Source organism: Semicossyphus pulcher, unplaced genomic scaffold (assembly GCF_022749685.1).
Source record: "Semicossyphus pulcher isolate SPU_LCO1_2020_fin unplaced genomic scaffold, fSemPul1.0.p SCAF_4, whole genome shotgun sequence".
Taxonomy (NCBI): domain Eukaryota; kingdom Metazoa; phylum Chordata; class Actinopteri; order Labriformes; family Labridae; genus Semicossyphus; species Semicossyphus pulcher.
The window spans coordinates 24,527,847-24,644,370 of record NW_027211715.1 but is presented as its reverse complement, the minus strand read 5'-3'; the positions used below and the strand labels follow the sequence as shown (position 1 = coordinate 24,644,370).

Here is a 116,524-nt window from a genome sequence, read left to right as displayed (position 1 = left end):
TCCCAGCAGGGCCGACAGTGACGCAGGCTCAGAGGGTCGGAGCTTTTGGGAGTCCCTGCAGCTCCTGATCCGAGCTGCTCGGACAGTCCAAGGCTTTGTGTGTTCAGTCAGCGGGCGACACTTGGTTCAGTGTCAGCGTGATCTATCCTGGTACTGGTCTGCCTGGATACCAGCACACAGCTGCAACATGCTGACACGTCCATCAAATCTGAAGCGTTTGTATTTTATATTTGCGTCTGCGAGCGCTGGCAACCTGCCCAAGCAATCAAAAGCTAATTTAATCAGATCCGTGCCAAAAGATACACATCCCTCTGGAGCACACAGAGCGGCCAGATTTTATTAGCCGGAGCGCAGGCACATGAAACTTTAATCCACATCTAATGCAGAAGTGATCATTGCTCTTTGGGATGTCTCCATGTTTAACGCACAAAGCTCTTTATCTAAGATTTCCCACTCGTCCATCGCCTCTCTGCTGACAAAAGACATGATTGTTAAAGATCACAATGCCATGACGTGGCTGCACAGTCACCATATAAACCAACACGTTAATCCAGTTTGGGACATTCATGCCATTCAATGAACCCCTCGCCCCCCCCCTCCTCCTCTCCCGCACCAAAGGAACCATCATCATACCGTCAGTGTAGAGTTACAATAGCAGAGCGTTGAACTCTGCGAGCAGCAACATGCAGCATGTCTCCTGAATCTCACTTTTTATGGCCGAGTCTGTTGCTCACGAGGAATTCCACTTGGTGTGTTGCTTCTGCAGCTTACAGGAAGAAAAAAACAGACTAGATCTAAAAAGTTGGAGTTGTGTTAAAAATCTGATCGACGCAGTTCAATGTAATGTAAATTACAGGAAAAAGGTTCCTCTTACTCTGTCATTACCAGTTATTCAGGTTTAACTGACTGATCACACTTATAGGAATCTATTAAATGAGAAAGGAATGATTGGAAATGTACAGCGAGTGGAAAAAATTAATGCAATCCAGAACAATAGCGCTGCAGTCATCTCTTCACAGTGCTTCAAGAATGAGTCCTAAAACCCAGAAATAAGTTTGCAGTTTCAGTTCCCTTATTTTGAAGTCAGTGGGTTTGTTGAATGGTTTTGGCTAGATGCCTGTAATCAGGGCCGGGATGAACACAAGCTTCAGATATTAACACGTCTTGCTCCATCGTGTAAAATACCCCACTCCTGAATTGTCCTGCTTTAACTTAAAATGGGGCTAAATGAGGCTTTAGAGGCTTCCTGGGACGTTAAATGTCCTCTAGTAAATGCAGACATGTTGAAAGCTTGGTGGTGGGGACGTTGAAGTCATGCGACAGGGATGTAGTTTGTTTTTTAGCCTAGCGTTAGCTTTGTACTTCTGCCATTTGCAGTTATGCTTAAAAGTATCATAAACTTTCAAACTTTTTTTTGCCACAGAGCCTGTTGTACTCAGTAATTCAAATTCCATTGGAAAAACTCCTGCTCGTATACATTTAAATGATGCTGTCTTTCTGTGGAGCTAACCAGTGCTATGCTAACTTCCTGGTTAGCCTACATTATTACATCATCCCTGCACCACTCTTTTGTTTTTATGATGATTTTAAGATTGTGTCAGAGAAGGCTGATTAAACACGCGTTTGTAATAAAAACAAATGCCTGGAATAACATCTCGACCAGAACAAAATATGACGTAAGAAAAAGTGACGTATGGACTCATTGTTTTCTCTTCAGTAGTGACAGCGTTCGCCTCTTTTAGAGCGGCCTGTGTTCCAGAGCTGTCAACACATGAGATTTACATTTGCTCTCATAATACTTCCGTCTCCATGTGAAGCTGCAACATGGCTGTAACATGGAGGGGTCAATATCCACCAGCGAACATTTCAGCTGAATCAGCAGAGGCCTTTTTTTTCATTTTAACTCTTCATGTGACGACTTCCTGTGGTTAGAGGAAGGACTTCTCTGGACATTTTCCCTTTGGATTGTCATGTCTTTTTTTTAGCACCAACACACAAAAATATATGGTTCGCTCAGATCAGCCCACAATGGAATGTTTTGTTCCGTGTGTTTTTGCCCCTTTTCACGATCAAGTTTTTAATACAAGTATAAATATAAGTGTCTCAGCTTGTAGTTTTTAAGTGGACATCTCTTAAGAGATTGATCATCCGGTCCAACAGCACTCAATGTGTCTCCAATGCCCCAATAACATTAATGTTGCTTTCTAGCAATCTAATTAGTTGAAGTATATTGTCCAATAATGCGCTCTGCTCCTAAGAAGAGCATTAGCAACATAAATACAACAAAAGTAAGCACAAAGAGGCTCTTTTCCTTCCTTTCTTTCACTCATTCAAAAGTGGAAAAACATTGAAAAACACAGTTAATATTTCTGACAGCCGGCTCGGGATCACGCACCCCGCAGCACCCTTTACAATAATTCACTTCCAGCCCTCCTCGCTCACTCAGCCGACTCCTGTTACGCGACAGATAGCCGCAGATTTCCCAGCTGAGAAGTGGATCACTGGATTATTTTTGCTATATGCCCACTTAATTTATGGCATAGCTGGGGCTAATCAGATTTGGCTGGCCGTGTCGCTCCGGCTCGCTGGGAGAGGTCAGTGGAAAGTGCGTGACGAGCCCGCGCGACACTTCCTCAATGATCTTGTTGTTGGTGCGGCGGGGCTCAATGGAGCCTGTGTTATTGCCTTGAGAAGTAATACTGCGAGGAATGTGAGAGAGGGACGCATAATCAAGACCAGCACCACTGACCGACTTCTGTTTTATGCTTTTTTTATGTAGAAAGGATGATGAATGGAGACTGTTTGGCTTCTCCCTACACAGTAACTCTTTAACTTCTGTCACATTAAATGCTAACTGCTAATTGCTAACCAGTGTCTACAGGAGTTAGTGGTAAAACCCAAACTATAGCCAATACAAACCTTGGTGTAAAAGTGAAGCATGAACATTGACCAAAATAAAAGTCAAATTTAACTTAACATGAACCCAATTTATCAGACTGTATTTCATTTTTAAAGCAAATGCAGCTCTGCTATGCTACTGCTAGCATGACGCAACTACAATTCTTCTTACTGTTTAATTATTCCCCCAAACTGTGAAGCTTTTCATCCAGTCTTTACGGTTTTGTCCACCACATGGCTCTCATTTCTTCTACAACATTTACTCCTCGTACTGTTTAAAGTGCCCCTTTTAGATTTATTACTAACCTCTCCTCGGAAAGAGAGAGACACCACCCTCGCTTGATTCTAGCCGCAGGGAAGAGCCCAAAGCCGTTAATTGAAGCAAATTATGTCTTTGTGCAAAGCAAACAACCCCAGCGGTTTGTTGCTGCCCGGCTGTTTTTCTGTTAAAGATAAGACAATATGAGAGCGGAGAAATTTACATGTTAAAATACTTTTATTTGCTGTTGAAGGTATTTATGTAAACACAGGCGTAAACAGAAATTAACTTATACATATAAAGAGTTAGAGGTAGGAGAGGTGTGGTTTTCCCCTCAGGTCCTCGGTGTGTGTTTTTCTAGTCCAAAACAAAGATAAAAACCTTTTTAAAAAGTAATTGAAATTGTAAAAGCTGCTGTAATAGTTTGAAGCTCAGTTTTTTTAAGCTACAGTAAAAGGGACAACATATTTGTTCTGTAAACTTTGTTTTTATGATGCAACTAATATTCATGTCTCAGGATTTAATGACCTATCAGTATAAAAAAACATTTAGACAAACACTGTCGAAGTGATGTTTGTGCAGGAATGTTTGTGTGGATAACATCAGCACAAAGCCTGTTTCACTCCGAACACAGCCGCAGTAAAGTACATACTGACACGCGGTGCATGACAACAGCGCTGAGTGATGTGATCAAACCTGACAACAGACTTCCATCCACACATTTACTCCTGATAGAAATCACCTGCGGAGTCTTTTATTCGAAGCAGGCGTGGCAGGAGCGTGAATACGACAGCTAATTTGATCAATAGAAAGTACAGTACAGCAAGAACCAGTTACAGAAACTGCATCAACAGAAAACCCAGGGAGGACGTTATAGCACCCCCCCCTGCGATTTACATGAGATCTTTAGGAAGCTCGCGCAGCAACGGGCCCGAAGCAATAAAGATGGCAAATTAAAAATCGTAAATCTCCTAAGAATCTGGTTCTGTCTAACGTCAAGCTGAACTAATTGACTTTAGTTTTGACGCTCAGTTTGAGTTTGACTTCATTATCAGCACTTAAAAAGAAATGAAGACTTTTATTTTGAAATGCAAGATATGTATAAGCACCACAGTATGTACATGAACATAAAATTACCTTCAGAGGCAAAACTTTAAACTTTTTAACACTATTAAAGTTTGTAGCAGACGTTGGCTATGCCATGTGGGAGTTATACCAACACTGTATTTGTATTTGTGTTCTTAAAGGGGCCACAAAGATGACCTGTACTGTAGCAGGATCAATGCTCTCATAAGAATCTGGTTCTTTCTAACGCCAGGCAGAACAAACAGACTTTCATTTTGATGCTCCGTCTAAGTTCGCTCATCAAAAACCCACATTATCAGCACTTAAAAAGAAATGAAGACTTTTATTTTGAAATGCAAGATTAGTATCTGCACATTCTTACCTTCCGAGGAAAAACTTTTCTAACACTGTCAAAACTAGTTTGTAGCGCACGTTGCATGTACCATGTGTGAGTCACACCTGTCCTGCATTTTGTGTTCTTAAAGGGGCCGCGAAGATGACATGTACTATGGCATGGACTGGGTATTAGAAAGCTCTCCCTAGAGTACATTAGACAAAGTTCATGTCAATGCGTGTCCATACATATGTGTGTGCATATGTGCATGTGTGTGAGGCGCTGCGGGTCTCTTTATCTCGTTGGAATTAGACCCTTAGCTCTCGTTCTTATCGCTCGGCCCTGTTTGCTCAGACCTCGCAATCTTCTGCCTCTTAAATGTTGGTTTTTAAAAAAAAAAAAGAGGATTAACCCTTTAGCTTCCATCGTTTAACCCTTATTCAGACATCTCTCAAAGTTTCTGTCCTGGTAGCTCCTCCCCGCGCACACATGGACCCCGCTGCCTCCTATCCCAGCAGGCCGGCCTCGCTTTAGCCAATTAAGGTGTTAAATGAGGGTCTTATAGGGTCTTATAGTCGGCTGTGCGAGGGATTGAGTGGTAGGTTATATGCAGCTTTTTATTGCAGTGTGTGATAAAGTCTATATCTCCTTATGGTTTAAGTATTTTCTCATGGACCCTCTGCCCTCTGCGTGAGGTCAAAGGTCACTGCGGTGTACGGATTAGACGTCCTGAATGCTGGTTGGGATTCAGAGACAAAATTCAGCCCTGAGCTTAGTAATGTTTTTATTTGCAGGAGAGTGATCTTCAGCAATCATCACAGCAGATTGTCCGTTGCTCCTATGTGAACACAAACCGCCAAACCACCAAGTACTCACACTGATGCTGAGCCTCGCGTGTAGAAACTGTAGTCTCGCAAACAGTCTTCACCCCAACTTCTCGAATACGGTAAATGTCACCAAGTGATCCAGCAAAACCACAGACAGCCTGTGAAATGGGTTTACTCTGTAGTGGTAACTCGCCCTCAGAATTCATTGCGTATACAGTTTTTGAACGAAGCAGGATTTCCAAATAATAGCTATTACTGTCCCAAGGGGTTGATAATGTCAAGAAATTACCCGTCTTACAGTGGTAATTTCCCACTTTACAGCTACAGTGCAACAGAGACCCAGCAGGGGTTTTTAAGGGGTTTATTCATCCTTCCACCACAGAGACTGCTTGGTTTCTGCTGAAGTATGAGTTAGACATTAAAGACCGTATCTCTCCAGCCAAGGTCTGGTTATTCAGAATGTGTCAGGATGAGGTACTAAAGGGAATTGCCAACCATTTGACACAGGAGAAAGAGTTAGCGTAGCTCTACTAGCAGCTTCCTAAAGCATTGTTCTTACCCCACATGAGTGTGTAAATCTGCATCTGGCTGTTTGGCTGCTCTCCTCTTCGACACGTACACTTTAAAGTTCACAAATCGAGATAACATTTTTATGGAAACATCTGGAATTGGTGCAACATTTGGCATTTATGTGCAGCCACAAAACGCCAGGTTCTAATACCAGGGGATTGACGTTTTACCATGTGACGTGTTTACATGAGAGTTATCGAGGGCAAGCATGAGGGGTCTTCTCCATCTACGGCCAAGTCTACATCTACTTCTGTGTTTTCGTCTCATAATCGGACCCTTGTAGTCGTCTTGTATTAAAGGTTTTATAAGCATCAAACCTGCCCCCTCAGTAGGGGAAGCGGAGGTAGTGGCGCAACATAATTTGCACCATATAGCATGTCGGAAATCATGCTGCCTGAAATGAACAGTGGCATGAAACAAAGCAACCACTTCTGCTTCCCTCTGCACAGGAAGAGTCAACACAAGAGCTTTGTTGTAATCACTTCTGTCTTTGAAATGACATATATGACAGAGAGAGAGAGAGAGAGAGAGAGGCGGCTAGAACATGGAGAGAACATAAGATATTTAGCTTATTTGCACACTGGTTCAGACTACGTGACATGTTGAGTAATGTTAATTGTAAATGCACATACAAACAGTGCATGTATGGGCTGTTCTGCAGTGAATTTGCCTGTGTCACTTAATGCAAAGTTAATGTATTCTTTCTGGGCCCACTGTCATGTTTCTTTCAGTAAGTAGGACAGAGACGAGCTGTCTCGCTCAGGCCGGATCCAGTTAGGTAAGATGTTTTAATCCTGCTTATACTGGTCCTATTCACCATCTGACAACTGCAGACGCTCAGTTGTGCCTCTATCGCTTGTAAAGAATGCAATGAATCAATATTGAATATCTGTCGGCTGCCGCGCTGCATCTGCTCCGTCAGTTGTCACTTCCTTCATCCGCTGAAGAAACACACGTTTCACAGCTCTTATTTCCTTGTGCAACATTTCTCGTACATACAAACTATAGTACACGCTTTGTTCCTGTGCATGCTGTGGTTTTTTTAGTGACTGATGCAAGATGGGCTTTTGGTCATATAGCAATTTTTCAATGGGTTGAATTATATTTCACACCTTTTAAGACTCTTTGCTGTGTTGGCACAACTTTGTGCTTTTGTATGTCATTTTGTGGCTGACACATCTGACCAACTGTGTGCTGACTGCAGCTGGTTTGGTGTTTTGTTGGCACTCAGGGCATTTTTTTTTTTTGGTTGTTTTTCTTCAAACGTGCGATTGTGGCTCAGCCGGTCCTGCACCACAGAAGCACAAAGAGCAGTAATTGTTAGTCATTTTAAGAGGTTGAATGTATATTTTAAAGGCATGGAGTCAACAGCTGAGCAAAGATGCATCCCATAATACTGTTTATCCCCCTGGAAACAAATGTTTGTTTGTTTTCTTGAATGAGAAATAAGGTGCAGACTAGGGGTTGCACAAAATATTGATACAGCAATATATCGTTGTCCTGACTTGTGCAATACAATTATCGACAACATATTGATATTTAAATGTACACATGTATGACTCCTCGCAATGCTTACGACATGAATGAGGGTAACGTGAACGGGAATTTATTGCCCGAAGAAGAAGTTCTTCGCTGTATCGTGATATTATTGTTATCGTGTATCGCATCGCGTCGTGAGTTACCCTGCGATTCCCACCCCGAGTGCATACACATCTGATGATTCACTTGTGACACGCACAAGTCTTCACAACATAACATATTGTGCATATTTAGCTGATGTTTTACATGCACAATAGCTTGCTGTTAGTTTTTATTAGTTAGTCTTATATGTAGCTGCATTAGCTGATTAAGAAACACGTCTAGGCCAAAACGTCTTCTTTCAGAGTGACATTAAAAACCAGGATGTTTGTGGATTTGTCTCTCCTCTTATTTTGCTTTCATGATTATATAACATATGGAAAAGAGTAACGAAGAATCTAATTTCATCACCAGCCCATGGATGGACTTTGAACCCTACTGTTTATGCTTCTCAGGTTTAAACTCCACTACTAAGCGCGTGATACGCAGGTATGACTTTTGATGTAATTCCACTGACCTACATGAGACGAATGCAGGAGAAAGACGGCCCTGTTTGATGAGCCTCTCATGACAGTAGTTCCCCTTTTGGTTATGTCCTCCTTGCAGTGTGTGTGAGGTTTACTGTTAGCGAGTTTTGCTAACATGGCCGCATTTTACCCACATCAGCATTTAGGCTAGCCGTCCGAAAGTCTTAATCATCAAGTCCCATGTGGGATCTTAATTTTTAGTCAAGGAGCTGCTGCGGGGGATAAGAGTATTTTATACTCTGATAATGCTTTTTCACAGGCCTTTTGATATTCTGATAAAATAGTGCCAACCTTTTAATTTTGATTTGGCTTTTTATATAGATGTGCTCCGTTACGATAATGGCAAATATCAGCTATTACTGCGAGTCACATAGAGAACAGTCAGATGACAAGTTAGCTTATATGAATGATGTGTTAGGAGAAGAGAGAGAGGCAAAAACAAAATACTTTCACTGTATATCTAATGAGTATAAGTTTGTTTTTCAGCACCAATAACTAATCTGCAGCTCGTACTGTGTAATTCATGCTTTATCCAGTGTAAAAGTCCAATAACAAACAGGCATTTCTGAGCTATCAGAGCATCTGGTGGTTGCACAGGTGTCTCATGAATTAGTCAGCGTATCTGAATTAGTTAGCGTACAGTCACCGCTGCCTCCCATCATGACTGGCGCCTCGGCGTGTCCGACACCTGCACTATCAATTCCTTTCCCCATGTGCTGTTTGCTCTGCGTGCAGCTTTTTTATCTCTGAGTGACTGATCGGAGCTGCAGCCTCCACAAACATTTTCAGCATGTTCTGAGGAATCGGAGAGTGGGCTGGATAAACCGTTACTCTCCCTGGGGTATCACTGTGTGGTTTATGTGGTATCAGTGGTGGGTTGAACCAGTTATAAGAAGAGACAGAATTTAGGCCTGAGAAAGCTTATAATAGAGAATATTATGCCCACATAAAAAAAATCCCTGTCTACAACTTAAAGGGCAAAAACATTTTAGACTACAACAAACGTCACACCATCGTGAGATTCTTTCAGTAAAATATAAATTGAGATGCAAATATGATCTTTCCCACTGATGGTGAATCATGTCTGTGTCATAATATCTGTCGAAATAACCGCGCCATATGTTTCTTCATATTGTGCAACCCTACTTTGCATACCTGTGCACTGTCGGGAACAGGTTTGTAGCAGAAGCATTGCCGCCTACAAAAGTAGCATAAAAAACCCGCTGTGTTTCTTCTTAGTAAATTACATTTTACGTGCGGGGAAAGCGCACCAGTCATACCTGAGCCAAGTCACACCTCTGAATATTAATCATGTCTGCCTGCAGACAGAGCCGGGCTGTCTGTCGGTGCTTATTGTCGCTGCTGAGCTGAAATTGATCTTGGCCGTGAGCCAACCAGGTGAAGAAAGCGGCGGTTCTTCCTGTGATTTCACTTCCTCTTGTAGTTGAGGTTGAAGCGTGCTGTCCTTTGTCTGCATGTGTGAGTAACGCTGCACATGTTGCACAACACACATGAACTCACGGGCTGCGGATTCATGCTTCATGTGAATTTTAGAGTGAAACTGACATTTTTGTGTGGAAAATGGGGCTTTTTTTTGTGTGACTTGAGATGACGAGACGCCTCTGTAGTTTTCTGCTCCTCTGCAACTCCTGAAAGTTTTAGAAAACTTCAGTCAGGCGCCAATATTCATCATGAAGTTCCTCTAACAACATATTGTACTCTTTCTCGCTTTATCATTTGTTAATGTTTCTTGTCTTACGCTTTTTGGGGGAAAAATCTGACGCAATAGCAGCAATAAATAGCAACATACACAAAATAAGAGTGTGGTTTTTGATTCATTAGATCAGTGAGAGGTAGATGAATGTAAAGTTGAGTCATGACTAATTCGATGCATCGGGGAAAGTTGTGATATAAGGAGCTCTTTCCCTTCTACTGTAGGTAGCGATGTTAGCAGACGTGGGGAAGTAGTAGTCTGACGCTTCTTTTTTCTCTCCCTCAGGTCTTTGTAGTCTGTCAGCACACTCGTCCTCCCACCTTGGCTTCCGAAACTTGTGCCTCACTGAACTCTGCTCTGCAGCCGACTTCAGTTTCCCCCCCGACTGCAGGAAAACCCATCGAGACAAGAGAGAGGCCTCTGTCTCCTGCGCTGCTACTGACCGCTGACTGCATGTCTCAGAGCTCTGACCGACCCCCCTCCTCTTCCTTCTCCTCCTTCTACTCCTCCTCAAGGACCCGCATATCCACACAACTATAACCTCCACACCTCAAGCCAGCTGCTTCACCACAGGCACAGTTTGGCGATCTCTCTCTGGGCAGAAGGGTTGACCATCGTCCACCCCCCGCGCCCGGCCCCTTCAGTGGGGGAGGCAGCTTTAACGCCGAGCCGCTCTCCCTGGAGATGAAGCTGCAGGCCGTCATGGAGAACCTGCACAGGCAGCAGAGGGCCAAGCTGCTGATGGAGCAGCAGCTACAGCAGCAGGCAGCCGCACAGCACACTCAGATCCGCACAGGTGGAGGAGGAGGAGGGGACGAGCCGATGGGCAGCCCGGCCCCCGAGGTGGAGCAGGCCCAGATGGCAGCGCTGGCGGCCATGCGTGCGGCGGCGGCGGGGCTGCAGAGGGTGTCGGACAGCCCCATGTCAGAGCGCAGCAGCGGGGGCGAGGACGACGATGATGACAATGATGAAGGGGAGGAGCATTACAAGGACATGATGGGGTCAGACGAGGAGGAGCAGATGTAAGTGCTGAATTTGTCGCCCTTAAACATAAAATCTCTAGTGGTGTCCTTATTTAAGACAACTTTCATGTTTTAATCACACAGAAAACAGAAGTGGGACGAGGAAGACTTTGAAGGCGAGATGGAAGAAGACTTCGATGACGACCTGGCGGAGGAGGGTCTGCCGACGGGCCACGACGCAGTGGCTCCCGGGAAGGGCATCCTCCTGCTGCCCCACCGCCAGCTCCACCCGCACTCCCAGCTGCTGAAGGCCCGTCCCAGCGTCGACCAAGAGCCCCGAGTCGCCATCCTCCCTCCCCACTCCACGCACGGCCACCTGGGCGCGCAGGACCACGGAGAATGGACCTACGAGGAGCAGTTCAGACAGGTAGGATGCAGACGTATTAAATCATAAACCTCCTGCTCCTCTGCTGTGTGTCTTTGGAAGTATGTTCTTCTTTTGCACTTGTTTTCATGTAAAAGACACCCAAAGAAAGGTGAAAAATTACATGTGAATGAATTGTAGATTTGGTATAGCACTCCGTTTACTCCGGCACGTTACTTGTCTTCAATGTTCTGCATTAAACAGTCAGTTTTTCTTGTGTAGCTGCTCAGCGCCCGCAAAAGATTTGACATTTGTTAACTTATGTGGCCCAAGAGTTTAAAAAAACAGTCATTTCCTGTCATGAGTAGCACTGCGAGCTGAGGAAGAGAGGCAGAGGGCAGAGAGAGGAGAGGGTGGGAGGGGGTGCGTTAGGGTGCATTTTAACAGCTTTACCATGCTGGCGTTTACTGTAAACATGCTAGTGGGCTGGATGTTACGAGGGAGGCCCCTGTGGAATAAGACGGGCTGTTTACGTGAAGACATTTAAGTCTGTCAACAGCTAAGTTTAGATGGAGGGCTGCTGGTGAGAGACTCATGAACAGTAAAAGACTTTCACTGTCAGCTGCTGATAGAAAAACTGAACTGCTTGTCATTTAATACTTTACTTCTTTGCATTTTGTGCCATATTTGCTACACAAAGTGTTGCCATCTTGTAGTGTCCACAGACAAGTCTACAAATTGTTAAAAAATTTGATCATTATAGGGAAATGTAAAAATATAAAAATGAGCCTTTGTTAACACATGGCTGTTGTTTTGTAAAATACTTAACTTGGATTCAAATGTGACCGAGCCACCATTTCATGTAAAGGCAGCCTCCTTTATTACGTAATGTAAGCAGCTAGTGTAATGCAAACACTGTCATGGCCTGTAGCAACACTTCAAACCATGAAACATGTTTGACGATATGATCAGCAGTTAGTCATCTTTGTCCAAGCACAGATTTCTCTTTCCTCTTAAGGAAGAGAAAACTGATTTGGTAGTTGTTTTTCAGTCTTTTATTCTGATGCCTTCAGTCTGTTGGAGGTAAATTAACTTCAGCCAAAGTCTCACAGGCTTCATTTTTAACCCCTCGCCACAGGATCTATAATTTCAGGCCTATTTCTTGTAATTAAAGAGCTCAGAGAATAAAACTCCCCTTCGAACCTATACTCAGCTCCTCTCACAAGTCGGCCCCTCCCTCTGTAAAACGCTTTGTGTGAACAGTTGGTGGTTTTCATAGGTCAGGTAGGACATACAGTGCATTTTTATCATGACATGTCAGTCACTCACCGACGGTTATATAATCGAGGGAGCCAGTATCTTGGCTGTTAAGATAGTGTTACCCAATCCATTGTTGATTAAACGTATGTAACGCCTATACAGCACCGCTCCTCCTACTATGGAGATACAGCAGGAACTATAAACCGCCATTTAAAGCCTTCTGCATTTTAATGTGATAAAGGGGAAAAGCTGTTGCATCTGCTTCAAGGGCTGAGAGGTTATAATGTGAATCCAGGATTTTATCCCGGCACATTATTCAGCCAGGACTAATTTTGGGCTTCGGATGATAACAGTGATTAGTAATAATTGTAGCTTTTCCCCCGTGAATCCTCCGCGAAAGTGCTGCGTCTGCAGTGCGGAAGGCAAAAATGACAGACCTGTTACGATGAAGACGGTCCCTCCCCTGATAATTCTAACCCCATGCAAATCAAACTCAGTGATTTCAGCCTTAATTTATATTCAGAGGGTGCCATTTTTCTTCTGCTTCTTCTTTTTCGTCCGAAACTACCATTTGTGGTTTCCTCTCGTCATATGGAAAGAGACACAACAGACGTCAGTATTTAATGCATTTTCAGAGCAAACTACCGCCCTCTTTGCTTGATAAGGAGGTTATAATATACGTAATTTTCACATTTGACTATTTTGCAGCACAGGCATACAAGTGTAACTTACTCGGCAAGGAAATGTAGCACTGTGACTTTATGCAGCCACTTGAAACATCACCAAACATTACATATGATGCGGCTGTGATGGCTAAAAGAGGCTTCGCTCAGAAACTGTCCATTGAAGCTTCATACAGCAAATTGCAAAACCTGTTGGGCTCTCATATAAACAAACAAACATCAGAGGCTATGACAGGTTGACCAAAGACACGGCTCTTGTCTTCACGGTGCAAACAAACGCTGCTCAAGGCCCTCTCACACAACAAAATGTTGTGCTACTGGCTTCAATCTCATATCCAGCAGCTAAAAAAACCTTAATTCTGCTGATTACAGTCGCGCTGAATCCTACCTGAGTCCATTTTTATGAGAAATGAGTTCATTATAAACGTTATAAATTTGCTGTAGGCACAAAGGACTTAAAAATGCTCACAACTATTGGCCCAGCACCCTTTTATAACTGTAAAGGCCTGAAGCTACATCAATTACACACACACACACAGGACGTTGGCCTACACTTCCTTGTGTTCTGGAGTGAAATTGCGTGCGTTTTTTCAGAGGGTACTGGGCGGGGAGGAAGGGGTTAAGGCTGTACAGTTTATTTTGGGCAGGTGGGTGGAGGCTGTTGGAATGTGCCTGAGGGAGGGTGATAATGTGGCCACTACGAACCCCAGATCCTCAGCAGAAACCCTGCGTGCCTCTATCAGTCCGTAGCAGTTGGACGTCTTCCCAACTGAGAACTGTTCTTTTCTGTCAGGTCCTTTTGTAAGAGACATTTTATCACATACAATGTCTCTGTGGCTGCAAAACAACAATGGATATGGACGCAGTCCAAGGTTAACCTCTCCATAAAAACAAAAACCCTTAAGGTGTTTGGAGAAAAATGGAGAAACTTCCTCCCTTAAGAAGGGGAATTCAAAAGAGAGACTTGGGGATCAGTCGAGCCTATGTTTGGGAAAATTACAACCAGAAAAGTGAACAGAAAGTTATCCAAATTTAAAATACAGCTATTGGATTGTTACCTAACAACCAGCTTTTAACCGAGAGCTAACAGTAAAAACACGTTAAGTCGACCAGTGAAATTAAGTCAATAAATACCGCAGCTACAAAAAAATACAAAATGGAAAATGTCCTTGAATAAATGAATCAGTTATTCACAACACAAAGGTTCCATGTAGGCGAGGAAACATCCCACAAACCCCACGTTCAGGTGAGGCTTTTGCCCCCAAGCTGTGTGTGAGCCAAGGCCCAATCTGCATTCCTCATGGATCCCCGGGCCACCTTCCTCTCTCCACACTCTCAGCCAAAAGGTCAGACTAAATCAGGCCAGGACACACTGTATGTTCCGATGTCCGATTACGCTCTGGTTTTAAGTAAATTAATCAAATTATTCAAGGCACTTTGCCAGTGGTGTCATATCTGTCAGAGCGGCGCTGAATAAAATAAAGTACATGGATTGATGCACGTATCATATTATGCCAGCATCCCTGCATTATTTTGTAATTGAAACTGATTTGCTTTGCTGGTGGAGTGTCCTTTCAGCTGAGTTATGTCAGCCCTCCTGCAAACCTCGAGCCGCCCACCCCCCTCTCTTACACCTGCCCCCTTTTAATGACCATATCAATATCACTTATTTTTATTTTTATTTCCAGAAAACCTGAACGCTCCTAATTTAAAATTAATGGTACAAGGGCTATCAAACGGCCAATCAACCACCAGAGTTAAATGTCGAAGAGGTTTGGAAAGAAATATATACTCTGGCTCCCAGTGATATCTAAGCATGCACATGCTGCAGCTGAGAAAGTTCTCACAGGGACAGTTTCTCCAGCCGAAAGTTACAGTTAGAAGAGTTAACACAGAGTCAGGTCTGTTGATTATTTATAATTCAGGTCTGTTGATTATTTATAATTACAGGGAAATTATAGGGAACAATTATGTATTTAGAGTAATTATATAGTGCTTGTAATGCTTTAAGCACCAATCGAACCTGTTGACTTCTATTGTACTGGGGTATTATTAGCTAAAATTAATGTAGCTAATATGATACAAAGTTTTGACTTACACAAAAGAGCACAAAATAATTTAGCACTAGGTAAAGGTTTAAAGTGCTTTGCAAGGCAATACAGATTTTAATGCCTCTTAGCTACTTTAGGTACGTAAGCTACACTAGCTAGATTATCTGTAAAAGCTAAGTTGGTTAAAAAAGGCTACACTAGCTACATTATCTACACAAGATACAATTGCTAGATTAGCTGTGCCATCTACGTAGGCTACAATGGCTACATTGGCTATGCTTCTTACATAAGCTTCTGTGGCTAAATTAGCTATGTTATCTACATAAGCTACATTGGCTGCATTGGCTATGTTGGCTACATTAGCTACGTTATCTACATAAGCTACATTGGCTACATTAGCTATGTTATCTACATGAGCTATGATGGCTACATTAGGTACGTTATCTACATAAGCTATACTGGCGGTATTGGCAACGTTGGCTACATTGGCTTGCTAGCTTAACTTTCCTTAACAAGCCTGCCCTGCTAACGTTAGCTGACAGCTATCTGTATGAACACGTTTGCTAGCTTGCAGGACTCCCAATGTTATGAATGTGAGGGATGAAGAAATGAGCAGTCAAGACAAATTCTAGCTTTATATAACTATTTTTACGTCATTGTATTATTTCCTGTCATGTTTGTCAGATAGCTCATCAGTTCTTCTAAAACACTTTTAATCTTCAGAGCAGCTTTTTATCAACAAAATAATTGTGGATGTACAATTACAGTCAGGTTTCATTAATGTGAAGTCTCTTCACTGCTATGGTCTACATTTAAATAACTGCCCCACTCCGCTGCCCCCTTTATAAACAATGTCCTCCTCGGGGCAGAAATGGTCCAGAGGCCATGCCGAGCCTTTGAAGTCTCCTCTCCTGTGTCTCTGTCTGCTTTAAACACCAGCAGCTGGGCAGATGGAGCCCAGATGGACAGTAAAGTAGGGATGTCTTTAAAAATTCATGGCACTCACCATGATCAGGACGAATGGAGGGGAGCTGGCATTAAACATTAAATTGCTCAAACAGACACACACACACACTGTGAGCGGGGGGGAGGGGGCTGTTAGTGACTACAGGAAGTGTAGCTCGAATGAGAGCCAATTGGGAGCGACACTTATTGGGATTGCCCGTCAGGTTTTTGCTGATACAGCTGTCTGATAAGTGCTCGTTGGGTTTATATTCCTCTGTAGTCTCAACAAAGCCTTTTGATCTGACTAAGGGTTGTATGAATAGGCTGCATCATGTTGTTTCTGCATTTTAAATGAAGTTGTGCATTTTTACAGCTGTTGTTTAGTTAAAAATACTGGGGAGCCAAACCTGCCAGAAATAATACAAACTTCCTTTATGTCCCTAAGGGCTGTTTCTGTCTCCACTCTTTCCTCACACTCTTGTTTTCACACAGTAGTTAGTACTTAGGTTTGTACTTAGATTTAACTCACTAATTCAAAGTACATTAACTCCAGAGCAACAAACTATTTGAACTTCTCTAAAGTGCATCATCTGGCATTGGTTTTCCTAACTGTATAATCTGCAGGGGTTTGATTAATCTTTACAGGGGGGGGTTATTCGATTTATTCTGCTGTGCTTGGAGAAACCTCTGTGAGCAGCGATGTGTGATTAACAAAAAGAAAACAAGAAGTTAACGGGCCCCGTTCGAGTCGTGAAAACAAAAGGCCGAGGCAGCATGGAAGGACCTCTGTGAGTCTTCCTGTTGAGTGGAGGAGGACGAGCGCAGGAGGAGAGAGAGAGTAGGTGTGACCGCGGGAACAGGAGGGGGGAAAAAAGTCAGTTGACATGGCACATGGGCTTTGAAGCACTGCCAAGTCGAGTGTGTACTACATGCTCATTTTGACTGTGAAGCACTGCTGCGATTCAGAGTCAAACGCCTAGCGTGCAGTATGGAGCTGATGTCAGAAGCTGTACAGCCACGGGGATTCTGGAAATTGGCAGGCGCTCAATACGGAGGAGGAGAGCGGGGCCGGAGCAGGAATGTAAACAGAGATTGCGTAAAGGCTGAGGCTAGCTCTTTCCTCCTGCATTTTACTTTAGCGGTTGTGCTGCTTTATTGATTGATTACTTTCTGTGGAAGCCTTCTTAACGAAAGATGAAATGAGTGTTTTGAGCAGCAGCTCCTTTATGCTCTTCACCTCTGTTGTGTGTGAATCTTTATTTTTGATCTATTTTTTCCTTCCTTTCTAAAGAAAAAGTCTAAGCCCCGCTTCACCTCTTTTTATTGCCCTTTTTGTCCCTGCATAAGACACTCTTTACTGTAGCTATGTGTCTCGGCTCTTACATAGATATTCACCGAATGGTTGGAGTTGTCAACAAACAAAAGCCCTAAGTGACATCTTTTCATACGACGAGCCGGTGAAAGGCATTCATCTGAACAAAAGCAGGGCATGTGTGCTGTCGTCTTCGCATGCTTTTGAAAAGGTAGCGTGTGTTGAAAGCATTCATTCTTCGAAGAATCAATTAAGAAATTGCTCAAACGCAGATAAAGATACTTTGCTGCACATTTTCAAGGTCTGAATCCCATCTGTGCGGTCAATAGCGTCTGCATTATGGAGAGCTGGGTACGCCTCTCTGACATTGTATCATAAAAGACTGTGAGTTCTTTGATCCATAATCTTTGACTCACTTTTGACCTGTGTGACAACACTGCAGCCGCCCGTCCTGTCTGTATGATAATAGCTGACCTTCTTTAATTGTGTGTGCGTGGCAGGAGGTCTGCAGCGCCGGGCTCTGTTCACAATATAGTGATTCTCAGCCTTTACAGTCTTTTTTTCACACCAATATGAACCGATAATGGGCCTTTTCTCCCTGCAGATGATTGGACATGTCACAGCAAGAACACCATGGGACAAACTAAAAAGATTAGTAATGGCTGCAAACTATTTACACGTGTACCATTTCAATGCTCCTGCTAGCGCTCGCTCATAGACTTGCTGGAATGGAGCTATCATTACTCCGATTGGGATTTCATGATTTCGTTGCAATTCCATGATTTGATTTGATTTTCCGATTTAGACTAAGCCTGTCAACATTTTCAATACTTTAAAACTTTTCGCTACCACGTGTTTCAAAACGATACAATCTCCATAATTTTTATGTTCGATAGTACCGAAAGGTACCGAAGCTTTAACACCCAGAAAAGCACCGAACACAGCAGGTGAACTAAAGGCTCTTTTTTTTTTTTTTAAGATTTTTTTTTAGGCCTTTGGCTTTATTGATAGGACAGCTGAAGATAGACAGGAAATGTTGGGAGTAGAGAGTGGGGGATGACATGCACCAAATGATCGGCAGACCAGGAGTCGAACCTGCGATCAGTGCATCGAGGGCTGTAGCCTCTGTACATCGGGCGCCTGCTCTACTGACTGAGTTAAACAGCGCCCCAGAACTAAAGGTTCTTATGTTATGTTTATGACTGATAATTGAGAGGGTAAGCTACATTGTAATATGGGTCTAAACAATGTCAAATAATAATAGACATTATGTTTGGGGAAATCCAGCTCATTAAGCCTTTCATTACTATTAACAGTATGTCGAATGAGATGGTTTTGTGTTCAGAGACTGTTTCTGGAGCAGCACTGTGTGCAGGAAGAAACTAAAAACATGAAGATTTCCCAATTTTTTTTGTTTTGTTGCCGTGGTTTCGAAACAGGTATCGAGTATCGTTTTTTTTACTAGTCAATGTGGTGTTAAATTGGGATGAATTCCTCATCTCTGACTGAGAGTGAAACTAAAGTGTCTTTGAAGTAACATTTTGATCAAATTTTGATTTAGAATTGAAAATGTGACCGCCATATTTATCACAAATTTAAGCCTTATGTCTACTGTTGAAAGCACCTCTAAAAAGACACAGATACAGAAGACGAATTACTATGAAATATAACATTTTTGTAACCATATAAACCTCCAGTTTTTGACTGACGTGACATAAAAGTGCCGTGTGGTGAAGTGAAGGAGTGGTTCCCTGTTTTGTTGGTATTGTACAACCCATGCAAGGGTTGTCATGAGAGTAATTGGTATGATGCAAATTCCTGCTGATTGTTTCACAATTTTTCTCTGATTTAAAGTTGGTAAATAAATGTAGCAATGCAGCAACAAGGGCAGAGTTCAGAGGAAGGTACTTTGACAGTGCTTCTAAAGAAACAGGATGTATACAAGCATCTGCACACTATAGATGTGTAGCTGAGTGGAGTTAGCTATACAAATGTTTTCCGTGAGTTATACACATTTATCAGACCTGAAGAAAACACACAGTGCATCATAGGAACACAGACAAACTCTGGGCACATTTAGATTAGATATGCGTTTCTTTCTTTGTGTTTGATTTTGTGCCATTAAATGTCTCAGGGGACAAACACCAGGGTAGCTTGAGGTCAAACTGCGGCCCCTCCACGTATTGATTTAGGCGGGCTCAGCCACGTGGCAGCGACATCTCTGACTGTGATGGACACATGGACACATGGACACATATCTGCCCTGCGTGGGGCTGCGTGTGCCAGATACGTTTTTAAGACCACCGTTGTCAACCATTAATCTCATTGCCCCGCCCGTCCATCACTCTGATTGACGGTGAAAGCCCCTGACCACGTGTCTCCTCCTCTGCACAGCAAGGTGCGCCTTACAGAGGATCTGCAGCGTAGCACAACGGCCCTTTTATCTGCGCCAGATAAAATATTTCTTGCATGTTGTTCTTTGTCTTACTTGCACACAAGCCCTGCCACAGACCTTCCCCTGAACTTTCTGCCCCCGCTTATATCTGTGTCTCCATCTTCCTGGCCTCAGACACAAACATTATCACACCATCTCAACTGACGCTGAATACCGGTAAATACCTGCAGCTTTCACACTAACGCTCATTAGATTATTATCAGGGTCCAATTTTCTCTGACGTTTTTGAGGGCAAAGCTTGTTTACAGATGTTTTGTTAAGATATTTGTAAGAACATAAAGTTCCATATTATATCTGATAATGAGCGCCGGTCGGTTATTTTCTCTCCCTCAGCACGTTGCTTTATGTTGCTTAATTGCAGTTACACCCACTTCCCCTCCGTCGTTCTGCCCTGCCCAGTTTGGGCATCCATCATCGAGCTACTACTCATTAGCCGTGCGGTTAGAACAGATCGCTCTCAGCTACACACATGAGACTCTGGAGGGCCCTGGGAAAGCTGCCTGCTATTTCTGATTCTTATCCAAACCTGTGAGCCGTGGCAGCTGACGGTTGCAGGCAGGAATGGAGTGCATGTAAGTGTGGGATGTTGCTCATACTGGTTTCATGTCCTGCCTCATCAAATGATTTTCACCCTTTCCTCATGTCAGCAGCGGGATACAATATATCCAGTTACACCAACAGAGGCAAAGCATTAAAATCCTTCTGCAAAGCCCTGCTGTCTGAGCCTGCACGCACAGATTTTCACATTGTAAAAACACGCGTCCTCCAAGATCGTTGAGCTTCTGGCACATGTATTGAAACTCCAGAGATGTATTCTCGCACAAGGAAGACTCTGGAGATTTACAAACTGGACATTTATAGCAACAAGTAGTCTAGACAGACTTTTCTTATTTTAAATGTTTTTTAGCCGTGAAAAAGTAAATCAAGTCCATGTTGAACCTGGTTAAGGCTGGCCCACACTAAAAGATTTTTAATGTTAAAAATGTGGGAGAGGAAAAGTTTACCACGGCGCGCACATCCAGGCGATAAAGTCCGCACACTTGATCATGCCCCCCCAAGTAGTTTTTTTATTTAACTACTATTTAACCACAGGTGGGTGACGTTCCGAGCATATGCTCTTCTTCAGAAATTGTGAGAGCCCCCACACATCATGACAAATAATGTTTTGTTCCTATCGTGTGTGGGGAGCAAACGATACGACCTAAACAGCGCACCACACTCTAACAGATTCATTCACCAACAACCAGAGTCTGACTCTCACAACTGGAACCCCCCAAAATCTCTCGAGGTCAAACGCCACTTTAGAGTAAACAAACATGGCGGACGACGAGCAGGAAAAACTGGCGATGATAGTTTGTGGCCGACTTTTTTTACGAGAAAATATGGATGAAGTCGTGGAGATGTTACTTTGTGCTTCGCGTTGCTTTTGCCACCATGGTTGCGGTTGTTGTGCTTTCTTCTTCAGTCAGCTTGTTCCCAACTGTCGTTTCGTTCAATGTGATAATCCACAGTAGTGTTGGGAGTTATGGCTGTTTGAAGGCAGCCACATCGTATCAAATCTTGATCTTGTTCAAAAGAACGGCTCATTGTTCTTTTTTTGTCAGGGGGCGGAAGTTACTCAGTTTATCTGCGGAATAGTCATTAGGATAAGGATGGGGAAAGATTTGGATCAGATTCGAACTTGGACAGCAAGCTCTTCATCTATCTTCCCCTGTCCCCTGTCCCCTGTCCCCTGGGGGGAATCAGGCCCAAAATCGGCTTGATTATCATGTAGTGTGTACCCGCCCCAGGGGGCGTCACAAATCTCTACATGTATCTTAGGTTCCATGTGACAGATACAGTGCCATCACATACAGTCAGTCGCAGCAGATCTCCTCCTCGGTCGATGGAGTTGAATTTTGCGAGGTCAGCCGGTCGGTCAGGATTATGATGCGTTTGATCCCGCCTGTCAATAAAACACAGCTCAGTGCTTCTGCGATTGGACAGCTCTATTGTTGCTGTTAATTGTGTCCATATGGGGGGACGGGGGGATGGGGAGGGGAGGGGCAGAGAGTGCAGGAGACAAAGATGAAGTCATTAAAGATGTCACATTACGGAGACACATCGGGCAGTTACTGTCACGCTGCTGTCCAATGACTGGATTAGCTTGATGAACATGACGAGCACAAGGAAGCAGCAGAGGAACACATGAAAGGACGGGCACATACTGAGTAGTGCTACACAACATTTTTGAATAGGCAAAGAAAAGGCTCAGAGAGACGTCAGCGTTCCGCTCTCATTGTTTGATTACCAGGTGATCTATGGAAAGTGTCGTGCAAACAGCAGCTAAACATGATCCTGAGCCACAAAGAGAAAGAACAACAAGAACATGGGCTTGTCACTGCAAGACGCTGATCCTTTTTGTTTACTGGTCAAGCAGAACGGACAGATTAGGAAATCAGTTGGAGCGTCATTTTAATATCTGGTTTCTCAACCGTTCCTTATCGAGCTGGGAGCTGACTCAGTCTGTCAGCTCTCACAGGAGGTTGTGAAACTTCAGGCTGATATCAATGTTCAGAAAACAAACCTGCAGATAACCAGTGTGGGTAATGTTTTTTGTTGTTATTTATTTAGTTTGTTTGTTTTTCACTCCCCCTTTTATGCCAGGGAATCAAAGAAAATAAAAGAATACATTTCTTGATTTTCCTCGCTGACGGTCGCATTCCTTTTTAGACTGTTTGTCTTCATCTGAGCGTCCAATTTGTTTCTTTTTCTTTGGATTTTCACTTATTGTTGAAGTTGTATCTGTAGTCATCGATCTTTTCTTTGTTTGTTCAGCCATAGTAGATTACTGTTTACTCGCAACACTTGCCGAGACCGGAAAAACAGCCGCTTAGCTCCGCCTACCCTCTCTGACAGACCAACCACTGCTGGGTGATGGAAAACGCATCACTAACTGGGCGCCGCTTGGGATTTTTTCCTGGAATGTCGCCACAGACACCCAGTCTGTAATACTGCAAATGCAAAGGCTTTCATCCCTGCGCCATAGGCTCAATCACCATTGTGTGACCTCATTCGGCGATAGATAGGGACTTAACAGACATTTATTTAAATGAAAATCTTTAGAGATTCTTACTTTAACATCAACAACTATCATTGGTGAATGTCAGCTTATATGCCGAGGGTCAGAGGCAGTAAACAAGGCAGATATCAGCTGCCATGTTCGTCCCAACTTCCATAGTTCCCACTATATCAGGAAACGAAGGCCTGCTGCTCGTCTGTGATTAGATTTCTCCTCTCAAGTTTTCCAGTCTGCAAACATGCTCTAATTTTGGATTAATGTTCTCAAACTCTGTCAGACTAATAACCTGTAAGTTGGTTATCCTAAATAAACCTCAACATAATAAACAAAAAAAGAATAAATATAGGAGGCGTCCAGACTCTGACCTGCACCTTTTGATGAAAGTTATTAGACTGCAGCGTTTGTGCCTTAAATAGTGAAGAGACTCAGAAGCCCACCAGTTCTGTTTGTGACCTCACTGTGATGAAGCTAATCAGATTACAGCTTCAGTATTCAGAGTGCAGACTTCAGTGCAGTTAAATTGAATTATGGGTAAACGCACTCAGTGAAATTCCATCTGTACACAGAAGAAACTGTGTTTTTACTAAGGCCAAATGTACATGAGCCTCGATCCTCGACCTCTCGATCCTCGACCTCTCTGTGAGCGTGTTCACATACTGGATGATCCTGGAATCAAATAGAGATCATTTAAATCATTTAAATCACTTCGTCCTGCCTGAACCCCACAAACAAATGATGCCATCAAAAGAGGCCTCTTCTAAATTCAACATGTAGTTTGTCTCATTAGATTTGGAAATGTGAAACACACCTTTAAGTAAACACTTAGAGCACAAGAGTAAATACAACCCGGCATCATGTGTTCCCTGTTCACTCGCATGATAAACACCTGACTGTTGACTTTGCACTGAGCAGTAAACAAGCGTTTGAATCATTATCGTCTTTTATAACTCGCATGTTTAGATCTCAGGAGCAAAAAACACAGCATTGCATTCGGGATCAGAATAATGTGACTGCTGTGACTCTGCATGTTGTTTGTGGGAAGTGAAGCGATGCTGTGCTGGTGCTTGTGTTTGCTTTGGCGCATTAATGACACTCATAAAAGGGCTTTGGCCTGGAACAATGCACTGTTTGAATATGGCTGATCATGTGTTCATGAGCCGCATCAAGACCCCCCCCCTCTCTCTCAACCCCTCTCTCTGCTCGCTATACACTCCCATCCCCCACTCCCATGTTTATATGTGTGTGTTTACATTTTAGGCTCTTTTCCGCTCTCTTTACGCAGCTCTGTGAGTCCACAACGCCACTTTGGTTTGGACTTAATTTCATTTAATCAAGCTTACACGCACCTACATTACATATACGAGTCAGGCAGGACGGAAAAAAAAAACAAGTTCATACTAATCTCCTGCATGAGAAGAAACAACTCAAAGACTCTTGAGATTAATGTGAAGTTGTGAAACTGGTTCGGTTTAAAGAGGATTTAGTCTCAGTGTAAACCTGGTTTCTGCTGCGAGCAGCCGCAGAGAAAAGCACAAAGACGTCCATTAAATCAAACACATATTATGTAAAGGAGGGGATGGAATGCAGTCTGTGATGTAGCTGCATGTAAGAACACAATCTAACATTTCAGAATAAAAGCTAAATACACTCAGCTTTCACTACCATCAAAACTTACCAGTGTTTAGTAGTAAAATCAACTATAAATAGCCTAAATAAGGAGATGAAAGCTGAAGTACGGAGGAAATATTATTGCTGCACTTTCAAAATATGTGCGTTTTTTATGCCTCCTCTCTAACTGGGTCTTTTATTTTGAAAGGTTTCAGGCAATCTTATCCATCAGTTTTTCCCTCTGTCTTATAAACCTGAAACCCGCCCCCTCCGGCCTCTAATAGTGTGACACACTGTTTTCTTTTAACTTTGACCCCTGTTGTGTTTGTGTGTGTGTGTGGGTGTGTGACCTCCGTGTGATGGAGGTGATTGGCAGGTGTAAGGGAGCATGTAGACGATACCCCGCTCCCCTCTCAGTTTTGGTTTTCAGTTGCAAAGCCTCTATTATGTGCTATGTGACACTCGTGTGCTGCTGGCCTGCTAACTGCCATTTGCATTAACGGAGAATTGAACCCCTCCCCCTCGCTCTCTCTCTCACACACACACACACACACACACACACCCACATACTGTATTACCTACCTACACCAGCAGCACTGCTTTGATGGCCGCAGCAACAGGCGTCTCTTTGGTTACTGATTATTTCAGTATAAAACCTCTCTGTCTTCTGAGGCCTGGTTATAATTTATCTGCAGACGTTCTGACGCTGACCTGCACCCACAGCCCGGGTGAAGACGCTGTCAGACGACACTCAAAGACTTCTTGTTCAAATGTGGCTGTGAAGTCGGAAATGTCAGCACTTAACCAGACAGCATTTGGCTAACTTTGTAATGTCGCCATTTGTCACAAAAGTCAGACTTTTTGCTGCAGCTGCTCCTACAGATCTGTATCTTATCTGTACCTGCAGCTGTTTCTCTCCATTATTGACCCAGAAAGCTTTCTACAATAACGTTTTAGAAACTCTGCAGCCTATTAAACCTCAGTCTTATAGTCATTTCTGCAGTCTTAATGGGCCTCCTGTTACAGGGCATTTGGTAAAGGGGTGTGAACTGGCTCCAGCGTTACCAGTTGGCCCAGTTTGTGGCTGTTTTTCTTGTTTCTTGAAGTTTATCTGAATAGCAGAGCTTTAATCCAGGAGGGGCCCCTGCCCCAGCACATACTATAGACATGTAAACCTATAGAGGCCTACAAAACCACACCCACCTCAGCCTGATAAAGTCACTATGTGTGTGTGCGTGCGTGGATGGTTAGAGGCAGCAGGGGAGTTATAAAGCACATAAGGGTTATATACATGGAGCCGAGAGGGGGGAAGACACAAACAGGAAGTGAGGGAAACTCATAGAAGATGACGGATAAATGGAGAGACGGACAGAGAAACAGACAATGGGGAGAAAAGGATTGGAGAGATAAAGACGGAGTGTGAAAATATATATACGGGGGAGGTGGGTGGCAGTGGTCTTACTGGTCGGACTGGATCGTGATTGCAGCGGAGTCATAACAGCTAATACTCTCCATAATGCGGCGGGTCCATTACCGGCTTCTGTCCAACCACAGGTCAACATGTTTTAAAGGGAACGTACTGTATGAAGAGTGATGTGTACTCTTACAGCCGCAACTAAACACACAACTCTGTTATTGTCCATCAGTTTCTTCACTCATTCGGCTGGTATTTGATTAGGATGTACGTTTTATCAGAGTATGTTGCTAGATCCTGTCCCTGCTGCAGAGCACCGCCTCGCCTCTAAATGTCACTGCAACAGTTCACTTCCAGTTTTCAGCTCCGCACCGACTCTTTCTGTCATGTTGCTAACAGAGTTTAGCTTTTAGCTCATTCTGTCAGTTTTAATTTGCCCCCGAGACATTACTTTTTTTTTTTTTAGGGGACGCAACAATCAGATGCTGGTATCAGATACTGACTCAGAGCTGGATCGGGTATCGGGGACAATGGGGCAGATCCTAGGCCGATCTGTTCAATTCAATTATATGTTTAGGAGGAACTCCCCTGGTTATGTGGTGATTTAAAGTTTACGTCAGGTTTTATACGTGAATTTTAATCAGTGGCCAATTTCTTGCTGCATTTAAAAGGTTTAGACTTTGTAATTTGTAGTTCCTGCTGTATGTTTGAAGTTTTTTTGTTGTAAAAAAAACAACTCAGTAAGTTTATATCTATGTATTTATTTGTTACATACATTTATGTTTTGTTACAAGCTGAAAGCATGATCCCAGTCTTCACCACACAGGGAGGGAATGCAGCGTATTGATGATACTGTCGGTATCAGGCCCGAAAAAGTCTGGGCAGTGCTTCCCTACTTTATTACAGCTCTACGCCTGAGCAGAGTGCGTGTGATATTTAGCAGTTTGATTGCGATTGATCTGCTCATGAGGGCTGCAAACTCTAGTTCATGTTGAGATAATAGATTTAAAAGGTCATTTCTTAAACATAGTTAAGGTATAGCATATTGCATGCCTTTTTTATAAGCTTCATAGGCTTCAATGGTGTTGCTTGCAGAATCTTTAAATGTTGCTAAACTGGTACATTTCAGTGTTAGAAACAGAAGGTGACGGCTGTGACGTCTGTCGATACAAAGCAGGATGCCGTGTCCACGTCCGTTTAACAGCGAATACAGAATGAGACTTGAAACTGGATATGCATCAGTGAGAGGGATACTGTGAGCATGTTAACACAGTTCACACTTAACTGTTGACTTCCAGGTCCTTCAGTTGGCACGGAAACAGTGAAACTGATTGACACATGACTTTCCATCAATGTATGGCTGCAGTCGCACGTCTTTCAGTCGCTTGAAATAGTTCATTTAGTCTCCCTTAATATGGTTTCTGTCGTCCAGCACGCCTGGAGGACTGCAGGGATCTGGGAGGAGCAGCGCTCTGAAGCACCACTAGGGAAATATTTGTTTGTGTGATCAGGACAGAGAGAGAGAGAGAGAGAGCGAGAGAGAGCAAATAAAGCAACATGGGGGGATGGGAGTTAGGGGGGTAATTTCCAAGATTTATGGTGCGGCACTTCACGAAATGCATGCATCCTGTAATTAGAACTCCCCCTTTGCCTCCAGCAGGCCTGTACATTAGCCGGCCTCCCCCACCACTCCCATCCACCTCACCCCCACAGGCCCCGCCCCTCTGTTCCCCTCCAGATAATAAGATCTGATGGCAGCGCGGTGTCACTAATGAGGGCTGAATGCCACAATGAGGGACAGTCTGTTAGTGGTTAGAGGCCACGACTACTGTCACCATCATACCAGACTTCAGCTGGAGCAACCTCTGGATTATTTCAGGTACCTGTACCCAACGCAGAAAACACTCTCGTACCTGACTGTAGTTTGGTGTTTAAATATATGTACAGAGAACATTTCAACAAATTCAGTTTGTCATAAAACTGTTGAAATACAAGACAGAAAATGGGCTGTTAGGGGCGCTGGTTTAGCTCAGTAGGTAGAGCAGGCGCCCCATATGCAGAGGCTACAGCACTCGACGCAGTGACTACAGGTTTGTCTTCCACCCTCGGACAAAAAAATTGTGACGTATGTTTAACAGTCACTAAACCTTGTTAAATGAGTCATGCCTGTTAGCTCTGATGGAGCTGAGTGACTCTCCTTTCCTGTAGTTGCAGTTCTTCTCAACACATCTTCCAAGAAAGAACATCTTCCAAGAAAGATCATGGTGCAATGTGCCGTGTCGGTGACTTATATTGTGCAAGACGAAACATTTCATTGTACAGTTCATTGAGTGGTTTCAACCTATAGTAAATGTTAAATGGTACTTTTAAAGATGGCCTTTTATGCCTTTTATTAGAGAGAGGACATTGGATAGTGTTGGAAACAGGGGAAGGGAGAGTGGGGATGACACGGGGCAGAGGGCTGAGGGTGGGAGTCAAAACCCAGGGCCGACGCATCGAGGACTGTAGCCGCTGTACATGGCCCGCCGATTTTAACCTCTGAGCTAAACCAGCGCTGGTAAAAAATTTTCGCATGTATTTTCTATAACAGGAAACTCTTTGTGTTGATATCGATCGGTTTGCAGACGATCGCATTTGTCTTTGGTGCACATTTTTTACAAAATAAAGTTCAACAGGCTCCATCAAAACAGGAGGGACTTTGCCTCTTGGTTGACGCCAGAGGAGCTTGTTTCCCGATTGGCTCATTCTGAAGTGAAGCAACAATTAGCCCATCACCCGTCAGGTAGCTTATCAAGAGATAAATGGGAAGTACATTTGTTGATATCCGTTATTTTAGAGCTTTTTTAAGATTCTCCGGTTGCAGATTGTCCCGTGTGAGGATGAGCTGCTGATTGTTAACTGGATGTCTTTGGCTGGTCGTACAAAACAAGATGTTTTTTTAAAGGGGCTCTAAGCGATTGAAACGGGCGTTTATACTCATTTTTTGATGCTTATTTTGTAACACTATAACACATCAGAGAAGAGTGAAAAATAGCCATCCCAACATCCTTGAGCCTGAGAGGAGGTCTGCAATGTATTAGCTTTATCCTACCAACAGTCCACAACCCAAAGATATTACATTTCACTTAGGTATCCAGTTAAATGTACAACAGCAAACCCTCACATTAAAGGACCGCAGCACTGTTGGCGTTAAAAGATGATGAAACAGTCTGGTCTTCAGCTCTGGTACAAAATGTTGACGTGCAGCGAGGCTTCAGCGCTCCTGTGATGTGATATGAAACGCTCTGCAGTCGAACATGAGGCAGAGCCGCGGCTCGGCCCGCTGGCTGTAGGCTGTTGTGTCTGTGCAGAAACAATACGCTGCTTTTGTTTGGTGGCGCTCAGCTGCGCACCGTGTTTCACAACCTTTGCCATTTTCAATAACAGATTATGAAACTGCCTGACCTCACATAGATACTGTGTCAATGTGATGTGTAGTGGAGTCAGATACTGAAGCTGACTCACCTAGAAGAGAGTTTATGTTCGCATGAAGTATGTGACACTTAATATTAAGACCTCCGACAAGATTATTTCACTGTCACACTGGCAAACTAGGCTGGAAAAACAAGCACAGGCTCAATGGCCTCTCTGTACTCTCCCCTGAGTGGGCGCCCCACTTTTACTGCTAACTTTCACCAAACTTTCCAGAGCCCGGGGCCCCGCCGCCGGCAGCTGGACCCACATCAGGTTCTCATCAAGCCAAACGGGGGCCCTTGCATTTCTATACGTTTCTTTCTGTCATCCCTTCTTATGATCTGACTGCACAGAGTCGGTTTCTCGTGACAGAAAGGAAGACTGTGTGTGACATGTGTTTCTTTTGATCGTCACTGTAAGAGAGGAGCGCTCAGATGTTTCCTGTCTGCTGTTTGATTCAAACTCTCAGTTTTCTCATGTCTGCTCTCAAACATTCATTGTTTGAAATGCAGTTGGAGCGTGTTGCTTCATCTCTCTCTCTCCTCTTCCTCTCCACAGCTGTATGAACTGGACAGAGACCCAAAGAGAAAAGAGTTTCTGGATGACCTCTTCAGCTTCATGCAAAAGAGAGGTATGTAACTTTATGTGTGTTTGTTTGTATGTCTGTGTGTGTCAAACTAAAAACGTATTATCTCTTAAATGTTAGAAGTCCTGGATTCATCTCTGTATCCTCGAGAGCTTTAATAGAAAGCCTTAATAGTTGGCTGTAGAGAGGGATGAGCCCTCTGATCTGCCAGTGACATATGACACAGCTCCGTGTCTCCTCTCGTCTTTCACACACATGGGTGGGGTCTTTATTCAGCTCGGAGATGATTGCTTTATAGCCTCACGGCCACTCGTCGTTCCCAGGCTATAACAAGAAAGAACACATCGTATCATGCCGGGGACTGGAGTGGTTTACCTTTCCATCCTGCTGCTTGCCCACACGGCTGTGCCCACACCTCTGACGACACACACACGCAGACTCAGCCACCATGCAGGGTCTTTGGGTTCTTCACACCAGTGACCCACGGAGCATCAGAGCTGCAAACTGGGCAAAAAACATTCTCATTTTCCCACATCCAGACAAGCTAATGTCCTGCTTTGATAACTGTGAATTGTGCGACATCGTATTTGATGTATATTGGGACACAAATGCCCATCGGCTCTTTTCAGTTGTTTCCTCTCTGATAAATATGAAACAGTCTTTTTAATTTGACGAGTTAAAGACTGATTTAATCAGATGAGAGGGTTGAGGAGACAGCAGACATGTGCTCACACCAGAAAAAGCAGCATTAAATGTTTACAGTGTCACCAGGAATGGGCGGATCTATCGGCTCTGAGGATGTAAGAGCGCCATCTGCAGGTCGTACTGATAACTGAGGCATTAATCTATAATATGGAAACATAGAATTCATCATGTTTTGTGTCAAAGATAGGCCAAAAGATTGTGATCATTATTGAAGGCTTTGATTTCCATTGCTGGAAAAAGAAATATTAGTGACAGATAAATACACCATTACAGGTTTTATCCCTCATACTTGTCAGTAAGCTCCACTCTCCTGTACTTTAAAGACAACAGGTTGAACAACATCAACCAAAAAAATGTATATTTTGTGAAAATAAACTGAAGTCTCTAAATGTTGAAATACTGCATTAGTAATTTTGTTGTATGCATCAAAAGATCCATCATTTAAAGCAATGTCACACTCGAGGTTGTGCTGATATTCAGTACAGTTTTACAAGCGGCAAATAGTAGTAAACAGTAACAACTGAAACTGGACTTCTGTTGCCAAGCAACCCAAACATTCTCTTTCACTCTGTGTCTACAGGTTACCACAGATCAGCTGATTTTTATCATGTACATTTATCTGTATGTTTTAATTTATCATCAACCAGTGAGCTAAGAGTCTGCTATGTGATTCAGAGGTACCAGCTTGTTAACAGTATTCAGAACACCTGGCTGAGGCGGAGAGATACACAGAGTGAAAAGTCCTGAGGTGTTGTACTATATATTAGCACTCATGGAATGCCTCTTGTCCAATCAGATTACTTGGTCTGAACTGTTGTATAAAAAGAAAAGCGTGCTTTACTCGCCCTAACATTTTCAGCTACCTCACACTCATGGTGTGGCGTTTAAGGTTGTTTTCTGTTACCTTACACAGTCCTTCCATCAGTGGCATGAAAGTTTTAAATTAAGTTTTACTCACTCGTCACTGTGGCGGGTCGCTTAATGTTCCTACCAGCCACTTATATCTTTGTCTTCCACAAACTATACAGAACAATTTAGTGTAGCAGTGTAGTGAGTTGCACTGTACAGTAGAAATATAGAATATATCATATAAACATCATATAAACTTAAAACCCAACTTAAGGAACTACTTTATGAAAATAAAAGTTCTAAATGTACCCTGTTTTTTCCCTGGTCACACTGGTCTGCTGCTCACTGTGTGTGTTCTCAAAGTTAGCAAAGAATAACCTTTGAATGTGCTCTTTATAAACTGTCCAGGGACATTGTTGCTGCAATGTCAAGGGGTTATACAAATGTTGTTGTTCAGTAGTGAGTATATGTTTTGCATTTCTTGTTTTTTAGTCATCCTGGTTGTTATTTCTGGGGTTGTTTATAATTCAAGGTGTATACTTTCTTACCTTCTGCCTTTGTGCAGGAAGCTGCATGCTGTCAACATGAAAGTGAAACTCTGTGTTTGTTTGTGTGTGTGTGTGTGTGTGTGTGTGTGTGTGTGTGTGTGTGTGTGTGTGTGTGTGTGTGTGTGTGTGTGTGTGTGACTCCAGGAACTCCAGTGAATCGTATCCCCATCATGGCCAAGCAGGTCCTGGATCTGTACATGCTGTACCGGCTGGTGACAGAGAAGGGCGGCCTGGTGGAGGTCATCAACAAGAAACTGTGGAGGGAGATCACCAAGGGACTCAACCTGCCTACCTCAATCACCAGTGCTGCCTTCACCCTCCGCACACAGTCAGTACACACACACACACACACACACACACACACACACGATTTGCACTGTTTTGGTTACTGTTATCTTAAAAACGCAACAGATTTGAGTTTCTGTTACTCGATGCTGCCAAAACTCTCATACCCATAATCCTTTAGTGCTGCTCAGCGTTTCAAGCATGCAGTTCTTCTGCTTCTTCTTATCAGATGTCAACAATCATTTACTTCTACCATTTAACCCCTGTGGTAGAAGTCACTTCCTGTTGGGGGTTCAGATAACCGCACATTCACCCTCATAATTAGCTGCTCCATAGATTTCTGCTTATGAGAATGACACTCACAGTTTCAGTCTAATCTTTCAAATCAGAGTGAGTCAGTCTTCGACCTTATAGTGCCTTTTATGGGCAAAACTCCAAAAACATTATGTGTTGTTCCTTCCAGATACATGAAGTACCTGTACCCGTATGAATGTGATAAGAGGGGTCTGAGCAACCCCAACGAGCTCCAGGCAGCCATCGACAGTAATCGACGAGAGGGCAGACGACAGAGCTTCGGCAGCTCTCTCTTCACCTACTCGCCCAATGGGACCCCCACCATGCTCTCCTCGCCGAAGCTCCCCACCTCCAGCATGGGCCTGACAGTGGGCACCAACGGGGCGTCGCTGACCCCCATCCAGAAGATCAAGAAAGGTGGGATTTGTGTGTCATGGTGCCCTCACAGCGCATGGGAACTTTTTTAAATACACATGGTTGTTAAATACAATAAAATAGAAGATATGAACAGCAGTGTTCTCTTGAAAACACATCTTAATATATTTAAGTTTTTGACATACGTTCCCTCTTCTCTCCCTCTCTGTGGTTTTCGGCCAGAAGAGGAGGGAGGCCATCCGCTGCCAGGGATCAGTATGGCTCGTTTGCCGGCGGGGGCCTTGGCGGGACACTCGGTGGCCGCTGTGCAGGCGGCTCAGGCAGCGATGGCGGCTCAGGTGGCGCATGTAGCTCAGGCGGCGGCTCTGGAGCAGCTGAGGGACAAACTGGAGGCCGGAGAGCCACCGGAGAAGAAGATGGCGCTGCCGGCCGAGGAGCATCACCGACTGCTGCAGAGAGCGCTGCAACACAACCTGCTGGCCATGACCGCTCAGATACCCATGAACATCCGCATCAATAACCAAGGTACAGCCCTGATGTATTCAGCTTACGTGAGTGTGAGGAGATTCTTCCTCTATCTTATCAACTTTAGATGAAACGTGATCCAGTTTTTTCAAAGTCCCAAAAGGTATAACTTCTGTGCTTGAAACTTGACTCCTTCCTTCCTTTCCAGCTGAAGACAAACAGATTAGATCTGATTAAACTTCTTCACATTTGCTCAAGCATTGGGGATTTGAATTTACATGAACTTGGTTTCACACATTGTCACCTTTCCTGACAGGTAATTTCAAGATCTTCTTGCCATCTTGCCACAAACCACAGGGCCTATATGTCGCCCTGTTCGGCTTATAGAAGCAGTACGCACGCACTCAGACAGCACGTGTGCATTTGTATGCAGGGGGATTCCCTTCTGCTGCAGCCTCTTGGATCGTATAGCAGGGTTATCTGATGTTTCTCAGTACTGATAATACAGTTGACTTCAGAGAAACAGGGAATTGGAAGTTTTTGCAAATTCCCGCACAGAGTTGTTTGTGCTGTGAGAGATAGAAGTTTGATTTTGTAGTTATTTTATTGGTATTATTGGTTTTCAACGGACAATTAATTTGGACTAGTGTAATAGTTTTTAAACTGAATGAAACTACAATGTAAGTGATTGGGTTTTGTTAACACAGCTCTCCTTTGTTGTTGTTGTCTTCCTTACAGACAGCAGGCAGGACTCGGCCATGAACCTCACCACCAACGGCACAGGCAGCATCAGCATGTCAGTGGAGCTCAATGGAGTGGTGTACACTGGTGAGTATCAACACAGGAAGTCCTGCCGATCACTTCCTTTCTCCTCAGTTAATATATACTTTAATTCACATATAAAAACATCAAGTTTTATACTGGAATGGAACTGGGGAATAAGTTAGCATAACAGTTAGCTTAGCATAGTATGACAAATGAACCGCTAGCTTTGCTGTGTTATCAACAACAACTTCAAGATCACTGATTGCCGCCATGTTGTATCTTGTTTGTTTAATTGAATTCAGTGTCTCGTCCACAAACATGATTTCTGCCTGACTCGAGTTTAGAGTCCAGACTAACGACTATCAAGTCCTGGTGCTAAGCTAGGCTAATCGCCTCTCAGCTCCAACTCTCTTTAATCTCTCAGGAAGTAAGCTTCCTTAAATGTTGGGCAAATCTTCAAATGCAAAAAAAATTGTAGGATGGAGTATTATGTTAGGCAAAGCTCTCTTCACTTTGGCTCTATTTGAACTGTTGTAAAGACATGCTCTGCAACCAAAATGGCACAAATTGCGTATAACCATTCAACATACTTTATGTTGTTATTTTCAATACATTGCATCGTTGGACATTTATACCAGTGTAGTGTCTGGTTCTTGCATGCTGTATTTCCCTGAAAATAGTATACATTAGTTTCATACTAAAGTTTTAGGCGTACTTAAATTCTCACATACTGTTTAAGCCTTTGAGCATGTTGCTAAGGAAGTTCCTACACAGCTATGATCTTTCCTTCTAACTCTTAGAATGAAAGAAAATGACTGTATGTTTAACTGTCCCTGTAATTTTAGTTAAATTTAAAATGCATTCTTTGTATTCTAACTTTAATGTTTTTCTTTCCTTTTATCTTTTTCTGTCCAGGCGTTCTTTTTGCTCAGGCAGCAGCAGGCTCGGTCTTTTCCAGTGCATCTGGATCGTCCGTCTCCAACAAGACGGTCAGCAGTCGTGTCGCTCCACAGCAGCAACAGAACACACCTACCTCAACCTCAACCTCCAGCAACTCATTGTCTTAACAAACCCCCTGCCTTTACCCTTTATTATTATTATTATTATTTTTGACTTACCACGCTAAGCAAAGCCAAAAATCAACCTCATTTTCTACATAATCTATGCCAAAAAGAGAAGAACCGTAAACAGAAAGACAGAAACTGAAACTCAGATCACTTGAAGTACACTATCTCAGGTTTTCTCTCACCAACTCACCTCTTTTGTTCTTCGAAGCCAAAATGATCTCGGAAAAAACGGAAAATTGTCCCATCTGAGAGCCAGTATATGCTAAAGAATATGTATGCACAACCTGTGAATTATTTATTTCTGCATAAATGTACAGATTATCGGAGAACAAAAGACAAGGTAATAACCAGGAAGGGTAATGCACTGTTTACACACACAAACACAGCTACTGATTGACAGCGATGTTTTATCCTCTAGAGGAGAGATATTTTTATTTTATTTTATCTTTTCATTGTCATTATTATCATTATTGTTATTCTCTTTATTGTGTTTTATCATTTAAATCTTTAACCATCCTCTCAATGCAGGAAAAAAATATATATTTAGAATTCTATAAAAAAAAAAAGAAAATATGAATATCTTCTATTTTAAATCAGAAAAGCTTTAAAGGTATATGTTTTTTCTTCAGGGCATATAACAATGTACCGTTGTGACCTCATTTTGTGTAAGACCTTATAACCTTATTCACGTGGCAGCCATTTTGGATCTGTGGAAGAGCGAGCCTGGTGCGGGTGTATCGCTCCTGCTGTGTACTCGGATACATCGTCGTATCAATGCCACAGATTCTCCAGTGAAACACCGGTGTAATGTAGCTGGAAGAATCTGGAAGGTTGACTTTGTACCACATGTAATCCATTATTGATCGCCGCCAGAGTAGCTAATTAGCTTAAATGCTACAGAGCTGCTGAATTCGAGCAGTCGTGGTTCTTTCTCCTGAGACAGCTGGCTAATTTTTATCTAGAAGTCCTCGCCTGTTTGATGACGTAAGGCCAGTTCAATGCATATCTATGCCAATCATGCAGGTAGTTCGTCAAGCTTAGTGTCCAAATAGGCTGTTTGTAGGAGAGAGGTCGCCTGTGCAGGGGTGAAAATGAACTAAAGCCTTTCTTGAGGGTTTTTCTCCCCCTTGCTGCACCTCAACACGCTGGACTTTCTTGGTGTTCACGCTAACTGTTCCTGTTGTGAATAATACACGTTTTCGATTGTTCTCAGGTGTCCGTCTGCTCATCGCTTCGACAGAGCAATGCTTTCAACATCTTTCTCTTTAGAAAGATCAATATTTATCCTTTCTTTAACTTGGCCTTCTAGTGGAGTGATTGTCACATGCATGCCCGTATCTGTACATAAAGCCCTTCAGAGATCAGGAGTGAAGCAGGAAAGGTGTAATTTCCTGTCTTAAATTCATCCACTTAACCTGTCTTTGTGGAGACTCTCACGTGGACAATCAGGTGTCAGGAGACGCTATCTGAGCTTCAGAAGAAACTTTTCTCGACAGTTGTTTCAGCTCACATCGGACGTTTTTTGTGTTTTTGTATTATAGATTACAGATGCTTTTATTTTTTGTTTCAGCTTTGTGTTTTGCATGACTTAGTGCTTCTTCTGATCCAAGTGCTCTTTATCCTGCGCTGCGACAAGGAGACTAGCTCGCCACCGGTCAAGGATGTAATGGAGCGTGTCTTATTATCCTCTGACTGTTTTTAGATGTTGCTTAATTGGGGCGTTTGACAATGTGAGCTCAAAGGTAATCAGAGCTGCAGCTGAGCGCTCGCTTGTATGTGTGTTTATGAAAGTGGAATCAGCCGCGGTGGAGATATCATATCAATCATATGTAGAAGTGCATTTTGAAGTAGATCAATCATTGAGCTTTTTGAACTTTAACCTGTGTTACCTCTCTGGACCGTTGGCTGTTAAAGATTGTTACTCACCCCCCCCCCCCCCCCCCCCGATCACCACCACATCCACCCCTGACCCCACCGCTACGCAAAGCAGCCTCATTCCTACTGACATTAGGAAGTAAATCAGGCTTTGTATGCGGGTTCTGTTCTGAGGCCTTAACTCAGCATGAGATGTTCAGAGAGCAAGCGGTACCTCCGTCTAATCACTTTTTACTGTTCCAGTCAAATATCACCAGATGGCTGCCGCGGCTTTGATTCTGGCCTCGCTGCTCGGTGGGAAATCACCACCAGCTGCTACACAAACACTGGTCAGTTTCTGAAACGTACTCTTTATACTCAAAAGAGCCAACAACACTCATTCAAAGACACACGCAGTCTTTAAATGTTGCTGTTACGATTTAGCAAAAGAGTGAAGGTTCCCTTTAAACACGAAGGAGTGAACTCATTTTTTTACCTCCCAGAAAAGGAAAGTGGAGCTTAAGTTGGATTCAAGAAAAAGGTTGTCAGAGGCGGGATCTTGTTTTCCCAAAACAACAAATTATTATTATCAGAAAGATATTTAACAGATATATAAGCTGCAAACCCTTAATTATATTCCTTTTATGCTGATTGTTAGTCATTGTCACAGATGTGACTTGAAAAGGTTAAAAAACAAACACATTTTATGCTTCATGTTTGAACAATCAAAAGGGAAAGTACATTTACATTCATATATAGTTTAATAAATTCATCTTTAAATACATACATATTTAATATATCACTTTAAATCATCCAAATGACAAATCTCATGATTTCCTCTATGAGTCTGTTGGCAATTAGTGCTAATCTGCTAGCTATGCTAGTTAGCATTTAGCAGGACGGCTGATCTAGTTTTTCTCTTTCTTCTCTATGTTATGATTTAAAATATAGATCTTTTTAATATGTTATAACACGCTCCTTTACTAAGGTTTTGATGCATCAAAGAGGATTATTTAATTCCAGTGAACAGGGAAAGAGAGGATACAGTTGCTTTAGCCAAGGCTAGCTCCTAAGATAGCCTCACAAGGTGAAGCCACATCCTGGTTTTTAGCTCCGTTTCATTGGCTAGATCTTATGAATTTCCCAAGCTGTTTATTTTCGCATTAATACACATTAGGTAGTATACTAATTTCTATGTTAAGGTATGATGATATAAAGTTAGTCTGAAATATGTAAGTCAGCACCATAGTCTCTACAGTAGCCTATTGGTGGTGTTCTCATGCTATGCTAACTATGCTTACGTGGACAGTGAAAAAAAGAAAGAAACTAATTTTAAACCCATTTATATTGATTTCTGTGTGAGCAGATGCTGCTGTATATTTAATATATAACAAATTAGACTGTGCTTATCCTTCAGAGACACAGAGAGCCCAGCATGTCTGATTCTGCGTGAGTAGAAGATGTCACAGTCGCTGGTTATGGCTGACAATCAAACAGAGACCTGCTGCGACTGAAAGCATTAGTTTGAGGGGGAGGGCTGTTGGAGATAACAGAATTCAATCAATACTGATCTGAAGGATCAACGCAGCCTTTTTTAGATTTGACCCTGTGACCTTTTGTGGTCCTCCCCCTTCAGTAGATCCATGTTTATCATATATCTATCGATCAGCTCTGTGGGATATTTGCATTTGAACAGTGGAGGTACTGCAGCTCGCTCTCTTCTTCTCTTTGTGCTCAGCAGCAATTTCAGGGAAGGTTGGCATCTTGTTAATTCCGCGTTCGGGACAATCAGAAGACGTTATGACAACACTGTATACCTCCAAACACACTCTGACATCCCCTCAACCACAGTCAAAGCCCTGATTCTACCTCAAGAACTTCCGCTTTTTGCAGGTGTCTTTGCAGAGAAGCCTGTTGAAACCTCATCAACACGTTGTGGATGCTGGTTCATAAAGACTTCACTCTAAACATGAAAGAGATTGCAAACACAGACAATCAGATATCAGCTTGAAAAAGGAACCTTTACTGGATGTTAGTAATGCAAGGGGAACCAGAGATACCAGTATAGCCTCAGCTCCAGCTTTGACCTCTTTACTTAGAGCTCCCCTCAGTGGAAGGTTTGGTTACGACGCACAATCAGTTTTAAAAGGACATGTTTTCGGTGTTCGGATCTTCATTTCCCTCCAGTGTTTCCAGAGTTTTATCTTTAAAGCTTCTGAAAAGTATTAGATAATGATGGGACATTAAATGTTCAATGCATTCTCTTCAATAGTGGATTTACTATTAAAAACACAGCAAAATAATCAATAATCAAATGTCCTGTCCTGGTCAGGCACGCATCTCTATATCAGAGGTAGCTGATAGCTGTCATTCTTAACTCTGTTCTGAGTTTTAAAAGGAATTTTCAGCAGATTTTGGATCCGTTTTTTCTGAATGCTTTCGGCTGCATCTGTGGGTCTTATTTGTGCCGCTTTCACTTGTCAGATGTGCATTCTGTCTGCAGTTCTCAGCTTTTTTTAATTTTATCAAATTTTCAATATTTTCTTGCGCAGTTAAGTAGCTGGGATAGAATTCAAGAGTCTGCTTGTTTGGTGCATTCAAGTGCTGTTTTAAAAATCGGAACAATGACTAAGCTGGACTCAATTTCAAACTCGTTTTCAAAATGCAAAATTAACTTTAGTTTGTTTTGTCATATGATTTCCTGACTTAATATAGTGGTATTAAATATGGAGTTTCTTAAGGGGCTGTCGGAGCGTCCAATCAGCATAAACCCTCAATAGTTTCATGTCATTATAGAAGAAAGTAATTGAAAATATTGCTGCTTTTACTCCCGCCAAAGCTGTAGCTTAAAGATCCTCTTGAAAAACATACGTGGTCCAGTTGTTCTGCACATGTTGGCGATGTGGAAATTATGCTGGAACATTTATGGGTTAGAGTGCATGTGGGCTTTTGACTGGACTTCATCACTGACTTCACCTCCGTCAGGTGGACTGTAGACAAGGAGAAACATGAGAAATAACAAGATGCCTTCTGCTGTGACAATGGTTGTATGAATTAACCTTTATTACTAAGATTCATTAAATAGAAAATTATTGAAAAATGGCTTTTTAGGGCTGTGAATTATATCATGTTTATATTTGTTTTTTGCTCTTTCTTTGCTTTCCTGAATTTGCTGTAGCAACCCCGGCACACAGAGATTACATTTAGAGCAGATTTATGAACATAGCGATAATGATGATGATGATAATGTGATTATTTTAGGGAAGCATGTGATGTGTGTGAGTGTGTGCGTGTGTGTGTGTGTGTGCGTGTGAGGGGGGTCTTCACGTGTCTTCAAGTTAACTTCAGAACTGAAACAAGACTCTTGTCTTTTACAACTTCTCAGGAAAATCTACCTCTACCTCCAGTTTGATGCATTTAACCCAGGAAGGGCTCACGTTACAGTTCAGCTGGTGCACAAAGAGGAAGTGATGACGGGCGCCATGCAGGGTCCCAAATGAACCTTAACACAGCAGCACAGTACTTTAGATTAGCTGTAATCTCATAAAACACATGAGATTGTATTGGAAACAAGTATTGTGTTGTGTTTTTGTGATTGTCTCGGCTGGAATCAAATAAAATAATTTATTTGTCGCTTTGTAGCTGCGAGCTGAGACATTTTGGACTCTGTGGCTTCCTGTTTCACTCTCTCTATCTGTGTGGCGGGTTTGTAACGCTTCTGCTGTTAGTTTATTTGAGCATCAACAACAGGGAACCTCCAGCTCAACTACTACTAGTACTTCAACAAGTACTGCCGCTAGTACCACTGTCAGTACTGCGACTTTGACTTTCAGTCTGTTCTATTAATGTGTGCTTATTCCTCCTTTTTCTATAAATGATAAAAGTTTTTGATGAATGGGATGTTTCCCGGTAACCACAGGAACAGTGAAGTGGCAGCGGGCAATGCAACTGTTTATTTTTATTTTATTTTTCTTTGTTTTTGAAGGGTGGAGAGCTATTCTTTCCTATTTACTCAACATGTGTTTGTGTGAATACTTTTATTTTGAATCTGAAATTAATAAAATATCACCTTTCTTAAATGTCACCAGAGCTTTGTTTGTTTTTCTATTTTAGGATTGGATACCTGAGACATGTTAGCAAACCTGTTAATCCCTGTTTAAAAAATTAGATGTTCTTTGCCTTTAAAGTAGTTATTCTTTTGTCTTTAAGGAAAATGTGTTCAATTTATACTCGATAACATCAATGCTGGTGTTCACATCACCCTTTCAGCCTCTTCTGTATGAGTGAATTCAGAAGTCCTATATATTTTAAATTGTCTTACAGTTTCTTTTAAACATATTTACTCTCTGAAAATTGATTAAACTGGTGGATAAAAGTGCAATTAATTGTCCAAAACCACATATCACTGCATTAATGTTAAATTACAGGCAATGACATATGTTGTGATGTGCCAATCACATGGGTTATAACTATATATTAGCATCCAAATGTCTAAAAAGACATTTATAGAGGTGGAAAAACTATTCAGAACCTTTAATTAACAGTAATGCAGTTTAAAATACTCCATGACTAGTAATAGTCCTGTATTGTTTAATTAAAGAAGCATTATGAGCAAGAATATGAATAAATGTAGCCTTATTAATGTATCTCCTAATTAGATTGGTAAATTATCAAAATAATTATATGTCAAATATTGACCTACTTTTAAAAAAATATATTTTAACTGGTGTTTTTCTGACATGTTAACCATTATTCTTTACAAATAAAAGAGGTTTTCTAGGGGAAATGCATTATAATGCAAAGCAAAATAAAGGTTCTGTTTTGATCTAGATGTTGACCCACATCTTTCACGCTTAGACACATGCTTCTACTGCAACGTGACTAGGGTTTCACGTTGACGCTGGAGTTTTCTGAAGCCCCGCCCTCTCGCAGTATCCGCAATGGTGAACCTATCGCGGCCCGGCAGATTTAAACACATTAACTGATTTGAGAAGGCAAGGGGCTGCGCGGGGCGGGCGGAGCTACACCAGCGCATTCACTGCTGCTGGACCTAACCTGGTTAGGGTGGAAGGGAAGAGAAAGCATCCGACTCGAAGCGTTTACCCTCACTACAGTGGAGTATTTTGTGGGTTTATATCTACAAGTCCCGTATGACAAGAACAATGAGACTCAGGTCTCAAAGAAACGTTACCAGTTGCTCGGAGACGCCGAGGAGCAACCGCCGACGGTGCAACAAAGCGACACCGAGACGAACGCACCTATCAGAGGACGACAGCCCGCTTCAAACCAAGGTAACTATTTACAGTTAGCTATGGTTATTTTACAAGTCAGTAATTTTGTGTCACGGTAATGTTCTTGGTACCAGTGAACATTTCGCTTGTACGCACGGGCAGTAGTTTAAGTAATAGTTTCGGTACGCTGATGCTAATTAGCTAGCCACCGTGTTAGCTCGTGTTCCCATAACAAAACAGTAGAGGCGTCGCGAGCTGCTGTTGTGTTGAAGCAGCAGCTGGCCGATAGGTGGCTTTTCTTCTGTACTCTACTTCATGAAACCACTCGCATGTCCCAGGAGATCATTAAATACATTTATTTTTTGTTAATGAGCAGCCTAAACGTAAAGATTGGGAGAGTGGGTGATACTCACACTTGCCATTGTATAGCTAGCCAGCTAAAAGCTACCGCACCTAAACAACAGCCCTGCAATAAATCTTCCCTCCATGAAGTTTTAAGTGTTCTTCCTTTGTTGAAACTGTTTGTGAGAGGTTTGAGATTTACTTTGTTATTTATGAGGCGGTAGTTTGTGGTGCTTAGAACATAGAAGATGTGTTTTCTCTACCAAACTATGGACATAAAGCAAGTTAATGTTATAGTTATTTCTTTGTCATAAATATACCGTTGTTACAGAGGTAACTTCTTCTGCAACTTCCGTTCGTGTTGTACTTACAATAGCTTGGGTACGATATTTTGCATGGGCGTTATTTTATATTGCTCAGATTGAACACGTGGACTCAATATTGCTGTGGGTATCACCTTTTATCTTCGCATCAAACAAAGAGGAGCCGTACATATTGGACAAAGCACAACAGTTGTAAAAAACAAAACAAAAAAGCTTGAAGCCAGGGAATGTCCTCAGTATTTAGCCTCTGATGCTCTGCCAGCCCTGGGAGGTTCAGACATGCAGCTCCGTGACGTGCTGTCTGGCAGAGGATTTAAGAGCCCGGTTGCATGTGGGAGAGGGTCCCAGTAAAAGTAGGTCATCGGGACGCACGCATGCAGGACTATTTACACTCGAGAATCCAGCGTGTATACATGCTGTCACGATCCCTTTTGTTTATGGCTCACGTGAGCATTTCCTTTGTTGTCGCAGAATGGAAAAAAACAGCAAGTCAAATACATCATATAGTGCAGGACAGAGGCAGTTTCTATTGCTTTATAATCCACATACGTTTAGAAGAGAAGTTCCTGGCACTGTCATGGTCAAAGCTATCACTTAACACGATGCATTATCTTGCAATACTGGTGATGGTATGATCCTTTTTATAATGCTTTATACATACATGGTCATTGCCATTGCATCAACTTGTTGTAGTGTAAGTGCAGCTTATGTTGCAGAAAGTTTAACTCTGCTTCTGTCTCTAAAGTATGCATGTCTCAGGCTGTATGCACAATTTTGTACAAATCTATGTAGGTGTTGTTGTGAGTAGGTAACTAGTTTTCCTGCTTTTTAAAAGATTATTGCATTATTCATTGTATACTGCAATAATCTGCTTGAGTTACAAAGATATTTGGATATATGTAAGATAGATGTAAGATGTAGTTTTTGTATATTATGTTGTGGAGATGGAGAATCGGTTTAATGATAAAAGGTTACTTGTTTTTCCTTTAACCCCACAGCTGTAGTGAAACAGCAGGACATGGCTTTGCTTATAAATTACCTTTTTGGGCAATGTTTGTGCAGTCTTGTCTGAGCATATCTTACAGTCACACCCTCTAGAAAAAAGACCTAAATATAATTTGAATAACAGCTCAACAGGGACATGAGCCAGTTTCTTTTTCATACTTATCCCTGTAAATAATATTTAAATGGTATTTCGGTTCTTATAAAATTATATGGTGTCACAGAGTAGCATTTCAGATATACACATTTCTCGCCTACTTTATTCTAACAAAATCACATTAATGCCAACTGTAAGAACTGTGGTTCTGATAATGTGTTTTAGTTTACTAATGTTTTTTGTTTTGTTCGTTTGTTTTACTTTTTGCTGTGTAGAGTGAAGACACCTTGAAAAATGACCCTCACCTGTCAGATGATGAAATTCCCACACTGACGAGGCGACCACTGCCCCGCGGCCGGGCAAGGAAGAGAGCAATCGCTGTTGATGACGGAGAAACAGGTATTTTTTAAAAGCTTTTAAAGTTATTCTCAATCAACCTTCTAATATGTATTAAGTTGTTCTGAATAGGAATTTCTTACAGTTACCTTGTGTATGTTTTTGTTTTCTAACTGATGGTCTGTTTGTGCTTCTAGATTATGCCTTCAAGACTCCCATCAGGCCCATCATGCGCCATGAACGCATTCTGTCAGAGATCGACCCTGTGACTCCACGAAACACGACAGCCAGGAACATCTACTCGCCTATTGTGCGTTTCCTCACACCCAGCAAAGAGAGTGAGTGCAGCTACTGTCACTACCATTTTTATGTCCAATATGGCAGCGTCAAACAGACTCACATTGCATGAATGCAATATCTTAAAAAGTCTGCTAGAATCCCTGCAAGATAATTTATTTGATTTAGTGTTTTGGAAGAGTAAGAGTCTTACCCACTCGGCTCAACACTTCACTCTGCTTCTTTGCCATTTATTTTGAGAGACATCGAGTCATCCTTCAGATTATTTTTCCTTTTCAGTCTGTTTGAGTAAACTCACTTACCAACCACAGTATAAGTGTACCAGCTTCTCTCTGGTGGCTTGTGGTAAATTCCCACCCTGGCTTCATCACACTGACGGAATAGTTTGAGCCTCTTGAAGTGCTCCGCAGGCATTAATGTGGTGAGCTGGTATTTGTTTTATTGGTGGAGGACTCTTTGTCCTGTTGGAAACATGAGGCATACTTTTCCTCTTTAGAAATAGTTAGAAACAATATTGATGGAGCTAAGCAGCTGATTTTCCGGTCTCTATTTGTTCAGCCATAGTTCATCACTGTTTACTCGCAACACTTGCGAAGAAATGATCGATGACTACAGATACAACTTGAAAAATAAGCGAAAATCCAAAGTAAAATAAACAAATTTTACGCTCCGATGAAGGCATGAAGGCCGACCCATCGTTCATGATGATCATCAGAGATGACCTGACTTGTGTTGCTTACAGTTTGTACACTTTTGTATCTGCAGATATGAAGTTTACGGGTACTGGAAACAACGTGTTGATGAGCCCAGAACAAGGTGTCTTTGGTTTCGGCTCCATAGACCTTCTGATTGGAGACGAGGACGAGGACGTCTTTAATCCGTAAGTGTGAAGCCCCTTTCTTGCATGAAGTCAGATGGCAACGTGTTGACAAGACAATCTTAGTGGGCCAGACCAGCTAACTGAATGATGTCAAACTTAGCATAGGCAGCAGCACGAGAGGAAACGTGTAAAGAGAAAACCTATGATCTCTCACACGCCTTTCTCTGCTTTTCTTCTGTGCTGTAGGAATGTAGTCTTCATCCAGACCCTTTAGTTTCTCATCCTGCTTGTTTATGTTTCCATTACAAGAGCAGAAAACACAACAAACACTAGAAGAATTAGAAACATTAGAATGATACATTTCCTAAATAACCCATGACTGTGAAATATCCCGAGCAATAAAAGGCCAACATGAAAAGAGACATGAAATAAATAAATAAATGTTAGTTCTTCACATGTTGCTTTTTAAATGGATTTCTACACTGACAGGGTTCATCATCACTGTACTGTTTATGGCCTTTTGTACATACTTCACATTGTGTCACTGATTCTTTCTAATCATTAAAGAGCATTTTTATTTTCCCAGCTTCAACTTCATCAAAAACGTACCGCTGCAGTCTCAACATTCCCGACCCCAACTCAGAGATATTCCACCCAAGACCAGGAGCACTCCTGAGGCCACGCTGGTGGTCGACCTGGTGAGTGAAGTCCTCTGCATATAAATAAGGCAGAATCAACTCTGTCATACTGAAACAGGAGAGTGAGTTCATAAAGAATTAAGGGTTGAGGGCAATGACTGTATATATAGATGGATGACGCGTCTCCATCTGCTCCCATTGTACAAAATTGATGCCAAAATAGCCCCTGTGATAGGCGCTGCCGTCTTGCCATGGTGACGTCATTTGAAGCCGGAGTTGCGGAGTAGAGATCGGCAGGTGGAGCCGTCTTAGCCACTTCCACTAACCAAAACACACACTTAACTTACTGAAAAATACAGCAAAGATCAGGCACGTCGGCGTGTTTAGCAGCAGAACAGCTTCTTGTGTTGGTCTGAAGCAGCCATCACAGATGTGGAAACTTCAATGACTGTAGTGATTGTTTTAGTTACGTCTCCTCTCGCCGTTCCTCCTAAACTCTGCTAATCTAGAACTGATTGGATTTGTCAACAAAGCTGTCAATCATCCTTTTGAAAGCATCAAATAACTAATTAACTGTCAGAAAAATGAACACTTGGATGTAAATCAGCATGATAAGAACTAACTACTGCAGCCAGTCAGCAGGGGGCACTCGCAGTGTTTTGGCTTCACTTTAAGAGAGCTGTCATGTCGTCCATCTCAGTCTGTGGTGGAGGCTCAGATTGTGCTTGAGTTTAGCTGTACAAACATTTGGTTTGTGATGTGAGATATTAATGTGTGGCCTTCCAGGAGGAGACCCTGATGTTCAGCTCTCTGAATGTGATCGAGGAGGCAGAGTACACCTTCTACACGGCTTTCCAGGACCATCAGTACAAGGTAAACACTCGCTGCGTGTTGTTTGTGAATCTGAAGCACACATATGCAGATGACTACAGATTTTGAAGAGAGTTTAAGGATGATGGAGGAATCATGTCAGTGTGTTTGTCGTCTTCAGTGATGGATGACAGGAAGAAGGGGAAGGTGTCTAGTCTTAATGTGGAGAAATACTAGAACTGACAATAACTGTTAGCGAGCAAACACGAGACACAGAGTCTTTTTTTAATGTCTAAACTGGCACCATGTTAATAAGTTATCCACCTAGGAGGAAATGTGCTCACTTGTTTATCTTGTATCCTCTCTGCTGCTCTGTTACAACAGGTGTACATGATCCTACGTCCACATGTTCAAGAGTTTCTGCAGTCCATGGCGAAAATCTATGAGGTATGAGTTCATACACTTAATGTTAGTGGTTCGTATACACAGATATTCTCTCATACTTTCCCCACCATTTTTATTTATCTGTGACAATTCATTTCAACCTTTTATCTTTTTTAATAAGTCTTACAACATGTAGTTTCCGTGTTGTCCTGCTGCTCGCTGAGTTCTGGTTTGTGGTCCCAGCTGCTGTTTGTGTTCTGTTCCAGCTGTTTGTTTACACATGTGCAAAGAAGGAATACGCTGAGAAGATACTGAACATCCTGGACCCGCAGAGAAAACTGTTTCGGTAAGTCTCCTTAAAGATCTGCTCACACTCGTGTTTCATAAACTCTTAGTTTGACCGCAGAGACGTGCACTCTGTCAGGCTCGTCAGACTCGGTCAGTGAGTGTTAGCCTGCTAGTGACCCGCCTGTGACCTCCAGGCAGTTAATATCACGAAGAAGGGTTGAATAGATTTAGATAACTAATTATGACGTGTATTGTAGCTCATACTTACACATACACGCTGGTTTTACAGAAAGTGGTGTAAATGTTTCTAACCTGTTGATGCCCTCTCTCGTAGGCATCGTCTGTATCAGGAGGACTGCACCTGCGTCCTCGGTCACTACGTCAAAGATCTCAGCGTGCTGGGGAGGGACCCTGCCAAGACGGTCATTCTGGACAACGCACCCCACACATACCCGTACCATGTAAGAGCCATGCAGCTGTGATTTTAAATGCCACTTGTTAGAAGAGAGAGAAGAGAATATGATAAAAAACATATTAGCTAATCAGATCTGATTCTTAGTAGACTAAGTTTAGTGTTTGTTTGTGTCATGTTGGTTCATTTCAGTGAGCAACATTTAGAAAAGAAGCAGACCTAACTTTAATAACACCAGAAATATTACTGAGGTGTTTGTGCTGTCAGACAAAAAGCTGTCTGTATTTATTGAAGCTTCTGTGGTTTTTGCAGCTGATGAACACGGTTCCCATCAAGAGCTGGTCCGGGGAGTCGGAGGACAGAGAACTGCAGAAACTCATCCCCTCCATGGAGAAACTGTCTGCAGCGGTACGTCTCTCATTTTATCAGCCTTTATGATTCTTTTATGTTTGCTTTGTGTTGCTTTGCCTGTATTGACATTCAGTCGTAATCCTTTGTTACATTTCTTAAAATCCATCTGAAGGTGCATTGAATTAACGAAGAAAAATAATAAATAATCTTTGTTCTGATGTAACCATTAAACATAGTAAGTTAAGTTGTCAGGTTACAGTCTTTCCTGTCTGTTTTATTGTCTTAATATTTCACTTGTATTTGAGTTGTTATTTTGTATTTGTCCTATTTTGGGCTGTAATTTTGGAGCAATCTGGCACTAGAATTTCATTCTGTATTATATTATCGTAACAATAAGAGCCAAAAAAAATCAGACAAAATGTGAAGCCAGTTATTTTCATTTAGCAACAGCGACCCCTGGCTGCGTGATGCAGTATATAAATGACACTAATTGTTTCCATGCAGTGACTTTAACAGATGTTTAGAGCTGCAACAATATCAAAGTGAAATGATTGAGAGATTGAAAAGTATCCATCAACAAGACATTGATGATGTCATCTTGTGCTGTAAGACATTGTCCATCTATCTCTACAATCATCTTATCTAATAACAGGTATTCTAAAAGATTACTCAGATTAATTTAGCCATCATGCGTGTCAAAGACACAAACACTTGAAAAAAATATTTAGCATTTTTGATCCTTGAAATCATTCGATTCAACTAATATTTTGTTGATTGACTAATTGATTAATGTACTAATCATTGCAGGTAAAATACAGACCAAGTGACTGATGAAGCAACATGAAGAGAATTATTATTTATAGCCCCACAAATGTAAAATTGGTAATAAAAACAGTGAGGAGACAGTATTTACAGTGTTGAACAATTGGTCCATTAAACTGTAGAGGTTTCACAGTAACGTCTGACTTGTTTGAATCGTGAACCAGTTTCATTCTCTCACGTTTGATCCGTGCAGCCGTTAGATTCTCAGAGTTTGAGCAGCAGAGAGTCGAGTGTGAATAAAACAGCTGGTTATCTGCAGCATCATCTTTCCTGCTGTCTTTCCTCCCCCGGTCTCATCATTCTGTCTGAATCTCTCCCGCTGTGTTTTTTCAGGAGGATTTTCGGGAGGTGCTGAAGAAGAGGAAGGATCACTTCCACAGGCTGCTGTCAGAGGACTAACGGGACCCCTCCTCGCTTTAACTTCTCTATGTGACTTTCACAGCTCATGTTTGCTTTCTTTATGCTTTGGCTAAAAGCAGAATCCAGTGTGAATAAGTGGACCTGAAGCCGACCTGCTCGCCCTCCTCGTCCTCCCTGATGACTTTTAAGGACGGCAGATCGGTATTTCAAACATGCTGCTGGTCGTTCATCACCAAACCCTGTTTCTCCAAGACTCATTCCACGGGGCAATAAACCGCCCCCAGTGTATGTGTGTGTATATAGCAGACCAAACTCCAAATTGGTTGTTTATAGTAAATTTTAATTTATTGATTATTTTACTAATCATCACCTTCTCTCTGTATATTTTAAATATGCTTTTTTATGCAATAAAATGACCCTATTATAAATGGGAGAATGAAGATGTTTCAGCCTTATTTGCAGCACACTGTGTACAAAGATGTGTGGAACAATAAGATGTAAATAACATCACTGATGCAGCAGAAGTGAATCATCTTTCTGTAACATTATGAAATGATACTAAAGATGCCTAAACTCTAAAGATCTGCAGTGCTGGTGGTTTTGATACAGTTTAATCTTTTGGACATCTGAGTGTGTGTGGTATTGAGTGCTACATGCTGTTCTTCTATTTCCTAAAGAAAATGCTGTTCCTGCGGCTGAAAAAATAAAACGTATCACTTCCTGTGCAGCAGGAAAGAGCCACCAGTGTGTTAGATGGAAATGGAAAAGATGTGTGAAATAGGAGTCGTCAGTTTCAGAGGTAGACTGCAGATGAACAGTCTATAAACGTAAGAATACCTACCATCATATTTAACAACTATAGAATTGTTTGGAACAAAGTTTGATTCATCTCACACAGGTTTTCTTACAACAGCTCAGTTAGGTTACTTTAACATGAAGTCACTATTCTTGTTAGTAGAATATTAACATGCCAGAGGTTGTTAAAACCTCGGGATGTTATATAAATATTGTTGGAACACCAAAAAGCAGATTAGGAATGGCAAAAATGAATATTTAAATTAATGTGGTTAGTATTTATTTAATTAAAGAATATATTAGACTTTAACAGCTTTATAGAAAGTATTATAATTGAACTGAGGAGACCTGTTGAAGAATTTTTACTGTGTAGAAACCATAAATATACTCACAATGATAAGAAAGAAGATGAGCTGCAAATCTCCACTTTTAAAGCTGAAACCAGCAAATGTTTGACACTTTTTTTAATATATGGCTTAAATTATTTGGTCTAAATACCAAATACCAGTACCAAGATCTAAATACCAAGTCATTAGTCCAAACAGAAATAAAAATCAGGAGTGCAAATACTGTAAATATTTTTTAATTTTTTTTTTTTACTATTACTATTTTACTTAGAGCTAATGACATTTAATGTTTGTTTAAAGTGGATAAAAGCACAATATAAATGTGTAGTTTGCTATAAAAATTATAGTAATAAAAATAGTACTTAATCCCGTACAGGAAAGTCATTGCACAGTAGTACACACTGTCATCCTGTGTGTTAGAGTGATGAGTTTTAATTTCAGTGTAAATGTTTACTGTCCTGTTTAGACAAACTCTTAATTGCTAATGTTGAATTTAGAGGTAAACTGAGAGAAAGTGCCTCCTCCTCCTCCCCCTCCTCCCTCTCCTGCTCCGGCTTTATTTGCTCCATATGGTGTTTGACATGGTACCCAGGAAGAAAAAAAACACTCCTGTGTGGGCGGAGGAAAAAGCCTAGTATTTTGTCCGTCTTGAAATTTGATTCAGAAGTTCAGGATCCCTGGAAGACAAAAGCAAACGGAGGGGGAGGGAAGAACGGCGGAGAAGGACTGAGGGATTTTTTTTTTTACTGCTTGAAGAGTAAACTCTCCAAATACTCTGGAACTGCTCCGACCAAAGTAAGTCCATTTGCACGAGGCATGTCTTCTCATTGAATAACTCGAGCTGAAGCTAAATAAAATTCACCTTTGTCTCTGAAATCTGTCTGTGAACTGATGTAATTGCTGCTGAATGGCCACTAAATATAGGGTTTCAGCGCTGCTCTTTCAGAATGACTTGTGTGTCCTTTACGCACAGTCTTAACGCGGACTCGAGCGCATTTTAGCCTCCTTTGATTTATTTATCACCAAATTAGTCATTTCCTGCAACCCCTGAACTAAACCAGACCCCATCAGAATGTATTTGCTTTGAAGATGAGGAATTTTAACAGATATTTGTTTGAGAGTGTTGCTCAGCAGCGGGCGAAAAGTTCAAAAAGCACATTGCCCCCCTACGCGCGTTTCCACATCCACGCCAACTCTGATAACCACCGAGATTTATTCCCCTCCGACCTTAAAGAAAAGAGCGCGAGGACTCCTGTAATTGCGCTCTATACATGGTAAAGTCCTCATTTGTTTGGAGAAAGATCCTCGCTGCAGATTTTGTGTGCTGAGGCTGCGCCATCGTTGGATGTGCGCCAAAAACAATCAGGATAAAATGCTTCAATTCAATGAACAGATGTTAATGAATCAACTGTGCACAAACTAAGGCGCGTGAGTGGTGTAATTTTAAAGTCATTTGTCGGACGTTTTGTCCAAATCGTGTACAGTATGTTGTTCTTTGACTTTTTAATAGTAATATAAATTAGTGGTAAAAGATATACCAAGAGCATTTACTCATAAAAGCAGCATAACCAAACGCACGTTGTGGATTAAAAATTAAAATCATGTTTTCATCATCCATAATTGGATCGTTTTCACTTTCATGTTCCACTTGGTTAAGGTGAAGCTCATTTTCACGGTTTAAAATATTGTTTAGAAGTTGAATTTGAAAATATATGTCATATTTGTAGTATAAATAAGAATACTCAAGTAATACATGTGGCTTCAGTACAGTACTTAAGTAAATTTGCTTTTCAAGGCCACTTTCCACTACGCATGATTCTGAGTTATCTTCTTTATTAAATGTAATCCAATTTGTCTTTCCTGTAGTTATTATCATCAATTTTTTTTACGTTTTAAACTCGCACTAATTCCACCTTATGTTAATTCTAATCATCACGTCTGTTACATTACAATGGGGACCCCACAATGTCTCCCAGTTTAAAGCAGAAGAGTCAAAGTTAAAAGATCTATTTTTCTATGTTTCATTACAAAATAAATATGTTTACCTCTCCAGTTCTCTAAATATCCTAAGTAAGTAAAAAAAACTGCAAACTTTCCATTCTTCACAGTTCTACTAAATCCTAAAATAAGTGAAGTACTATTGAAGAATCATCTAGTAGCCTACCAAGTGGTCTTGCAGGAGACAGTTAGCTTAGCATAGCCTAAAAATTGATAACAGAGAGAAACCTGGTTCTACACAAAAGTTTCAGAATCATTCCATTGGTTTAATCAAACCAAAAAGTGTGGCTTAAAAAACGTTTCTATTCCTTTCTTTAAGTTTGGCTTGTTGATTCCCTCTGCTTCCAGTCTTTATGCTAGGCTAAGCTAACTGTCTCTTGCATGGCTACAGTGTCATATTTAAGGGAAACACATGAGAGAGGGGTCAATTTTCTCGTCTTACATTTAAAAAGAAAGCAAATAAGCTACGTTTTCTAAGATAAGCCAGGTGGCTTACTGTAACTTCATGTTTAAGAAGCAGGCACAAGAGTGGGAACGATCGCTAAGATAGCATATAAGCTAATTTCCCAAAATGTCAATCTACTCCTTTATGTTAAAAACAAAGAGTCAAAACAGGTTATTGACTGACTACATAGATATGTAATGACTCATAGAGACTGATGTAGATATATAATGCTAATTCTCTAATATTTTATATTTTTATTGCATTCAATTATTAAAATGTAAGTAATTGCACTCCAATCAGCCTCCAATACCCACCATGAACACATTTTAAACATGTCCTCAGTGTCCTGGTTGCATGATCAAATGCTGTCGTGTTATATGTCCCATATTTCTTTTGGATACAGGATTAAAAATATGTGTTGCATGGAATGAGTGCTAGTCATTTAAAGTTATTTTGACTTTAAACCTGTTCTTATTGAAGAGTTAATCTGTCCTAATTACTAAGAACAAACTGAGATGACAACAGTTCAAACCTGCAGCCAGCGTTACCTTACAGAGGAAGATAAACTCTGACTTCCAGTCACATCAACACAGACTTCCTTTAGTCAAAAAACATTACCAGTTTGACATCACTCCACGTTAAGCCCCAGTCAAGTTTTTGTTTGAAGGGTTTGTATTCTCCTTAAAGGGCGGGTGAATGCTGTACACTGAATACAGGCAACAAACCATTAAAACAGAAGTTCAACTTTTCTTGTACTTCTCTGACTCAGACTTCCAAATGACCTTAGATACTCTGTCAGGGTTTGTGATGATGTGGCTTCTCTCTGCACGATGCCACAAGTGCCACCAGATGTTTAAAGAAAGTGAATAATTGACTCTATTTAAGAGAAAGTAAAATTAAACTCTGTGGGCTTTACTGTAAAGTTGTGTACTGATTTGGCTTCTCTGACACTGAGGAGACTGGAGGTGGTTGTACAGCCCCGTGTGTCCCTGGTTTTGGTGTTTTTAACTGGTTACTGTCTGAACCTCTTCCTGCTCCCCTCAGGCTGTGTGACCATGAGCACCTCGGGGCTTCAGGCCACAAACCGGCAGAATGCAAAGGAGCTCGACAGCATGAAGGAGTCCATCAGCGACATCATCAACCAGCTCCAGGACATTGACCCCACCAGGCTCTCCTTCTCCCCTTTCCTGGACCTGGACACTCAGATCTCCTTGGCTCCGGTGTCAGACAGTCCCGAGTCGTCGGTGGAGGAGCTGCACTCGTCCTCCCACTCCGTCTCTGGCTCCCAGCATTCCCTTGAACCACCACCAGCGACCGATCAGCCAAAGAGTGAGTTATTACCGCGGCTTTTTTACTGTCTGTCTTGACGGAGCTGAAGGGTTTGAGGCCAGAGCAAATTAGGAAGAGCTCGAGTCCAGACCGGATCCAGAGAGTCAAGACGGAGTCAGGGCTGATTAAAGCAGAGCAAAAGTTAACACGAAAAATCTAAAGTCGACCTGCAAGGAGTTTCTTGACCAACTTCCATGCATAAAAGTTTAATGACCCTTAAATCCCCTGTACAAGTGGAAAATTTTAAAGTTGCTTTTAGTGCTGGAAAAGGACATAACAAAGCACTTTGTGGTGGGAATCAGTGTTGAGTTGAGTCACTACAATACAGAAACCTTGGAGATATTAGCATTGGCTTAAGAAACAAGCAGGTTTGAATTTCTCCTTGGAGAAAAGGGACTTGTTTTCTTATGTGATTCTGGTCAGATTGAAGACTGATGGTGATTTAAGGAGTACGCTTTTCAGCTACATGTCCTGCATGCATCTAAAGGTGAAAGAAAGATGGTGTATTAATTAATTGAATCAGAATCAGCACCGGGGTTTATTGCCAAGGAATGTGTTTTGGTGTTTTGGTGCAGAACTGCAGTTGTTTTCTAAGAGAGTAATCTTTGTTTGGTCATTTTTTTTTGCATTTTAATCTTTATTTGTCAGTTCAGTACTAAAGAGGCTGACAGGTAACAGGATTCAACATGTAACTAATTTCACTTACACCTCCACTCGGTTACCAAGGCACTCCATGGCAGGTTTTATTTGTCCACATTGAGACAGGAGACAAAGTTTAAATTATATTCTTATGTACAAAGTTATATTCTCACAAAGTATTTGGGGGGTCATGAGAGAGACAAAGTTAAGACGGATTAAGGGCAAATCCCAATTTTAGTGCCTTGCCCTACCTTGACTGGGTAGAGGCCCTACAGGACTGAGCTACTATTGGAAGAAGTTATAATCTTTACAGAGGAAACGGGACACCTCTCTTTCTGTCATATTTTTTCATCTTTATACACAGAGGGGAAGGGCCGAGTGGGTGAATTAGGATGCAGCCTTATAAACATCAATTATGTTAAGTGGGTGACTATTTTATTTACAAGCATAGATAAAACACCAGCAGCAAAGAACACAGACCAGAAAGGGGAGAAGTGAACACATGTAAATGCAGGCGCAAAGTTTGCTGATAACCTTCTTGGTGTTTTATTGCCTGGAGCCTTGTGACTATCTAACACATGTTAAACAGAACTAGTATCACTGTATGTTTCTTTTATCCAGCTAGACTTAGTAAGGGTGTCTTTGTAGTCTGTATATGTGGGAACACACGCAGCTTTTTACCCATGGGTCTTCTAATTGGTTGATCCAGCCATGAGCCCACCCCACCAAACTGCTGCATGAGACCCAGGCCTCCACTTTGCCTGTGCCTGACATAGAGTGAAGACATGACTGATAAATGTGAGTCTGTAGCTGATTCCTTTCAGTATCTGTTTTTCTGTAGTAAAATGTGCTCTGGTTTGAACAGGCTCTGCTCCCTGCCACCAGCAGCCCAGAGACGACCTCCACGAGCAGCCACGTGCAGACCAGCAGGAGGAGGGGGAGCTGGATCAAACTCTTTCCAGTCCCATCATCACAGCGCACAATTTGGACGCTGCCACGGAAAACTGCATCAGCTTTCCAACCCCGGCCTCTCAGGGAGACATTCCCAACGGCACAGACACACCGAGATGGAGTCCAGAGTCCACCAATCTGGACTCCACTGTTGACGAGGGTCGACCTCTGATAGGCCCGCCGCCTGAGAGCGTGGAGCTGACTGTGTGGAGCTCGGAGGGGCGGGGAGAGACTTTTGAGGCCGCGGAGGAGGCTGCAGATCGAGGACGATGCTGCTGCCGCTGCTGCCAGTGCCGATGCTGTCAGAGCGGCAGAGTTCCTGCTTTCCTCTCAGTCGTGGCCTCTCTTCTGTGTGCAGCCGGGGTCCTCTATGCACTCTATTTCTACGTCCCCATTAAACCCCCCGACTACCCCGACACACCAAGCCGCATCGTCTTCACCCTGTGCTGCTGTGTGGTGGCAGCCGTCCCCATCCTGCTCGGTAAACACCTGTACACTTACTTTCAAAAACAACCGTGTGAGCGCCGCAAATGAGAGATAAAGATTAAGGGAGGATTTGGTTCGTCTGGCCGCCTCGTCTAGGAATGTTTCGATGTCCCCTGTCCCCTTTAATTTCATACACTTTCAACCTCAGTGCAGCAGACGTCTCCCAGGGCCTCTGGAGAGAAAGAAGCATAATTTCCCTCTGCTGCACATAGCTTTAAATGGAAACTACAATAAGAGGCCGGGCTGCATCTCTCGTCTCTCAGGCTGTGGCCTAGTTGTTTCGGAATATTCAAATCAATTCTCAACCTGAGCGACCTCAGAGAGAAAGAGAGGGCAGGCGGCAGAAACATCCAAACTGTCAAGTTCTTTGGTGTTTTATCTGCTTTAATGTCTGACTAAATTTGAAATAGGCTAAGGAGACAACAGAGGACACGGACAACTTAACTGCTTTTTACTTTAAATTCTTCTTTTCATTTATCGCAGTACATATCTTCAGTTTGTTAAAAAGAAAAAAAATGCATGTTAGCTTCCATTCTGCATAAAAACTGCATGCTGGATTAATTCTATTTCTAGTAAATTTACACCCCATCTGCATTTAATATTCTATTATTTTATTACTTTCCTCTCCAAATGTATTAATAAGCCTGTCTAGATCTTTTTCCTCTCACCTATAGGTACTTGATGCTAGTGAGGAGTATTTGCATGTGGGCAGTTGCTGTATTCAAATAAAGATAAACAAAGTGTGCTGTCAGATGAGATGAACTGCGGCTAGGAGTGTTGAAAGAGAAATTTGTGGAAAGATGGCCATGGTTCAAATGCTAACTGACATATTGCTCTTTTATCCCTCCCAGCGATGCTCCTGGGTGCAGTGTGCCAGTTCTGCACAGCCTCCTTCGATCTGCAGGAGCCGACTCCCAGAAGACGGGCGCTGCAGCAGCTGTTTGTCACGGCGTCCTTGGAACTGTTACTCCTCTACATCCTCAACCTGGTTGTAATGGCAGTTTTACTGCCTCAAGACCAGCTGAAGTTGGTGCCAATACTGGTTGCTATGTTCGTGTTAGGAAGGTGAGGCTCAAATCTGGACAAGAGGGGGGCGCATAAAAGAGCCAAACAAACTGAACGTCATCAAACTCAGAAAATGCACAATAAATAAGATGTATAAAGACCAAACAGTAAGCTTCATGGCCAGAGCAGTACAATTCAAACATTAAATATGAAGGGTCTGCAGCTCATGCTAACATATTTACCTATGCTGTTCCTTTTGCATCAGAAGTTTGAGATGGGAATGACGTCACACCCCAGTTTACTGTGTTAAAAAAGACAAGTTTCAACGGGGTGGAGAAAGTTGGGTGTGCTCTAGCCAGGTTAGCCATTGTTACCATTACGCAGTACTTTTTACATAGAAACCACATAGCAACATGTCCACTTATAGATGATGGAGAGTGTGTATGACAGATTTAATGTCGCACAGATAAGACAGAAGTGCTAATAAAAAGGATAACACTGCAGCTTTAATTACTGTTGATGCACACAGCTTTCTTAGATTTTTAGGTCAAGGTCAGAAAGCTTCTGACTTTCCGATCCAGCTGAAATTTCCGTCTGTGAACTCAGATGAAAGCATCATTAGAGACAGTGTTAGCATTTAACTTAGAGATGATAAGCTAAACGCTAACATCAGCATGCTAACATTCTCATAATCTGAATCAGTGCTAACAATGATACATTTGTTCATTAGCACAAAATTAATTGCTGAGGCTGAAATTCATTAGTTACTAATCTTGTTATTATATATTTAAATAACTTTAGTAAGTTCTGTACGGAATTTCATGGCAATCAAACAATTGTTGTTCAGCCATTTTATTCAAATTCACAAATAAACCTCATGCTGGCACTAAAATAAAAGTCATGGGATCATCAAAGCCAGTAGGATACATCCCCTAACAACCATAAATGTCTGTACCAAATTGCACACCAGTCCATCCAGCAGTTGTTGAGATATTTTAGTTGGGAGTGTTGGACTTACAGGCCGACGCTGGAGCCGAGCCGCTAGCATGGCTAAAAATGAACACAACCACTGTCATTAACAAAGCCCAACAGAACTTTTGGCAGCGTGTTGTACAGCAACAGAGAGTTTAGACCGACAAACGTTTACATGAACTCAGCCTCATTGAACTCTTCTTTTAGCTCGGTGAGTTGCAGGAGTCAGAAGTTTATTTCACAGGAAGAAGAAGCTAGCTTTTTCCTGAATATTAAGTTCTGTATCAGTTGGCAAGTGACACTACAGCATTAACATGATGGAAATCCTCTAATAATAACTTCAGACTTCTAATGGATGAGTTTCTCTGCGTGTGTCTGTTTCTTTGATTTTATTTAAAAGGGAAAAATGTCATTTTAAGTATAGAAGTGAAGCCAAAAGACAGTTAGCTTAGCTTAGCTTAGCACAAAGACTGGAAACAGCTAGCCTAATTCTGTAATCTGTGGTTTTGTGTTTTTTTGTTTAATCTCTACTGAACCAAAACCAAAGTGTAAAAACAACAATTACTAAGCAACCAGCAGAAGACTCCAGGAAGTTACTGGACCTGTTTGTGTGCTTTTTACTCAACTAGGCTTTTATCTGACAGCTGAAGTTTCCTTTCCCTTTAGACATTACATTTATAGTACATGATAAGTTTATAGAATACAATAAATTGAAAAATGCCCCAATAATAAGCTTTAAATGTACGACTTGTATTTGTAATGGAGTGATTTTACATTGTTGTACTTTAGGAAGGGTCCTGAATTCTTCACCACCACTGAAGTGTGAGCCTAGTTAAACACCATCAGGGAGGCTGTTAGAGTTTATCAGTAAAGTTTGAACTTGATCTAATTTCCTCTTTGTGTGTTTTCTGTGACCCTCTGCAGGCTTGTTTACTGGGTCAGCCTGAACGTGTGCAGCTCCTGGAGAGGTTTCGGCTCCGGCCTGACCTTCTTCCCGCTCCTCGCTATGGTTGCTCTCAATCTGTTCCTCATCTACACCCTGAATCTCAAAGAACCACTTCTTGGCTCTCAGGACATCCTCTATAATCAGGTCACCCCCTCTTCCTGGTTAGGGGAGACATCACAGAGCCCAAGTGGCAAACCAGACGTCCTACCCACAGACATCCTGGACGCTCAGTGAGGAGGAGCCCAGCTTTCTTCTTCTATGGGGAGGAGATCTTTCTAAAAATAGGCCATTCCTGTGGTCTGCAGTTCAGCACAGCAACACACGCTGCCACTATAACCTCCAAAGTCTGTGACGGCTTTACTTGTATTCCTGCTCCTCCTATACAGGACCTTTTTATGTGGATTCATGCTTATTATCTGGAACAAAAGAGCCCTTTCCCTGCTTGTGGCGGAGACAGCCTTTGAACAATGCTGTTGTCTTAAACACTTGTCCTTTTAAGCTATTCCAGTGCCTGTATTTAAAGTTTTGAACTCTAAAGTACTTAAAAGCTCAGATTTATATGTGGCTGAATTTGGTTTGATCTTAAAAAACCACAAGAAAAGCAACTTCAGTTGTAAGACTTTGTTATTTCAACTGTCCAAAAGGTTTGTACATGAAGAAGACAAATAAAATCCTTTGTAAAAAATGTCTTTTCATCTTTTCCAGTTTTCAGTTCTCACTCTTCTTCTTCTTCTTCTTCTTCTTCGACTGAGCAGCTATTCCTGGAGGAACGACAACGTGCGTTTCCAGCGCTGGCCCTGTCATTATGTGATAACATGCTCTCAATGTTCTCTGGTTGCTCTTCATCTCCACCCTGCGCGTGTCCCTCGCTGCTGCTGCTGCTGCTGCTGCTGTTGTTGGCTCGCTCGGGTTTGTGGCACAAAATGAGGCCAAAACAAAAACAGAATGCTAAATCAGGCCGCTCTCATTTTCTTTTGACAACTGAGTCGAAGGAAAGATTAAATTGCTTTCCGAATTACTTTAATTAAAGGCTATTCATTCAGATGCTAAGATCTTTTTCCTGGTTTCATGAGAGTAATTGTTCGGTATATGAAGATCCATGACTCTTTAAAGTCTGACAGTGTGCAAGTCTTTTTTCCTTTTTTTTTAATTACCCTGCGCACCCAGTTTTACTAAACTAGTACATTTGGCCAGCAGGACAGACTTAAGTCGCATAGATTTTTTTTTATACAACTTGTATCAAGCAAACTTGATGTATATCAGTTGATGTATGAAGTAATAGTAAATCAACATTCCTAAACTGATTATCAATTTACTGTGGATTAACACATCAAGCCACAGTGACTTGATCATTTGTTAATGGTGAGTAATGTAAATTAAGCATTACTTACTATACACTTACATACATATTATGTTATTGTACCCTTCCTGTAAAGACAACCTGAAAAGCTATTCACACTTTAAATGATCAATTAACCATGGCCCTTGTAGGCATTTTACTGTTTCCCTAATGTTGACAATAAGACTCACCCAACAGGGGGGAACTAAACTCCTAAAATAAAGATAACATTTTGTTAATAACATGGTGTTAAGACTACTTTGAGGTAAAATGGATAAAGGATCGTGTTTCTCCCCGAGCAATCTTATTACTTGCAGTATGGAATAAGCTACGAAACTACATTCAAGTTGGTTTCGTGTTACAAAAATCTATCTCAATAGTAAACTGAATAAGTAAGATCAATTTACAAATCGATATCAGTTGACTAAATGACGCAAATATGATACAATAGCACAAATGATAGTAAATGGTGTTCATACACGATGTAATTAAAACTCTAAAGCATGAAGAGAGAAACAACATTTGGACCTTCTTTGGTTTAGAGATAAAACGGTCCGTAACGTGACAGCAGCGCCCTCTGCAGCTCGCGCTCCTAAAGGCAGCAGTCAGACGTCACCAAAATCCCAAAGATGGCGGCGTTAGCTGGTAAGTGATGTTTTGACAAAAATGAAACGCTTTTATTAAACATCGCAGGGTTTTCACATTTATGTAATTTAGAGTTTACACAAATCATGCGCGTAAAAGTGATATGCCAAGTGGATTCGCTGTCTCGGTAGTCGGAATTGTAACTGTTAGTGAATGCGCACACTGACCTTGCTCTGCCTGCATTAGCATGGAGGATAACCAGGTTAGCTAACAGCAGCGCTTACGTGAACCCTCCTTGTCCAGTTGTAGTCGAAGCGCAAGCTAACGTTAGCCAACACATGTAACGATATATATTGACTTGAAACTAGCCAATGTTTATGTCATTTTATAAAATGTTAATCTACATTGTGCATGGATAACTATACCTGATAAGTCGGTTGCCTAGTGTCTGGTATCTGCTACGGATGAGTTTGTCGAACCAAACCTTTATTGAGAACTCGGGGTGTTTGGGATTTTCACCTGTATATCCGAACAATTTGGGTGTTGAATTCTGATTTTACGGCTCTAACAAATCTTTAGGGGCTATTCTCCAATTCGGCATGCGTTACACTACAGGCAGCACTAATAACAGACCATAAGTCATTTGACTGTACACGTTACCAAACAATGTAAAATTGGTTATCATGAAGCATTCACATATAATCATTCATATAGATCAGCATAGTTTGTTGTATTGACTGTATGGCGAGAGGTTATCTCACCAGGATGAAACTTGTGTTCATCACAGTTATCTCTGCTCTTTGCTAGCAAAGTAACAATTTATGACATACATGGTTGTACTGATAACACAAGGTACCCCCTGGGACAGTGATCTGTAAGAGCCTTTTTATAAAACATTAAAAACACATATAATATCTAACTTTTTATCAAATGTTTTCAGTTTTTTCAATGATTCTATTTTACAGCGCCTCGCCTGGCCATGTTTGGCTGCTTTTCAACAAGGTAAGAACCTTTTTATCCTGTTCCTTGTTATGAAATAACAATAACTAGATCCAACTCAGTAGTGTTGATGGGCAGAGTTGGTCTGTCATTCCCACTTAATCAAAGCTTTTACTCGGTCATTGTAGAGATCCTTCTAATACGATTGGACATGAATGCAGGTTGAATATTCATAATCATATATATTCCTTTATAGCATAACAGTATGTTATGTAACATTGATAAGCATGTAAAGTGTATTCTACATCAAAACACCCACTTCCAACATATTCTTTTCTATCTTTTTCATTTTTGTCAATATCTCTGTTTCATTTTGGGCTCAGAATATGTAAAATAGAAAAGAATAGCAAGCTGAAACAATGTTCACTCAAACACGAGGTGCTTGACAGGCTGTGCAGTCTAGGTTTTGGCAGCAGGAGCCCTCAGCCTGTGTGAGAACAATCAAGTTAATCCTTTTAATGCAACGCTAAGTTTAGGCAGCTCAAAAAAAATCACAAATCCCACAATAAACTCTGCCAAGCTGTCCGTCACACAGTGTAGAAAATGATGATATTTCATTGTATTATTACCATGTGGCCCTTCTGTAAAAATTTGCTTTTCAAATTTTCTCTCACATATTTCATATGTCGATAAAGGAATCCTCTTCTCTTTACCTTTTGGGCCCTATAGTTTATTTTTGTTCTTGCCATCATTCTTTGTTTATACTGTTGTTTGTCCTGAATCAAACAGGCCGATTTCAGTGTTTGCTATTCAGCAGAAGAGTCTGCACAGCAGTGCAAAAAGCGAGAATACCACCACGAGGTGAGTTTTCCAGAAATACCCTGGTGTAAATATCAGAATGAAGAACAGACACTGAGTAAACACTGTGCACATGGTAAAGATCCTATACATCCTGCTATCACAGTGTGGTTCCAGTCAGAGAGAAGAGCACAGCGGTGGCAGCAGCCAAACCAGCAGCTGTAGCCAGCAGCAAAGGGGAGTATGTCATCACTAAGCTGGATGACTTGGTGAACTGGGCACGCAGGGTGAGTACATGGCAGGATGTTGTCTGTGTCAACACCAGGATGTGTTTACATTCACATCACATCCTCATATGTGTAACTCAGAATTAACTATTGATCTCAGTTTGAAATCGTGGAAATAAAACCAAGAGTCTAAAGATAAGTGATGTGACAGTTTGGTGTTGGTCTAAAGTGTCACATGGTTAATGCTTTATTCTCCTGTAAAGGGTTCAGTGGGTCTTTCATTTAAGTTGCCACTCGTCCACTTGACGTATCTGAACCTTGTTTTTGCTCAGTTTCCTCAATTCTGGTCACCAGCAATTGTTGAAAAAATATCTCTTGTATACATTGCTTGCTGGTGCAGTTTATTATTCACATCAGCAAGCAAAGCCATAATTACAAAGGTAGCAACACATGTGGGTCATAGGGATGCACGATATTGGATTTTTTGCCGATATCCGATATGCATATATCTTACAACTCATTTATCCGATTACCGATACCGATATTTTTTTCCCGCACACCTAATTGCAGAGATCATCAACTCTCTTCTGTATTGGAATTAGTGTACAGTATAATGGTGATACTCTTATCACATTTGTTACAACGGTCGGGGTGACGGGTCTTGAGATGGTTAATCAAGTTTGTAGTGTTGAAAGACTTTGCCTTGGCTCCTCCTCGCATCACCGAAGCTGAGCAGTCATTGCAAATAGCAGTTTTGCTTTCTATTTCGGACACTTTGAAAAACTTCCACACCACGGACATTTTGGCTTCTAACTCTCTCATGCTGCACGTAAACACACGTGACGTCATCACACTGTACCGCGCAGGTCTTCTTCGCGCCGGGGACATTGCGCCGAGGTCGGGCATTTAATCAAGTATGCAGCAGCCCTTTATTTTATCGGTTAATTATATCGGCGTATATCGGCGTGTTGGCCGATATACGATAGTTCATTTTTAAGCCAATATCGGCCAATACCGATAACGTGCCGATAATATCGTGCATCCCTAGTGGGTGATATTGAGTTGACTACAACTTGAACAGTACGTGTCAGCTGTCCCAGAGGTCTGAGGGATTTCATTGCAAAACAAATCAAACTAGGCCGTTGTTTATAAGCCAGAGGTTTGTTGGCTGAATTCCTGTGGCTGTAGATGCAAACACTGACAACTATTGAATGTAGCAACAAGGAAACCTTTTAGACATTGACAGCATGCCAAACACACTGAGACAGCTTAGCTTTTGACCAGTGTGTTGAGAAAGTAATGTGTTGTGTGTGTTTTCCGGATGGTACCATAAGAAACTGTGTGTCTGCTCTGTTAGCGTTTCATTGACTCATCATTGTCTCCTTCCCCTCAGAGCTCTCTGTGGCCTATGACCTTTGGATTGGCATGCTGTGCTGTGGAGATGATGCACATGGCGGCGCCCCGTTACGACATGGACCGCTTCGGAGTGGTGTTCAGAGCGAGTCCCCGACAGTCTGATGTCATGATTGTTGCAGGAACGCTGACCAATAAGATGGCTCCGGCTCTGCGCAAGGTGAGGGAGGGAAAGGGTGGGACGTCCCATCAGCTAGTGTCACTCTTAGGTGTTTAACATACCATCACCTGTGTCAATCTGATTCAAGTTTATGAAATGGGGGAAAGATGATAGAAAACCCTGTTTTTCATACATAATCAGTCGCAAGTGCTCTCTCGCAGACGTTTGTGTGCGCAGGATGGGAGCGCTGAGAACAGTATATCTGTTTGAACGCAGGCGGGATTACGACCAGTCTGGAGTTGGGTTGGTAGACTGGCACGAAGCCTTCCTCCAGCTGAAAGCACAGATTAGTCAGACATTATATAAGAGTGACCGAACTGCGTCTTCTCTCCAACAGGTGTACGACCAGATGCCTGAGCCCAGATACGTCATTTCCATGGGAAGGTGAGTCACCTGAAGATATAATTAGGTTACTAGCAGTGCCGTCTGGCCTGTATTCATAGAGTCTCCACAGCTGATCAGATTTGAACCTTTACTGTGTTTCTGAGTGTTTAACTTTGCTCTGGTTTATATTTTAGTTTATCCTATTTGAATTTTTTACTAAGTATTGGTGGAGTCATTATATTTTATTGTGATCATCCTGTGCTGTAAGAGAAATGTTATTAATCATTTATGTGTCTATTTCTTACCATACTGATTCAGTGTTACGTTCTAAACCCTAATAGTAAGTGTCTTAATAACCGAAGGTGTCTTTTCTTCTTCCAGTTGTGCTAACGGAGGAGGCTACTACCACTACTCCTACGCTGTCGTCAGAGGCTGCGACCGAATCATACCAGTGGACATTTATGTTCCAGGTAAACGGAAATTATAACATTTACAAATTCCCCAATAATATTGAAATGTAAAATGATTTACGGCCAAAAGTAGGTAGACCGCCTCGGGTCCTTAAAGAGAAACAGCCATTCTAATAATTTCAACAGTTTGCCTCTTACTTGTGGCAACATCAAGGATTGTTTTTGTGGTTAACACCGTTGGATGGTTGTTGTTATTGGTTGAGAACAAACAGTAGTTTATTACCATGTACACTGCCAGTTCAAGGCAGGATTAATACGCCTCTGTCACGTTTCGTCTACTATGTACAACACACGGAGGCGGAATGGTGGGGAGAAGTTCGCCTCTGAGGCATCAGAGGTAGTAACCAAAGCGAAAGGGCATCTGTGTAAACAGCGGAGGGCGGAATAGTGTCATGATTGTGGATGTGAAGCACGCTCTGTTTGTTTATACCTCGCTCATGTCTTGCTTCCAAAACGTCAGAACGCTCAACACACACTGGGGCGGCTTTACGCCAGCCTTGCTTGGTCCAATGTTAAATGGCAAAGGGTGCATGATGGCGGAGCTTCGTTGCGGCGCTGAGGCGGCACGGCAGTGTAAAAAGGGCTTTAGTGCTGGTCGTTTGTGCAGTATGCAATAGTGGAAGTACATGACTTAAAGATAGTGTTTTTGAACTGCAAATTCATTACCTAGATACTGTACATTGCACAGGTCAGGTCATTATTCGGCGGCATCTTGTAGACTTCTGTGCCGTCTTGACTGTGAATTAAAATCGAGTTGCTCTGTTATCCCCCCCCCCTTTCCTCAGGTTGTCCCCCCACTGCAGAGGCTCTCTTGTACGGGACTTTACAGCTGCAGAAGAAAATCAAGCGTGAGAAGAAGTTGAGGATCTGGTATCGGAAGTGATTGTGTAATATTTGTGTGTATCTGCTCTGTAAATCTTGTATTTCTGGTTTCATTTGGAGCGTTGCTCCTCCTCCATGTAGAGCTTCAAGAACTATGTTCAATAAAATCATTGTAGTAATTTAATCTCAGTGCACTACTGCTTATTTTCAGCTAAACAAAGCTGTCACTTCAATATTCCTTTTTAGTTCAGTAGAAACATCTGGAGACTTTCTGTAACAGGAAACGGTTTAAATTCCAGTTTATCTGTATTCAAGTAACCGTGTGCAGAATTTGTCCTCCTTTCAATAAGTCATGACCGTTAGAGAACAGTGTTATCCTGTATTATCTTAAATATTATTTTGAATAAACTGGGCTCGTGAAAATACATAACTTTGGTGCGTCTCTTTCCACTGTGAACACTAGAGCCAAGTTTAAGCCACTAGGGGGCTCCTGTGATCACACACTCTGACCTTCACTGTGTGCACACTCAGCTGTGGTTTGAAGCAAAATGAAAACTGTTATTTAACCACGGAGTCATGGTTTTTTTCAACACGGAAACCCACTAAGTTAAAGGTGAATTGCTGTTAAGAAAAGCTTTGTTAAACCTCAATCAGCTCCAGTGTTTTGTATTCAGCTGGAATCGTAAACCAGCTACTGTAATTATGTTTGCGGAGAGAGCAGAGCCGCTTTCATGCATCCTCAGAGTGAATAAACAGACTCTTTGTTACACTCCTTTTAGCTGTCGAAGGCTTCTTTAGTTACACACTTGTTGCCGTCTTGCCTGTAACTTTTAAGTTGTTCTTTAATAACAGTGTGCATGATGGCTGTGAGCCTGTGCAGTGCCAAAAACTTAGTGAGTCACTGTCTGGTTAACATATACCATGAACTGGTTAAAGATCGACTGATGTGCTATGTATTAAAACTGCATGAGCGTGATGTACACTTACCGGGATTCTTTTACTCATTGAATACATTTAGTGAGCAGGAGGAAGCCTGATTAGGGGGAAAAAAGAACAAAAAAATAGATTTACTTTAAGGATACCATAAATTAAATGCAAACACCTGAGATGTGTTCTCAGCAAGACAATTAACAGTTGACAAACTTTATGTGGAGATACTTAAAAAAACAACAACTCAAACATGCCGTAGATGTGGGATTTTCCGGATATTATTACCTCTGTTAAGCATCAAATTAGCTCATATAAACAGCATGTATGTGAGAGCTAAACTAATGGCACTCCAGAAGCATAAATAAAACATACAGTATATCACTGTCTAATATTTCTGTGGTATGCTTAAATCCTGTTGTAATATCTGCCTCACTGATTAATTATATATCAGGATTTAACATAAATACAGCATGTCGATATCGGAACATGACAGAACATATTTAAGCTCCCCGAAACTTTCAGTTTGTGTTGATTTTGGCGCCCCCTGTTGACAAAACCGTACCTCTCATGTCTTTGCTGATTTTGTCCTGTAAGTGCTTACGTGGTGGTTTTTTAACAAAAAATCTCATCCTGCTTTCTTTAACAGTCATATGTATCACTCACTTTAAATGTCTGCCCTGGAAAATGTAAACAAAGGCAGCGTGCAGTAGACCCCTTTGTGATACCTACCCCCCGCCAGTAGTTTCAGGCATTAAAAATAACTATATAGAAATAATCAATCTCGTCGCTGATGGTCTGGTTTGCTTTCGTAGCTCATAGAGAGTCATCAGAATTAATTTCAGTCTGTTTCATAACCAGTGAAAAACGCCTCACAGGAGCTTTAAGATAATCACGTTGGTGTATTTGAATAATTCGTACAGTAGGATGTTAACTCACATTTATGTCATCTGTATCTTGTCCTGTAGCTAATATTTTTTATTATCATTAATCAGCTGATTATTTCTTTCTGTTTGTCAATGATTTTGTAAGAAAAGCTAGAAAATTGTGGGAAAATCCATCAAAGACTCTCCTTGAACACACGGGTCAGCGTCTAAAATCTCAGACATATTCAGTTCATTATAAAATACGACAAAGAAAAGAAGCTTCACATTTTACACCCAGAAACCAGAGAATGTTTGGACCTGTTTCCGTAAAAATGACTGATTCACTATTTATTTCAGTTCCTGTAGTATCTTCTCACCCTCTGAGCCGTTTTTGCCTCTTCATATTTTTTTGTATGAAGGTGTTGAAGTATGAGTCATGTGCTCCTGCTGCAGGTCTGCCAGCTGCTGCAGTTCCCCACCTGACTGCAGCCTGCTGTTGCGTCATCCATCCTTCTAATGATTAATGTCTCCTGGCCAGGTGGTGAGTTATTCCCACATGTTCAGATAACATGCACCGTTATCTTCAGCCATAAATTAAAACATACTGCCCTTTATTCATCTAAGTCCACTTATAGCTGCTTACATATTTTATTAAGGCTTTATGCATTAATCTTACATTTAAGCTCTTGTGTATGACACTCGTGTGTAATGCATTTTTTCATCAGTCTAATTCTCACTTTGACTTTAGTTAACCATAAAATATGTTGTAGTTTTATCAGATTTTGGTCCATGTTAGGAGGCCAGTTTACCCTTAAAAATTCACGCTCATTGTTATTTGTAAAACCTGCACTCTACATTAGGAAAAGATGCGCCTGACATATTTTGCATTGACTTGGGATTCATAGACACATTCCCACATGTTCAACAGTGATGTCTAAATCTTTCCCTACACTTCCTGCAGATTATGACAAAGAAAACATTAAAACATGCAGGGATTTTGTGCATCTGCTGCTTTGTCTGAATTAGCATACACGTGGTAAGAAAGACACTGCTAATTAAATAGCTTAGACAGAGGCAGCTCTGGGGTATAAATGCACCTTTGCTGGTTTCAGCAGTTGTCTCACAATTCTGCTTCTGTGAAGAATAAAATGCATCAATAGACTGATGCAGCAGTTTGCTGTGAGAGAGCAGCTACACGACCACAACTACCACTAATACGTCATCTCAGATCAAGAAGTAAGCCTGCTATTTAGAACTACACACATAGTGAAGGAATATTGAATAAGTGTTTAATACATTTGAGCACCCTGTAAACTGGGTTTGGACCAACAGCTTTTTTACGTAGAACATTTATTAAAAGTGCACGACACTAATGTACGATGCATTTTGTTAGTAGTGTGTTCTAACATTCAACATAAATTATTGTTGTCAGCTAATCTGCTTAGTTTTATAACATGTTAATTAACACTGTAGTCTGTAAATAGTCTGATGTTAAGACCTGAAATCACATGGGAAGAAAACACACGCTTTAATAAAAGTATAATGAATTTGAGCACCTTGTAAACTGAGGATGGATTATTTATTGAAATACGGCAGACATTGAAACAGACAGAATGAGGAGGTCAGATGGATGAGGCACTTTAGTGTAAAAAAGGTTGCAGCAGCAGCAGACTTTAGTCCTTGACGATGGTGGGAGTGATCATCTTGTTGAAGGAATAGTATTTGCAATCGCTGGGTGGTGCAATGTCCATGGTGGTGGAGCTAATCTTCTCCTTCTTGAAGCCGGCTTGGAGCAGATGAGGCACCTGGGTCTCCTGAAAATCATTAACAGACGGAGCAGGTCAGCGCGAGGCGGCTCGGTCTGATCACGTTTATCAGTAACCTTGCAGTTGGGGAAGCACGTAGGTCAGGCCGAACTCGGCTGAACCCTTATCAAAACTCAGTGCTGTGCTATATGGATTAATATCATAGACTAAGTCTACAGTGTCCTCTTCTCTCCTACTCTTCTTCACTCATACCACACACACGTTGCTGTGTATATTTGTATCTTTAATATTATATGTCTATTAATTTGTTATGTCTCTTAATTTTCATGAAACATGGTGGGGGGCAGCGGGTGTTATATGCGACAGATTTGCCTTGTGTCTTTAAAGCTACTGGATGTCTGAATTTGCCTCTACACATACACACCAAACGCCTCTCATGTAACCCCTGCGTGGTGACTTTACACTGTAAAAAGATCTCTGTTGCATGAGCAAAGTATGGATGGTACCTCAGTTGTAAGACAGAGGTAATACAGTCATGTTTTAGATAAATGAGGAGAATTATTTAATTTAATTTATTGTCCCTGTGGAGGCAATGAAGGTGACCAACCTCAAACATCTTCTCGATGTTGTCGTACTTTGTCTTGAGCAGCTCGCCCCAGGAGGTCAGGTTGCAGTAGGTGAGGACGCCGCCGGCCTTCAGCATCCTGTGAGCGTGACCCTGCAGAGACACACACACACACACACACACACACACACAGACAAAACAAATCAATCAGTCCTTTAGCTATGTCAGGATATGACCTGAAGAGGACAGACAGGCGACACTATGTGCACCACATGTAGCATAATGTACGACTGATGCCATTACTTTGACACTTAAGTAATTCATTCATGTTTCATACAAATATTCAGTAACTTGAATCCACTTTTCATGCAAAAAATTCAAAGTATTCATTGTAATCCTCCAGAATTTTAATCTCTTCAGGACCCCCCTTTGAAGGGTGGTGTGTAACACACTGTGGTGTTGTATGTGGACTTTAACTACCTACCTTAATGAAGTCAAACTGGTGAGTGTGCCACGTGTCCTCTGACAGAGGGTATGTGTCATACAGGATACCTGGGAGAAGAGGGACACAGTGTGAATACAACATGTAGATCTTTCAGTTTTTTGCACCTGTTCATTGTTTCTCTATATCTTTTCATAAATCATATACTTTAATGGGACAATAGCTCTGAGTCTGTTCCTCAAACATAAGATCTTAGACATGAGAGGTCAAAAATGTAGGACCCTTGAACGGATTATGCATCCTCACTTTCAGTTTCAGCAATCAATAACTTTGTTTCAGCACTGATGTGGTATATGACAATCCAAGATTTTAATGAAACATTAGGAGATGATGTAGTTTGACAGAGCTGTGTTGTGTAAAGAAGGCTACATAAACAGATATGTTTTATTTGTACCGACTGTCTGCTCACATTTTCTTCAAAACACACAGAACTAAACCTCAAGAAACACAACTGTCAGGAAAGTTCCTCCACGTTTGTTTGATTTCTTACCATCAAAGTGGTTGTCTGGCAGCGTGGGAACAACTTCCTCCCAAAGTCCCTTCAGAGGGACAACCTGCAGCAACATAAACACCAATTTCACCGACATTAAAGTCAACCTCCAAGCAGTTGCACACATGCAACAAAAATATCCGTAATTTACAAATACAGGCAGATTGTATCGGCCTGCTGACCTTATGTGGCTGAGATTTGGCCCAGTTCTCCAGTCTGGCAAAGACGCCATCGTTGCACTCAATGATCCAGTGCTCCTCGATGGGGAAAGACTCGATTTTAGTGGCGGCGATGGCCATGCCGAAACCGATCTCCAGAACCCGACCACCTAGCAGACGAAGCACAATAAAACAACATAATCAGAACATGTGATTCTGCTTAAGCTTTACAGACATACCTGCCTCTTTGCAGTTTTAGCTTCCACTTTACAACCTGACTTGTTAGATAAAGAAGGTTATTGTGGCTCAGTAACATACAGCATTATTGTTCTTATGGATTAGCAAGACCATAGACCATACGCTTTAACTTTGTTGTTTAAAGATTAATTCTTCTCCCTCTGGGGGAGTGAAAGCTTGTTGGTCTACGTGGTTGGACAGAAAGGCCAAAGGGTTTCAATTCCTTTCAGAGAAGCATAAAAATAGATGAGGGGTAAAGGCTATTTCGTTAACTGACCTCTTGATAATGATTTAGTGCTTGAACCAGCAGCTCAGTGTAACTTTTACTGCATTTTTATACAAACAGCAAAACTCCATGCAGCTGAAACTAGTCCAGATAGGGCAGAAAAGCACCACAGCAAAACTGAAAAACCGTGATATTTCACATGAGAAACTTGCTTTTTTAAATCCTGGAGTTTAAATGTGCATTTGTACAGTGTTGTGTAGACGGTTTCGGTGCACATGCTTGTCCTTTCCCACATGTCTGCGAGGGTGTGTAGATCAGTCTATTTTCACACAAAGCTAAGAGCAGATGAGCTGTTTCCCCCTGCAGACTTATGGGCCGGTTCCCATGAGTAGAGTAACAGCTGCTGTAGTATTCACACAGAGCACTGAGCACCATGCTGCTCACACTCACACGTGTCCTTTCAGTAAGCGTACAAAAGGAAAAGATGTGTGGAAAATGTGAGTAAAAACTCCAACAAAATTACACTGATACAAATAACATGATCACATGTTTAAAATATTTTCACAAAAACTTTGATAACAGCTTTTTCCAACTTAAATTAAAAACAGTTTCTTGTTTATCTTTTTAAAAATATTTTCTTTAAAATACTAATAAAGTGTATTTTTGAAGGACGTGATTTCAACTGATTTTTGGGTGCCCTTTGACCTTTCTGATATTTATGAATTTACCAAACCCATACCATATTTCAAGGCAAATTGTACACTCAAATAACAGATGGGTACAGTATGTTGACTTTTAGTCTATAGCTCACTTAAATTGTACTTTAACATCACATCTTCCTCTGTGTTTTAGGTTATTTTCAGAGCAAGGAAAGTTTTAAATCGTTAATATGTAACTTAAATCAGTAGTAGTGACATTGAATTGCATATAACTGTTTATAGAAATCTATTATTTATGACTTTCAGTAGCTTAACGAGTCCATTATCGGACACAGATCATCAAATGTACGCCGTGTCCGATAATGGCCGCCATAAACCGTTGATTTAATCAAACTGCCAACTTTACCTTTTGAGGCTGCAACGGTTGACAGGGAGTGCATGTAAGGGGTCTCCCAGCGTTCCATCACGGGTTTGCCCATGATCTCCAGGTGAGTGTCGGTTTCATTGTAGCCGGCGCTAGCATCATGCCAGGAGGCCTTGCAGTCCTCTCCCTTTGAGAAAATGGGCTGAGCAGTGGAGGTCATTTTGCTGTGATGTTGTTTGGTTCTGGTTAACGGTTTGGCAGACTGTGTCGCCACTCAGAAGAGGGTGAAAGGCAGGAGGCGGCGGTTTATAACGGGCTCAGAAGTGCTGACACCACGGGAGTTTCACTACAGGTCAAAAGCACACACCCATTCCCAGAGTATGATCGGAGGCAGGAGTGCTAAAGATCCTCCGTACTGAAGATGACTCACTCAATGCTAAATGTCTGACTTTAGCTACAACATGTAAGTCTGTTTGAATCCTCTACTTCAAACAGCAAACGTGTTATCACTTGTGTATAGTAGCTTAGTTTCTGTAATATCTAAGAGCAGTGGTATCTAAAAAAAATATATTAAAACACTGCATATATGAGGACAAATTTCATGTAGGTCTACTTTTACTTTACTTGAGTATTTCTACAGAATAGCTTCATAAGCAACGCATCAGAAAACGAGTGTCGATCCTCTCATCTAGCCATAAACACTAACAAGCGAATTTCAAGAAAAGCCTTCAAGAGCTCTTTTGACAGCTCTGAAATTTAGGATAGTCAAATGGTGTTTACTGTGTTGAGAGGATTTTGGATTATTTGAGTTGTGTCAGATTCTCAGCAGAGTGAGAGCTCTTGCTCTTTGTCTAATCTCCGAGTGTTGGCATGGACAGCTGAACTCCACCAGTGCACTGGATCTTGTTCGCACATTCACGTGATTGCATAACATTTTATGAGCTGCTTGATGATGTGGATGTGTTGCAGAGCTGCAATACGTTCGAGAAACCACATTGCATAATTGACCAATACTTATTTAACGTACTGTTTACTTTTAGTTTTAAAACGGCATCGTGAATGCACCTGTTTAAGTCTGCTGCTCTTTTGCCTGACACTCCTCCGGAACAAAAGATTTTAACCACATTTGTTTAGTGACACAACTAGTGCAGGTGCTTCTGTATGAAAAGTATTCTTCCTGAGTGAATAACCTATAATTCAAGTCAATATATTGAGTTATTGCGGAGACGTAAAGGAATTTTGAAGAAATACTAGTACTAGCATCAATTTGTCGATGATTGGATTATATATAAGCAACTAGCAACATTTTAACAAGGAAGTAAATGGCACAAAATAACTGGCTTCAGCTTTGCAAATGTCTATATTTTTTGTTCTACTCTTTCTTGTTCGCTAGTTTCTCTCAATTTGTAAACTAAAAAATGTTTTGATTTATCTAGAAAGTAACTGAAAACGTATTATGAAGAATTACTGGTTCAACCCTCCAATCCAGCATTTCAGGTCCCCGAGGAATACAGAGAAACTGCAATTCACCATGGAAATAGTATTAGGATCATATTCAGTTAATTTTTATTTTAGGATGTCAAACACTTCCTTTGAAAGAGGATATGAAAACATGACTCATATTGCCCCTACTAAACCACCATTATCACCATCACTTTGTCTTTTTCTATGTGTTGTAAGACTTGCTGCAATGAGACAGAACAGCGGTCAAAAATGCATCATCTGCTCATCTCCACAGCCCCTCTGCCCCGGTTACCCATCATCCACTTCAGTCCCATTAGGTGAAGCTGAGTGGAAGCGGCTTCTCCGTGAGGGTCCTCATCAATCGCAGGTTTTCATCCACCTACCACTCACACACGAGGCTCTCCATGCGCACTGCCTTTGAATAATACTTATTTCCACAGAGGCTCACATTCCTGCAGCGAGCACGGCACTCTGACATGGAAAACAATAAAGCATTACTCTTTCTGTGCTGATCTCAAACGCTGTCATGTTACACACCTCCAAAAAGCCCATCACAAAGCTTTGGATGGGATTCAGCTCTACTACTAGAACTACTCGGGCTTTGGAGCATGAAAACTGAGATCATTTCAATTACACTACTTTAGAGGATATCAGTTAAACGAATGCATAGTCAGACAGAAAACCTTACACAGTTACTAACCCAGAGCAGGGCAAGTTAACTTGTCAAAGGTCGGAGCTAAAACCTGAAAGTTAATGTGCCTTTGCTTCTCTCTCTCGGATTAATCTTTCTCAGGCACATGATGGCTCACTCACTGCAAGATATAAGCACTGTGAAACTCAGAGAAATATGCTCCTGTATTCCATCATAAAAACATGGAAATTACAGATCTCACATCATAATCAACCAACACTGCTTACTATAACATCAAACATAAATCTGTAGAAAAAAACAAACAACACACAAAATTTCATATGAAAACTGTTAAAAGATAAAAAAGACACTCTTGATGTTTACAACACTGCTAGCTTTATTTTATGAAGTAGCCTGCTTACTCCTGAGCCCCTGCAAATACTTAAAGAATTAGTTGAAATGCTGCTCGATGACCCCTAACCTCATATAAATGTCCCCTTGTCTTCCAGTGTTACTTTAGTTTCACTTTAATTAGCTTATATTCTTGGGGACTACTTTTTTTCTATTTCAGTGTCCCTTTCAAACTTTACATTATGACAGATGTTTTTCAGAGGTCCACAAACAACGTGCACTTTATTCACACTGCCTCTTTGTTCCTCTCGCATATTTATCTCAGACTTGTTACTTTATGACTCGATCTGTTTCATCATGTGCTGTTTCTCCTTTTCCCCTCTTACACATCAGGCTGCTGTCTTCAGCGTTCCTCTATCGGGCTGCTCAAACAAAAGTAACGTCCGGTAATCAGAGTCAAAGGGCAGAAGAAGTCTTCTACAGGTCAGTCAGATAATCCCTTGTATTATTATCAGTCAGTTCAGAGTGCCCCTGTGTTTCAAACAGATTCACCAACACAACTTTAGTCAAAGAAGCTCACAGGTGAATTGCCAACACCTTCACTGTAATCCTACTTAATAAGATCCTTGGAGAATAAATCCTTACAGAAGATAACCTTGTGTAAAGTTACACAAACTGTATTATGTATTATGTGTGCTGATTTGTTTTCTGTAATAAGGTGTTTTTTGTTTTTTTTACTACTAAAGTTCTGATGAACATTTAGTTCCCTTTTCATCTTCGTGTTATTTGTGGATAGAGTTAAACTATCCGTCAGGTTAATGACATTGTTTGGGGTTAAAAAAGACATCATACACATATTATATATCATATTTCACAAAATAAATATTCTTTTTAAACTGGATCAAACACAGACACCTGCCCCCTAGTGGTAGTGACTGTTAATGTGACATGTTTGATGGTTTTCACACAAATTATCAGCTGTTTTCAAATATGGCGTTTTCTCTGTTTATAACATGTCAAACTAATATATTTTTGAATTTAAAACATCACCTTGGACTTTGAGAAACTTGGATGGACTTTTACCCCCTATTTTCTGATTTTTTATACCTATTTATATAGGAAATAATCTGAATGATTAATGCAACCTGAGTTGAAAACACAAATGGTTTGGATGTGTGTGTTTGAAGTTACAGCAGTGAGATGTTGCAACAATGTTCCTTTTTTGTGATGTGACGGGACTAGTTTCAGAGTTAAGAGTAGTTCAGAGTTTCATAAGTCAACACAAATCTTTCTTTCAGCTGCAGTTATTAGCTTAATAATTAAGAGGTCAACTACTAAATAATATGAATCATTTGAATCAGTGAACTGTTGTATCTCAGAGCACAATGGTCATGAGGTTTGCTGCAGAGAAGAACCCCAACAGGTTGTCAGAAACAGAGGAGCACTTTAAACCCTCTGGCTTTTATTCAGTTTCACTCTGAGGTGAACTCCACCCATTATACTCTAAACAAACACTCACAGTGTCATTTGCAAATAGTATTTAATTACCAGGTAGACCAGTGTTCCTCGACAATGGGGAGGTAGAGAGGAAACTAAACAACGGTTTGAGAAAATTACAGGATGTTTTTCTTTGTGCTGCTCTGGTCTAAAGGAAAAAATCAATACACAAGTAGTTGGCTAAATATCTGTTTATATCTGTCTATAACGAACAAGAAAAATATGTGGCACGTGATTATAATCCTCTGCAATTTAGATCATGTGGACAAAAATGTTTTAAGCCACAGTTGTAAGGCTGTGAAATCTGTATCCTGAGTGAGTTTATTTTCAAACTGCTTAAAATCCAGTGTCAGAAATACTTTTTTCATATTGCCCTTTTAGAATAATACTATAATCTTTTTTTTAAATTATAGCCTTTAGTATTTTGATATATGTACAAATGTAAGTAACATTGTGCCCTGTGACCATAAATAGAAATACAAATTACATCCACTGTGTTAAAAACATACAATCCTGTCCGCCTGATTAGAAACCACGAGTGAGAAGCTGCTTTTTTGTGTTATGTTTGGGTGAAATGACCCTTTAAGTGTGAGACATTTCTTTAAAGGTAGTACTTCGGCGTAGTACGACATGAGCCCTTAAAAGTAACCTGTGCTCATCCTGTCATACCAAACCCAGCAGACTTGTAGCTAACAGCTGTCATAAGCCAGTCATCGACACAGTTTGTGTGACAGACTGAACCTTTAAATATATTCTGTATATGTTCTAATGGTTCTCATGTTGGTGCATTCCCCTCACTGTGTATGGGTCTGCTGGGTTGCTGTGCAGCACACAACAGGAAGAGGGTGCTGTGTTTTTTCCCCTCACAGCCAATGGAGCTAAAGCTGGAGAAATAGTTCCTGGCATGTAACAGTGAGTGGCTTTATGGTCTAATGACAATTGTCTCAGATGAATGATGCATAAATGACTTCCATAATGCTCGCACCAGACTTTAGTGTTATATAAGTGCCTGTAGGTTTAATACCTCAGTATCTGCATTGAATTAAAGCCCTAATCCAGATCAGATGATTAGAAAGCAGTTCCTGTGTGACATTTAAGGACCAAATATCTGCTCCATTTTCACTGAAACAACTACTCAGCTCTGTAACTCTCCTTTTGTGGCTTTGCTTTGTAAACAAATAGACGAATTAAAAACAAGGATAACACGTCCTTGCTGACACAATAGGTTTGTGTGATTGCACTGTTGTAATTGTGTATTATGTGTCCTGTTAGTCTTGTTTATGTCGTGCTGTTCTGTCACTGTGCATATATGTCATAATTGTGGCCGTCAGATGAGAATTAGCTTAAAGCTAACTCTGATAAAAAGCATGAAGTGGTAACAGTAATGTTCGATATTATTCATGATCTCATGCAAATAGAACAAATAATGCAAAGACAGTGAATAGTCTGGAGGATGTTAAGTAGTCCCACATCATTTTCTTTAAACAATAGGCTGTTTCATGTATTGGTGATAAAGCTGTAATGATCTCATTAGAATAACTGCTTAATTGCAGAGGTGCAGAATAACTGCAACACAGAAGAATAGTGAACAGTACGTTCGGTCAATTCCTGTGTTGTCTTATTTTGATTGTTAATTAGTTCTACAATGAATGCATGAAGTATGTCCACTATTTAAGTTTGCATATGCCTCAATCATGATAGAAAGACAGGTAGACAGAAAGATGTAAACGGAGAGTATTACAGAGTAGAAAAGAGAGCTGAATATAGTCGATTCTCGGCTATGGTTGCTGATATGGACTTCTTTGTACCTGTAGAGGCTGACGTGAATGTCTTTCCTCATCTGGCACAACAGTTTTTCACTTAATCTGACATGAGTTGAATGCAGGTATTGTTGGACCTTCAGGAAGTTCAGAGGCGTTTATTGAATTAAACATGAGTGATAGGATGTGAAACTATTCAGAATTTGAAAAGTCTGTTTTTCGAACACAATGTAAGTTCCCCTCTGCAGTGTACTGTGTTCTTGTAATAATCTGCTTTTTTGTTCATGGAAATGTAACGTGTAACTTTATGATCCCCCATGGGAAAATAGCGTCATTGTAGAAGCAAATAATAACTTGAAAAAAGAGGACAATATGTATAAAAAAAATTACAAACTAAGTTTTTAAAACAAAACTTGAAACATGGCTTAGGGCAAACCAGTCATGTGATCACTGATTTTAACCTTTGTATGGAACCGTCCTCCAACATGGAGAGAAGGAAAGGTAGCTTTGTAATGTTTTTATATCATACACTGTTTGTCAAATGTGTTCATTTGTATTGTTTTTAATTATTTGGGTTGTAATGTGGTTTAATTTTTTAGATCTTCCTGCCCAGATGTAAATTAGCTGTTTAGCTAACGATGGCCCAACAGTTGTGTTGTGCACGGCACCACGTTAAATAAACTAAACTAAACTAAGTAAATAAATCAGTAATAATTTGGTGGTATTGTTGTTGGATCGAATTTTAACTACTTTTTAAAATGATTTTGGACAGTTTAATTTTTTATGAACTGATCTTATGTTTTGTAAACTCTCTTACTATAGCTGTGATATAAATGCTGCTCAATAAACAGTGCTATATTTTCCTTTGAGGGTGAGCTAGCATAACATGAGAATACTCAAGTAAAGAAGAGGATTTCATTTGTTGTTATGGAAACGTAAAATTCAATTTACACATTATTTCACCGTTTTTGTTTGTTCCGTGTTTCTGGATTTCTTGATAAAAAAAAATCTTTTGTAGAAAAATATTAGGTTCTCGACCCATGCACACTACTGTGCAGCAGTGGCTTGTTAACATGAGGAACAGTTTAACATTTAGACTTCAGTCGCTCATGTCTTCACGGGCTATTTTTAACAGGAAATTGATGGGTATTCTACCGGAAAGGTGTTATTTAGTTACATTATGTGTCACCTCTGTCGCCTATGGTTCACGATTTAAATGTCACTGTTAAATGCTTGCCACTTTACTTGTGTGTTGTTTTATTTACTCAGCCAAATGGTGGATGTCACGTGATCAGCTCAGAGGGATCAGGTTGACTCCACTAGTTATTGTTCCACGGAAGTAGAGGAAGACTTTTTTCTGCAGTAAAATCCATTTAATACCTTAAACTTTATTGTAAGCTGCAGGAATAGATGCAAAGCAGTAAATGACAATGTCATCAGCATAGATATGAAATGTGCATGTATGTGCATCATAAATGGTAATGGGCCCAGAAGCAAACATGTGGGACACCATTTTGGACTTTTAGAACCTCTGAGGTAACACCCTCTAACTGCTTAGTGTTCTGTGAGTAAATTAACAAACCAAACCAAGGCACTGCATGGTCAGAAAAATAATCCACTATTAGAAACATCCACAACTATTATACATTAATTTATAATATTGTTATCAACAGTATCAAAAGCCTAAGTAAAGTCTACTTAAAAATAAAACAGCACCTATAGAAATTTAGCCTCATCTCATGTTTAAACTGTAGTTGGACAAAAAATGTGTTTTATGCTCCTTGGAATAAGTTGCAAAAGGTCTCATGTTTTTGATAAAGCTGGTTTAAATTATGATTAAAACATAATGAAACCTTCTTTCCTATATAATTCTTTCAACAGGAAGAAAATTATTGGTTTTACTAAAAACATTTACTTCATCAGGCCACACTTTGTATATCTTTGTATTCTGTCTTAATAGAGAGCTGTCTGCTTTTTATGTTTTCCTGTTTTCATGATTTTTTAGCTATCATTTGTTGTTGTTAGCACTGCCTCTTGACTAGGCTTTCCTTATTAAAACAATTCCATGGTAAGACTGCCAAATTAAAGTGCGTAATAAAAAGACCCCTGGGTTTAGAGCATTTAGCTGCCCCTCTGGGAAAGATAAAAATAGTGGAGAGAGAGTGCGGGCTGGTTGGGTGTAATGTCCCTTTAAAGGCCGCTGCCCCCCTGCAGCGTCGTCATTGCGCAGAACAGTTTGAACCAAAAAGCGGAGTGACCTTCCTCCGCTCTCAGTCTGAGAGGGGCAGCACTGAAGCAATAAGCCGGTCACAGCTCCCACAGCCCCCCGCTTTAGCCTCAGAAATGAACAACAACTTAGTCGGAGATGAAGTCGGGTAAGATCAATTTAATAAAGCCTTCCACCGCGAACGCATGAAACTGTAAACTGCATTGAGACTTGTAGTGCGCGTGCTGTCTTGTCAACTGTCATTTGACAGCTAACGCTAGCTAGCAAGCTAAGCTAGCATTACTAACTTAGCGAGATCGCTAGCCTGAGGAAAGACGGCCAAAAAGTGAAAGTAATCATCAAAGTAGCTCAGTTGTTACTATTAATGCTTCCGGTGAAATACGCCACGTTTGTCTGAAGTGCTGCCACTTGGCTTGTCAAAGAAATGGTTGAAGTGTAGTTACTTATTTCAGTGCTGTTCTTAGTTAGCTCAGAGCAGCGGAGCTAGCTTAGCTAACGCTTGCCAGCGAAGCGAAAGTCTCCTCTTCAGACTTCACCAGAGCGAGGACATTTAGCGGGCACTGCTGGAGGATGGAGCATCCTCGTCCGAACTATACCTCCACTCTTCTCACAGCAGCGTTACGCTGCTCAATCTAACATTATTAAACCCATCAGCTGGTTTGACAGTAGTGCGCCTTTAAACAGCCGTTAAACTTCCAGTTTATCAACCAGCATCCGAGCTCACCGGTCCGCGTGCGTGGAGCCGAGCAGCCTCTCTCCTCCTCTCCTCCGCTTCTCTCTGACAGGAATATACTCTGAGTTTTAGTGGTGGATGATGGAACCGGGGGTAGACAGTGAATGCTGCTGCTTCTGGAGTCAGTTTGTCAGCTGAGTGTTGTGTTAGCTTGCTAAACACTATGGCTCTGTCCCGGGGTAACTTACATGGCAGGAGGATCATAAAAAGCCCGATATTGTCGAGGCCATTGCATTCAGTGTTCAGATGAACAAAGTGACATCCACGGTCAAGACTGGACCTTAACATGAGTCACATAAAACAAGAGATTTTATCTGGAGCTGTGTCTATATCTCCCTAAGCTGCACCAGCTTTGGTATTAGCGTTGCCTCATGTTGTGTAATATCTGTGTACTTGGCTGTTTAGTCAGCTGTAGCGTTGTTATGCATCTGAAACTGTGCCTGCAATCTTCTCCAGCAATACATCTGTGTTTTCTGTCTTTAGGCCTGTAGACAGGCAGTTTTTCTGCATGGTTGATATCATGTCTGCTGTGTGACTTTGTCATGATGCTTGTGAAACAGTTTATCATGATGAATGGTTGATTTAATGATAATGTATCTACTGTTTTCAGGAAACTTTTTGTGGGTGGATTGGACTGGAGTACTACACAAGGTAAGTTACATTTGTAACGTTTGAATGCTTATGAACCTAATGTATAAGGTGTTTTTTTATTAACTGGAATTTGTCTAGCACTGATGTAGCTGTATGGTATGGCTTTTGGGTCTTATGTAGCCCTGAAATACGATGTTGAGTCAGGCAGTGTTTTAAAATATATATATCCTATTGTGTTAACTTCTGTCTTGATATCAGTATAACACATTTATGCAGTAACAGTTAGTGCTTTCTGTCATAGAATAATTAAAAGGCTGTGTAATATGCTCTCTGACAGTACAATAATGAGATGGCTGTGATGGTGTAACAGATGGAGATAGGATTGCTTCTTTATTCTTTTATCAGATCTTGCCTGATATAAATAATTGTTTTGTTTTAAATTATACTGTGCTCACACAGCTGTGTTTGACACCATTAGATACTAAGATTTCAGACGCTTTTATTTTGTAAAATAGAAACAATCTTTGTGGAATAAGATGTTTACAAGCATGAGGTATCAAAAGCATGGTCGTGTTAGGTTTGGTAATAAAAAATAAGTTGTCATATTGGTACCAATAAATTAGTATTAAACTGTAATAAAATATTGCATACTGAATATAATAACTATATAATCTTTGTTAATATCAAGTGTATCTGTATCATTATACTGATGTATTGATTGGATATTGCGTGGACAATAGCAACAGCACTGACACATATGTTTAAAATATCTCAACACAGTATTGATGATATTAGTATTAAGTGGACAATAGTAGAAATTTGTCACAATGCAATGCTGTAGTCCTGCAGGAAAAATAACCCATTGGTGCTGCTGTGCTGTGCATTTTCTGATTCTGTAGTTTGCACTGCATTCATGCAAATATCCCATCAAGTGTCTTTCAGACAGTGTAGTAAGAGTGTACTTATGGCCACAGTTCCGCGTTATTGATGCAGTTTTCTTGTGTTTGGATTATGACATTGTGATTTTTGCTACCCTCTCACTTTTATGCATTTTATAATTAGTGTGCCTAATATGCGTACATCTAAAAAAAAAAAAACGTCAAATACAACACAGAGTTGACTCACAGTAGCCTGCAGCAGCACTTTTGGAAACACAATGGCAACTGCAGGAGTTGGAGATGATGAGAAATAGCAGATGCAGGTTCACCAGGACTATCGAATCCACCTGCTTTCATGAGGTCACTGGTGTGGTAGTCTTGTACAGCCAGCCCTATCTCCACATTGTGTTTTAGTGCTGTGGCACTTCTGGGGCAACATTTTGTCTTGCCATAAGTCTCAATAGTCAAACAGTACGTTAACATGCACTTCATATTCTGGTTTTATTATTATTATTCAGAAAAATAAAATATTCCCATGAAGCATGGCTAATGAAAATGAATATTCCACTTAATTTCTAGTTTGCATGCAGTCGTATTTACTCTGTTTAACCCCAGACTTGCAAACTTTTTGCGTGTCTGTTTAAAACACACAGATCTGACCATAAACAGGTAAGAGGTGGTGTGTCAAAAACTGTGGTTAAAACCCCAATTTAGACAAATATTCCAAATGTGCTTAACACATGTCCAAATAATGCTTCCAAAATGAGAATATTAGCATATACCTCAGGTCTAAATTGGCAAATGCTGCTCTTATAAGACCTAATTCGGGATATCCACACTGAATTTGCTGCTAACATGCATGTTAATATATTCAAAGCTGAGAAAAGTGACAACCCTAATAACCATAGTATTGGTTTACTTTATACAGTGTACATCAGGTGTGTGCATATACTATATAATCATCAGACCTGCCCGGAGATGGCCTGGTTTGTCTACAGGCCTTTTTCTTGCTCAGTTGCTTATTGTGTAACGCTGCACAAGGGCTTGCCTGTGTTAACAGCTCTGTTAACATTGAGATCTGAACCACAACTCTGTAACTCTGAGTTTGTTTCTGTGGCAATGACTCAGGATTTCCCAGCAATGAGAAAAGCAATTATGATAACTCGCTCAAAAGTAAGTCCTCATTTGTTCAAACTTGCACTCCTTGCTCCTGTGGGCGTGTGCGGGCGTTAACAGTAGTAGGGTGTATATTTGGTGCAGTGAAACATGACGGTGGGTCAGTGCTTTGTTTGCTCTTTAGGAGTGTTGATATGCGACTTGAATGTGACTGCATTGTTTTACGTTCTTATATAGAATAACCAGTATTCTGCCAGAAGAGAAAATCAAGGTCACTAAATAACTTAGTAGTAGTAGTAGTTTTCCCTGTGTAGTTTTATTTTGGTTTGGTGCTTGTGCCCCCAGACAGTTTCAGTGCAGGTTGAACTGCTGAAGTTATTTTCTTAGCATCATTTATCATGATGAAAGCTCGAGTTGTATAAACATTGGTTACACTTCTTTGTGTTCTGGAGGTAAACAGAGCTGAGTTATATCTGGGATTATAATATCACATTTGCAGCATTGCTATGTGGTTCTGTGCTCATTCTTTTAAAGCAGCGCTGTTATGTTATTTCTTTGTTTCTTTTCTCAGAGACACTGAGAAACTACTTCTCACAGTACGGGGAAGTAGTAGATTGTGTCATCATGAAGGACAAAACCACAAATCAGTCGCGAGGCTTCGGCTTTGTCAAATTCAAAGACCCCAATTGTGTACGGACGGTGCTGGAGACAAAGCCGCACAATCTTGATGGAAGAAATGTGAGTATTTTAAAATCAAAGGAGCAGATAGTCACATCAGCTCAAGTAATCTGCCTGCATTTTGTGTGAACAATGTGAAAAGCCTCATCCTGTGTTTCATCATACAAAGGAGTTTTTCAAGGAGAAGTACAGTTTGGTTTTTGGTTGTACCTGCTGGCAGACAGTAGTACAGATGATGCAGATTTTTGGCATTTGTATGCCCAACAAGACTTACCTGTTCAAAGACAAACGAGCGAAATTGGCAGTTAAACCCGAATTTCACAGAGATGACTGTTAATCTGGTTTTCACCACCGCATTAATGTTTCCTTACAGGCAGCGTCCTGTGAATGACATACTGCCTCCTCTTTTCTGTTAACTGAGGTGGAGAAGGGCATAAAATTTTATTGGCTACATATTCAAATTAATGTGTGTCAGTACATATGTTGCACCGTTGTGGGAGGTTAGCCAATATAGTGTAATGGATTCACTGAAGAAGAACATTTGAAGGTGCCTTTTATTTGGAGCAATGTCAAACGTTTTTTTTCTCTCTCTCTTTATTGCTGTCAGATTGACCCGAAGCCATGCACTCCCAGAGGAATGCAGCCTGAAAAGTCTCGAACCAAGGAGGGCTGGGTAAGAGGAATCTGATTTCTACTGGGGGAGGCTAGGCTAGGTGTTTGTGCAGGAATAGGACTCATGCTGTCAGTCGCTCCGTCAGCTCCTCCCGAGGTTGGACCTGGAGCTTCATTTATAAAAACACACCGACTTTGACCTAAATTTCAGATTTCTTTCCCCCTCCCTTTTTTAAATCTTCACAGTGTGCAGCCCTCATACCTTTGAGAATTGTTGAAATTAGTCTGGGGTTTTGATAAAACACAGAAGCACCTATTAGTGATCAAGGGGCTGCAACAATATCAGCAGATATGTTGTACAGCTCACACTGGGCTGACTTATTGACACACAATGAGGTCAAAATGTCCCAGGTTTAATATAAGTCATTACTTAATAGGGCTTTAGACCCATGCTAAATATATATTATTTTGCATTATATTTTAGAATTTAGAAAAGTTGTCCTGACTAAGAGTATTTTTTCTTCTTATTGTTATTTCTTATTGTTATTTTCTGCAGAAATCTGTTCTTTTAACTCTCTCTCATTGAATGAAACTGAGAAAAAACAAGTAGCTTTTGAGACGAGTGAGCTGGTGTGCTGCAGAAAATTGCTTTCAGCAGTGAATTTTTTGAAAGGCAGAAATCTCTGCACCAACTTGGGTAATTTGTGGGTCGATCAACAATGCTATCAAGCCACTGCAGATCTATTATAGAGACATTTTGTCCCTTTGGGAAGCAAAGGCTTTGTTATCGCTTTTTCTGTCAATGAAACATTTTTATAAGTCACATATTTGCTGCAAGCATGCATGGTAAGCCAGGAGCTCTCGGCCCCTTTAACTGACTTTTAAGTCATGTAGCTTCTCCTGAATGTTTTCCTTACAAAGCAGAAGATGTAATTGTTAGAAATCACATTTGTCGTAAGCAGCCTCTAGCCCTAACAGCGTGAGTGCAGTGCACATGAAATGCTTAGTGGTTGAGAGTAAGTGGAGGAAGCCGTGCTCTCTGATCTGTGGAGACTAGTGTTTGCATTGACATGACATGTTAAGAATTATACCCCAGGGCAAGAGGAGAACCTAATTTCTTCTGCACTGTCTGAATAGATGATGGCTAACTGGCCCCTTCCCAGAGTGATCCTTTAACAGACATTGAAATCCATACACTCCCTGTTTTCTTTCAGAAGGGCAGCAAAGCCGATAGCAATAAATCAAAGAAGATATTTGTAGGTGGAATCCCCCATAACTGCGGCGAGCCTGAACTCAGGGACTATTTCAATAGATTCGGAGTGGTAAGTATTGCCAAGCGCATAATACAAGTCAGTTCATATCGTCATTAAGAATGCTTGAATGGATTTGACATTGAACAGGGTCAATAATATAATTCGAAAATTCTAAATTGATTGGGTTTTGGACAATTAATTATTCTTTGATCATATTGAGGCAGAATATTTAATTGGACTAAGAAAGGGACCCTGTCTGGTTTTCTAAATGGAGCCACTGTTTCCCTTTGTCCCATTCAAGGTCACAGAGGTGGTAATGATCTATGATGCGGAGAAGCAGAGGCCCCGAGGTAAAAGCTGATCCCGTTTTTTCTCTCCCCTCTCCATACCTTACCATCTTAAATCTCATGACAAACTATTCTGGCCCAAAGAGAAAAAAAGCCTATTCCTCCCCAGATATTCAATTAAATTTAAAAACTGTCACCCATAACAGGAATTATGTGTTTGGTAAAGACGCACAGTAAAACACAAAAGCATGTTAAATAAACCCTAAAGTCAGCACAGCGTTCATCATATGGAGGAAATAACATGACGTGTCTCAAGGTGGAATGAAACGCTTAGTGTGATGCAGAACACGCTGCTCTCCTGTGAAGTATATAAAACCTTGAACAGACAATTATGGTGGTACCTTCAGTCTATGTCATAGTGCTAAATTTATTCAATGTTACATGTAATTTGCCAACATGATACAGTAGTAGTTAAAACCATGTCTCAGCCTTTGTCCTGTGCTCAAATGTGACAGTTGTTTCCGAAATGGCAGGCTCTGATTAGGACTGATGCAGTGTCCTTAATGACCTTGTGTGACTACACGAGTCTTTTTCACGGACAGATTTCTACTCAGTTAAATAAATTTATTTCCAGGGAAAAAAGTGTTCTTCAGGCACTTTTCAGTAGAGCTAAGAGAAAGGCCACCTTAGAGTAAGCCTTAAGATAAGAACACTGGTTAAACCACAGAGCAGTTTCGACCTCACAGGGGTGGAAGTAGGACAAAGGTCCCTGCGTTTACAATATATCTTTTTGTTGGATTGATTATAATTGCTTCATCTAAATGAGCTATCTCCACTAATTGCACACAGAGAGCTTGTTATAAATGTTATGAAACCTCTGAGAAAGATTTACATGATTGAAACAGCTCAGCGAAACATTAAGATCTGAGATTTCGTAAGAATTTCTAAATTTACGTCTTCTTCAATCAGATGTGTTGAAATGATTCAGTTTTCTTATATGTGCTCATTTGAACATTTAAAGCGTTTTTGCGTTGTGTAATCATTCCTCCTATTCATATTGCCCTGTTCTTGTGTAAGAGATGAGGGGAGAGTATGAGGCATCAGCAGTCTGAGGAAGTTTTTGACTGTAACTAACTCATCTCTCGCACTAGAATCACATTAAGGAGAGGTCTCTCAGTGGCCAGTCTGAACAGGAGGAATAATTACAGAAAGAAAAACCTGTTCTAATGTTCATATGGAAACCAGACTATTGTTTCAGGACAGACCTGGAAATATTTGAACGTAATGTCAAAAGGAAAAATCCATCGTATAAAAAAAATGATAGCATTAGCTGCTGCTGCATTCAGTTTTCACAAATGTAATCATGATGCTATAAAACATCCAATTAGTTACTGCAGGTTGAATTAAGTGGGACTGCAGATTTCTTTAGTAAATTTCATAAAAACATGTAAAAATGTGTCACATTTTTTCCAAAACCTTAAATTTTCTGTGAGATTTTTGGTGCTTAAATATATATAAATATATAAATATATGTAAAAAAAATTGATTAATATCTCAAAGGTAGTTTAACTAAGAAGTTAAAGCTTGTAAACCAACAAAGATGAAAAGATGTAACCTTTATTACAGAACTAGGGATGCAATACAACACCGCTATCTTATTTTAAGGAGAGCGGACCATAAAACTTTACTTTTCTTGAAAGTTATTCATCATTGGAGAGTTTTTTTTTAAGGCAAAGTAAATCACTAACTTCAGGAGAGAAGGCAGGTTGCAGGAAAGTAGGTGCTCCAAAAAATACAGTACTTCATCACAACATGCAACTGGCATATTGAGCACAGTTTGAGTTTCTAAGGGGGGAGGCTGCTTTCAGCCACAAGGCTGAAGGTGAATATTATTTTGTTATCACAAGAACAATGGATCTAAAAAAACTTCCATTGCTTATTTCAAAAATCTCTAACCTATTTCCTCACATTAGAAATGACAGACCTTTAAATCTCAGATGGTTTAATCCTCTTAATCATAAATGTATCGTGAGTTAATTACGGTCGCTGACACTTATAGCATGGATGGCCTCACAGGGAATCAGACCCCACGCCACCGGCAGTGTTGGTGTCAGACTCTGCCCGCTGACTTACAGTCACAGCTGTTTCATCTGCAGTTGTCCTACATAGCAATGATGCAGCGGCCACTGACCCACAACATGCATTGCTGCTCTTCTTCAGACCCCCCCACTCATTCTCTGTTGGGAAACACCCAGAATAGTTTGTCATTGGAATTTAACATGATGTGTTGCACCAGTAACAACCATAACATAATCTTTAATAGTATAACTAGTTCCTTTTACTAAAACTTTTAGACTTTGGACACTGGATTAAGTTTTCTTTACCTTGATTAAGTCCTAACTGATACATGTTTCTTAATTGGTATAGTATGTGTTTTCCCATATGTAGAAAGTTAAGTATTTTTGTAAGTAAGCCCTTTCTATTTTTCTTTCTTCTGTCCCCCTTCTCCTTGTGAATGGTTTGAATGTGATTAACGGTGTCTCTTAAGATTTGTCTTTTCTCCTTTAGGTTACTGTGCATTAACTGGTAGCACAGAGGTACAGGCCAAATGTAAAACACCGAAATTTATGACTTGGGCAAAATGGGGTGTGTACAAAGTTGCATCAATATGTGAAGCTTGAATATGTGAAGAAAGATATGCTATAAAAGACATGCTCGGTTTATGTTGGACAAGAATTAAATACTTTAATCAGAAAGTTTGCTTTAGCATTAGAGTAGAATTTGAAGAACTAATATTGAAAAGATGTAAGTACTTAAAAGAAAATGTGTAAACAAAAAGTATAACCAATTAAATGAACAGCAATGATGCTTCATGACTCACAAAAAGCAACATTAGTAATTATATAATGTAATATTATGTCATATTCTTTAATGTAAAAAGAAATGTTCTAAACAAATCAAAAACAAACAAAAGAACAAAAACATCATGATACACAATTAGGGCTGCAACTTGCAATCATTTCAGTGTCTGTTATTCTACCAATTATTTTTATGGTTATTAAATGAATTATTTGTTGTACAAAATGTCTGAAAATTATGAAAAGTTATGGTTTCCCAGAGTTCATAGTAAATTTTTCAGGTGTCAGGGTTTTCTTCAAAACAGCCCAAAACCCAAAGTTGATGATACTCTTCATCAGTAGTCTGATAATTAGCCATCCAACTTTTTTTTTGTTGATTTTTGGTGACAAGTTTTAAAATGTTTTACTCGTATGTGACCAAGACGTTAAATGTGTCAACCTGGTTTTGAATTAGGATTAAGGACGGGTCATTGACAGATGTTATTAATAGTGATAGATCATGAGGCTTGGGAACGCTTGGCAGGGTACTAGAGGTCTCTAAAATCTCTTTGGTCTCTGAGGATGTTTAATTGGATCCAGGTTAGGTCCCAGGGTGGAGATGTGTGCACAACCCAGTTCTGCCACAGCGGAAAGTGAATCAGATTGGAAGTAGATCACTGCAGCTCAGCGCTCGCTCTAAAAAGTTCTTCTAGTTAAAGTTAGAATAAAAAGTTTGCAGACCGGTTGGCGGGGATGAAAGTCTGTAGACTCTGGACTGTTGTTGATGAACTTTGTAAACCTCCCATGAAAAGTCTCGATCCAAATCACTGCTTCCCACTTTAAGAAACCAGTTCTGGCCTATATCTTTGTGTTACTGTTGTCAGCAATATTTTAATTGTCCATTGTAGGCTTATCCCGGCTGACTCAAAGTAAAACACTGAATTTGGGAAAGCTTGGAGAAAGCTTTAGGCATTCTACAGTTTGTGTTTCTCCATATTTTTGTGATGCATTAACAATGGCTGCTGCGAGTGTGTGCTCCACAGCAATATACCAAGGGACAGATCAAGGTGGGGTTTGGATGAAACGGCATAAAGTAACAAAATGAAATGTTGGTTTGATTGGCGTATATCAATGTTAGGGGGTGGAAGATGCACTTAATTGAGCTTTTCTATGTGACATTTCACATGCAATCAAATGCACTCATCAGTCGTCATGTTTAGCAGTTAAGCAGTCCTGTGTTGTTATCTTCACTAAATTTTTTCACTGCACAGTAAAGAGAAAAGTTTCCTTCAATCCCCCAGGCTTTAGTCTTGGATTTGTGTTGTTCTCCGAGTCTGCGACATCATCCGAACCCCAGGAGCCTCTTGCTCAGTCTTGACGGATCCTCACTCTGCTGAAGCCCAATACTGTTCTTCATCTTGTGTTGTCACAACCCCCCTGCTACCTTGATTCACTCTTGGTCGTTGGCTAGGTTTTGGATTTATTACTTTCGAGGCCGAACAATCAGTGGACCAGGCTGTCAACATGCATTTTCACGACATCATGGGCAAAAAAGTGTGTAGTTGTAGTTTTATTTTACCCTTAAGATCAAACGGAGGCTTGGGCGACGGAGTGAGAGAGAGAGCTTTAATAGTTAGAGCTCCATTCTCAAAGACTGCAGCATCAAACACCAAAACATCACCTCTTAAAATGATCAGGCCACTTAATTAATGCACTAATCTTAATGTCATTAATATGACTTGCTCTAAACACAAACTAACCTACACTTTATGGCTGAGACTAAATGATCCTTCATGTATGCTGTAATATTACAGTTTGATTGTCGCCCAAGGCTTTGTTTAAATTGACCACTCCTTTAGGATGTCAGAAGTGCACTCCGGTAGATTGTACTCACAATATTGAAGTTACATGGTTGGGTCTGTTTTTGATATTTAAAAGACAATAAAGCAAAAAATAAAATCTTCAAATTTGAATGAATTTCACAGAATCTCTATCACCTAAAGGATTGGTCCCATCAGTTCTGTTTCTTTTGTTTTCTGATATTTTGTTGGCAGGTCACTTACATGTCAACATGTTTTTTTTTCTTTTTGAAAACTTAAAGAAAAAGCTCAACTCAGTGACCTCAGCTGAAGAATCTCCATACTGTGTCTGTCAGCTCTCTGAAGAACAAACGGCAGTTCTCTCTGAAACGCTGCTCAGGATGAGACTTGAGTCTCACAATAATATTTGCATGTCACTTCGTAGTGTTTGTTTTTACTCAGTGGGTGTACCAGATGGCTGGGGTTTACTGTGCAAAGACACTTCAGATAGTGTCAGGTAAGCTGTCCATCCGGGAAAACACAATAAATCCACTATAGTGTTATATTTAAGCACACCTCCTAACCCTCTGGCATGAGCTGCATTGTTCTGTTACACGTGGCAGACACCTAGCACCTGGCACATTCAGCTGAGTAAAACTAACCATTAAAAACGAGTAAATTAAAGGACTACTTGATACATATCTGGCCAGGATTGGTCCTGACACTTGGGTTTTAAAGGCACTTTTAGAGCTCTAATTCATTAACAACCCCCTTTTCCCCAATAGACACTTTGTAATTAGCAGCTTTTAAAGCTCTCTGCAGAGATACCAGAGGAGAGACGCTCTCATTTATGTCCTCAATGGTGACAGTAATGATTTGTTGGCGCAAGAAATTCATCAAAGTCAAACACAGCGTTGTTAAATCCACCCGGTGGTATCGCATCATGTCATCACGTTTATCCTGTTTCTATCATTCAGCTTTACATGGCTGCAGAGGGGATTTAAATATTTGAAGGTCAGTTGGTGATAATGGACACACAGAGACCTTTTTGTGTGTTTTTGATATTTAATCACGACACTAATTTGTGTCTTGATGAGGCGGCACACTCTTCGTGAATTCATGGGGATTAAAAAAAAATGTTTTTTATGGCCTGTCGTGCTTTTATAACCATAGACGTATTTATATTTAATTATGTCCCTGGTTGGAGTTGAACTCGGGACATAAAGGTCGGCACCTTTAACTCTGACTTTTGGGCGTCCCTCCTCTGTTTATTTAAAACAAACGATAAATTATGTCGCGCCGTTTCATTGTGTGCCAACTCATTTTTCTCCAAAAGGAGAGCCACAAAGACGGACTGTATTTTCTAATATCAATCAATGATATTTAAGAGCAACACAAGACATCGTTTGAAAACGTCACTGATTCTTTCATTAAATAGATTATTTAAATGATTAAGCCCACCCTGTAAACTCTTTGGTGGTAGCCGCCCCCCTTGACTTTGCCCTGGTTTCCAGCAGGAATCACCGCTCGACTTAATCCATTGTTCTTGACTTGACATTACCTTACGCCGGGACTTGAGGGACGCTGGGAGATATGCGTTACAAAATTAGAAATTGGAGCACATCAAACTGTGGAACAAATCCCAGTTCTGCTGTTGGGGACTGTACAGAAGTCGTGGTATCCATCACTCGTAGCTGTGATGCCCACGGGAGAAAGTGCTCAGGTAGCTGCCGGCGGCGGCGGGGCCACTGCCGGAAACATGTGCATGTAATTAGGTCGACAGAGAAGGAAGAGGGGAGGCTGGGGAAGGTGGCAACACCTTAAAGCGGGAAGGAATTTGTGATTCGTTTTCCTCCTGCAAGGTGACCCCAATAACTCAACCCCTCAGTCTATTTCTGGTTGGCTCCCCCTTAGTCTCAGCCTGTTTCTCTGCTCTGGTTAACTGCTGGTAGCTTTGCCTAGTTACAGGAAGTTTTGTTTGTGGGGCGATACGTTTATATTTGACTGAATAAACTGAATGTAAAAGTCTTAATCAAGTGATTTGTCCCTGAGTGGATTGACACTCTCAGGCATTAATTTCCAAACACAAACGCACTTTATTATTATAATAGAAATATATTTAAAAAAGGACTTTCACTCTATGAAACAGTTGAGGTTTAAGTTTGCAGTAATTTGACATTATATTGGGGGGGGAGGGGTCGAAGTGTATCAGTCTCATGTACTTAGTTTAAAATTTTTCTTACCTTTGACACAGTATGAAGATTCAATAAAAAATTGACTGAAAAGACTGTTTATTTTTACAATCTGCATGTTTACCTTCTATATTCTGTTAGACACGAGATACAAAGTTCTCTCTACATCCACATTCCCCCTAAAACTTATTCCAAATACAATAAGATGAGATTCTTTATAAGCTGGAGAAAGGTAAGTCATGACCTTCATTAGACGCCTTTATCATAAATAGGGCAACTCATTCGACAAAGATATAAATCTATGTTTCTCAGGTACATTTTCTCCAGAGATAAAGCCTTTAAAAGAGATTTCACTGTCTTTGCAGTGCGAGTTTGTTTACTGTAACATTCCCAGTTGAACAATTAGTACCTGAGACACATAGTTGTCCAGCTCTCCTGGCTACACAGTAATAGTGATAATAACGTAACAACAAGCCCTCATTATTCTAATAAACATAAAGTGGAAGATTTCAGACCGGCCCAAAATGTTGAGATAAAGTAATCAGAGGTAGGACAGGTCTTTAGGTGAGGGACTTCATGGACCGTAGACTGGTGTTGCCAAATGTGTCCTCCTTGTCCTTTTGTCCAGGTGGAAGTGAAGAAAGCCGAACCTCGTGACAGCAAAGCTCCTGGCCAGCTCGGCCCTGGTCAGTGGGCACCCAGGGGCATCTTGAGTGCAGCTAATGGTTGGACAGCACAGCCTGCCCAGGGCTGGCAACAGCCTTATGGGCCACAGGGTGAGTGGGAACGGGTCCCAGAGCAGGACAGAGAGAGGCTCGCTGCTCAGAGGAACATGTAGTAGGAACTGTTTAAATGTGTTAAACCTGCTGCTTCAACATTAACCTGCAGCATGTGGGTCAGTTTGATGTTAAGCTGGATTCTGTGAACATTTTATTCTTCAGGCAACAGTTTAATGTTTTTTTTCTCTTTTTCTGAAGGAGTGTGGGTGTCGACTACCGGCCAACCCATAGGTAGGTGTTTTATCTCCTCTCCTCTTGACAGCACAGAAAATATCCTTTCTTTCCATTTTAGTGAATTATTTGTTTTCTGTGTGTTGCATAACTGAACTGATCAAATAGCAGATAGATTTAGTGTCTTTGCTGTGTAATCTTGACGTGCTTGTGTCACAGAAATGGGCTTGCACTCTGTGTGGCCAATAAGCGGATGACAGTTAACAGCACGCGTTATCACTGATTCATAATGGCTGAGGCTGCTGATAATTTGCTGCTTGGGACAGATGGCAGCCTTGAATAGACTCCAGCCTCCCCCTGCTATTGGTCAGGCTCGGTTTCATATCACCACCTCCGGGTCAACCTGCAACGCTCACTGCAGTGTCGGCCCTTCAGTTTCATTCAGCTTCACATTTTGTTCTGTAAAAGCATTTATACATCACATTAATGTCTGTTCAAGCACATGCATTTCAGATACAGTTGATTCTTTTCATAATGTGAATGATTGCTTGTTTATTAAAAGGTATCATGTAACATTTCCACATTAAAATGTCTAAAAACAACTAGACCTATGTGGTAGACGTTGTTGTGTAGTTACCTTGTCCAAACGTTTCCTATAATGTTGAGACCCAAATAAATTCTATAGTTTAATCAAGGTAACGGATTAGTTTCATTTGAGCGACTGTTTTGTAGGGAAATATTGAAAACACCAGGTGATCAGCTGAGAGTGTAGTTTTGTAACTGATGCTAACAGATGTAATTTAATTTCATGTGAATATAACTTTAATGTGAACAATATTTCTTCCCCGATCACATCAGATAGATATTCAACTCCCATGATCCCTGCTTACTTCACGATGTCATCAAGCTTCGTCTTTTGTTATCATTTGAACGGGAGACCCCTACAAGCAGAAATTACATATTGTGCATTTAATTCATTCACATTAACTAACGTAAGACCTTTAAGTAAAGTTATGTATAAACATTTCTATTAAAACGTATTTTCTGTGTTGGAGCAGGTGGGTATGGACCACCGTTGACAGCAAGTCGAGGAACACCCACACAACCTCCGTCACCTTTCAACGCATTCCTGGTCACGACCCCGGCGGGCAGCTTTGCTGCACCTCAGGGCTACCCTCAGCAGGGCTACAGCACAGCACCTCAGTTTGGTCAGTAATACTGATACACTCGCTCATTACACTTTAGTAATGTCAAAACAACACACAGGTGCTGACAGATAATACAGCATATGTAAAGGTAACATCGTACAGAAGGTGTAGATGAGGAGTTTTTGTAAACTGGTACAAAGGTCACTGATAGTCAGTTGCGTTAAAACTTTATTTCTGTGTAAAAAAACTATTCAATTGATTCTCATAGTTTTGTTCTTCAGAGTGCTTCACTGTCAGGTCACTAAAAGGCCCGAGCTCCTCAAGGCAGTACGTTTTTAGGCTAAAATTGTTTTGTAAAATGTGTTTATTGAACCTCAGAGCTGTCGCTGCGGTCAGGGAGGAACCCCCACCTTATCAGAGATGAACAGCACCACTCACAGATACACAGCATTTCATGAAGTGATGTTAAAGAGCCTGTGGTGGAATTTTACCTGTTTCTACATTCACTGTTTGACCGAAGACTTGAATTAAAGACTACTTGTGGAAGAGATTTTGATTTTATTCAGGGACACAAACACTGGGGCTTTGTGCTGCTTCACTATCTGTAATAAACCTGGAAATGATCTAATTATCTTGTTGTCCGACAGGTTACAGTTTCGGCACACCCCAAGCAGACCAGTATGCTCCACAGGTCCCTCCTCCGCCCACCACTCCAGGAACTGCACCTTTGGGCTTTGCCCCCGCCACCACACCAACTCAGGACTTGAGCAAAGCTCCCACTGGGCAGCCTGACTTCCCTTATAGCCAGTATGGTAAGAAATGCATTGTGCATCAAGCAGTTTGCTGCCCCTTTTTCTCTCCCATTTAATTTTCTTCACTCCTCGGCCCAGCCCATCTCCCTGGATATTTTATTGGATGCAAATTCAGCTCATTAAAGTGCACATCTACAGCCCTTAGACAAGCAGGAGCTTGCTCTTGGAACCATTTAGCTTGAACAGCTACACATGCATACATGCTTCTTGCATACCCTCTGGCTCTGCCCTGAAGATGCTCAAGTGTCACCATATCCAGGAGTCTCCAGCAGTCATTTCTGTGTGTTCCAGCGGGGCTGGGGATTGGTTAAAGATTGGTAGGTGTTGGTAGGTTTGAATTAGATCATCCTGCCTTGCAATGTTTTCTTTATTTTGCATTTTCATTTTATTTTTATTTTCAATGGAGTGCAACTTTCTCCTGATTAACTGTACTATACATTTGACGTGGTTCAAATATTCCTGCCTTTTTGAATTACTCCCTCCTACACCTCCTCCTCTTCCTCCCTGTTGATGACTTTGCTGGCTTCTTTTCCTGGTCTTGGCACGGTCGCCATAGGAGACCACCAGCATGACGATAGAAATCTTATTTCTGATATTAGGCATGTCCGCCAAGTTACCTAACAGAAATGTAGAATATGTGCCATCAATTTGTCACTATGGGGCTTTGCATGCCTGTCTGCTAAATGTTAACCTTGCCCCTTAGATACATGCAGGTATGAGTAAGAGCACCAGGCACGTCATTTTTTGACTAATACGTCTGCAGGTTTTACTTCTCGTAGATACATCTGTAGTGTTTGAGCTGGATTGTTAGTTTAGTCTAATAATACCTTGGGACTGCATTCAGCCAGGATAATTATTCCTCCTGGATCTCTACAGAGCTGCTAAATTCTTGGCCAGATTTCAGTCAGCTTAGAGGGACTTGATAAAACAGATATTTTTTTATGAAGCTGCTCTAGTGTCAATTCAGTGAAAATTATGTGCTTTATTAATGTCTGTGATTTAAAACGTTTAGGGAGTAGCTCCTCCAGGGATGTTCTGTAAACGCATGCTGGATTAAGAGTTTCAGATCGTGCTGAGACCGGAAATGAAGGCTGCATCTTTTCAGCTCTAAACCAAAATGAATCCTGAGATACAGTGAAAACTAACCAGCCTCCGAGGAAAAGGAACAAGCTTGGTCTTCATTCAACATTCCCTCATTCAGTCACACAAGCACACAGGCAGATAAGAGTCAGATGTTCATTCTGAAGCTACATTCGGTTTTTTTCACTGGCTGGTATTTTTCCTCTGACTTGGCTTACAGCTGCTTCACACTGCTGGATCCACATTTAAACCAACCATGTGATCGCTGTCAGTCATGACAGGTGCCCATCTTGTTCAGTGTTTCCTGCTTGTGCTTATCTTCCATCCAGCTTTTTACATTCAGTCCGCTGCCTGTTCAGGTATTTAGTCCAGTGGTCCTATTTAATAAATAATCAATAAAAGCAGTCTCGCAAGGTTTTTGTGAAATGAGCAGAAAAACTTCTAATGTTGGTTTTGAGAACAGGAACTGGATTTGACTTGTAGTGAATGGTGTGGTTGAACAAAATAAAGCAGGTCTGGCTTACCTGGAGTCGGAGTTTAACTAATTTGGCTGAAGTTAAGATCAAACTAGATCCCACCTCACAGGGACAAAAGTCTTCTTCTTTGTGCCTTAAAGACACTGACATCGGAAATTTGAGAATTGATTTCTTTAGAGCAACTTATTTTTTTGCAGGAAACTAAACCTTGTCCCCTGAGGAATGCCCGTGTTTGTTTTATTTATTGAGTTTTTAAGACAGGAGTGCTTTACTGGCGTTTTTGACATATTGAAATGTCCTTGAATGACCCAACACAGCAGAGCTCTCTAAGGCCTGTTTATTTATGCTGCTACTTATTTACACAAGTAACCTAAAGTCAGCATCATCCCAGCCAAAACAAATTGCATCCTTGATATTTTCCTAGATATAACAAAATCTGCTTAAAAACATGCTTTAATAACTTCACTGTTGTTAAGAAACTCATGATTATTGCAGTGCAGTTTGGACACTAATCTTTTTTTTAATACTTTTTAGTGTAAAACAATCAAACAATCTTAGGTGATCATAAATAATAAGGGCATGAATACAGGATAAATAATCAATATAGGAGTGTATATATTTTTTTCTTTTCAAAAGTCTTAAGTCTTTATGGACAACATGAAAAGCCGCCGGTGTGGTGCGTTAGTTCCTGTTTCTAGTTGCTTCCTTTTTGTAATATTTTCTTGTCACGTTTCTTGCGTCTCAGCATTTTATGCACATTTCACAAAATGTAATGGGACCAGGCTGGCATGGTTAAAAGTCAGGAGCGCTGGCAGATAGCTCACACACTCACACTCCATCTTGTTTTGACTTCCAGATGAAGCTGAGCAGTGATGCCTCTCCGAGCGTAGTGCAGACGCAGTAATGAGTATAAATGTACAGCTCTCAGTAAGGGGGGGACTTTGTGAAGTAGTCGGCCAGTAGTATCTGGGTTCAGTCAACCTGGTCTCCTCATCTCCCTGATAGGCTTGGGTAACTACCCTCAGGACCCCTCTGCCTACGGACCAACGCGTCCTTCTCACAGTTATGGTCAGGATGAGCAGGGAGGATATAGTGCAGGTAGGTGCCAGCATTGTCTTCTCCAAACACAAAAGTAGCATTTGTTCAGTACTGTAGTGTTATAGAGCTGCAACCTGGTTCTTTTCCTCTTTTCTTTTGCTCTGTCTGTCATATTTTGCATGTACATTTTGCATGTACATACAAATGACTGCGTGTGCTCTTGCATAGTAAAACACAGCCATCAACTGTCTCACAGCTGAGTGGATTTGAAAGAAATTTACATTAAAATTTGGCATTGGGAGCTCTTAGCATGCCAAACCCCTCAGCGGCTGTAGCTTTACTATACCAAGACTAACCATGTCCTCCTTCTCTGTCCTCTCTCTCTGTCTGCATTGCTTTGCTGATGATAAAAGGATGATCTAATTGTCAGAAATGTGTTCACGGTTCAGTTGTCTCTATGCATCAGCAGTCCATTCACCCGTTGTTTCCCCCCCATGTACTGTCTCCACATTATAGCTAAAGGGGTGAGGAAGGAAAGAAGATTTAAAGGAGGATGTGATACCAGTAAATTTCTTTCAGACTCTTCTGTCCGGCGGTCCTGTTGGGACCCTGTTCTTCAGATTTTCTGTTATTGCTCCGTTCATTGAGAACCCCAAAAGAAATATATTGTCTTTCTAACTTTGCCCCTTCTTTCTTTCTGTCTTTCTATCTCTCCATGCCAGTTATTTATAATGTTCTCCTCTTCAGAGTTTTGTGAAGACATTTAGAAAAATTTGTCCTAACTGGATGTAACCAGGGGGGAAGAGTAACCAGACATTTACAAGAAGCTGGAAAAATGCAGCTTGGAGCGTTTTTTGTTCTACCAGGCATTTGGTAGCAAACCACCTGGTATTTTTTTCTACCTTTGGCTTGGACAGTGGCCTCTTAATTTTGTGTTACACCAGCCATTTAGGCAGATTAGTTTCCTTCCCTGGATGCCACTTTGTTTCCCTCGTCTGTTTGCAGGGAGATGGTGCCATCCAGTGTCTGAACAGAAGAACATTGTGCGTGTTGCACTGATTAGAGAGATTGTTTTCCTCAATGAAGCCTGCTTGAAGTGATCATTAAATTTACCTGAAATTGTTACTCATGTCTCTAAACATTATTACACATAAATGTAAACATTGAAGGGCTCATTGAAGGAATACAGAATATGAGGAAAAATCCACCAATAAACCTTAGAAATCTGATTAAGATCCTACTATGAGAAATTAACATTTCATTAGCCCATTTAATTTTATTGGCCCATTTGGTGTGTCACAGTTTATCTGTGTGTGTACACTACTACCAGGGTCCTTAAGAGACAAAAAGAAAATAAAAATATTTTTTTATGATCCTTATTTATATATTTTTTATGTTTTTTTATAGCTAGTTAAAATGTAATTGAGTAACAAATTGTTTTTTTTTTAATTGCCTATTAAAAGTCTATTTAAAAAATCTTATTTGCAAAAATTCGCGAGTATTTTGGCTGGTGATAAAGCCTGAATTAAAAAAATACATCCTGAAGCAAAATGGTAATAATTGTGATAATATTTGTTATGACTGAACTGCAGTATATTCATGTAAAAGAAGATAATAATAATGGAGATAAATTGTATAGTGTAGGGGTAATTTGGTGGATTTTTCCTTTACATTAGAATAATTAAGATCTTAAACGTGTGGCTTTTAAAGCAGTAAGGCTTCTCCCTGAACACCCTCTGGTGACCCGGACATTAAAATCCTCTCCTCTCTGTCCTGCTCTCTTGTCACGCTCTCTTCCCTCTCAGGGTACGGGCAGGACCTGACAGCCTTCGGCCACAGCTTCGCAGACCCCAGCCAGCCGACGGCCTCGTACGGGGCCCCGACAGCACAGCCCGCCGCCGCCCCTCAGTCTGCCGCCACTGCGTTCGGCAGAGGGCAAAACCACAACGTACAGGGCTTCCACCCGTATCGACGCTGACCGCCACCTCTGGGCAAGGCTGCTATGTAAAGTTCAAAAACAAAAACAAAAAAAAGAAGTCAGGGAAAATGTGTGTTCTCGCTAAAAAGCAAAACTGGAGTTCTGGATTGTTCTATGGGAATGTTTAATGCACAGAGTTTGTGAAACAGAAACGTTTGTGAAAGCAGGGATTCCAGTAAATTCAAAAGGGTGAAAAGAAACCCAGGTTTTTTTTGCATAACTTAAGGAACATTCAGCAGAAAGAAGCTTTTATCCTCCACCCCCCCACCCCATGTTTTATAGTAGAACTAAACTACTTTGCAATAATTTTGATTGTCTGGTCAAACACTAGCACAGAGACTATATGTAAAGAGACTTGCATATAAATATGTATATTTATGGTGGACACAAATGAAAACAGGGTCTCAAGTTTTCCTCAGCTTTAAATTCTAGGGAAAAATGTTTTTATTTTTCATTTGGTGAATTTTGTTTACTTTCTGAGCCTTTAAAGTTTGTTTAAAATGGAGATTATGAATATATATATTATACACAAACTGTGCAATTTTTTAAAAAGAGAATTTTGTACTATAAATGTACACTTTGCTTGTTTTTTTATTTAAAGATGTAGACTTCCCTCAGGTGGCTCTTTTGGGTGCATTTTTTGCACTTGCGCAAAAAGAAAAAAAGGACAAATTATTACAAAAATAAATGTTTTAAGGATACAGCTCTTGTCCCAGATGTTTGTATTTGGTTTTGGGTGTCTTTTGGTGTTTTGTTAAAAAGACCTGGAAAGTATAACTGAATTGGTTGATATGGGCTTATTTCACAGCGGACATTTTTACATCCAACAGGAGGAAAAGCACAGGTGTTAATAATAACTTTAACAATGGGTCTGTTATATTCAGGTGTCTGAAAAGGCCATGGCAGGCAGTCAGCATGCACACAACTAAGACCATGAAACTGAAGCAGCTAAATGGAATACAGCCATCATTGATGCTATTATAAACACCTGCGCTTTTCCTCCTGTTGGATGTAAAAATGTCCACTGTGAAAAAGGCCTATACCTATTGATGGACAATTAGGCTATATAGGCAACATGCCTCACAATTGATATATCATTTAAGCTATATTCAAGCTTATATAAATCTTTAAACTATTTCATAATGAAAATAATGATCATTAGCCACAGCTTTAAAACAAAAGCAGTCATTAGTATCCTTTCTGAGGTCTACTTAAAAGGTTCAAAGTAGCTTAAATAAAAATAATCAGTCTGAATGTTTTAAGAAAAAAAATAAAATAAATTATTTTTATTAATAGGGTTTGATATTTCCACAAAGTACCACAAGAGTTGTTTCTGATGTAAACTAAAGAGGTACAAATAATTACAGAAAGAAATGAAAGCAGTTGATGCAAATATTCAGACTATGCAGATACAATCATGACGGATCATTTCCGGGTCAAAGGTCGTAGTCTTGGAACGTTCGGAACGTTTGATTCTACAATCTATTTCCGCGTTGTTAGCATTTTAGCATTAAGCTATCTGCTCCCTGGAAACTAGTTGACTTCTGTGAATTCATTCCACCTCTGGCCGTCCTTTTCCTCTCGGACGTTTCTTCGACAAAGAGAGAAACGCTCTCATTGTGTTTGGGGCAGAAAGTGTAAGCTATACATGAATGAGTATTTACTGTTTTGATTTGTTTATATCTGTAAGTGCTAACGTCAGACCCTGCTTAATGGGCGGCTAACTAGCTAGCTCCAACCATATAGTACAGACAGAAGGTTTTAATTAGTGTATGATGAGGGATTATCCGGGTTGATGGGGAGGACACATCGGGACAGATGTTCTCTGCGTGGTGTAAAGCTGTCGGTCATTCTGTGGACCTTAAAGCTTAATCAGCTGATGTGTCAAGAATGAAACTAAAACTATTTGTATCACAAAGCTGATTTTATCATGTATGGTAGGAAACATATAATGTGTGCGAACTAAGAGGATGATACCAAATATATGACTGTTAAAAATTGTGTCGAAAATACTAAATTATTATTAAAATAATAGTGTGCATTGGTGTGGGATATTTTATGAGTTCATGAGAATAGAATAGCTAAAGTCAAGAGTAACCACTTAGAAAACTTTAACTTAAACCACGTGTCCATATGTATAGTATCTACATTTTGTAATAGAGTTAGAAACAGACAGATACAGCACCACATAGAATAAACTGGGACTTTTGTAACAGCGATTCAGCCTGTGTCCATTTCAAGGAAGTTTGTTTTTGCTTTCATTATAAATGCTGTTTGCTATTTCACTGAGAAAAAAAAGTCTTCCTTATATAATCTTTTCTTTTTGAATAATGTCTGCATCTCACCAGTTATTTTAATATGTAGTGTTTTATTTATTGTCTGTGTCATGTGTATCAAATGTAAAAAAATAATAGAAACACATAATTTGAAATTTTTATCTTAATTTAAAAAACATGTAGATGCAAAAGCACATCCAGAGATACGAGGTAACAAGTTGTAAAAGGCTATGTTAATTCCTAGGTCACCTGTGTATATTTGTGTTGCTCTTGCGGACATACTGGCTTAAGTGCTTTTCATTCAGCATTTTGACACATCAAAACTTCCATTATAAGGCTTCATATCTACTATCATAAGCCTTATATCGTAACCCTCTCATGAATCCATCTTCAGTGAAGTGGAATTCAGTTAGAAAATTATATAGATTTATTTTTATTAAAAACCTGCATCATGAAGATTTTTTAGTCATTAATAATTAAGGTCGACCTAATAGATTTTTTGCGATCTCATAACACACAAACGAGAGCAGCTGTAGTGTTTTCTAGTATTGAACTTCAGTGGAATTTGCACTTCGTTTAGGCCCCTGGGAACACAGCAGCCTCTAGCGCACAGGCCTCAGTAAAATGTGGAGTAACAGTGCAACATTTGCCACAGTAATGACACAGACATCGGAGTGTCCGCCTCATGCAGCTGAGTCACTCAGTGAGACTTCATATCAGGGACTCACAGCTGGAACTGTGGCGGTGGTCGGCTGAAGATCAGCAGCTCCTTCGATGAAGCAGCACGGAGACGTCTGCCCTGGAGGCTGCCACCTCAGTAACACTTTCACCGTTCATAACATGTTGTCTTAGATTAGGGCATGGTCCAGGTTTTAACAGATATGTTTGATTGTCAGTTAGAGCAGATGCTGCTGTTTTAACAATCTGGATTTAGTTTTAACTTGAAACAATCCTCTCTGTCTGACGTCTTCAGTTCTCATGTGCTCGGCTGGTTTCCTCACAGGGTGTCAGGTCTGGTCCAGGGTTGTTGAGCGGTTAATGCACAGAGTAAAGAGGCTGAAAATTGACGACAAAACAGAAGACGGCAAGAAAAGGTATGTGACATTTTCAGCTCACAGCTGCCTGAACTTTATGTGTTTCAGTTTCATTCATTTTGAATAAATGAACCATCTTGTTTGCTGCCCAAATACTTTCTGTATGTTTTAAAATGAGCTGAAGGGCAAAATCTATATAATGACATTTATATAGTGCCAGCCATGTTATGAGGCTTTACGTTGGACACTGGACACAGCTTTGTTTTGAGCTAATTGCTAAAGTTACCATTCTAACATGCCGATGAGTAGCAGGTGGTTCTTATCCATCCTTCATCCTCGTTTAGCACATTTGTAATGCTAATATTTGGTAATTAGCACAGAATACATCTTAAGCTAATTAGACTGTCATTGATGTGTGCATATATTTGATTATGAAAAGTGTAGCACAACTTAACAGGTTTATTTGCACAGTTGGTGTCACTAAATGGAAAGTTAAGGGATCAACAAATTGGTAAACGTGTCATACATCTGCATCAGCATGAACATCAGCTAGTTTAGCTAACAATATTAAAGTAACAATCTCAAACTTTTTCATTTAAATAAATGTTCTTTAAGTAACCGAATGAGGTTACACATGTGATTCAGAAGATAATTCTGAACGTCTATAATCAAAGACACACGTTGTGTATATTACATTGTGATGTTACTGGAGTTGTGTGTGATCTATTCAGTCTTTGTGCGTCCGTCTGCAGCGTCAGAGAATCCCTGGCAGGTATGATGGGGGTGGACGAGCTGTCGGACAGCACAGAGGTGGTGGAGATGGAGGACGTGAATCCCACACAGTTCCAGGTGGAGAAGCATACGTGGGACGGCCTGCGGAAGATCATCCACAACAGCCGCAAGAACACAGGCGTGGTCATCAACAAGGCACCGCATGACTTTCAGTTCATCCATAAGGACGAGGCCAGTCCGCACTCCCACCGCATCTACTACCTTGGTGAGCTCAGGGACCTGAAAGCTCGTTGTTGAAAAAAGGTTCATTTAAAGGCAGGCTCTGAAGTTTAAACATAAGTGCTAAATCTTGTAATTTTCCACATTAAATGTAAAAATGAAGTCAGCTCACTTAAGACGCTCTTAGTGAGCGCTGACTTGTGTCTGCAGATTCAGCTGCTTCCTCTCAGTGGCTTTGAGAGGTAGCATGCCTCTGTGAATAATCTGTGGATACAGCTGGTGAGTCAGAGTTGCCAGCTTGCAATTGTGTTCAAACTCATTTGATATCCAAACAGCTGCAGAGGATCTATTCAGAGAGTGCTGGGTAAAATGTGACACTCGACCAGGAAGTCATCAAATGCTTTCTGCTCTTTGCTGCCGCTCGAGCAGCTTCTTCTTATGTGTGACTCAGAGATCTTGGTAGCCGGGTTTAAAACAGGTTGAGTGAAGGATACTTTGCTGCTCCAGTCTGAGCTGGTTCGGTATTACCAGTAGTACTACGCTTATTACTCTTTCCTTATAGTGCTTTTTTAATGCTTTTAAAGTAACAAGTATGAAGGTCTCTAAGTTGTTCTCTCTGGGGGCGACTACAGCGAAATGCATTAGTAGCAAATGTGTTTTTGAAGCTTCTCCATAGTAGCCATTCGCTCGCAGAAGTAACATGAACAAGTGAGCTGAAGAGCAAATCTGTTGTGTGAGCACCCCCTGCTCCTCTGTGGTGGAGCAATCACTGCCGGCTCATGGAAAACATGCCGTTAACTGTCAGACACTTGTTATGTTGCTACCCTCGCCCTGTTTGTAACACTACCGATGCAGGCTTTCATCAGTGGGCTACAGGCTCCATCACCATCGTATTAAATCAGTCAGCATTAGATAGTGACTTAACAGACTTTTATTTACCAATAACCCAGTTATTCAGGGGGTGTTTTTTCTTCCTATTGTTGTACGTGATAGCAGAAAAGGTTTCAGCTTACTCAAACTGCTCACTCTGAGTTTAATGGTTTTGGTTCAAAATCAAAAAGCTGCTATCTTCCATCAGAGTGTGATTATTACGCAGGAAGAGGACGACGAAGATGGAGGCAGGCAGGTTTAGCCTGTTTGTTCTTACTGTACATGCAGATGACTGGTAATCAGATTTATTAATATGCTCTCTGTCCTGACAGGAATGCCTTACGCCAGCCGGGAAAATGCTTTACTCTACTCAGACATTCCCAAGAAGGTCCGTAAAGACGCTCTGTTGGTTCTGTCATGGAAACAGCTGCTGGATCACTTTCAGGTGAGAGGATTGTCTTTCCTTTTCCCTCACTCTGACTTTTCAGTGTGAATAGTCTAACTGAAGGATAATTGAAAATCCCTCTTGGAGCTTAAAACCACAGTTTTCAAACTCCCCCTGAAGAAGTGCTAACTTAAAGACAATGTGTGGTTGAGGTTTATGTGTTGCTAAACAGCAGTTCTCTCTTTAGATTCCTTTAGTAATGTTTTCTTACCGTTTGTTTGTTTTCCATGCCCTGAACAAACTCTCTTTGACATTGACCTCGCTCGGCCAGCATTGTCACGCTGTGTGTCCTCCTGTCACCTCTGACCTCAGGCCAGCCCTCACCACGGGGGCATCTCGCGGGAAGAGGAGCTGCTGCGAGAGAGGAAACGTCTCGGGGTTTCTGGCATCACCTCCTATGATTACCACCGACCCAGCGGCCTCTTCCTGTTCCAGGCCAACAGCAGTCTGTACTACTGCCGTGACGGTGGAAGCAGCAGCTTTATTGTGAGTCAAAGGACACTTACACAGCACAGAATGACAGACCTGCAGTGGCTGATGAGGTCGCTTAATTTGAGAATTCTACGTCTTTTCTTCTTTCAAATTATCATATTGTGAGTGTAGAACTACAGCGGCTGTAAGTCCTCCATCTTCCCTGTGTTATTTGCAGACTTCTCCTATGGAGCCTGTTGAGATTAGAAGCCTGAGTTCAGGCACACGCATGGACCCCAAGATCTGCCCCGGGGACCCCAACTTTATCGGCTTCATCAACAACAATGACATCTGGGTGACCAGCGTTGAGACGGGTGAAGAAAAGAGGCTCACCTTCTGCCATAAAGGTCAGGATGGAGATAGTCAGATGTTCTTACCTGGAACCGAAAAGTTTTTCGCCAGAATATTTATTTTTTCGTTTTATTTTAAGGTATTGATAATCCAAAAGAAGACCCCAAATCTGCTGGTGTTGCCACTTTTGTCACACAAGAAGAGTTTGACCGCTTCACTGGATACTGGTGGTCACCAGCTGCTCGTGAAGGTGAGAGAGTCAGAGAGACTTTTTTTTTAGCAACAATCAGAATCAGTATAATCATCATCAGGGATGCATTTTTCTGCCGATATTTCCAGCCGATAAAAACCACACTAATTACGCCTACATGCTCGACGATTCCCTAAAAAAGAAAAGAAAATGTTACATACAAATAAATACGGCATTTTGTACATAACCTAAGTTTAAGTTCTTTTCTTATATTACAGAAAGCACTGCATTATGTTACAGGGGAGACTTGATGTTCTCTGCAATTAGGTGGAAAAAAACATGTGCCTAATATATCGGCAATCTGCAAAATGGTTGGAAACTATCGGCAAAGAATTCAATATCGTGCATCCCTATGTCTGTGGATTGCAAATGATGATTTATAGCATAAATAAGAAGATATAATTCATATGAGAGTTTTTAAAGCTTTAGCAAATGCGTAAAACAAAGACAAAATAGTCCGTAATGGATCAGTCATAGTAATAAGTTTATCTGTGTGGGTCTTCTGTTCTTGCTCTCTCTCTGCTCTAGAGTCGGATGGGGGTAAGACTCTGCAGATTCTGTACGAGGAGGTGGACGAGTCTGAGGTTGAGATGATTCATGTTCCGTCTCCGGCTTTGGAGGAGCGAAAGACCGACACCTACCGATACCCACGCGCAGGTACACAGGCACGCAGGCACACTATAGCTTTGTATTTATACGTTTAATATGTTGTGTGTGATGTGATGCTTTTGTGGTTTTCTGGTTTTTCTGCGTGTTCTTTTAGATTTAAAGCACATAAATTCAATGAGAGTTGCAACACATCACCTGCATGCACCAGCACACTTTTTAAAATTATTAAGACATGATTGTAATTGAAAGAAAAGTAAAATAAAAATAAATAAATATTTACCATAAGATGTTAAGTTAAGTTAACTGATATGGTCATACTATCTTTTTAAGAGTGCAGTCTTTCAGTTTGCGAGCATGACTCATTGATTTCACGTTTAGATTGTGAAACGCTTTCCCGACAGCCCTGCCCTTTGACTTTCGCCTGCTCTTACATTTGTTTTGCTCGTACTTAAACTGTGTGCTTGCTCTCACGTACATTGTTGCTTGCACATATTTCCTGCACTCTGGCTCCAGCTCTAATCCTCCCGCTTATAAAATGTCTGCTCTGCTCTAGGATTCATTTTTCAAAATCCTCCTCCAATAGAATGCCAGCTGTCATGCCGGTCAATTAAATGATCTTTGGCCTGTTGCAACTTAACGACAGCAGTCTGTAGATTTTCTGACAAAGTCTCAGGATGATTGGCCCTACGGTTTCTAAAGTGTTAAGATAGCATCTTGAGACAGAGTCGCATGCCACCGCTGAAGCGAAGATGCACATGAATTGAGGGTTGATTAAATGATGAAAGAGTTTTGAATCTAAGACGAGTCGTTTTGGGGATCATTTCAAAAGTTTAACCTCGACTGGTACACAAGCTTTTGAGTTTTGGTCTTACATATTTTGCTGCATGAACACTCGAAGGGGAGAAGAAGAAGAATGGGAACAAAAACAATAGAAAACATGCTTGAAAGATAGGTGAAACAAATGATGTTAAAGGGGTTTCATGTGTGTTTATATTTTGACATGTAACCCAGTTTGTTTGTTTTCAGGCAGCAAGAATCCTGATATAACTCTCAAAATAGCAGAAATCAGGACGGACAATCTCGGCATGGTGAGTGCTCCTTCAGTGCCACAAAACTTAAATGTTTACCTGAAAGTTCTTCAGAAAATGCTGAAATGACAGCTCGGTGTTGCTTCTCTTTTAGATTGTCAGCACACAGGAGAAGCAGTTACCTGCTCCCTTCACCAGCCTGTTCCCCGGTGCTGAATATATCACCAGAGCGGGATGGACAAAAGACGGACGATAGTAAGCTTTTCTCTCAAAAAACATATCCACCTACAGCCTTTACGCTTTGCTCTAGATGATCCAAAACCCTGGAGTCACTCTACTGCATATGCTCACACCTGTCTCAACTCTTCCTCTGTGTGTGTCAGTGCGTGGGCGGTCATGATGCACCGACGGCAGCAGCGCCTCCAGTTGGTCCTGCTTCCTCCAGCTCTTTTCATCCCTGCACATCAGGACGAGGCGAGCAGGCAGGCGAGCCTGGAGGCCCTGGGAGACGTCCAGCCCTTCATCATCTACCAGGAGACCAGCGACATCTGGATCAACGTGAGGCCCCGCACCACAAACACCTCTCCAGACTCAGAAGATGATCACATGAAAGCTGAGAGAACTGTTAATGACTGTTCTTCTGTTGCAACCCATCATGACAATCATTGTGTCTTTCAGGTCCATGACATCTTCCATCCTTTCATCCAAACCAGTGATGATGAGATCACCTTCATGACAGTGAATGAATCAAAAACAGGTTTCTGCCACCTGTACAAGATCACCTCAGTGTTACAGCGGGGCACCTACAGCTGGGCCAAAGGCTACACACACTCTGAAGGTAACACCATCAGCCAGCACCGACTGGTTTACTTACTGTGATGAGGAAAACTACATGATACAAGAAGGGAGGCTTCAGTTAGTTCTTGTAGTGTCTTTAGTTTAAGCCAAGTATAAAGCAACATACTAACCAATTTATTTAACTTTTTAGGACTAATCGTTTTTATGTGTTTAAGCCACAAAGTTTTCAGCTCATGGTTCAACTTCTTTTTTGTCATATAAATAATAACTACAGTAAAGCAGTCGTTGGCAATGACTCTTATCTTTTCTCCTCTTTCACCAGATGATTTCAAGTGTCCGGTCAAAGAGGAGGTGACGGTTACCAGCGGGGAGTGGGAGGTGCTGGCCAATCATGGAGCAAAGGTAGAGCCCACCTGTCTGTTCAAGGTGTAACTTTCTCCAGAGCTGCACTTATAATCCACCACGGCCACTTGTCAGATCAATACAGTTGTAAATAACGTGAGATATGCTGCATGATGGCTACCTTTAAAGGGGCCATATCTTTTAAAGGGATATTCTCATATTTTTCATGGGTTTCACATTTTTGGGTCTTTATTGTTCACAGTGAAAAAGTCAAAACTGCATAATTCTGTGTTTTTCCAGAATGACATTTTTAAAAAGGTCGCCTCTGAAATGGGCCGTTCAGAACAGCTGCAGGTTTCTACGTAGAACCTTGTTTTCTCTGAAATCAACCAATCGTCATTCACGTCATTCACCTCAGGCTGCCTTCTTGCTCTAACTTGTAGTCAAGTCGTTGTCAAGATTTCAACTCACCATTCCGACACCACCTGGGAACTCTTGGTGCACTCGTGTTCTGGCTTGTACATATAAGGCCGAATAATCGATCCTAGAGCAGCCATGTTTTCGACAACTTTGGAGTGACGGTGCAGTGCGGCCGCTTGCACGCATGGAGGAGGGGCTACGCTGTAACTCTAAATACTGTCAGCCGATCATGGCTAAGGTCTGACCTTTGAATGGCAAAACGGCTTGTTCGTTTCAGGAGGAAGGAGAGGCTCCGGAAAATAATTAAAATATGTATACAATTTCTAAAACAAAACAAGCTTTACCAACGTGACTCAAAAATGCATTTGAATAACAGAAAATTGATCGCACAGCTAAAATATTTCCCTTTTACAAGAGTTGAATGTTTGGGTTTGTTGTTTCACGGCTCTTGCAACAAAAAACAACTGAAATAAAGGAAGTAGTTATGAGGTCTTCATAATTTCACAACAACTATTAGTAAAGAAAGTGTTGTTTTTTTTATTTTTCATAACATTAAGAGGTTTTTCTTGCTCCTCTGTTTGTGCAGCGTTCGTCCAGTCCTCAGATTTGGGTGGACGAAGCAGCAAAGCTGGTTTACTTCCAGGGAACCAAAGACTCTCCTCTGGAGCATCACCTTTACGTCGTCAGCTACGACTCACCGGGTGAAATCGTCCGACTCACCAAACCTGGTTTCTCCCACAGCTGCTCCGTGAGCCAGGTATACTGACAGACACAAATACGCAAGAACAAATATACACACACACACACACACACACAGGCGGACGCTGTTTAATTCTTTCTTGTTGCATGTTTCTTCCCTTCAGACCTTTGACTTGTTCGTCAGCCATTACAGCAGCTTGTCCACGGCGCCCTGTGTGCACATCTACAAGCTGAGCGGCTCGGACAGCGACCCGCTGCACAAAGAGCCGCAGTTCTGGGCGAGCATGATGGAGACTTCTGGTACTGAAAACAAACGGCACATAACTTTCTTTTTTTCAGTCAGAGATAACACAGATATCTTGTTATTAAGCCCAGTTAAAAGTGTTTTGTTATCACATTACATTAAATCAGTTTATGTTGTGATTTTGTGTCTGCTGTGTTTTTTCCAGGTATCTCGTTCGACTACACTCCTCCTGAGATCTTCAGCTTCACAGGGAAGTCGGGCTTTGAGCTGTACGGCATGTTGTACAAACCACACAACCTGGTCCCCGGCAGGAAGCATCCCACCGTCGTTTTCGTCTACGGTGGCCCGCAGGTTTGATCTCCTCTGCTTTCTTGTCTTTTTGAAATGAAATAATTCATCGTAACATCATCCTTATTTAGTCCGAATGACATGGATCTTTATGTTATTTTTTTTCCTCCTCTAGGTCCAGTTAGTGAATAACTCTTATAAAGGAGTGAAGTACCTGCGGCTGAGCACGCTGGCGTCTCTGGGCTATGCTGTGCTGGTCATCGATGGGCGGGGCTCCTGTCAGCGGGGACTCAAGTTTGAAGGAGCTGTGAAGGACAAAATGGTAAACACTCCACAGATAGACTCAAAGTAATGAAGACAGTTTTTACTGACCCACGTCTTATAAAGGAAATGTAGTGATATTGACTTTCGTTTTTTACCTGCTGCACCATGTTGTCATTAGAATTCACATCACATTTTTCCTGGAGTTTAGTTTTTGTATCACTTTTTGTAGACTTGTATGTACGTTACTTCAGGTATATTGTCGGTGTTACTGAAAGTTGAGTTCCCCCTCTGTTCTCCACCAACCAGGGCCAGGTGGAGATTGAAGACCAGGTGGAGGGTCTGCACTACGTGGCTGACAAGTACAAGTTTGTGGATCTAAGTCGAGTCGCCATCCACGGCTGGTCGTACGGAGGCTTCCTCTCCCTGATGGGCCTCATCCACAAACCTGACGTCTTCAAGGTCTGTTGTTGTGCTGAACTGAGTGTTGTACATTTTGTATGCAAGTAGGAGTCTTTTAACAGTAGATATTAGTGATTAGTGACTTTATCGGCATTGGCAGATATGGCACGAGTGTGTGCGCGCAATACCTGCACAAAGTTCTCAACCATATACAAATAAAGACTACGTGACACGTGAGTGATCAGACACGTGACCTTTTGTTCAACACCTCTTCTGTCAAGCGTGAAGAAGGGAGTAAGATGTCTGCTTTATGGCAGTTTTTGGCCACTACATTAGGAGCAGGCATGATATCAATTCCACTACAGGGGAGACTCGATGTGCTCTGCAATTAGGTGGAAAAAAACATATCGGTATTGAAATCGGCATATCGGACATCGGCAAAAAATCCAATATCGTACATCCCTAGTAGATAAGTTAATGAAATGTTTGCATTGACTGGAATTTACCCATTAGAGACGATTCACCCCTAATTTATTTATTTACTGTTTTAACTGCGTTTCAACAACAACTCCCCCACGCGCTACTCCGTTTTGAAGTTTTGCAATTACATCATTTAACTGTTATTTACTCTAACAATCTCGTGACTTCATGAATCTGGGAAGATTAAACGCCAGACTCACTCTGCACTTTAAGCTGCTTCTCCAAAACAATAACTCGCTGTAAAATTGTAAAATGCTTCTATCTAACTTCCTGTTTACTTTTTTTTCAGGTTTCCATCGCAGGAGCTCCGGTGACGCTGTGGATGGCGTACGACACGGGCTACACAGAGCGATATTTGGACACACCCGAAAAAAACCAGAAGGGATACGAGGCGTGTTCTGTCGCCCTGCATGTCGACAAACTCCCCAATGAGTAAGAGCTCATGTTCAAATACAGACTTTCATGTTAATGCTTTAGATTTTTTACATTCAGTTAGTATCAAAATCAGAAATACTGATACAATATGATGCTGTTTCTTCTGCCACAATATACCACTGATTCCAGTACATTTGTAGGCGAAGGTTAGAAGTGTGTAAATGTGCGGTTGAGGTGTAATATTTGATCTGATTCTGCTTTCCTTTTAGCTGCAGTTATAGTTACATAACCATGTTTTCATGTGAACATAAGAGAGGAGAGTGAGAGCTGTGTCTTTGTGTGAAACACAGGCCCAACAGGTTGCTGATCCTTCACGGGTTTCTGGATGAGAACGTGCACTTTTTCCACACTAACTTTCTGGTGTCTCAGCTCATCCGGGCCGGGAAGCCCTACAACCTGCAGGTAGGTCATTTACTCATGTAGCGAGTTGGAATCTCCTTTTGTTGTTTATTTTTCAGCACATTTAAGTACAGTGATTATTAAAATAAAAAAAATGTAGATTGGAATTAAAATTAAGGAGGCAATAAAGAGAGAATTCAACTTCCTGTTTTCCCAGGTTTATCCCAATGAGCGACACAGCATCCGATGTCCGGAGTCCGGGGAACATTATGAGATTACGCTGCTGCACTTCCTCCAGCAGAACCTCTGATAAGCCTTCTACACACTGAGCCTTTCCCCCTCCTCTCCTCGTCTCCTTTCCTCCTGTATTTAAACCTGCTTCACTTTTTTCCTTTCACTTGATTTTAGGATCTCTTTAATTCAAGCTATGCCAAACCTGATCACACCTCAAGAGCGTCAATTAATCATGCAAGAGACCATGTTCTGACTTAAATATCACATTAAGTGAGACCAACAGAGTGAACTCTTAAAGTCTTCCACTCTGTTGTGGAGGGAAAACTGCTGGATGCTTTAAGCCCTGAAACAAGTAGGGGGCGCCATTCATCCAGATCAGATAATATGAAAGCTATATATGAATTATGTTAAAACACTGCTCCGAACACCAACAGAACAACATGTCAGCAATGCAAAAAGCACACAAGTGGACCTGCTGTGTCCCGGAGAGTTCTCCTATTTTGTGCCATTCCTGTATCTTACTTTGTTTTTATGGGACCCGACTGATGAAGTTATCGTGCGTCTGTCTCTGTGAATAAACACTGGAGTGAAAATCATAAACATGAAGCTCTATAAGAACAAATAAGCTCTTTGACCTCCTCAACCCCCCCAGAGAGGACTTTTTATGTGCTGTGCCACACTTTAGTGTATCTGAAAAGAAAAGAAATGTACATGCCACATTTTTATTGTGTATTAAAAACATATTTTTACGGATCTTATGCATTCATAAACAGCGGAAATATGTAGCGACCTGTTGCTGATTCACTCACGCGCTTGCTTTTATTTCTCGTGGAGCTTCTTTTTTCTGCTGCTGAAGACTTTTGCACATCTTACATGTTTGCCTTGGTGCCAACAAACATACCTGTAACATGATGTATGACACGGCTGTTGGCAGTCTGAGGTGCCTTGCAAGAGTTTATGAGCTGATATCAGGGAACTGTCTGAGGACCTACGACGATGAAACGCCTTGTTACATGTGTGTCTGATGAGCTCCCATCACCTGTACGCCGTTTAATGTTTCTCAGATGTTGAAGAAATAAACAGAAGTGAACAATCTTTTTCAAAGTCTTGTCACCAAATGAAATGATGTATTCATCTTAAATAAGTAACAAATAAAAGTTTCACGAAGGTTTAACAATGGCAAAATCACTACGTTAGTTAATCTCAATATGTGTTTGTAATGCTATAAACATTTTATTAATGTTCTGAAGAAGTTTATAAACGGTTAACAAGCTTATAAGTGCTCATGCATGTCTTATAATTTAACAATAAACAGTGTTTGATATTGTTAACACTTGCTAACACATGATGCATTATGGGTATCTAGGGAGTCTTATAAGGGTCTTTCGGGATCTTAAAGGGTTAGGGTTAGGGTTAGCAGGGTTATCTTAAGTTCAGTATTTGTAAACCAGAGCCCTATTTGTACAAATTTGTGTGTCGAAATGACTCAAAGGAACAAAATCGGTCCAGTAGCCGCGTTGTAGGTAGACCTAACATATTTACATGCATCTAATTTCTTTACCTAGAAATGTCA

At 41.0% G+C, this 116,524-nt stretch overlaps 7 protein-coding genes across 9 annotated transcripts; 6 read left to right on the top strand and 1 right to left on the bottom strand.

The window, feature by feature from the left end:
- The first annotated feature begins 10,365 nt into the window (after positions 1-10,365).
- arid3a (AT-rich interactive domain 3A) lies at positions 10,366-37,196 on the top strand. The gene is made up of 8 exons (XM_069679976.1): positions 10,366-10,794; positions 10,879-11,161; positions 29,899-29,971; positions 32,173-32,356; positions 32,777-33,024; positions 33,208-33,507; positions 34,186-34,275; positions 35,128-37,196. Exons 1-8 carry the CDS (start codon positions 10,457-10,459, stop codon positions 35,277-35,279), a joined length of 1,668 nt encoding a protein of 555 aa, XP_069536077.1. The 5' UTR covers positions 10,366-10,456; the 3' UTR covers positions 35,280-37,196.
- Positions 37,197-42,193: 4,997 nt separating this feature from the next.
- ctdspl3 (CTD (carboxy-terminal domain, RNA polymerase II, polypeptide A) small phosphatase like 3) lies at positions 42,194-50,061 on the top strand. Its single transcript, XM_069680345.1, has 11 exons — positions 42,194-42,424; positions 44,404-44,527; positions 44,662-44,802; positions 45,527-45,641; positions 46,168-46,279; positions 47,006-47,092; positions 47,414-47,476; positions 47,680-47,759; positions 48,036-48,162; positions 48,426-48,521; positions 49,620-50,061. The coding sequence occupies exons 1-11, from the start codon at positions 42,284-42,286 to the stop codon at positions 49,683-49,685; spliced, it is 1,152 nt and encodes a 383-aa protein (XP_069536446.1). The 5' UTR covers positions 42,194-42,283; the 3' UTR covers positions 49,686-50,061.
- Positions 50,062-51,498: 1,437 nt separating this feature from the next.
- On the top strand, positions 51,499-60,216 carry LOC138607943 (uncharacterized). The gene is made up of 5 exons (XM_069680608.1): positions 51,499-51,583; positions 54,276-54,560; positions 56,065-56,631; positions 57,488-57,701; positions 59,538-60,216. The coding sequence occupies exons 2-5, from the start codon at positions 54,287-54,289 to the stop codon at positions 59,791-59,793; spliced, it is 1,311 nt and encodes a 436-aa protein (XP_069536709.1). The 5' UTR covers positions 51,499-51,583; positions 54,276-54,286; the 3' UTR covers positions 59,794-60,216.
- Positions 60,217-61,504: 1,288 nt separating this feature from the next.
- ndufs7 (NADH:ubiquinone oxidoreductase core subunit S7) lies at positions 61,505-67,066 on the top strand. Its single transcript, XM_069680085.1, has 8 exons — positions 61,505-61,543; positions 62,449-62,485; positions 63,212-63,283; positions 63,387-63,507; positions 64,841-65,020; positions 65,358-65,404; positions 65,726-65,814; positions 66,600-67,066. The coding sequence occupies exons 1-8, from the start codon at positions 61,528-61,530 to the stop codon at positions 66,695-66,697; spliced, it is 660 nt and encodes a 219-aa protein (XP_069536186.1). The 5' UTR covers positions 61,505-61,527; the 3' UTR covers positions 66,698-67,066.
- Positions 67,067-70,004: 2,938 nt separating this feature from the next.
- gamt (guanidinoacetate N-methyltransferase) lies at positions 70,005-73,742 on the bottom strand. Its single transcript, XM_069680249.1, has 6 exons — positions 73,439-73,742; positions 71,935-72,080; positions 71,753-71,816; positions 71,245-71,312; positions 70,803-70,913; positions 70,005-70,243 (listed from the first exon to the last, which is right to left on the bottom strand). Exons 1-6 carry the CDS (start codon positions 73,614-73,616, stop codon positions 70,103-70,105), a joined length of 708 nt encoding a protein of 235 aa, XP_069536350.1. The 5' UTR covers positions 73,617-73,742; the 3' UTR covers positions 70,005-70,102.
- A 7,625-nt stretch (positions 73,743-81,367) lies between these two features.
- dazap1 (DAZ associated protein 1) lies at positions 81,368-102,475 on the top strand. Of its 3 annotated transcripts, none has more exons than XM_069679945.1 (12): positions 81,368-81,474; positions 82,670-82,710; positions 85,216-85,382; positions 85,930-85,995; positions 87,152-87,256; positions 87,489-87,537; positions 91,783-91,865; positions 94,931-95,078; positions 95,280-95,312; positions 96,308-96,460; positions 97,048-97,212; positions 101,612-102,475. In XM_069679945.1, the coding sequence occupies exons 1-12, from the start codon at positions 81,443-81,445 to the stop codon at positions 101,782-101,784; spliced, it is 1,215 nt and encodes a 404-aa protein (XP_069536046.1). In that variant the 5' UTR covers positions 81,368-81,442; the 3' UTR covers positions 101,785-102,475. The 3 variants fall into 3 exon arrangements, with proteins under 3 accessions (XP_069536046.1, XP_069536045.1, XP_069536044.1); XM_069679944.1 differs by having other exon boundaries at positions 87,149-87,256; positions 96,311-96,460; XM_069679943.1 differs by having other exon boundaries at positions 87,149-87,256.
- Positions 102,476-103,316: 841 nt separating this feature from the next.
- On the top strand, positions 103,317-116,134 carry LOC138607610 (dipeptidyl peptidase 9-like). Its single transcript, XM_069680247.1, has 21 exons — positions 103,317-103,421; positions 105,064-105,154; positions 105,847-106,091; positions 107,248-107,360; positions 107,673-107,846; positions 108,010-108,178; positions 108,262-108,372; positions 108,901-109,029; positions 110,008-110,069; positions 110,164-110,264; positions 110,393-110,567; positions 110,688-110,847; positions 111,130-111,209; positions 112,156-112,326; positions 112,433-112,568; positions 112,718-112,863; positions 112,976-113,122; positions 113,371-113,523; positions 114,233-114,375; positions 114,669-114,780; positions 114,935-116,134. Exons 2-21 carry the CDS (start codon positions 105,099-105,101, stop codon positions 115,025-115,027), a joined length of 2,676 nt encoding a protein of 891 aa, XP_069536348.1. The 5' UTR covers positions 103,317-103,421; positions 105,064-105,098; the 3' UTR covers positions 115,028-116,134.
- Positions 116,135-116,524: the final 390 nt, after the last annotated feature.

What these genes read in the sequence shown, in the direction of transcription:
- gamt (XM_069680249.1), bottom strand. Translation starts at nt 73,616, where the DNA reads ATGACCTCCACTGCTCAGCCCATTTTCTCAAAGGGAGAGGACTGCAAG. An exon ending in AACCGTTGCAGCCTCAAAAG is followed by an intron (nt 72,081 to 73,438) that starts GTAAAGTTGGCA and finishes TTCGTCTGCTAG; the next exon opens with GTGGTCGGGTTCTGGAGATC. An exon ending in ACCAGTTTGACTTCATTAAG is followed by an intron (nt 70,914 to 71,244) that starts GTAGGTAGTTAA and finishes GTGTCTCTGCAG; the next exon opens with GGTCACGCTCACAGGATGCT.
- LOC138607943 (XM_069680608.1), top strand. Translation starts at nt 54,287, where the DNA reads ATGAGCACCTCGGGGCTTCAGGCCACAAACCGGCAGAATGCAAAGGAG. An exon ending in AGCCGTCCCCATCCTGCTCG is followed by an intron (nt 56,632 to 57,487) that starts GTAAACACCTGT and finishes TATCCCTCCCAG; the next exon opens with CGATGCTCCTGGGTGCAGTG. An exon ending in GCTATGTTCGTGTTAGGAAG is followed by an intron (nt 57,702 to 59,537) that starts GTGAGGCTCAAA and finishes GACCCTCTGCAG; the next exon opens with GCTTGTTTACTGGGTCAGCC.
- LOC138607610 (XM_069680247.1), top strand. Translation starts at nt 105,099, where the DNA reads ATGCACAGAGTAAAGAGGCTGAAAATTGACGACAAAACAGAAGACGGC. An exon ending in ACAGAAGACGGCAAGAAAAG is followed by an intron (nt 105,155 to 105,846) that starts GTATGTGACATT and finishes GTCCGTCTGCAG; the next exon opens with CGTCAGAGAATCCCTGGCAG. An exon ending in GGACGGACAATCTCGGCATG is followed by an intron (nt 110,070 to 110,163) that starts GTGAGTGCTCCT and finishes CTTCTCTTTTAG; the next exon opens with ATTGTCAGCACACAGGAGAA.
- ndufs7 (XM_069680085.1), top strand. An exon ending in TGGTGAACTGGGCACGCAGG is followed by an intron (nt 63,508 to 64,840) that starts GTGAGTACATGG and finishes CCTTCCCCTCAG; the next exon opens with AGCTCTCTGTGGCCTATGAC. An exon ending in AGTGGACATTTATGTTCCAG is followed by an intron (nt 65,815 to 66,599) that starts GTAAACGGAAAT and finishes CCCTTTCCTCAG; the next exon opens with GTTGTCCCCCCACTGCAGAG.
- arid3a (XM_069679976.1), top strand. Translation starts at nt 10,457, where the DNA reads ATGAAGCTGCAGGCCGTCATGGAGAACCTGCACAGGCAGCAGAGGGCC. An exon ending in ACGAGGAGCAGTTCAGACAG is followed by an intron (nt 11,162 to 29,898) that starts GTAGGATGCAGA and finishes TCCTCTCCACAG; the next exon opens with CTGTATGAACTGGACAGAGA. An exon ending in GCCTTCACCCTCCGCACACA is followed by an intron (nt 32,357 to 32,776) that starts GTCAGTACACAC and finishes TGTTCCTTCCAG; the next exon opens with ATACATGAAGTACCTGTACC.
- ctdspl3 (XM_069680345.1), top strand. Translation starts at nt 42,284, where the DNA reads ATGACAAGAACAATGAGACTCAGGTCTCAAAGAAACGTTACCAGTTGC. An exon ending in ACAGCCCGCTTCAAACCAAG is followed by an intron (nt 42,425 to 44,403) that starts GTAACTATTTAC and finishes TTTGCTGTGTAG; the next exon opens with AGTGAAGACACCTTGAAAAA. An exon ending in CCCACACATACCCGTACCAT is followed by an intron (nt 48,163 to 48,425) that starts GTAAGAGCCATG and finishes TGGTTTTTGCAG; the next exon opens with CTGATGAACACGGTTCCCAT.
- dazap1 (XM_069679943.1), top strand. Translation starts at nt 81,443, where the DNA reads ATGAACAACAACTTAGTCGGAGATGAAGTCGG. An exon ending in CTCGAACCAAGGAGGGCTGG is followed by an intron (nt 85,996 to 87,148) that starts GTAAGAGGAATC and finishes GTTTTCTTTCAG; the next exon opens with AAGGGCAGCAAAGCCGATAG. An exon ending in ATTTCAATAGATTCGGAGTG is followed by an intron (nt 87,257 to 87,488) that starts GTAAGTATTGCC and finishes GTCCCATTCAAG; the next exon opens with GTCACAGAGGTGGTAATGAT.